This window comes from Engystomops pustulosus, chromosome 3 (genome assembly GCF_040894005.1).
Source record: "Engystomops pustulosus chromosome 3, aEngPut4.maternal, whole genome shotgun sequence".
NCBI lineage: Eukaryota > Metazoa > Chordata > Amphibia > Anura > Leptodactylidae > Engystomops > Engystomops pustulosus.
In genome coordinates this window covers 38,399,011-38,520,906 of record NC_092413.1, presented here as the reverse complement: position 1 = coordinate 38,520,906, position 121,896 = coordinate 38,399,011, and the positions used below count along the sequence as shown (strand labels likewise).

The 121,896-nt window shown below is 42.1% G+C and overlaps 2 protein-coding genes across 7 annotated transcripts; both read right to left on the bottom strand.

Moving 5' to 3' along the window:
* Window positions 1–1,765: 1,765 nt before the first annotated feature.
* Window positions 1,766–25,438, bottom strand: LOC140121201 (beta-soluble NSF attachment protein). Its single transcript, XM_072140513.1, has 11 exons — window positions 25,239–25,438; window positions 19,129–19,208; window positions 16,508–16,624; window positions 15,651–15,697; window positions 12,894–12,971; window positions 11,954–12,009; window positions 11,178–11,262; window positions 10,219–10,323; window positions 7,961–8,029; window positions 7,738–7,788; window positions 1,766–4,658 (listed from the first exon to the last, which is right to left on the bottom strand). Exons 1-11 carry the CDS (start codon window positions 25,334–25,336, stop codon window positions 4,554–4,556), a joined length of 891 nt encoding a protein of 296 aa, XP_071996614.1. The 5' UTR covers window positions 25,337–25,438; the 3' UTR covers window positions 1,766–4,553.
* A 2,855-nt stretch (window positions 25,439–28,293) lies between these two features.
* On the bottom strand, window positions 28,294–74,558 carry GPCPD1 (glycerophosphocholine phosphodiesterase 1). 6 transcript variants are annotated; one of them, XM_072140509.1, is made up of 22 exons: window positions 74,310–74,446; window positions 74,005–74,093; window positions 62,359–62,449; window positions 60,945–61,029; window positions 60,001–60,076; window positions 57,637–57,678; window positions 50,979–51,102; window positions 47,750–47,993; window positions 46,355–46,435; window positions 46,032–46,194; window positions 44,404–44,536; window positions 44,214–44,268; window positions 42,584–42,676; window positions 41,418–41,495; window positions 41,146–41,185; window positions 38,909–38,967; window positions 37,773–37,838; window positions 36,891–37,027; window positions 36,233–36,368; window positions 35,882–36,042; window positions 34,919–35,069; window positions 30,840–30,980 (listed from the first exon to the last, which is right to left on the bottom strand). In XM_072140509.1, exons 2-21 carry the CDS (start codon window positions 74,078–74,080, stop codon window positions 34,949–34,951), a joined length of 2,061 nt encoding a protein of 686 aa, XP_071996610.1. In that variant the 5' UTR covers window positions 74,081–74,093; window positions 74,310–74,446; the 3' UTR covers window positions 30,840–30,980; window positions 34,919–34,948. The 6 variants fall into 6 exon arrangements, with proteins under 6 accessions (XP_071996613.1, XP_071996608.1, XP_071996609.1 ...); XM_072140511.1 differs by lacking the exon at window positions 34,919–35,069 and adding an exon at window positions 34,846–34,882 and having other exon boundaries at window positions 30,848–30,980; XM_072140512.1 differs by lacking the exons at window positions 34,919–35,069; window positions 74,310–74,446 and adding an exon at window positions 74,453–74,558 and having other exon boundaries at window positions 28,294–30,980.
* Between the last annotated feature and the right edge of the window lie 47,338 nt (window positions 74,559–121,896).

Here is a 121,896-nt window from a genome sequence, read left to right as displayed (position 1 = left end):
ATATATATTTTTTTTTATTCCCAGACAACCCCTTAATATGTATAATTTATAGTTCTAAAATCGTTGATGAAATCGTTCACATTTTAATATCGTCAAATTCAACACTGCTCCCTAGTGTACCATATTATAACTGCGAAACAAAAGGAGGCAAAATTTAAAACAAAAAATATACAGAAATACTGGTATATATATATATATATATATAGATTAACAAAATAGCAGAGATGTGATATACTTTATTAAAGAAAACATTTCCGGCGTTCTTCTGTTCCTCTTGCCTTTCTTCCAGCTTTTAGCAGTTTTGGTCATTCAGTTTTCAGTGTTGTTTGTATTTGTACCCCATGACCTGTAAAGTGCTACGGAATATGATGACGCTATAGAAATAAATATGAATTGATTATTCATTTAATTTATCTTAAAGGAAATCTACCACTTAGAAAAGCTCATTGTAAACCAAGCGCACACCCTTTAGCTGTGCGCACCCTGATGCAGGCCCTTCTCTTTCTCATCAAGAAAGCACGTTTGGTGCTCCTGCTCGTCTTCTATCCCGCCCGCTCTATTGGATTCAGCACTTCCCAAGATCCAGTGACGTCACCCGACTATAGGGGCCGCTGGCAAATGTGCAGTCAGCTCTCTTAATGGGCAGCCACCCGCTCCTCAGTGCGGCTGCAAGTGGCGATACCCGATGTCTGTGAAGCCACTCTCGGGTTTGTATTGTGCAGCCATACTGAGGAGGCGGCTGCACACTGAATGAACCTAATCGCTCAAATGCGAGCATTCCCGAGACCCGGGTGACATCACTCATGAAGAAGTTACAAGGTTTTATAGATAAGGAAGTGAAGTGCCTGCATCAGGGAACATACAACTAAATGTGAGTGTGCTTGGTTTACAATGAGCTTTTGTAAATGGTAGATTTCCGTTAAAGGTGGTGGAGTGTCCTAATTAGACTGCTAGATCCGTCTACAGGATGGAGGGTTTTTTAGACGTTTTCTTGACTCTTTATTAACGAAACATGAACTTTGTAAAAGTGCCGGAGGCGCTCAGGCGCCGCAAGCCTGAGCCTTAGTTTGTGCATGCTCCCACTGCAAGCCTTCTCCTGCTCCCAGCCAAGGAACAAGGCTCCGGTGGTGACGTCAGAGCCCGGGCGTGGAGAGTGGTGCGTGTGCTCTTACCTAGTTCTCCAGCCGGCAGGAGGAGGCTTGCAGCGGAGGGGCGTGCATAAAGTAATGTCCGGGGGAGCCAAAGGGCACTCGGGCGGCATCAGCCTAAACGCCAAGTTTACAAAGTTCATATTTTGTTAATAAAGAAGCAACAAAACGTCTAAAAAAACAGTCCCCTAGACCGAACAACCAGTCTACTTAGGACACTCTATCACCAGTAATTTGGTTGGCCATTTACAGCAAATTTTAACAGTCATAACCCTTCTCATATCAGTGTTTGGAGATGCCCTCTGAACACATGTCCTATTGCTAGTGGAGTGGTTATGGAGGCGGTCTGTATACAGTAAAATCTGCACAGCCCCCTTCATCCACCGGAAGCCAGCAGGACACGGACCATCACAGGAAGCCCTGAATCCTGCTGTACAGGGGTCACGTGACACTAGGTAAACTGTACCAGGGTTTATTTATGATATGAGTGACCCTATTAGAGTCTTATAATTACTTTATTAAAGTTTGCTATAATTGGCCAACCCCATAAAGTCATTTCCCTACAGAATATGTTGTACACTCTATTATTGTCTGAGGCAAAGAACTTGCACATTGCGTTTGCTGTTGCATACTGTCACTTTATTAACTGTACAATGTGCACACAAAAAGACACAGTATTTCCTGCTCAGAGTTATTCGATATAGGCTACATAGGAATACACCAAGAAGGAAGACAGATTGTCCATTATATTGGTTGAAAAACCGCAGCATGACATTTTGCACAACAGCTGAGGCATGCCGTCCACTATCTCCTAAGATATCCATTGAAATCTAATACTTTACGAAGACACACAGGACGAGACACGAGACTACAAAAACTATTGCGTGGTATTACTGTGACACGGAGTAGTATGCATATTCTCACCACTGTGCAAAAATACTGGATTCTGATCATCTCAAAAGAAGAAGAAAAAAAATTACCACATAAAAGAAAATCGTCTCACAAAAGTCAATAAGGTACGAAACAGTCAAGAGGCTTCAGAAGTGACATCCCGAGTAGAAAATGGGCTGTGCTACGCGAATCACATTAACAAATCATAAAAATACACGTACAAACACTAGAGGATTAAAAAAAAATTAATCTTATCTTATGTCCTGCTGTTTGTAAATTATGTCATAAAAAAATCATAGAGCAATGACTGAAAGAATTTCATATGAGGATGGACGAATCTGCCTATGCACAGTGAAAGCAGACAATGGTAAAAGAAAATCAGGTGATCCGATTGGCTAGATTTGAATTACTCCGGCCAAACAAAGCTCCGCCTCCGTAGATCATAAGGACACATTGGTCAAAAATATAGTCAACCACAAGCTTTGCCTTATGACATTTTAGACCTATATCAAATAATAGGGATCGTGTTGCTAGTAGCAACTTTAGTCAATGAAACTTTCACAGTGTAGACGCCTACTGGTTACTATGGAAAACAAGATAAGGGGCGGGGCTTGTGCCTGAGAGGAATCGCAAAAATGACTCTCAGGAAACATGATAATTTTCCACGCACCGTACCATGAGGTCTAGCTAAAAACACACCCACTACATACAATATTATAGACTAACACACAATTCTATCTCAATAGTAGATCTACAGATTAATTATCTACATTTCTTGTCTATAACTATATTATTCATTTTACTAATCAGTAAAATTCTATTAGAGGGAGATTTATCAGAAGTGTCGGAGGTAAAACTGTTCTAGTTGCTCATGGAAACCAATCAGAGCTCAGTTTTACTTTTATAAACGGCTGTGGTAAAATGAAAGCCGAGCTCTGATTGGTTGAAATGGCCAACTAGAACAGTTCTGCTCTCAAACTCTTCTGATAAATCTCCCCCATATTTTTCAAATTTTAATAATATGATATGATTAGCATTGAATCCAAACATGATTATATCTTGCACGTGGATGTATGGAAAATGCTAAGTAATAATCTTGATCAAGAGCAGATTGAGACGGTATCATGGTATAAGAAATAACATAATCCCTCCCATAGATCAGATATCAGAATGTATAGAAGATATGCGAGTTACCCAGGTAACACATATCTCATTTTACAGATTTTTTTGGAATTCTATACAGATAAGCCCTTATACTATATACGACTAAGGCCTGAAAGGACAATTATGATGTCTTCAACGTGACTCAAGTTTTAGCAGCCATAGATGAACCATAAACTATGTAATATCTATGTAATATAATAAGAATTTAGTAATGTCTAAAATATCTCCCATAGGTTTCTTTTAAAAACAAATCTGATTACTAGTGCAGAATAAATAGGAAAATCCAATTTGCCTCAATATCCTTTTCCTATCCTAAGCTTCATGTCAAAGATTTATGGAAGTAGATATGAAAGGAATATCAGCTTGGTGGCAGCTAATCTGTAACTCAGCTGGCATCACTAATCAGATTTTTTTGGAAATCTAAACAGATAAGCCCTTATACTGTATATGACTAAGGCCTGATATGTCTTCTAAGTGACTCAAGTTTTAGTAACCTTACCTGAACCATAAATGATGCCATGATGCTACAGTGTCAGTTAGCAATATTTTCAATAGAAAATAAGAAATCTGATTACTAGTGCAGAATTAATTCCATTTGTCTCGATACCCACTTTCTATCCTAAGCTTGATGTCAAGGACTTAGGCAAGTAGATTGGTTTTACATCATATTAGAGGGATACCAGCTTGGTGGCAGACCATATATGCTAATCCCAAAGAACTCAACTTGCACTAATAATCAGATTTTTTATTAAATCTACCTAGAGAATCATCTCACCCATTCCAATGTAAGTCGGATCACAATATACAAGAGTTTCAGTCTTCTTCTGTTATACATATATGTTTATAATACACAGGCAATCAGTGTCAGACTGGCCCACCAGAGCTTCAGAGGATCCTCCAGTGGGCCCCCGTTCTTACCTAGCACTGGTCCCCAGAAGACAACTTACGTTTGAGGCCACTAGGGTCTATTTCCTTTGGGATGATGAAAAGTGGGTCCCTACAATAATATGTGATCCCAAGGAACCCCACTGCAGGAAAAACTCACTAGGCACCATGTGTAAGTGACATCAATGGATAGGATATTAGGACAGCCCACATTATGGCTGCTTCCACTGTGCAGAGACAAGGGGTAAATTCAAAAAGAATAATTATTACACCAATTCCCTCTTTCCTCCCCAATTTTACATACATTTTTTGTACTATGAAATCCCTTCAGTGCTCGATGACATGCAGCCAATAACATTTGTGTTGTACTAAGGACTAGACTGGCACTGAAATGTAAAAGTAAATTGAAACTGCAGAAACTGGAACAAAGAGGGACCAGACATGTATTCATCATAATTCCCTTCCTCATTTCAAGTCCCCATCTCCATCTCCTTGGATTGATTTCTTGATGCGGAGTAACATAGTTGTCAGCCATTGATCCAAACGAGATATCGAGTCAAATTCTTTCACCTGAAATGGGATAATAAGAACGGTTACTGTATCTTCCTATCTAATATGGATACTGAAGGTTATGTTCACATTTACAAGAAATATTTTTTCTCCTGATTCATACAAAATAGAAAATGTGATTGTTTTGACTCTGCAGCTCCTGTAAAGACAATGCTTCTCCATGGTAACAGACTACAAACAAACTATGCGTGATCTGAGCCTGCAGCCTTAATACATATTAGATATCAGCCGAAGGCACCAATTTTTATAGACCCCAATGTAATGTGTATGGCAGACGTCAGGGAATCGGACATGGGTTGGATACTCCCTATCTTACAATTATGTTTTATTTTTTGGGGTATATTTCCTAAAAGGGCTCTCAAGTGGTTCAGTAAAGCACTGCTATGTTATGGCAGAACAGGCTTTAACTACTGGACATCACCATTTGGTTATAGCTCTGTTTTAGGGCGAAGATTTAATTTTTACTTTTTAGCTGGAGTAACCCTTTAATGCTCTGTTAGTCCACAACTACACAGTAAAAGTTCTATGTTCTGATTCTGTTTCAGTATGTATTAAAGGCCATATTCAAACCTCAGTCCCTGGCGGTTCCAAAGCCAACAATGGCACTGCACGCAGCACATATATCATCTTATAGCATCAGTTATAAGATAGATCCTGGTAATAAATGTACTTCACATTTACAGTGTGTCAAATGGGCGATCTTCTAGACACAGCACCTCCCGTTATTTTTTCCCTTGAATAAAGCTTTTTCTACTGGATATTAGTAAGTGCCGCACCTTTTCTGAATGGATGAATTTTTTCTTACAGAGCCTTAGTATAAAGTATAAAGGTTAGGGAGACACGTCGTAGTTATCCCCAAGCCAGGGAAAGTCCTAACACTCTGCGAGTCACATCCCTGCCACAGGTGAATGTTAAGATTCTGGCGAAAGTTCTGGCCCACAGGGACAATTCAGTCATCTTATCACTAATCAACCATGAGCACAATGGCTACATGCCGGGGAAGTCTACCGCATGAACTCTGTGCAGACTCTTCCTCAATTTATAGGTGACCCTTGATAATGCTGGGTTGAGGGTCCTGGACACGACCAGGGCTTTCGATTCTGTGCAGTGGCCGATATGTGTCTGGTGCTGGATATCTGTGGGTTCCCCAGGCAATTCATAGCTTGGACCTGCCTCTTATACATCTTCCCTGTAGTCTCTGTTATGGTCAATGGGTTCCACCCAAACATTTTTTGTTGGCAAGAGGTACACGACAGAGCTGCCCCCTCTCTCCCCTTCTGTACGCTACAGCCTTGGAACCACTTGTCGAGAGACTTAGGCATTCAGCTGGGGTCCAGGGACTGACGATGAGGGGAAGGGAGGGTGGCAGAGACAGTCAGCCTACATGCTGTAGATACCATACTCTTCCTGAAAGATTCAGAACCATCAATGAGCGCAGTATTGGAGGCAATTATGGAATTCAGCCTTCATTCAGAGGTTAGGATTAACTGGTCCAAATCAAACATCCTCCCCATAGACTGTGGAAGCTGCGGCTCAGCCCCTCCAAAGTCACCTCAGAGATCACTTATCTGGGAGACTGAGTAACTATTCTTTGCTGAATGGCCCTCATTTATAAAAGCCCCTGCGCTAGCTTTTTTGCCTGACTTTATACATTGTTTTTAGTGCAACATGATTGCATGTGTATTTATAAAGTGTCCACAACAACACATTTGTTTTGCGGCTGCACTATACCTGACTCAAAGGGGCGTTCCATTGGTTATCATGCAGTATCCGACAGAATTGTGTTGCATGCCCCATGTTAAAGGTGCACCAAAAAAAGTTGGTGCACTCTGTCAGTGCAGTGCGGGCGGCGCCAGATTCATGTAGAACATGCGGCACACTTTATGAATCTGTCGCCCCCTGTACACTACACAGGTAACTGCACATAGTACAGTTCACACTGTTTTTGATAAATGTGGACCATTGTGTTTCCCCTCTTGGCCTTGGTGTGTCAACATACTGGAGCGTGGTCCAAACTGCACCTCTGTGTTCCTGCCTGTGTATACTTGGGAAAAATGATCCTTTTACCAAAAATCCTCTTTATCTTATTACAGTCTATGTACCTTGCACCTTTTTCAAAAAGCCGCATGGCCTATTTCATCTGGGGAAGTGGGAGGGCTAGCATCGCCACCTATTTGTTGTTCGCCCGTGGGAGGGGTGGGACTCCGAGATTTTAAATTGTACTATTGGGCTTCCCAATTGTCACATTTTCCCTGGATGTTTAATCTGAAAAAGCAGAGGAGTGATTAAAGGAAATCTACCAGTACCAAAAAGTAAAACAAAACTACAGATACTCACCTGCGCTCCTCTTCATCTTGATCCCGGATCTTGTTTTCTCGAATCTTGAAACGCCAGGATCACGTAGAAAAGACATCTAATTGGCAGCCCTGAGAAAGCATTGCTAATTATGTATAATTAGCAACCGAGAGAACTGAACATTTCATCCCTGCTCTCCGGTCTGCTAATTATAAGTCTTTTTTAAGGTGATCACAGCGTTTCAAGATAAAGAGAAGAAAAGTTCAAGGATCAAGATGAAAAGAAGAGTAGGTGAGTATCTGTAGTTTTTTTACTTTATGGTAGAAATATGGGATAGGTGGCTTGAATCTCTATTTATTGCCTCCCCTAAAATTCTTATGAAAAGATGTAATTAAGAGTCAGGATTTGCCGCCCTCCTATGCGGGTGGACCTTGGGGCGTTGGTGTGGCGCAGGTGTCGTGTTTGTTTGAATTGAGTTATTTTGTTCTGACCCTCTGTTGTTGAAATGCTTGTTGTTATTGATGAACATGAACTTCTATTATACTTTTTTTACTCCAACTGTGGACATTTACGCTTGCATCACTATGGAGACAACTCCATTATGTTTTTGTTTGAGGTTGACCCCCATGTCTATGATGAAATAGAAAGATTTCCATAGGATTAAATGCAAATCCTGAAACCAGGTCAGGTATAAGCATATTTGACAACATGTAACTTCTCGGCAGATGAACGGCGTTGGTTGGATAACGATAAAACATAATAAATGAATGATGATGATACTTACAGCTTCAGTATATGCTTCGCTATTCTGTTCTTCATGAGCCTCCAGCAATTTCTACAGGGAAAACCAAGACAAAACTAATGCAAGACACTATGTACTAGATATCGCGTCTTATCTAAATGTCTCCCAAACATTCATTGTAAAGTCACAACTCCCCCCCCCCCCACTCCTAGCCTATTGCCCCATACATCATCCACTCTCCCTAATGACCTTGGCCCGCACTGACCTTTATTAGTTTACATTCCCTTGAATCGGAAAAGGCAGGGAACATTTCTTCATATTTTTCCACTGCGAGCTGGAAAACAACACAAGAACAGTGATAATCCTGAGCATACAATGTGCCTGATAAAAGGTGTTGAGAGGGATCCGGCTGCGTCACGTCATGTACTTGTGACCTCAGTCTGTGACATGTGCTGGCACTGGATCCAGTACATTGTATCAGATCATATCAGATAATAAAGACCAAATCCAAAATAATTCAGGACAAAGACTGTGACAGCAATAACAAAAAGTACAGGACACATAATAGAGCAATAATCCTAGCAGTGATCCGCCATACAGTAGATACTACATCTAATTCATATTGTACATAGCTCATCCATTCTGTATACCATATAGTGTATATACTGTATAGTGAACGGCCATACAGTAGATTATTACTAGTAGCCACATCATACTGTGTGTGTATTGCTCAGCCATACTGTATAGTGATCGGCCATACAGAAGATACTACTACCATAGTAGCCATATCATATACTGCTCAGCCATACAGTATATTGTATAGTGTATATACTGTATAGCGATCGGCCATACAGTAGATGACTACTATTACCCATGTCATTCTGTATATTGCTCAGTCACATGGCATACTGGACAGTTATTGGTTTAACAGTAGATACTACTAGTAGCCATGTCATACTGTAATAATGATTAAAATAATCTGTATTTATATAGCGCCGTCAAATTCCGTAGCGCTTTACAAATCTTGCTGTATATTGCTCAGCTATACTGTATATATACTGTATTATCATCGGTCATACAGTATATACTACTAGTAGTCACGTCATATTGTACATTGCTCAGCCATACTGTATATATACTGTATAGTGATCGGCCATACAGTTTATACTACTAGTAGCCATGTCATATTGTTCAATGCTCAGCCATACTGTATATATACTGTATAGTGATCGGCCTTACAGTATATACTACTAGTAGTCACGTCATATTGTATATTGCTCAGCCATACTGTATATGTACTGTATAGTGATCGGCCACACAGTATATACTACTAGTAGTCATGTCATACTGTATATTGCTCAGCCATACTGTATATATACTGTATAGTGATCGGCCATACAGTATATACTACTAGTAGTCACGTCATATTGTATATTGCACAGCCATACTGTATATATACTGTATAGTGATCGGCCATACAGTTTATACTACTAGTAGTCATGTCATACTGTATATTGCTCAGCCATACTGTATATATACTGTATAGTGATCGGCCTTACAGTATATACTACTAGTAGTCACGTCATATTGTATATTGCACAGCCATACTGTATATATACTGTATAGTGATCGGCCATACAGTTTATACTACTAGTAGTCATGTCATACTGTATATTGCTCAGCCATACTGTATATATACTGTATAGTGATCGGCCATACAGTATATACTACTAGTAGTCACGTCATATTGTATATTGCACAGCCATACTGTATATATACTGTATAGTGATCGGCCATACAGTTTATACTACTAGTAGTCATGTCATACTGTATATTGCTCAGCCATACTGTATATATACTGTATAGTGATCGGCCTTACAGTATATACTACTAGTAGTCACGTCATATTGTATATTGCACAGCCATACTGTATATATACTGTATAGTGATCGGCCATACAGTTTATACTACTAGTAGTCATGTCATACTGTATATTGCTCAGCCATACTGTATATATACTGTATAGTGATCGGCCATACAGTATATACTACTAGTAGTCACGTCATATTGTATATTGCTCAGCCATACTGTATATATACTGTATAGTGATCGGCCATACAGTATATACTACTAGTAGCCATATTCATCAAAAAGGGATCCAGCACGCATGGGAACTGTTTAATTGAAGCTTTTTTCTTTAAAAGCAGACAGCATACATCGGTGTGAGAAAAGCAACCGTTATCAGCTACAGGTCCACTGACCACTGCTCAGCCATACTGTATACTGTATATACTGTAAAGTGTTCGACCATAAAGTAGATCAATACTAGTAGTCATGTCATACTCTATATTGCTCAGCCATACTGTCAAGGTTCCCTTTAAAGCCCCTGCTGCTTCAGCAACACCACTTTAATCCCACACGGCAGCATAAACCTTCAGCCATACGTTATAGAATAGAACATATAGAAATAAACTTATTTTGTGGGAGTGATGACCTCCTAAGACCTCTGCCCTTATAGCTTACCTTGGCGTTGAGCTCATCTACAATAAAATGACAGAGGGCAGCTTTGAAGAAATATTCTTTGGCGCTGTACTTCAGCAGAGGATTATCCATTGTGCTTGTGCCGATCTAGGAAACATTAGAATTTGGATATGAGGAAAAGTTCAATATACTAAATCCCTTAAAGAAACTGCAAAGTTTGACCCAGAAGATGTTAAGGAAGGGGGGTCTTTGTTGGAGACATGTAGGAAATTGCCCCCCGTATTCTAGAATCTATGGTGTTCCACTAGCAGTGAAATCTCGTTTTATTGACACTTGTCCTGTATTTTTAGTCTACATACTGTATAATGTTGGAAAAAATAACTATTTCTGAATGAGGAATACTCATGTTCTCTATATCCTATTTTTGACACTTATTTTGCTGCTCATGAGGTAATTGTGAAATAAATGTACTAAGAACTCTCAATATTGTTGTGCTGTCCCTCTCTTATGCCTCCCAAAAATGTATCAATAACAGGGTGTTATCACTCAGTAGTGTGTCCCGGATAGTCTGATCACATTAGTACTGACTATTCAGTGACAGACTCTGTAGGGACACACCTAGTTGTCATTTTATTGATACTTTTATGGAGGGATAACAGAGGAACCAAGCAACACAGATTTTAACTATTTATAGATTTTAATAGATTTTCCTCCTTATAAATGCAGCTCTGCTGAGTTGAGCTGCAGTAACACACGTCAGCCACTACGTAGAGAGTGGAGCTGTGAAGCATTGATTCTGTTTTTGTGTGTTGTTTCTAGCACTAGCATGAGCTGACTCTTGGGGATCTAAGGTGTCAGACCCCAGTGATCTGATGACACAGTCTATAGATAAGGGGACCAATATGCACAACTGGAAAACCATTTAAGAAAATGTGTCAATTATGGTAAACTGGTCCATTGGAAAGATCACAACCAGGTTCTCTGGGCGGATCAGTACTAACCTGTTCATATATTTCTATTGCTTTCTGATACTGCTCCAGTTGAGCCGCGTACGCCGCCACCTTTAGCAGACACTTGTTTGCAGAGCTAAGATAAGAAATGAAATATACAGAAACGTTACACCCACATAAAACATAATTTCTATGCCCTATATTAGAATGATCGGGAGTTCCTATCTGCATTATAAGCCAGAACTGGACTCATAATTCAACTTATTTTTGCTATGTTAACAGTCAATAGATAAATTACTGACAAATAAGTAGAATTCCTTCCACCAGACCTTGTACATTTCAGTGCAAGGTCTTGTGTTTAAAGGAAATCTACCACCAAGATGAAGGACTGTAAACCAAGTACACTGACATTCTGGTGTGTTCCCCCTCTGGCAGGATCTGCTCTCCTTTTAGCTGCTTATGCCCTGTTTTTTTAAGCAACAAAGACTCAAACAAATATGCAAATAAGCCTGAGGGTCTCTGGTCTCCATTAACATCTATGGATCCCAAAGCCCATCAGGCTCATTTGCAGAATTTTTAAAGCATATTTTTATAAAAACAAGGACATGAAAAGCTGAAAGAAGAGCTGATCCTGCCAGAAGAGGCACACATCTGCATGTAAGAGTGCTTGGTTTACAATCCTTCATCCTGGTGGTAGCTAAATATTGCAAACACCAAACAAGCACCCGCCTGGCTTTGCAGCTGGTAGTCAGAGACAGCCCATTGCTCCTCTAAGAATTAAAGCCGCTCATTATAGAATAAGAGGCAAATCCTGCCACGACACTTACCTGTTGGACTCCTCGCCCTTATAGTAATCCGCTGACTGCTCATAATGTGCAACAGCCTATACAAAGATTAAAAAAAACATATAGTAAGGATTGCAATTCACTTGAGTGACTCTCAAATGTAAGTTTTTTCATCTGTTACAATTACACATTATAAGTTATACCCTGTGAATATACAAAAAAAGTGCCAGAGAGGTGGCTGGGCTGTTTCTGTAGCACCCATGAACATAACTGTGCCAAGTCTGATCACCTCTTCATACATACTCTGGCTTGTTGTGGAGATGGGATGGTGGTTGTGGGCTCCCTATCCTAGAGGTATATGCAGGCCTGTGGGTTAATTTTATGGAAAAGTGGAAACATTTATGGGGTTGTACAAATATAAAAAAAGAAAAAAAGCAGGAACTATGGAAGTAAACGAGGCTAAAATGCAAGATATTGGGCTGCACCCAGAGTTGGATCCCGGGGCTGCACCCAGAGTTGGATCCCGGGGCTGCACCCAGAGTTGGATCCCGGGGCTGCACCCAGAGTTGGATCCCGGGGCTGCACCCAGAGTTGGATCCCGGGGCTGCAATGTTAGATTCTAACTCACGGTGCAGTCTAGTAACCATCTGTCTTACCTCCTCCTGACCAATGGTTTCCTGGGTCTTGTGTTTGAAAGGAGGGTGTGAAAGGAGGGCAATGTGTTAACTTTGTTGTGTCTAAACCTGGAACTGTGGTGAAATCTGTGTCATGTTCTGCACTGCGTGATAAAGTATATCAATTTTGTTTCAGCATCAAGAATACTGAAATTTTTATCTTTGCCACTAGGGGGCAGTGTCTCCCCACAAGGTGATGCTTCTTATACTAGATAACTACGGTAGCCCCTCTTTTTATATAGCATAACAGTAAGTGTTCTCTGCAGGGGCCATCGTTCTGTAATGTGGAAGGGAAAGTAAATTCTTACCTTTTCAATATCTACAAGTTCAGTTTCATAAATCTCTGCAATTGTAATGTGATGTTTAGCGGCAATCGTAAACCTTCCCTGCAGCAGAAAAAAGAAGAGAATTTATTGCTATAGGCTTAATATGCAACACGGATCATCTAGTACAAGTTATTAGTTATTCTCCTCTCCTACCTAGGAACGTTATATAGTACTATGTCTGGCGCACAAGGGTAAAAACATCAAACAAAATAATATACAACTGTAGAGGCCGTAAAGTGTATAGCAGAGGACAGTTATGTATGAGACCTGGATATGTGAATATTGCTGGCAGAGAAGATTAATATGATTTCTATTGGATATGCTCCATATCTGATGTGTCCTGGTACCGGTTTGTTAACTAATTATCTAAAACAAAGGAATAATCACTGAATACAATCAACAAATAATTTAGTATCCATGAGCAATGGGAGCACCCACACTGGACTCATAAACTATGCTTCAAATGTAAATCCTCTGCTTTCTATAGGTTCCATATGTGTCGTGTCCTGCTAGACTGCAATCTACTACTCAGGGATTCTTCATCAGATTAGGCTCCCCTTATGCAACAGCAACAGGGTAGGGGGGCAGCTTTGTTTCCCAATTGTCAAAAACAAAGTATGAAGTACTGAATACAATAACAAAAAAAAATATTTATGAGTCCAGTGTATTCATGAGAAGTGCAACGGGGAGCACTCTTCTCATGAAAACACCGGACTCACAAACAATGAGTTTGGTGTAAATCCTCTGATCACTTAAACAACACAAAAAGAGTTTTTTGTACAACAAAAACTGTACACATGTATTTTAAAAAAAGCAAATATTACCTTGCTCTTACGTAGAGCGGCCTGATCTAATGCCAGATTTGTTTTAGAGGAAACCTACCACCAAATCTACCTAGGTTGCTAGTATTGTGCTAAACCCTAATCTATACGTACCTAAACCTAAAATACTTTCTAAACTAAGCTATACTTTATCTAACTAATACTTACTTCCACTGCCCAGAGAGGCTACTCCACGCCCCAGTAGTCTCTGCTGATAATTAGCATATTAGTTAAATAAGGTATAACTTAGTTTATAAAGTTTTTTAGGTTTAGGTAGATATAGATTAGGGTTTAGCACATTACTACCAACCTACCATCAGATCTAACTTAAAAGATTACCTGCAGAGGCTACTGGGGTGTGGTTTAGCCTTAGCTCCCAGTGCCTGGCCAGGCTAGTACACGCCCCAGTAGCCTCTGCAGGTCATTTACATATTACTAAAATGAAGTTTTTAACAAGTTAGGTTCCAGGATTAATAAATTACAGATTAGGGCAGAGGCAGGAGGAAACCACCATCAGGTTTACTTCTGACTCCTCATGGTAGGTTTCCTTTAATAATTAGATTTCTGATGGTAGATTTCCTTTAATGAAAAGGTACCAATCATTTTTTTTTAGTAAATAAAATAATAATTTTACTGTATGTTCTCCATCCATCACAAATTAAACCACTCCCTTCCCTCTCTTATACAGGTCAACATCTGCAAAGAGTTTGTATGTTCTCTCCATGTTTGTGTGGGTTTCCTCTGGGTCCTCTGGTTTCCTCCCACACATATTGGTAGGTTGAATAGAATGTGAGCCCCATGGGGACAGGGACTGATTTGGCAAACTCTGTGCAGCGCTGCGTAATCTGTGTGCACTATATAAATAAAGGAATTATTATTATCAGCGTTACATAGGTCCCACCTGGACATCCCTGTTTTACTGAACTGACTACCATATACCACTATAGTGATCTAGGTTCTGCTCAGCAGAATCTGTTTATTCTTTTGTGGATGGGACAGTGACACATTCATTTCAATGGACCAGTGCACATGATACATTGTTTAAGGGATCCATGGGGGGTTGTAGAAAACTCACATCACGTCCTATTCCTTTCCATATTTGCGTCATATAACCATCCCACAGAAGCCTATGGGAATGTGAGAAATACGGACACCACACAGGTGTCATCCATATTTGTATTTGTGGATCATTTGCCAGGAAACACAATCATGAGACCCTTTAGGGGTTTCGGACAAGTTAGCCTTCCATCTTTTTTTCAGGGAACCCCTTAAAACGGAAGGCTTGTTTTATTTTTGAGGACATATGGCACGGCTACGGAATACACAATGATGACACATGGACTGCAAACACAACACGGATCCTTTATTTGCAGCCTGATAGCAGCTCACATGTAGGCCAAGTCTGCATTCACACTGTGTGGTTTGGTAAGGACAGCAGTATATTTAACATAGGGGGTCTGTGAATGATGGACCGTGTGCTGGCAGGAATCTACAGAGCGTCCACAGTGCAGAGGACATGCCTGCTCATGTTTTGGGTTGAGGCAGGGGCTCATTGTAGAATTTATCACTATGATGCTCAAAGTCCCCTCCTCTGCAATGGAGCTGGTCTGTGAAATCCGTCCGGGGCATGATCTACGATTCCAAACTGAACGGAACCGAAATGACCTAAAGTGTGCTACGCCTGGGCCAGGATCTGGGTATAGCACACATTGGGCTGGAGAGGTGGTGGGATGAGCGCTGCTCACCCCTCCCCTCTCCACAGGAAGCAGTGCTACACAGCCGTACTCACAGCCAAAGATAGAGCATACGGAAACGTCAAGTAAAACCATATCAAATAAGACAAAATGAGGAAAAGAAAACACATTACAGAGCGACATGTTCTAGTACTTCATGAGATCTGTAGAAGGTTATTCCTTACCATATCTGTATAAATATCGATGGCTGCATTTAAGCAGTTGATGGCCTCTGAGGTTAGCAATTGGGAAAGACAATGAAGAGCAAAAGTGACCAAAACAAGGAAGTTGAAATGTTATCGAGTTCAGATGAAAATGCAAAGTCAGTGCGGTACAAAGATTGTTCATAAATATTACGACAATGGTCTTAAATGCAAGATCATCAGCGTTAAAACTTAGATTGATTGGTTCGGGTAACATGGTAAATAGTCATTGCTCTAGTCATAGCAATGTCAGCGGTTCTGAGGCTCTTCTTCATGCTGGAAGAAATTCCGTAACTGTAATAGAAATTAGACTTCTACTGGAGTTGGTCTGATCATAGTTATTCTCATTAGTCAACTCTAGATACCCATTTTATATACAGGTTTTATGAGCTAAGAAAGTCTCCCACCTTTGGTACCTACATGTTTCTGGAGAACGGAGTTTTCCTGACTGCCGTCTCACTGGCAATCGGAAAAGAGAGGTAGGTGGCCCAAACTGTGCATGTGCGAGGATCTCCATATTATAATGTGTAAAGATTTGTGAATGTACCATATATTCAGTGCAAGATAAATCCATTTGAGCCAGGGGTATGTATAGATCTAAAAAGTGTATTTCAGTTGAGAATGAATATCAAGCTATTGATAGTCATAAATAAATTGGTGGGATCCAATACTCATGGATAGAAACTGAGCTGCAGTTCCCAGAGCTGACCACTACAGAGTGAATGTCTTGAGTGTAGGTCCCCTCCAATACTAACCCCCGATCTGATGTAATATATAGGATATATACGTTAATAAACAACAACTGCATACACTATATGGGAACACTTTGTGGCCGTTACCTTGAGGATCCGCTTTCTTATAGGCGTTCCCAGCATCCACAAAGCTCGTGGCCGCGTCGTGTTTGCTGGTCAGCTGCATGTGGAGTTTGGCCGCCTGACAGAACGCGTTTCCTGCGGCTAGAAAACACATTAACAGGGATTACCACGGCAGTAAAGAAAAATGCTCCAACAACTTCTTTTCATTGACACAATGGAAACTCTGAATATTTAATGGAAATTTCTCTTATGACCTTTGTGATTGTTACCAGATTTTTAAAGGTCAGTAAGTAAATCAGTAAGAAGACATTGGGGCTCATTTACTTACCTGGTCCCGGTACGCGTTGTCCATCGAGGATTCGGATCTGCCGGGATTCACTAAGATCGTGCACCTGATATCCACCAGGTGTCGCTGCTGCGCCGAGGTCCACCCGAGTTCACCTTCTTCTTCCCGATGCATGTGATAGCTTGATCTTGCGTCACAAAACGTTTTTTTTTAAAATTCAGCGTTTTTTCAAATCCGTCAGGTTGTCCGACGGCCAAGCCAAAATCTGATTGCGTGCGCCAAAATCCTGGGGCAGTTCAGGGCAAATTGCAAATCGCTGGGAAACCTGCCGAAAGTGCGTCCGACGGACCCTTAGTAAATGTGCTCCATAATGTCTCTTTTCCCCCTACCTATGTAGTGTATCTAGCAATCAAATTAGTACATGTGTTTAAAGGAAGCCTACCATGAGGAATATACTATCAGAAGTAGACCTGATGGTAGATTCCTCCTGCCTACCTCTCCCCTAACCTTTAATTAATAATCCTGGAACCTAACTAAAAACTTTATTTTAGTGATATGTAAATTAACTGCAGAGGCTACTGGGGCGGGGAGTAGCCTAAGCTGCCAGTGCCCGGCCAGGCTAGTACACTCCCCAGTATTCTCTGCGGGTAATTTACATATTACTAAAATATTTTAAGTTTTTAAGGTTTCAGGATTATTAAATTACAGGGAAGGGATTAAATCCCTTCCTCATCCAATCCCTACCCTTCCGTGGTTGAACTTGATGGACAAGTGTCTTTTTTCAACCATATAAACTATGAAACTATGATTAAGGCAGAGGCAGGCAGGAGGAATCTGCCATCAGGTCTACTTCTGATAGTATATTCCTCATGGTAGGTTTCCTTTAATACTGTATCCAAACTGTATAATACATGAAACTCACAAAATGAAAAAGATTTTACAGGAAAATGTTAAAAAAATGAACGTTTTACTCATAAACTGACTGTAAGGTGTGATACGTAGTCAGAGAACATGGCACGATAGCTTCAGCAGCCGAAACATCCGACAGCACCATAAGAATCCACTGGAAGCGGACCGCCCCCTGATTTGTGTCACATGAAAGCCGATGCGATTGCGCCAAAATCCGACCGCGTCCGCCGAAAACCCTTTTAAATCCTTGTTCCAGTGGCGCAAAATGGAAATCGTTGGGATGTCCGACGAAAGTGCGGTCTGCGGGGCCCTTAATAAATGAGCCTCATAGAAGATTGTATGTCCAAATCTGGAAATATGCCCCCCATATGTTAAAGGAACATCCCCCATTCGAACTGGTGCCGGGTCATGATGAAATTCCCCAACCACAAAAGCCACGATCATGTAAATTTATAAAATGGTCTAAGAGAAGAAGCCAATCAAAGCATAGCTTTCATTTCACAAAGACAAGATTTATTAAAACAGTATTCTAATGTAAGGGATTTAGGATATGTCATAAATATGTGATAGAAGTAAATCCCATCTCACAGACCCACACAAGGGTCATCGGACCCCTTTCCTGCAGATGGGCCGTATGGCGAGTTTGCTGTTCAAGTGTGGCCTCTCCCATTCAAGTCTAAAGAAAAATATTCGACTATTTTCGTCCATTGATTTGGGTGAATGGTCTACTCCACAGTCAGGTCTACCTTTGCCCAACATGGCTTCTTCTGCAACCCCGGTGGTTATGAGGCAAAGCATTTCATCTGATTCATTCAACCCTAACTACAATTTAGGTCAAAGAGAATATCCAAGACCACTTTTTATCACTGCAATCCTAAGGCGACCAAAACACCACATATGCTGGAGTTGCCTCTTTCCACCCACTACTTGTACAAAGTCAGATGAAAGACATAAGATCTTTGTGAAAAACATTCACTCTTCTTTCCCTCTTTCTCTGCTTAACCCGAGATCAATAACCCTGAGAATTGATTTCGAAACTAAAACCTCACTAAGGCTTTGCCAGAGGAAATTTAATGGTTGACACCCCCCAGTAGGTGTCAGCACCAAGCATGGTATTACCACTGGGTGTTGCGGCACCTGGTCTCTATGAAGAGCCCTCTTCTTACATCCTCATAGACCCGTGACACACAGATATGTGATGGAGCGTTGGTGATGCAGTGGTTAGTTCCTAAAAATGCAGGTAAGTTCCTAAAAATCTCCAAATGATGTATTTCAATCATTTCTCCCCATGCCAAGTTGGTCATACATATCTATGGAGGGGTTGTAGGTGCCATTCATGTACTGGAAAGTAAAGTAGGGTTGGATAACATCACAATGGGCAGTAATACCTAGAAACTCCTGGTGTAAGTGGAGAAAAGAAATCCTTCTCAGAAACACTTGAGACACTTACCGCTCCAGTTCTTGGCCATCTTGAACATGTTTGCGGCTCGGGCATACATTTCACAGGCTTCTTCGATCTTGGTGTTGCCACTAAGAAAAAAAGAAAAAGTTTTCCTTTAGCATTTTTATGTTTATTTACGTCGGTCGGATCATAGTATCATAGTATATAAGGCTGGAAAAAGACGCCAGTCCATCAAGTCCAACCTTTAAGAATTAAATAAATGTTTTATCCCCATAACCCGTGATATTTTTTCTCTCCAGAAAGTCATCCAGGCCTCTCTTGAACATGTACATAGAGTCGGCCATAACAACCTCCTGCGGCAGAGAGTTCCATAGTCTCACTGCTCTTACAGTAAAGAACCTTTGTCTATGGCAATGGTAGAACCGCCTCTCCTCTAGGCGTAGAGGATGCCCCCTTGTCCTGGTCACAGGCCGAGGTATAAAAAGATCTTTGGAGAGATCCTTGTACTGTCCGTTCAGGTATTTGTACATTGTAATGAGGTCTCTCTTCAGTCTTCTTTTTTCTAAACTGAATAATCCAACATTTTGTAATCTGTCAGTGTATTCTAATCCCCCCATTCCCCTAATAATCCTGGTTGCTCTCCTCTGCACCCGTTCCAGCTCTACTATGTCCTTTTTATACACTGGTGCCCAAAACTGTAGACAATATTCCATGTGTGGTCTGACCAGGGATTTGTATAAGGGAAAAACTATGTCTTTATCATGAGAATCTATTCCTCTCTTGATACATCCCATAATTTTATTTGCTTTAGCAGCAGCCTCCTGGCTCTGGTCACTAAAATTAACTTTACCATCCACCAATACGCCCAAGTCCTTTTCATCTCCAGTTTTACCAAGTAATTGTAATTATACTTTTTGTTTCCATGGCCCAAGTGCATAACTTTACATTTATCTACATTAAACCTCATCAACCATTTCTCTGCCCAGTCCTCAAGCTTTCACAAATCCCTCTGTAATGCTAAACTATCGACCTCTGAATCCAATGATGCCTCCATCCACTCCCAAATGACTGATGTCCGAGTTAGTGCCACCTCACATAACGAGTGGGCCGTGGGCGCAGTGCTGATTACAGGGGACACTAGAGGAGAGCAATGTGCCGCATTTTTGACAGAATCTGCCATAAGGGCCGCAGATGTAAACAAAGTTTAAGGGAATTTTATGCTTGTTATTTATTAGTAACTAAAAAAACTTTCCCCTGTACACCAGCACTATCCAACCACTGGGAATAACCAAGTCCAAGTCTGCAACTGCAAAACTTTGTGTAAAAATAAAAATTAGATACCTTTTCCCTTTCCCTCACAGTAGTCCTATGCTCTACCAGCTCTGAAGATGGAAGGCGCAATATGATGACATCATCACTCTGCTTTATAACCACTTACAGCAGGGGGAGAGAAGAGGATAGGACTGCTGCGGGGTGGGGGAAAGGTGAGTAATAATAATAATTCCTTTATTTATATATAGCGCACACAGATTACGCAGCGCTGCACAGAGTTTGCCAAATCAGTCCCTGTTCCCAATGGGGCTCACAATCTAATCAACCTAGCAGTATGTTTTGGAGTGTGGGAGTAAAGCGGAGGAACAGGAGGAAACCCACCCAAACACATCTGAGTATTAAAAAGAAAAGAAGTTGGGTGTGTGGGAGGCATTATATGGAGGCAGCTAGAGAAAAGCGCCATTATTTGTAGAGGGTTATGAAAAAGGGAGCATTATAAGTGGTGGCATCATGTGAAGGGGGCCTTATAGTATGTTTGGGCTACTAAAAGGGGACATTATATATTGTAAATTCCAGAAAGGAGAGGGGAGTTATTATACTTTGTGGGCACAAACAAGAGTGGTGCCAGGTACAGGGTAAGGGCAAGGCTTACAAATTGGAAATTTTCACCACCCACAACGTGTCCCTTGAAGAATTTTTTTGCATGCAGCTGGTGCCTGGTTACAAATAGGTTTGAGGACCACGTAAAGTAAGGCCCAGGTAAATTTTAGTCAAAAATCTGCCATGTCTGCTAATTTTAGCGGGATCGGCTTACTATTTAATGTTTATTGGGTTTTCCTGCAGAAGTTGGGGATGTAAGGATTAGGTCAGTGGATTTCTCTTTTCATTGTATGGAGCCACATGTGAATGTGGGAGGCCGGAGGGATGGCCATTACATTACATTATCGTACCTTCAGCCATATTCTCCTAGCCTCTTACGATCCCTATGGCGATCCCCAGACACACAATTTCTAGCTATAATTGAAACTTCTACATCCTTGTGGTGCATCACCGAGACATCCAGATATGGTTATAATATAATCCAAAGATCATCTGCTCGATATCTACACCAGTCCTCAGCTTCACTACGATAGGAGACAGGTGGTGCACAGCCAAAGCTAACACAGACTCCTGACCTCAATCTTCCCATCACATCAGCTGCTTGTACGTGTACAAGTCTGGATTAACGTGCAGCAACTTGTATAATGATGGGTTGCGTGTCCCTAGACGGATCTGACATCAGCCGCTCTCTCAGGGGTCAGCGCTGGAGTCTTCATGCTGGAGATGAGGATTTTGCTCCAATTATCACATTTAGTACAATCCAAAAGTGTTATACAAAAGGTAAATGCAGGATAAATTTCACACACTGTGTATGTGGGCGAACATAATCCTAAATAATCACGTTCCAGATTGTGCAATAATAAAAGAAAGTAATCGGCTCAATCTCAGGGCTTCCTACGGCCTTTCCTAAAGTACAGGCACTAATGAGGGCCGTGTGATATTCAGCGCTCAGAATAAAGTATCTGAAATTGGAAATGTCAGACCATGTTGTAGTCTGTAAATACCATATACCGGACTTATAGTACTGATAGTCCTTCGTGCCTAATATTGTCTGGGTCCATCACCTACTGGCGAAGTGACCAAATGTCAAATGCACTCCACAATATCCTGGTGAAAATCAGGACCTAAGGTGCCACTACATCCCGATAGGGTCTCTTCACCAAATTAATAAAGCATATGGAACCGATTTATTTCCTTCCTGTCCCATGTCCATGGCCTCACATCTAGCCAGAACAGACTGTGCTGCTGAAATGCAATGGCATGTAAACGGTGTTGTCTACAGTTGGGTGTCTATTCTTTTTGGTAGAGACTTACTGGATTGGCTATTATCCCATATCATATCACTAGGCTTCTTGTAAGTCAGATGTTGATGTAGATGAAGATCTTTTATAGTTTCCCTTTCACACGCTGGAGAATGTGATTACATATTCCTTACCCAGATGCTACAATGTCACCCAGAATATCATCAAAAGATTGACAGAATGTTGCTGGGACTGTTGATGGTGGGGCACTGCATTTCCTGATCCCTTGTGTGAAGAGGTGCCAAGGCTGTGGAAAATTAATCTTGGATCTAGAGGTGCTCAGTTCACATTATACAACAGTTTTCTTTTACCTGCTATGGTTCATTTTGTGTTTGTGTCACCTGTACAGCAGAATAAAGATACGGCAACTAATAGTCTCTCAGAATGGATTAGTTGTCACCCGGGCCCCTTTGAAGGTGGATTCCTAGGGGACAGTTTTCGGGGTAACACCGATTCATTGAATTATACCTTGAGCAGGGCCTGAAGGGAGGAGCAGGACTCTAGGTTCTAGCAAGGTTCTAGGAATACAACGAAAATTAGTCACTCTCTTCCCTCCAGGCCCGACACCATGTATCATACAATGAATTAGCTGTGACGGAGTCTTCCTTTAAGTATTGATTATCCACCCTGTTACCTTTCAAGGAGATTGATTCCTGGTCACAGAAAAAGTGGAGCAAGGGAATTAATGAAGGAACAAAAACATTGTGAATATTGGGGATTTTTAGATCTGATTCCAACGTTTTTGCTCAAGAACTGCAAACATTACCCCTTGGAAATTGGCACCTTATTTGTCCTCCACTTGCAAGGGCTTTCTGTATAAAGGTCATTGCCCTTCCTCCATTGCTAAGCACCTCATGTTTGGGGGTGGCAATGGTGACAAGGGTTGGGTGGGTTTTATCAATGTCATAGCATGCGATTATTGGCTCTAGGAGAAGCATCTGAAACAAGAAGGGGGGTGGCAAGAGTCCCCCACTGACGAAGGTTGTTAGAGAGCATCGACTAAACCATATAAACTAAAATATAACTTTTATTTCATAAATTAAGAATAACAAATGTGGAAGGTGTGTAGTACTACACCAAATTCATGTGCGTTAAAAACATTCGTACTGGCCCCAGTTCATGGCACTAATCTAGGGCAAACTGAACCAAGGTCAGACAGTATTGCAGGGGTAACAGGCTAATGGATAATAGAGAGCCCTTGTATGTGCCAAAGGCAGGCTGGTGCACCTATTATCCGGCCAACACCTCATGCATGAGATGGAGAGAAATTGTTAAAAATAGGTATCAAATCCCCACCACAGTGCAGAGCGGAGTGTACATCCTGCACCAGGAGGGGAGAGAAATACGATGGAGACTATCGGCTGAATTGATGTAGGACATGGGTCAACTGGTCGGCTAAACTGAAGCCACAATGGGATAATATCAGCTGCAAAGGCTGTATAGAACCCTAACTCCTCAGCGAGTGCTGCTAAAGATACTCAGATCCTACGCGTTTCCTGACAATTCCCCGTATTGATATCAACGGCCCAAGAGTGGCAAGAGTCCCCCCTACAGTGTGCAGCCAAAGCCAATGCACTACTATGTATCATCTTTTATAACAGTTTTATCCTTTATCACATGGAACCCCCTTATAGGAATTAAGGTTTCAAACATTCAGGATCTCTAGTAATGATGCAGAGATAGTAGCCTGACAGCACTAATGTGCACAGAGAGGGGCGCTCACCAAAATCTAGCAATGGAGGTCACGGTGAGAGCATCATCAATATGAGAGTGATTTGTCCCAAATGTTGAATGGGCCACAACGCAGGGACATTGAATTATATGTGGATTTAAAATGTTTTTCATAAAAGTTATACCTTAGCACCCCCCCTTTACTTACTATTCATAAGGTCCAATTATTTATAGTTTTTATTCCATTTGTGATTTCTACAGACAATGTGAGTAAGCCCCCCCCCCCCCCCCGAGGGCACCCCTTATATTTAAAAAAAAAAGGTAAAAATTACATAACTGTTACCCTAGCAAGCAGAGGGCGGGAGGTTATCCTATAGGCCACATCCTGGGCATGACCCGCAGCTTGAAAACCGCCATATTGAATCAATGGCAAAGATTTAGAATGTAGAATATCAAAGACCGGAACTGTCTCTGAAATCCATTGTCACAATCAGATTTGCACGTTCACTCTGATGTGTTGTCCATGGTGCTGAACACGGAGCTGAGAGTTCTGTGGGGGAGACTTATCACTGAAAAACTTGCGTAGAAGCAGTGAAATAATTAGAATTGTGAATACGCCACCACCTCCGTGCCATGTGGACGTGAAGGGGGCATAGAGGGGCGTGGCAGCCCATGGAGGGGTGAGCACAGGGCGACCCGCCATGTGCCCCTTTTGAGAAACCATCGAACTTTAGTTCATCGGTCTTCATGCAAAATTACGCCAGGTCGGACCCTTGCTCACCGGCCGGGCCGCCCTCCAGGTACATCAAGAGGCCATAGCCGCTATGGACACCAGCGTATGATACATCTTCCCCTGTGTTTTTGAAGCAAATCTTATTTCTGTAATCGATTTCTGAGATTCCGGTCTTTCTTAACTTCCCAATGTAAAAATTTGCCCTTGATCACATATGGCAGATTTAAAGATGGCAGACACGTAGCCTAAAAGATAGGCCCCCTCACCCTGTACTTGCTGGGGGATCAGATATGTAATTTCCCTTTTGACTTGTGACTCATCCTGTAGATAGAAATGACTCTTGGAATAGATGTTATGTATAGAGAATATTGCAGCATTAGTGATGTCATCAGAGACTGATGACATCATATGTCATAATGATAAATATGTCTATTCTAGAAAGATGATGATCCCCGTCTATGTACAGTGACACATCAAGGCCTGACACGGCTTCCCCTGCTCCTAGCTGGGAAAACACCTCTCCCTCCCCCTTCTCCATGAATCCAGCAGCAGCAGCATCCCCTCCTCCTCCCTGCTCTCACCCGAAGAGACCCCTCAGGAAGGACTGCGAGGACTTGACCCTCTTCTCGGCCTCGGCCATGAGCTGCACAGCTTCTCGCTCTTTCCCGGTGCTGTCCATGTCTATTCCTTGCAATCTCCGCGAAGCTTCCAACCTGCAGCGCAGCCTGACCTGTATCCTGCACCAATACACGGACACTGACCCTTAGCGGCCACCGTCTATGACAGCTCCAGCCGCGCTTCTCCATGGGAAATGTAGTTCTTGTAGTATCAGCGGCCATATTGGATGAGGGCAAACTCCGTTCTCTTCTAAATTTTTGTAATTCTTATTTATTATATAAAACAACCTGTAGGTCTTATATATATATAAATAATATTGCTGGTCACTACTCAAGCTGCATTTGTACACATTATAACGTTTAGGTCAATAGGTCACAGACTGAATCCCAATGGAGGTTAAATTAGTTCATTTACACTATTTTATTTCAATAGTAACCAGGGTTTTATTTTTATTAGCAGAGGCGTACTGAATAATTTTCCAATCTGGTCACCAGTTTATAAAGAAAAAAATACATTTGTAATCCTGGATAACCGATTTAAGCAACGCATTCAGATGATCTGAATGTAGCCATTATGGTCTGATATCTATGGATTAAGCGAAGAGGGGATTTCTTAGGGCTCATGCATTCGACCATACATGGTAGCTGTAGACTGGCCTCACAAACTGCAGTCGGGTCACAGCCGCCATTGACTTACATTATGTACCGTGTCATGTGGCAACACTGCGGAAGATAAAATAGATCATGCCCAGATTTGTGGCACGGCCACCTGGAGGGGGTTAGGAGAATTCAGGCTTTAAATATTCCACCCAGATGCGGCCTGTATGCACTTAATGTCTAATAATCATGATAATTATTATGTCTCATAATGTCTCATGAGCGATCATGGTCCCCGTAGACTTCTATGGGGAATTTTATCATCAAGTTTCTGAGGTAAATCTGTTCTAGTGGCTCATGGAAACCAACCAAAGCTCAGCTTTAATTTTATAAACAGCTGTAGGAAAATGGAAGCTGGGCTCTGAACAGTTCTGTTTTAAGAGACTTCTGATAAATCTCCCCCTATGTCTCCTGATCACGAAGCGTTGAGCACACGGTGTGTCACCACTTCGTGACTAAGGGTGATGCCATACATGGCGTTTTTGGTACGTTTTTAAACATCCGTTTTAAGTTCCTTTTTGGCCGTTTACCATGCGTTTGGCTGCTTACAACCTGTTTATCTGTTAAGATAATTGGGAAAAACGGACTAAAAACAGACCAAAAACTCCATGTGTGGCATCACCCTCATGGCGTTTTGAACCCATTTTTGGTCCGTTTATAAGCAGTCGTTAAAAAATGCATGTGTTTACCATTTTTAATTGAGGTAATTGTTAAAACCTGTCAAATCCAGATGTTTTTAAAAACGTATGCGTTTTTAACGGACTGCTAAAAATAGACCAAAAACGGGTTCAAAATGCCATGTGTGCCATCACCCTTAGTCTTCCTATGGAAGTGTGAAGATCACTTACCCTCCTCCTCCCAGCCCTGTACTCACTGTGAATTTGGTCCGGCCGAGCATGCGGCTGCGTGAATGCACAACACTCAGAATGACTCTTCTCCATCCATGTGAATCTGATCTGAATACAACGTTGAAAGATCTTTTTCTAAACAGTGTTGAACCTCCCAAAATATAGAGGGACATCATAGTGCAGCTATTAAGATCCTGGATTACAGGAAAGTGATGGTTTGCTGACCTTAATGTTGAGACAGGTTTACTTTAAACGTGTGTAAAAAAAAAGTTCACAGACATTGTTGTATAGTTACTTCAGATTTTGTTATTTTACATAAATATGTCAAGTCTATTTGACCCGTGGGCGTATTAGTGTCCCAAATGGCTCTTCGGAGTCTTTCACACTGCCATTGTCGTGTCATGTTTCACAGACCAACAAAAGTGTCCAGGATTGGACTCAGAGCATCCGACTGATAGATGATGCAAGGAATCCCTGCTTCGCCTCAAAACATCAGTGGTGAAGTCTGCTGCTACTGTTGCACCAGGAAACAGGGTCTTCTCCATCATATAATGCTATCATGCAGGGAATCCCATCCTGGACACTACACAGTTCATGATTCACAGGCTGACCACAGTAGTTTGTGGCAGCCCCAACATGGAATGTGTATTTTTATACACATATCTTTTAAAAACTAAGAACATTTCATGTCCCTTTCCAATTTTAATAAAGGTTAATCCTTAGACAACAGAGATGCTTAGGGCCTGCTGCGTACAGCTACATGCAACTGTTATCAGAGACATCTTTGAAATATCTAAAACTTTCATGTTTGGCCACAGCACCTAAAAGATTGACACCATCATGCACGGAGAGGGCTCAGATATGGGAATCTATGGGGAATGGAAGGTGAATAAAATTCAGAGTCTTCCATGTTCCGTTTCCCATTACCATTGTAAAAGCAATGCAAATGGCATGTGTGACCGCACCCTCAGGAATTATTATTATTAATGTAGTAAAGGCACATGCGCAAATTACGTAAAAGATTTACAGAATTTAAATGTGGCAAAATGGCAGCATAATACAGTAGCATTGTAGTGTATAGGATTTATAACAACCCATACATACATTTGTAAAAATCCTTTTGGTCAGCAGAAATAACGGAGGCTGTGTTCACATTGAGTTCTGAAAAACTGAGAAGAGATTTGCACAATTACATAATGTTAACATTTGCGTTTAGAAAATCCAAAATGAAGATGCTGTTAACAGCAAAGTAATTGGGCAAATCTCTCCTCTGGGTTTTGAAACACAATACAACAACTAAACGTGAAAAAAGTGTGGACGCTGCCTCATTGCTGCAGAAATCTTTGTAATACAATGCAAAACCTCAGAATTAAAGGCATCAGTAATGCATCAAGCACATGCGTTAACAGATTCAGAACGTACTCCCTCTAGCACAGATAAGACGCTCTATATAACAGCTCTGACCAAACGTTTTCTTTTTGCAGGGTTATCTGGTGTAATAAAAGCAAATGAAACCGAGTGAAAATCCTTTATTAAATAGAAAGTAAACACTACAATGACAAAACCTACAATGCAGAAGAGAAAAACCAGCAACCATGCGGACACACACTCACACGTAGGGATAATGAAATAAATAACAGGGAGCTGGCATATGCATATCCCCAATGCAAACAGATGTCAGGAGGTGCAGCGAGCACCTGACTGGGTTGTCACAAACACCACATCACTCCTGAGCGACTGTCATCAACTGGTTGTCCCGGAATGTGGGAGCACATGGATTTCATTGGTCAAGTAAGCAAGTGTAGACACGTGTGGAGGCATTATTAATTATCAGGGTTAAAGCACCCAAAGCTGGGTTTACCACCCAAAAGAGAGGTCACTTGTCACCTGGGAGATGGCTGTGACTCCCCCTCCACAAAGTTTCTTATTGGTAAGAACGCACTCCCCTCTAAGACTTATGTGGAAGCTCAAAAATGGATTTTAAAGCAGCTTATACATTGTAGTGTCTTTGTCAATTCATGTCTGTATCCTTGTGTTACCGATTCGGGCTAAGGTTTTGCCAGGATTATTGGCACTTTGTGTATTGGCAATTAAAAGATTGGCATTTTAAAACGTTGATGTAATTGCATTAACAAAGTTGTTTAAGTAGAGTTCTGTGCACACTGGCTTCAGTGATTACTGGAGCTACAGTGGGCGTTTCACTTATTTAATGGACAATGGATTCAATAGACAAAAGGGTTTTGCAACAAATGGAACCCATATCCCATCCACAGAGGAGGCCGGGGTACCGCTATTTGGATGAAGCAGTAATTGCAAATACATACTGCTTCCTGGGACCCCATCATCATCTTTAGTGGGGGGGGGGGGGGGGGGGGGGTGTCCAGGTGTCCAAGCATTGAGACCTCCAAGGCAAGAGGCACATGACCGTGGTACGTCCATGAATCATGGATCAACCCCAGTGCAGAGGACAGGACTCTGTGCATCACGTTTCTCCAGCCTCAAGCTCTATCCTTCAAATTTAATTTGTGACCCAACCCCTTTAAGAGAACAAAAGAAACCTGGCAGGACCGACTTCCCTGCCAATGTAACTTCTGTAAAGTTGGAGCTTTGTGAACTGCAATTCTTACATACTCTGCTGCTTACATTCCCCCCAGTACACATACCGGGTGTGGGGTATTTGGTAATAGAGAATAGTCCTTTTTATGCACAAAAGGCACACATAGACATGAGTGCACTGTAAAGGTGTAGACATAGAGACTGATCAGTAACAGCAGGGGATATAGGCTGTATAGATGGATGTGGCCGGATTGTGATGTGAAGTGAGATTCCTACATCACTACTATCAAACGCGTCAGCTGAGTCTGTCCTATAGGCAGTACACATGTCGTGTTACATGTTCAGACTGGATGCTAAACATGGGTCATTCAATCCATTAACAGAGGCTTGTGCTATAGGCAAAGCTACATTCCAGAGCTGCAGTAATAGTACAGAAGATCTGCATTGGATGGCGGGCATGCTTGGCGTTCACAGGACAATGATTAGATCTTGTACATTATTTCTTATATGGACAATCTGCTAACAAACAAGTATATACATCTATGCATACAGTACAGGTTGGCTTGTGTAAAAATGTTTAGGCACCATAATTCACTTCCGTGTTCGCAGTTAAAATCAGCAGGAAGAACAAGCATATTTTTCTTTTTAGTTAAATAATCTTAACTACTCTCTGCCCCTTTACCCCTTTTTATGTTAAAAACATCCTATAATAATATTCATGCTGCATATAACTTATCTGCTATGGGTACGTACAGAGGGGGTTCGAAGTTTTCTAACGTCATTACAATAAAAGAACAACAACGAAAAATTGGAGCAGTAAATGCACTGCCTTATCTTACTAAATGCCTTATGAACAGCTAAGACCTACTGTAATCTGCTCATCAGGCCTAGCAGAATACCAGCAGGCACACACATAGGACGAAAAAAAAAAAAAAAATCAAAATGCATCTCTACAATTAGGATACAATAGCTTGGTGACAATGATACCATATTTTGGTTTTAAAAAAAAACATTGAACATAATGCGGTGATACATCTGTATTGTACCGCTGCATTGAGCTGTGCAAATGTCTGCAACTGAGGTAATCCATTCATGGCCAGAAATACGTATGAATACAGTACAGGGATTTGTGTGCACGCTGAATACAGACGTGCAGATTGTGAATATTGCACTTGAAGAAAAAAAATAAAAAGCCTTCTCTGTTGAGGTACTATGGTTACATGTAGTGCGGTCACACTAGATACCTACAGAGAACCTCATGAACGGTGCATTGCTTGCAACAATGACAGGTCTTACATTGGAATGACTAGTTCTGGCCATTAAAAAAAAAAACACACACACACACAGTAAATGGGGAGGGATGTGTTTTGGAACAACCAAATGGCTTTGCTATTGCTAGAACAAGATGACGCAGCCCTGAGATGCTAAGTGAGTACATGTGGGAGCTTAGACTGTCTGGTGGTTAGCCACACCATTGCTTTCCGTGTGCATGTCGTTGGTTGTACAGTCCGTCCCGTTACAGATGTAGTTGTTAACCACCGGGCAGAGGCAGCTCCGGAGCATTTCAGCAGGCAGCTCCTTCTTAAGACGCTCCATTTGTTCAACTTTGAATATGTTCGGTTGTTCTGGGTTCCAGTCGTAGATTCTGTGAAGGAAAAAAAAAAAAGACAAAAACAAACATTTGGATTAATAGAGAATGTGGATGTATCAGTCAGTGATATGTCATGGATTGCCATGCAGATGGGAAAGTGTCTACAGTACAAACCCAATCCTTCTTTAGGAGAAAAAAAAAGTTCAGATAAGGGTATGTTCACATCTGGTTTTCTATGCAGATATCACAGGGTAGAAAATCCATCTTAAACATATCCAGTACAAGGCTTGCCATACTATAGTAGTAAGTCACCAGATTTACCCACTAAACTAGCACCCCCCTCAGGCAGGGAATTAAATGTCCTTTCTAGAATTCCCTCTTTTCATGAAATCAAAGCCATTTCCCTATAAAAAGCAGCCTCTAAACTTGACTCATCTTACCCAAAATATGACACCTCTCTGCTCATTTTCTCCAGACTTTCAAGGAGATTTTTTGTATTCATATACTAAAACTCTAAGGAGGAGCCATCAATCGTGTCTATAAACCTGAGTGACTGCTTTTAATAGGTAAACTGAATAAGATTATACGTAAAAGAGGGAATACTTGAAAGGACATTTCATACCGTACCTGCTGGGGCTGCAAGTTTAATGGGGTAAAATCTGGAGCCGGGTTCTCTATAAGGCCAATGGCTTATGTACGGCTACTGAAAGTGATTAAACAGCGGTATATCAGTGATATACATTGGGGAATACTCCCCATATTTACATGTGATATAAGGCTAAAACAAGATGTGAGCAGAGTCCTGCAGGTCAGACTAACATCAATCACTGAATGGCACAGTCCTTTCCCAATAAAAGGAATTGCAATCTTTGGCTACATTCACATTAACGTGTGCACGGCAGGCACGTCGGCACCGGGGGGAGATAAGGAGTGGGGTGGCGCTGCTCACCTCCACCCCTCTCCATAGAGGAATCGCACAGCGCTGTACTCTGGCGAAAGATAGGACATGTCTTATATTTCTCCTGGCTACGGAACGGTGCGGCACCGTGCGCCCATTGCAGTTTAAGGGGGACAGATATAAGCCCCCCATACAAGTGTGTGAATGAAGCCTTAGACCAGATTCGCATGTTGTCGCTTGCTTACAGTACAAACACGCCAGCATGCAGGTGGGTAGGTAGGTGCGTGCAGCTTTTCCTTATTGTAGGCCACGTGGTTGGTTTTGCATTGTCATCATGGTCCTTAGACAAGTAATTAATAACAGAGGTAATAACATCCTGAGCCCGATGGACTACATCCATGTGTCTCTCTAGTGACCATGTACATAATATAACAGTAATAATAGACCGCTCACACCACAGGGAAAGCAAAGCAGGAGAAACGCTACGGCTAAAGCAGGACAGAACATCGCTCTGTGTCTGTGTGACAAGCAAAAGCCAAAGAGAACTCGAGTTTGTAATTGTAAAGGACAACTACAAGATGGATCGGAGGCAGTTTGTGAACCAGTACTACTAAAAGTGGTTATCCACAACTTTATAGTACTAGGGCATTAATATCACATCAGAGGAGGTCTGACAACTACAGCTGACATCATAGCGACTCTAACCTGAACGGTACCAAGATACAAGCAGATCCAGTCACAGCCACTAAATACTGTATGGCGCTATGACTAGTCATGAAGAAGCCACAGTCCCATTTACTGATCGGTTGAGGTGCTAGACCTGTGTAGTCCTATTAAAGCAGAGGCTTCTCTACTTGATCCCATCATCAGATTTAGGCTTCTGCTACGATTTGCAGGTAGATTTATACTTTATATATCACTCATCAAATGTAACAGGAGATCAACAACAATCAGGGAGCTCCTTTGTGTAGTTGGTATGAGTGGGTAGCACTACAGCCTTGCAGCGCTGGGATCCTTGGTTCAAATCCCACCCTGGTCAACATCTGCAAAGAGTTTGTATGTTCTCTCTGTGTTTGCGTGGGTTTCCACCGGGTCCTCCGGTTTCCTCCCACACTCCAAAACATACCGTTAGGTTGAATAGATTTTGAGCCCCATGGGGACAGCGATCAATTTGGCAAGCTTTGTGCAGTGCTGCGTAATATGTAGGCGCTATATAAAATAAAGAATTATTATTATGGTAGAAGGTACTGATTTGCAGGAAAACCAAATGTCCACTGGTGGCATCAACTGTGTAGTATTGGGCTGTGGCTCCCAATATCAGATTGAAAGGTGGGGGTGCCAGGTGTGAAAGAGGTTGTCCCAAGTACTTAAGGTTGTGCCCTATGCACATGACAGGGGATAACTAGCTGATCTGTCTATGGGAACCATCTTTGTCACTCCCATTGAACTGAATGGTGTGCTGGGGGCCCCAGTAGTAGGCCCCTCCTCAATTAGCTAGTTATCACTTCATTGTCAGACTGTAAGCTCTTGCGAGCAGGGCCCTCCAGCGCTACAGAATATGATGGCGCTATATAAAGATTATTATTATTGTTATTATCATTACATATCCTGTGTATAGGGCATAACTTAGACACTTGGGATCACTCCTGCAAGACCTCAATCTGATACTGATGACTTGCCCTGAGGAAAACATCTTAGTACGGGTCATGTGATTCTTGTTGGCAGAACATTTCTCCTTGTGTAAACAGGGAACACGCTCTGGATAACAACTAGTTGTAAATATGACACAAAGTAACCTGTGTGAGAGGACGCTTAATCTTCATATGTACCATTCACCATCATGATAAACCAGAGACACTCTCAGATCCAGGCACTGACTGTGGTAATCTTCTTCTATAGGATTTTCAAAGGAAGGAGGCCACTGATAACATCATGCTAATGAGTTGTGGCCCTGGGGTTGTTACTAGAGTTCCCCTGCACTGTGGCTTCACAACCTGTTACAGTGTCTCCCCCTCCTCTGTTCCCTCAGCACTTTCTCTTTCCATCTACCTGGTACACTGAAGCTGAGAAAGTTTCAGCCCACAGTGGGAGGGGGAAATTGCTCTGGCACAGTATAACGGTCCATGAAGCTACAACACCAGGGGGATCCCTTAAGGGTCATTGGCATAATTGATGTTAAAAGGAAGGAGGCCATGAATAACAAATATAAGAAGATTACCACAGTCACGGTGCCTGGATCTATGAGTAAGTGCCCCTGGTTTATCATAATTTCATGGTAGATTTCCTTTACATCCGGTCAGCTCAGGGTAGTCAACATAACACAAGTCAGAAACCTACTGCGATTGTGTCACATGAAGTCGCATTGGATTCTTAACAAATAGAAATACAGTCATACAATGTTTTGCGAGCCACTTATACATCAATACTTGACAATAGACGCATGCTACAGAAGCAACACAAAGGGAAATCATATGGTCACCAGCTCAAGTTATTATATAACTGCTTGCACCTTGTTGTCACTAAACTGTACTGTATGTTGTTCTCTGAAAGGGAATATCTGATATAGGACGGAAATATGCAAGTCTCTATCCAATCAATCTGGAATTTCTTTTTTAGATAATTACGGAAATTTGGTTTTATGTAAAAGCAAAAACATTCCCGATGTCACATTGTAGCCACATAGCGCTAATACAGAAGCAATGTTTTCTGGCCATGGAGTCAATACATGCAGTACAGTCATGGTCCTGCAGTATGGTATAGTACGGCTGATCCTTAGAGCATGACCTAGTTTGGAAGACCATCAATATTTGAATTGCCCATTGTACGCCATTTCCAGATGTATAACCGGAGGACCGTAATCATATACAAGATTAGGGTATGGAGTAGGACACTTGTAAATGTAATCACTTTACAAAGATTTGGTGTTTAGCAGAATACAGTTATCAATAACTTGTTCTGTAGGGAGAAAGCCAAAGCAGCCATGCCTCCAGTCACAGTGCAAGAGCTGAAAAAGCCTACAACCTCACAGCCCCTACAAGACGCTCAATTCTGCTGAAGTCTGTAAGAAAGTAAAAATAATAGACAAAATACTCACATCACACCATGACATTGCCATTGTTTGTGCTCAATACCGTACTAAGACCTCATGCGCACGGCCGGGTGAGCATACAGCCGGGTGCTGGAGAGAGGAGGGGTGAGCGCTCCTTATCCCTCCCCTCTTCCTTGAAAGCTGAGCAGCTGGCTCCCTAATATGGCAAAATATGGGACATGTCAAATATTTTTCAGTGCTCTTTCACGGTCTCGGGGACCGTGATCCGGCAGCAAACTATGCGGTCACATCACGGTCCGATGACATGAGATGATATGCCAGCTACAGAAACCGATAAAGCCATGTTCACATCACATTTATGGACTCTGCTCTATGCTGAATGAAATCTATAACATTCGTCCATGCATTTTATTTTAGATTTAATGGATTTTTAATGTAAGTATTTGACCCAAATTTCACATGTGTGTTGGGAGCATTCCCAGCACACATTTTACGTGTGATGTCAATCCAGACTAAAAATCTGTCAAAGCATGTAACACCAGTCAATGGACTAATCCGGTGATTACAATGTATCCACAATCACAAGTTTTCCCTATTCTCATGAATAGTGCACCCCCCCCCCCCCCCCCATCATCCTGTAGATATATATCTTGCATATACACCAGAATACCCTGAACGCTGAAACCCCTACTGCTATGTGACCTGTATATACACTGCTTATCTGTTAAGGGGCACAAAGGTTCCCATTTTGTTATAGTTGTCTCGGAAGTAAGATAACACCATGTATTTTGTGAGTGAAATTGCCAACAGAAATTAGATTATGGATGCATATAAAAGTTATACATCAGTAATAGTCCTTTGATATTACTAGAAATAGAGGTCATATCTGGAAAATGTCCTTTCGTTCGGGATCCATTATCCTTCTAGTCATAACCTGATGACACATTTGCTACTTATTTTAGACTTCATGGCACGGTATATTACTCCATCATGTGTTATATCTATTACCTGTCATAGATTAGTCCATCAATGCCGTATTCTCTCATAAGCCTCCGATTCTCAGGATCATTGGTATCATCGCCCCAGCAAAACATAACTAAGCCCTTAGCCTTGGCTTCTCGAATATAATGTGGATTTTTCAGCAGATCTTCTGTGTGAACATTTATTCCCTTCATTTTAAAAAATAAATAAATAAAAAAATAATTAAATTACTTCTTATGCTTTGTAATTGTGAAAGAAAATGCACGAAAGATGAGAAAGTTGCAAAAAACAAAACCTATATTCAGCATGCGCAGGTCGTATTCTTTGAACTGCTATTCTGTGTATAATCCATGTAAATTTAGCGCATATAAAACTTACCAAGATGTTTTCAAACTGAGCAAAACTGATTGCAAAAGGAGTGGATCGAGACCGGAGATCCATCAGCTCTGGATAGATTTCAGAATGTCCTTGTGTCAGGAAAAGTATAGGATATTTGTTTTGTTTCCGTCGAACCCTGGGAGGAAATAAACACTTATAAGAAAACTAAGCATTTCAACAAGAACTACAAGAGGCCAACATCACATCAATTGGGATTTTGCCTAGGAACACTTTTGGTAGGTACCTCTCATTGCAAACTGAGAATGAACCACTAAGTCCAATATTTGGGAAAAGGTCTGTTCTTTTTGCACAATCTGGCCCTTGTTAATGCTACGTAGATGTGTGTACACATTACCTGGTTTCAATACATCAACTTCAAGAACGGATTGGTAAATATTGTATAGAAATTGAACATTCTCTATCTATATTATATCATAGTGTCATAATACCATTTATTATGGACCTGTAGCAGGTTTATCATCTATTATGACCAAGTCACTGAGTGTTGTGATTATGATCATCAGAGGAGAACATTTATAGAATGGTGATGGATAAAGATAGATTGATAGAACAACACACAGTACAGCAGCACACAAAGAACATATCTATGAGCTTGCTTAATGTTATTACCAGGTAAGCATACAGTATTCCAACTTACATTGTGCAAATATCTGCATCAAATGCAGAGAACACAATCCGTCGATTACCAGCATTTTCCAAGACGGTTTTCAAAATAATATCCAGAAAGATGTTCATGTCGAAGTAACTTGACAAATTTCCATCCCATTTGCCAGACTACAAAAGGGGAAAAAAAAGGGTAAGAAAGCAAATTATAGTAGTGAGAGCTTTAAGAGTTTCCTTTATCCAGAACAGATGACCTTTCAGTATTGGCGCAGCGTTCACACGAAGCGTTGCGTTTTTAAAGCATTCAAAAGGCTTCAACCTTGATCATACGCTGAGGTTACATTGCTTTTCCATTGCATTTGCTAAAAAGCAATGTAACCTCAGCATGTTATCATGAAAACTCAGCCTTTAGAATGTGTCAAAAATGCAGCAAAAAGGTGACAACGCATTGTGTTAATGCTTCCCTTAGCTAACAATTAGTTGTGTTTTCGCAAATCCACTTTAACCCTCTTAGGTCTGAGCTTAAATGCTTTTGTGGACACTGAAGAAAAAAAATCAGGAGGATTTAATCTTCCCATATTATCCATACATGGCTTTGGCTACTAAAGTGTCATCAAAAACCCAAAATAATGCAGATCCTGGCCATTTCATGGGTAGTGACACTCCTCTGATCCTCTGTAACCAAGACTACAGGGCATTATGCGTTTCTGCAGTTGTGGGCATGCGTTCGGTCCGAATTTTGGGGCAGACCCTTAATAGCTTTTGTGGGGCTTTTACACATCCTTGTTGAATAGCGGTCAGCAAATAAGTCAATCAAAAAGCCACTTTATTCAGCCTGAGCAATGGGAGACTGACGGCTACAAATTGCACAAATGAATAAAAAAATATTCAGTGTAAAAAAACTGTTTTCACCTACCTTTTCTTGACAAATCCACTTAATTTCAATATTGAACCCAACATCTTCCGGTACAGATTCAAGTGCCTACAAAGCAGAGGAATTGTATATACCACTGAATCAAACTTCAGCATAAACGGAGATTCACATAAAACTTTATTACATTTTCCCAGATGATCCCGATAACAAAAGTCAAGTACTTGGTGCTTGTTGGACTGTTACTGTGACTTTACAGTTTTCTCCGTATAATGATGGATTGGAAAGTGGAAATCATTAATTGTACATTAGGGGATCCCAAACCACTGAGTCACACAGATCAGCTGATATTAGAGAGTACAGAGCTAGGAGCAGATGGCTCGGTACACTGTACGGGGGGTGAGCTTAGCTCGAGATCATTAAATAGGAACCGGGCTTAAATAATGCAATCAGGCCACTACAAAGTGAACATTGAGCGTGCAGGCTTAGAAGTAATTATTTTTACACGCTGAGGGGTCCCATGTGGCGTTTACATTGCGTTTTAAAACAATACAACATCTAAGGAGAGGGGATATGCCCAATTACATAGCCGTTAACATTTGCATTTACAAAACACATTGCCAACGCATGCATTATAACGTTAACATTTATGCCTTGCAGACGCAATGTTAACTGAATACTAACGTTATGTAAGCGCCTTGGGTTTTGTAAATGCAAGTGTTAACGGCAGTGTGATTCGGGAAATCTTCTCTCCTCAGCGGTTTTGCATTTCAAATTGCAATGTAAACTCCACGTGTGAACACAGCCTCAAATAATGACCTATCCTAAGGCTGGATTCACATTAGTCATTGATCACAGCCCATGAAAAGTGCCGTGCTATGGACAGATTAGTCTGCTGTGGAGTGACCTCTGAGCACAACATGATGAATGGAGATCTTGTCCCCGCCGCCCCATATGTAGCAGAGCCGACACTGTACTTTTGGCTCTGCTGCATATTGTGGAAACAAGAACTCTGTGCATCATAGATCAATATTATGCACAGAGTTTAATTGCCAGCAGAGAGATCAGTACAACTTTTTTAAGCCCCACGATCAGTGTACAAATTGGCAAGTCTTGCTCAATTTTTATTTGGAAGAGCCAACCTTAAAACAAAGCTAATCAACAGGAAAGATCATCTTTACCGTGTGAAGGGAAGGAAACGGTTGATTATCGGACACAGAGCATTCATCATCAGTGGCATCTGCAGACATCAAAAAGTCAAAGAAAAAGGTCACAAAAACAGTTTTAAGCTACAGTGAACAAAAAAAATAAATTTTTTTTAGCAGGGCACTGAAAGGAAGAACTATAGGGAAAAATTATTAGAAGTGTCAGAGCAAAACTGTTCTAGTTGCTCATGGCATTGGTTCTGATTGGTTGCCAGGAGCAACTAGAACAGTTCTGCCCTCAGCCATTTCTGATAAATCTCTGTGTTGAAGCAAAATGGTGAATATGATGGACGACACACAGTACTTTAGCCTGAGCTTTCTCTGAGCTTTAATTAAGTATTGATAGTACTAAAAAGATGACAACAAAATAAATAAAATTCACCAACAAAATTCCATAATGAAAACCATTACAAAATCTAAGGCTGCATGCACACATTGGCGCATGGGAGAGGGGGGGGGGGGTTTAAGCGCTTCTCGTCCCTGCCCCTCTCCATAGAGATACATGGCACCATAATACGAGGAACGATACAACACATCCTATCTTCTCCCCGTGTACAGAAACCGTACCGCTCTGTGCGGCCATTACTGCCTATTGGGGAAGTATATACAGCCGCAAGCTTGTGTCCCCCAACAGCTATACGTCCCCCAGCGGTCGTGTGAATGTAGCCTTATTAAAACAGGTCACTTGTAAACAGTAGCAATGTGTATGTATGGCACATGACTGGCTGCAGAGATAAAAAACATATGTGGCATCCAAAAGGAGCCATGGAACATGTAGAGGGAACCTATCAGCAGAACTAAACCTAATAGACTGCCTAAAGTATGCCGTCTAGCAACTTTACACCAACCAAATGTAAATTGCTTGTATAAAGTCACAGGGAGAGCTTGAGATCCTGAGTTTAGCATCAACGTCAAGATCTCATTGCTTCAAGATGCCCACTCTGCTAAAATAGATACCCCTGCATCTATGGATATTAGTAACCAAATTTTCTGAAGTCTGGTGCATGATATCAATAGAGAGGTGTAGTGGAGAAGGTGTTATGGGGGTGGAGAGCTTAGCATTGAAGTCAAGCTCTCTCTCTCACGACTTTATACAGCTATCATACTTTGCACTTTAAAGCTAATTTTCCGGATGATGCACCATTAAAAGAAACCTAAAAGTTCCTTTTAAAAGTTGTGAAGATACAATTTCTTAACTCAACACATTCTTCCAATCCTTGCTAAAAATCTTGACCATCCGCTTTAAACAGGGCAAGTTTACCCTTCAGCATCTGAGATAGTGGTTTGCATATAGGATTTTTTTAATTATTTGATAGCTGAAGAGGTAAACCCGCATTTCTTGTAGGTGTAGTTGGACTTTCCGTGACCAGGTAACAGGTTGAACTAGATGCACAGTCTATATTCAACATTCCTTTGTGTGTCATACGCCTACAAAAAGGGACACTTGGATTCAACCAAATGCTTCTTCATAACACTGAGGGTGTTGACTCCTATAGCTGCCGCCTTGCCAATTGCCAGGTAATGCTACCTATTTTCTACATCTTCACATAGCTGAACTTGTGCCAAATCACAGCGACTGCTTGCTGGTCATGACCAACAGGTCATGTATGTCATTGTTTAGTTCAGAATTGATGGAGGCAATGCTGCCATTACTTGCACCAAAATTATCAAATCTCATATGATGAAAGGTTTTATATCTGGAGAAGTTTTTCTAAAATGTTCACAAAACTAATAAAATTAGATTTAAAGAAAAAATATTGTTGTCACAACACAACATACAAATGGCTCTTTTTCTAGGCTCTGTTAAAGGGGTTGTCCAAGGTTTGAAATACATTGATTGGTAGAAGTTGGTATTGCAACTAAGCTCCATTCATCTCTGTACAGCTGTGCTGCAATACCAGCACTAACCAAAGTCAGATGTGGCCCATTTTTTAAGGAAAAAAGAAGCTATGTCTTTAAAACCTGGGGTTGTGGAACCTAGGTACTTTTTTCCATGAACAGCGCCACACACCTGACCATGGTGTGTGCCAGAATTGCAGCTTGGCTGTTCAGAGATAATTGGGGCTTATTTGCAATACCATGTACTATCCAATGTAGGGAGAGAAGTGGTTTTTCACATCCGGACAACCTATTTAAAAGACATGTCCTATGACACGTGTGAAAATGCATGATAAATGTGAGCCAATATGTTCCATCCCAGAATTTTTCCGTACCAGAATGATCTTGTAACTTTAGCGCAGCGACGTGAGCCAGCTGGAAAAAAAACAAAAAGACCAGTGTGAACTTGTGTGAAAAGGTTTCTGAAACAACACAATGCAGCTGTTTGTTTGGCAGAGAAAACCTTCTTGTAATAAGCAGCGATTAGAACACACAGATTGCCAAAACACGGAATAAGACGCAAGCAGCACGCGACCCCCCCCCCCCCCCATCACCACGGACAGCAGGAGGTGATTACAAAACAAAGAATTAAAAAGTGGAAAATTACCTTTAATAGCTGAAGCTGGTCATAGGAAAGCTCCTTCACAGGAATCTCAAATAGCTCCACAGAAGCAGCATTAGCTTTCTGTAATAAAAGAAATGCATCAGAATGAATCAGAAACATTATTATATGATAAACATTCACTTTCACTCTTCATCCTGGACAGCACACAAATCATTTTTTTCTGCCTGTGACACAGGCAGAAAAAAACTGGCTATTTTCATGTCTATACCCATGTCTATACCCTAAAGAGGACTATACCCTCTTTACTTATTTTTGTAAGTGGCATGGAAAACACATTTCAGAAAATTGTAGTTCAAATACTGCGCATTTACCCAGTAGGATCAGACTAGGATGATAGCATCTGCCATGTGACATCATGTGACCCCATGACACAATGGCAAACAGTAAGGGTACATCTATGGGAGAACTAAGGCCCCTTCCACATGAATGTATGATTTCTCTAGTATTTCAGTGCTATATGAATGCAGCACATATGCAACACTGATTTTAAAGGACATCCACCACCAGGATAGTAAACCATGCACACTGACATACCTGTGTGTTCCCCATCTGGTATGATCTGCCCTTCTTTTAGCTTCTTTTGCCCATGTTTTTAAGAATAAAAGGCTTTAAAAAGTATGCAAGTATCCATAACACCTATGGAGCCTGGAGCCCCTCAGGCTCATTTGTAGAATTTTAAAATTCTTTTTTGTTAAAACTGGGAATAAGAAGCTTAAAAGGAGAGCAGATCCTGTCAGAGGGAGCACACACCAGCATGTAAGTGTGCTTGGTAGATGTCCTTTAAACATTCCCATAGACTTCTATTCTGAAATGCAATACTGGAGAAAATAGGACCGGCTCTATATTTTTTTAATGTCTCGCTCACAGTATGTGGAAATGGATAGGTGTGTTGCCCATTAAAATGAATGTGGCCATATGCTACCCATATGAAAACGGTACGGTATGGGTGTCATACGGACATTTTCATACATCCTAGTGAAAGAGGCCTAAAAAGAATAAATAATAGAAATAGATATTTTGTCTTTTACTGCTTCACTGTGTATTTACATGGCTAGGGGGGGAGGGGGGGGGGGACCCGCTAATAGGTTGCTCGCCAATAGGTAGCCCTTTTCTTGATTCTCAAATTTAACAAAGGGAAATAAATGTACCTTTTTCATAGATATACAGCATGTCAGATCATGGTAGATGACTGGAACAAGGTCCTTGGAAAGATGGACATCAAATTCAACAAAAGCAGCACCCTAGAGGGGAGAGAATACATTTTGTCTTGAAATGTAATAATGTGATACAAGTATAATGAAATAAAGGATTTTTTTAATGAATGCAGCAGCTCACTTCCATTACTGCATCACTACAATTATGATGTTGTCCAATACCGGAGACTGAAGGGGACGAAATTGATTACCATCTCCCACTATACAGATACGGATGATTCCTCCATGTGCAGTGGCCAAACTGAAGTACAAGGGCGGTTCAATAAATACCTGTGTTTGATGACAAAGGGTGTTCCTGAGGGAAGTTGGTGTTATCATCATGTGCTGCCATCTATCAAACGACAGCAAAACAAATTGCAGACTGATTGACTGGCTAGTTTGGATTTGGCAGCAATTTGAGTAAAGACGTATTTCGTGATTTTCGCTAAGATAGATAAAGAGCAGTATCGCTCGGTAATTCGCTTTTTGGTTTTGGGTGGAAAAAAATGTGAGGAGATAAAAGCAAAGTTGGGTGCTGTTTATAAGGACACTCTGCATCTATGACCACAGTTCGATATTGGTTCAACGAATTTAAAAGTGGGCGCACATCCATTTTTGATGAAGAGCGACCAGGACGCCCGGGAGACGATGTTACAGAGGAAATCATACAAAAAGCCCACGACATGATACTCGCTGATCGACAAACAATGGTATGTCGACACGGACGGCAATTAATATTTTACATAAGTTGGTGATGAAAAAATAGTCAGCCCGATGGGTGCCGCGATTGCTCACAGTGAACAACAAGCGGATGCGGCTGTTAGCTTCGAAGCAGTGTTTGGAGCAATTTAAGCGAGACCCAAAGGAGTTTTTGCGTCGAGTTGTCACCGTTACATCGGCCGGAAAGGTCATGGCGATGATTTTTTGGGATGCGAACGGCATCATCCTCATGGATTTTTTAGAAAAAAGAAGAACGATCACTGGACAATACTACAGTGAGTTATTGGACCGCTTCGACAAAAATTTGAAGGAGACACGGCCGCATTTGCCGAAAAAGAAGGAGCTTTTTCACTATAACGCACCAGCACATTCATCCGTAGCTGTTGCTGCCAAACTGCATGAATTGCGTTATGAATTGCTGCGAAACTCCCCGCCCACCACTCGATCTAGGTCCCTGCACCTTTTTCTTGTTCCCCAACATGAAGAAATGGCTCACGGGAAAAACATTTCGCTCAAACGATTAAGTCATCCCCGTATTTTGGAGAGTTTGACAAATCCTATTTTTTGGAGGGGTTGAAAAAAATGCCAGGAACGTTGGGAGAAGTGTATCTTTCTAAAAGGGGACTATGTTGAAGAAAAAAAATAAAAATAATTGAAAAAATGGTGTCTTCTAACACGGGTATTTATTCAATCGCCCTCGTACTGCATGCAGAGCCTGCACTAGGTTGTTGCAGTGGAAAGAGACAACTACTTTTATCTGTATTACGTAATAAGCAATGGCAGAATGTACAGAGCAGACAATCAGTGGGCACAAGCTCCTCCCGCGCTGACCAGATTAGATTCTGATAGACATGTAAAATCTTACATGGTTTGCAGCACTTTTTAACGAGGCCACAGTATTTTCTCGGATTTTCGCCATTCTATAAAACAAAAACACAGTTGATTAGAACTGCATCACAAAAGGCAGATTTAATGTGCTATAACTTGGTGACTTATACAAAGCAGACAATTCTACATACTAGACCACAGAGAAAACTCTATTGCACGACTCTTACTTGGCCGTTGTAGTAGAGTTGCCAGCACCTCTGTGTCCAACATCAAGTGGTGTCCGTGGCTTCCAGTACTTGCAGAAAGAGCTGCTCATATCACATGAAAAATTCACTATTGGCTGTATAATTAGATAGTCCACTGGAAATTTGAAAAGAAAATTACATTTTTTTTTACATCCTCAGACCTTTGTTTATAACTATCCTAATTTTCTGCTAATTAAAATATAACCCAGACACTAAAAGGTCTATGCAAGGCAGGTGGATTATACGTCCCAGCAATAGACAAAAACAGACGTCAGTCGACGGCTTTTATTAAGTAGTTAAAGCTATTTTAAGTAGTTCCAGACGTAGAATTCCAAGGTGTTCCTCATCCCTGAACAGGTTTTGTTATTTTCTTGGAACCTGCCTTTCAATTTATTTAACTTTATTAGAGGTTTCTGTAAATTGGCTGCAGAGGCTACTCTGGGCATGGAGTAGCCTCTGATCTACGAAGTTAGGCTACTCCATGCCCCAAGCCGCCTTACAGATCCACCTCCCTGTGCATCCCAGGCCACCTGTTAACATGGCGGTAAAAGGTAGATCTTTCTTAAAGGGAACCTGTCAGCAGAAATTGACCCAAATACCAGTACCAGTGTTGCCAAGCAGGTTAAATCGTGTTTCTTTCATGACTGTGGTGGCATCATCCATAAAATCTACTTTGAAGTGAGATGTAAATTGGTTGTATAAAGTCCTGGAGGCGGAGATTTCAACACTGAAGTCAAGCTCTCTCTTCCTCATAACGCCCCCTACACTGTAATTTCTGGCCCTGCATCCAGAGACATCACAAACCAGATCTCCTGATGTCCGAAGCATGATGTCAATCACAGAGGAGGAGGCTTTCAGAGCTCCCCAGCCTGACTTCAGTGTTGAACTCTCCTCCTCCTTGACTTTATACAACCAGTTGACAGCTCACTTCAAAGTTGATTTTCTGGTTGATACCACCACACTGGATCTTTAAATAAACAATAACTGGCAGTCATGCTGTTTGACAATACACGGGTAGTGGATTATTAGGCCAATTGCTGATAACTGGTTCCCTTAAAAATGAAAGTTTTCAGAATTTTATAAGATTTTAAAAAATAAATAAATAAAGTTCAAGTCATTATATATAATAAAAATGTCCAACAATAGGCTGACACTCTTTGCAACAATTTTCTCATTTAAATTACAGACATCAATACACAAGAAGAGAACACCATCATTGCATCACTACTGACAATGGATGATGATCCCCTTCCCTGGACAGAGCAGGTCTACAAAACTCTCAAGACTTCAATGAGTCGTCACCAGACTATTGCAGCAGATTTATTGTATGGATTTATAACTCATGGAGAAATTTCAGCTGTGAAATTATTCCTGCCCTTTGCACTAGTTGGCACGCTACACAACGAGCTGTTGCTTCCCTCGGAATAGTAATTATGTCAGACTGTAAAACTGAGTAGGCTTGGGATTTATTTTGATCATCTCCGTGTAGGTTGGATGGTGTGAAAATTTTATCTTTATATTTCCCACGGAAAAGATGGGCCAAGGTAAAAAAAAAATTAAAAAAAAACACACAATCTGAATCATAAACAAAAACGAAACCAAAAACTTACCTCTAACTTTCCCCAAAGTTTGCCTGGCATTTCTACTCATGATAGGGAGTGTGATAAGGCCATTGCTTTTCCCCGTCTCCATGAGGGTTGACGACAATAGACAGGCTGTACCCACATGACCAGGGAGGGCATCACCTTGCACCACGGGCTCACTCAGGTCTTCCTGCGGCAACACAAACAAATTAATGTAATGATCTATAATGATATGAATGTGGTGCAGTTAACAAAAAAGAAATATAAAATTATTCAATTGTTCTTTTTATTTCTCATGCATTTCCCAAGAAAGTTGTCCTTTATTGAGGGCATCCAGCTTTAAAGCGTACCTCTGGTGTAAAAGAACGCCACGTGCAGTATTTCAAGTCTCCAAAGCACGGCCGCTTGGGCTCTAAAGTGCCCCCTTCCTCCTAATGGTATATAGAAACAAGAGGCAGATTAATTGCAGAAAGATATTTGCCGCAAAAACCAGTCCCATTCATCTGAATCAGTGTTTTGGGTCAAGTGCATGGATTTCTTCAAACTCCATTCAGATGAATAGAACCGTCACAGACATTTCTGCAACCAATATGCCAGATGTGACTATACCATTGTTTCCCCATCATGAAGCCCTCACTTCCTGCCATGGATACAGTTTCTAAAAACCTCATGGTGCTTACTCATCTTGTCCACTTGTATCTCATCTACTGTCCTACAGCACTGTGGTCAAATCCCTCTCATATACTAGATTGACTGCCTTCTTAAAGGGGTTGCCCCAAGGTTTCAAATTATCCCCTAGACATGGGGAATGATCCTGGACAGGGCGATTATGACGGTACGACTACTGGGATCCCCAGCAATCCGGGGAAAGGGTGTTCCATTCTCACAAACTGAAAGGGAGATTGCTGAGCAAAGCGCTCACATTACTCTGGCACTCTCTTTCACTGACTTTATGAGTGTCAGTGATACCCCAGCGTTGCGCTCTGCAAATTCCAACTTACCATACTACTAAATGGAGTGCTGTTCTGTCTATTAACAACAGGACCATCTTCTCAAGATTGCTCAAGGTTCCAGCAGTCACTGCCTCACTGATCACCTTGTTATCGCCTATTCTGTGGGACAACCCCTTTAAATCAGTACCAAGGCAGCAGTAATCACAGGACTTGGGTTGAGAGTTCCCCTGTAGACAGCTTGTAATTCTATAACACGGTTAGACTGTTCAAGTACCAACATGGAGAAGGTTACTGGCTGAAACAATTCTAGTCTCCTCCTGCTTCCTTTTCCCCATATTGAAATGATTACAGTATGGCTGCTTTTTAATTGCAAACTTAACATTAAAATTGAATTAGTATATTGGGACTGAAACCCCTTTGGATAGAAGAGTGGAGCCAGATTTCAAATATAACATTTAAAGAGGAGCAGTCACCAGTACAGCAATAATTACACTGTGACTTGGTCAAATTGTATTTGTTATACAGGCTCGAAAATGTTCTGAACAACCAGCTGGGACTGGGAAATAATCTGCCCACTTATGTGTGGAGTTCTGTAATAAAGAAACCAATGTAACAAGTTAAATCTTATTGCCCACATGCCAGTTCGGTCTGAGAATCTCACTCCATCCTCTGGAAAGCGCTTAGACCAAGTTTCTCAGGCAGAACTCACCTTCAGGCTACAGTTAAACATTCATTGTGATGCAATCGAGCCACCAGCTCAACTGTGTAAGGTGAAGCCACAGAAACACTCACTTCAAAAAAGTCAAAAAGTAGCTCCAAATTATCAGGCTCCATGGTGTGAATACTAAATTCAGTCCATCTGTCGGGCTGGAGTGCATAGCCACATTCTGGTTGCGAGTGTCGAGACACAAATTCAGCATTGCTTATTAATGAGATCTCAAATGTGCTCGCCATCTTTGGGAGGAGAACTGGGGATGGTTTATCAGACTCTTCATCTTCACCCTCTTCTTCAGGGCCTTCGAATGTTAACTTCACCCTGTCCGCACAAGATAGAAGGATATTAGTTGTAAAGCCTACAGAACCTTTGTATACACATAACTGACCCGGAAACATAATACAGGAGGATACTGTGCAACTCTTCATCTAAAACTCTTTCAAACTCTCTGCTCATGCAGTTATACTTCTCTCTTTAAAAAAAAAAAAAAAAAAAAAAAAAAAAATCACACATACACACAAAACACTGAGCTGTAGTTTCTAAGAAATCATTCCATGCACTGCTGTGTAACAAAAGCCCCTCTAAAATAAAATAAAACATTTAGGGGGCATAAGCGGCGGAACTGATAAGGGTTTTTATATTTAAACTTTAAAATTATTAATAACGTGGTATGTGTGAGTAATGTGGATCCATAACAAGCCAGGTGCAGCCATACACTGCCTACAAAACCAAATAAAAACTAAGCAAAATAAGAAAAAAAAATAGGAGTTCTGTTTATTTTCCTTTTTTTTTTGTAAAAAAAACTACCTGAACATTGGGCTGATTTACAAAGCACACCCTCAAGCAAGCCGGCATGCCCTCGACATTTATCTATACGCAGAACATCTAGGACACCAGAAAAGTATAAAATTTCATAACACACTTTCTTTTTAATTCCCATCGTTTAAATTGTTACATCCACCTCTGCATTTCATATATATATTTTTTTTTAAATAAAAATGAAGCAACTTCACAAAAAGTCTTACAGGGGTAACTCCAAGATTGCAGAATAAGTACCTGATTGATGGAATCTGACCACTAGGACCCCTACCAATCACGAGAAAGGGGACCCCAAGTTCACCACTTCAGTGAAGTGACAAACAGGTGTTGCTACTGCTCCCTTCAAAAGCTACAGGACCAGCAGCAATTACCAAATGGGAACCCACGTTCTCATGATATTGCCAGGAACCCGCTTGACCAGATGACCTATGCTGTAATTTTTGGCAAAGCCCCATTATTAATCAAAAACAGAGACAGGCCACAAATAAAGCTGTGTATAAAAGGGTCCCGAGGTCACATCACAACTTACCTGACCTACATTTGTAGGTTAACAAAAAGGGCGTTAGTAAGTAGCAGAGGACAGATGAAAGAGAACACCTGTAGGATCGCACTTTATTTGTGGTCTGTTACCGTAGGGACAAGTAACATGGCTAAAGAGCTGTAGACACACAGAGACGTTTGAAAAAGTTGCTTAATTTTATTATTTAACACAACACAATTGAAAAAAAAAAAAAGGTTGAGAATGTGGACACATTCTTTAAACATTGAAATTAAAATCCAGACTTTGGTGTAAGTCAACTGTACCCCAGAAAATCTTCCTCAACTGGGAGCCACAAAGATCAGGGAGGGGTCTCAGACTTCCACAACACTATGTTGTGATCTCTTCCTGTGTATAAATGGGTTCAGAAAAAAGGAAAAGAACACAGAGGTGTCGGGGAAGTTATCCAAGAGAACCCCAAAGATCTCTGTATCACCAGGTCCAGGGCAAGTAAGATTTTAAGAGGTAAGCCCAAGCAAAAAAAAAACCCAAACATTTAAATTAAATCAATAAACATATAAAATATGTAATAATTCTGTCGTGATTGGAATCTAGCACTACGACTTCTATTACATAAAGCTAAAATGTTTGCATCCAGTGTAGGGATTGGTATACTGGGGTGTGTAATGCTGTTTGTACAGGTAGTTGAGTGACCCTTCCCTTCTTACAGCAGAGACTCCAAACAGGAATCTCTTCATCAGCCACACAAGCCTATTGGCCAACAACACCGCCATTATTACACAGGGTTATGTGCTGCCAGGGAATGAGAAAGTTTTTTTCCCGGTTAACATCCTCTCGTGTCTATAGGTATTCACCTGACCATTTACAGCCATGTCTAGTTAGGGGAGTAAAGCTGCCCGACTGTCTGCTCTGCACCATATCAAGCAATATTTATGGGTTAGGTGGAGCTGCCTAAAGTTCTATTTGGACCAAATTTTGACTTTGTGGAGAGCGAGGATCCTGTTCTCTGTAATGGGAGGAGCAGGATGTTGAGCATGTCTCCTGCCACTCTAGTTGGAAACTGATAATCTGCACCATCCCGCTTTTCAACAGTATTGCTATCCTTAAGATGCCACTACAATTGAAAGCTATCGTAGAGCAGGACACAAGTCACTTATTAAGTTGCTGTGTCGGCAAGTGGGTTTTTGCCTGTAGTTTGGGAACTCCACCTCTAAAAGGTTCACCATCACTGCCCTATCTTGCAGACTAAATACAACCCCTTTAAGCAGTTCTAAGGAAGCAACAAAGCACAATTCTGAAGTAGTAAATGGGACATTTTTGGCAGTTTGTGCTCTTCGTGCATTTTTCCACATTTTTGTAAAGCATTCTGTAAAAGAGGATCCGTGCTTTACATTAAATTTGGAAAAAGGTTGAATTTTGCCAAAAAGTAAGGTGGCCACAAATGGAGTATATAAAGCAGTAGGCAGTAATAGGACATTTCGGAGATACAGGCGGTCCCCTACTTAAGAACACTCAACTTACATACGACCCCTAGTTACAAGCGGACCTCTGAATATTGGTGGTATATTGTACTTTAGACCTAGGCTACAATAAACAGCTGTAACAGTTATCACAGGTGTCTACAATTAAGCTTTAGTGTTACTCCTGGTTCTTATGACAACCCAAGATTTTTAAAATCCAATTGTCACAGAGACCATTGTAGGATTGTAGGATTACAATGATAAAATATACAGTTCCGACTTACATACAAACTCAACTTAAGAACAAACCTACAGACCCTATCTTGTATGTAACCCGGGGACTGCCTGTATTAGGGGTGTAGAATGACCAGAGTATCATAATTTTTTTTTTATTAAAAGACCTGTAAGAATCCAAGCCCAGTTCAGTCTCAGAACTTTCTGTACCAACAGCATTAGCTAAAAGGATATGGTAAGCAATATTTGCTCTTTAAAAAAATAACAAAACGCAAGACCGATTTATCACCATACCTAAACCTAGACTTTTTAAATTTTTTCTTGGATATAGAAACAGGCTGCTTTTCAGAATAATGTAGACGTAATCTAATCTCAGTCTGACATGTCAGCCATCCGGAATCCACTGTTTCAACGCCATCTGGCAAAGTAGATGAAAGTTAGCAGGTGCAACAAACAACCCAAACAAGAGAATATACAGTAAGCATACAAACAGATCATCAGTTGCATGATCACTGATTATTATCCTTCTTTATTATATATGTGACATGACGCATCTTTGCACAAAATGAATAGACTTGAATGAGGTTACTTTAGCTTGGCTTACCTTGTGTAGAAGTGGGCAATGATTACGGTATATTAGTTGTGAGGCCATGCATTGTGGTTTGGCTTTTTTCAGTAAAAAATAATATATAAATTTAAATAATATAATATCTTCAATTAGATGTTATTTAAAAAAAAAAAAAAATTACATGTGAGAAGATAATTTCTCATAAATGTAGTGATATGGTCCTGGAAACAAGACTGTCTTTGGATATGACCACCTCTGTTGGAGTTGATTGCACAAAAGATACAAAAAGTTTTTGTATATGAAATGCCCGAGAGTTACTGTATGTACCACCGTCATCCTGTGGTAATGAACGCTGAAGCCAGGTGGTCAGGCAGGACTCAATAGTGCATTTCTGGCCACTGCGGCCAGAGTGCTGGGTGGTCGTATCCAAGGAAGCCATCTTGTATCACAAGGGACAACATTGCAACATTTATGAAAAATTATTTTCACACAAACTTTTTTAATAACATCCAGTTGAAGAAATGTTTACATATGGCAAATGAATGTGAATGCCCAGATGGGAATACCCCTTTTAGCTGTAGGTCCTTGAAAGATTAGTACCGAGTAAAGCAAAGTCCATGCAATAGTAGCCGAAAAGTCCCCCTCTAACATAAAGTACAATAATGGAAGGAAAGGAAAGAAACCAAAAATTCCATTGTTTTACTTTATGTATCCAGATAGGTGAATTTGAAGGAAGTCTCCTCTGTTTAGTTAAGTATTTTAGAGTCAAATGTGAGGCTATCTACAGCTTAAGTTTGGGTGAAACTGGGTCATGCTACAGGACAATATTTTAGAAATGAATAGTTCAGGTGATAGTAAACTTTATAATATACTTCATTAAACAAAGCAGCTTCTCAGTGCCCTTCTCTGTTTCTTTCTCCTGCAGTAAGCAGTGTTAACTTCAGACAGATATGGAGGCTAATGATTAAAGGGGTATTCCGGGAATATGAACATCTATCACAAAAACCCTTGATGATATAAATAAATGAATACAACAATAATCAATGTCATTAGTCGCAAATCGGAACCTAAATAGTTTGATTTTATGATTTACACAAATTATGGCCTCTCTAAAGTAGGTGGAGTTATCACTAAGATGGCCGCCACTGGAAACTACAAGTTCCATGATCCTTTAGTTCTCAGTCACTCCTCCTACCTCTTATGCTCTGCTCCCAGTGGTGATATAACAGACTGTCTTGCTCTGTTACCATAGTAATGACATGTAACTGCCATCACCAAAACACCGGCCATACTGGATGCACTGCAACCAACTGACTACAGCCAAACATAGTGGTGATCACATGACTTGCCCAGGCAGGTGCAGGACATGTGATGTGGACATGTGACCAGCGGCCATCTTCTCTCCTGTGTCTGCTCCACAACGGACCGCGCGGAGGAAATTAACGGACTGATTAAAGGGCCAGTAGCATTTTAATTCTTCATTATAGTCTATGTCATCAGCATTTTTCTGCTAAGGGGAGCAAAATTTTAAATAACAACTAATTACACATTAGCTTATATTTTGAGTACCCATTTGTATATGAATTATGCCGATTCCTGGATTACCCCTTTAACTTTTTCCATGCCTAGATCCCATCTCCCTTGATGATTCGGCTCTCTGAAGAGATTAAACTATCCCGGGGCTGTCTGTAAAGAGGTAAAGTCATTAGACACCATCAGGCTGCTCCATCTCTCAGCTGTCAGTGGATACAGGACAGAAAGAGGATTCACACAAACTGCTCAATACAAGGCAGAGGGAAAAGGATGACAAAGGAACATGCTTCAACCAAAGTATATTACAAAGATTTTTTATTAAAATCTGAAATAGCGATTTATAAAATTATGTTAAAAGTTTTTTTTAAAGATTTAAATAATTTATGACATAGTGGAATCTGTTGCACATTATTCTCAGTGTTTTTTGGGGGGAATTTGGAAGAGCTTCCAATGCTACCTACCAGATTTTAACTATATATTTTTCCCTTTTATGGATGAATAAATCTGGAGCGCCTCTAGAATGCATTTTAAAGGACAACTACCACCAGGATAAGGATTATAAACCAAGCACACTGACAGTGGTGTGAGCCCTATTCGGCAGGATCTGCTCTTCTTTAAGCTTGTTATTGTTACGATCCTATAATGAAACCTCTGTGCTGTGATTGCCCAATAACTTCTCTAAACTCTCCAAGTTGAGAAGTGAAAAAATGAAAGGATTTACTTTATTAATGGCTAGAAAGGTGGTGAAGAATACAAAGGGGAAAAAAAAGCAAGAAAATATTTCAGGCAGTCACATAAAGAGATAAATTTACTGCATTTCCCAGTGCTCATGGCTTAGCTGTGATGATTAGTGATGCCTCAGCAATAATAAAGAAATCCCAAATCCATAACGTGGTTTGATTACAAGAGGATCTGAAGCACCAAACTAACTAACGCAATAAAGGGGGTGGGTGAGGGAAGCACAAGTGCTCACTTACCAAGAAAAACCAAGCTAAAGTTGTATGCTAAAAGTCTATAAATTCAATGTATTGTGCGTCTATATGTATTGTGCAAAAAATGCTAAATAAACCGCTTGTTTGATTCTCGTGTAAACATTGTTAAAAATATTTAAAGTGCTGGTTTCTGGTTCTTTAAAAAGAAAAGTAACTTTGACTTAAGTTTTTTCTGACTTGTTTTAAAAAAAAAAAAAATTAATCAAGACATGAAGTTGTGTAATGTGGATGAACACCCCTCCCCTCTGCTCTGAGTAACAGCTGCAGCAGTGAGTAATTGCATTCCAGCTACAATCCTGGAATATAAATTACTCCCGTTACCATCACACAAACAAAGGGGGACATTTATCAGGGCTCGTATGCTTGTTTTCTGGCATACAAGCCGTGATATGATCAACATTATTGTCCCATTTGCGCCATTGTCCCACCAAGTTAAAGAGAAACGTGAAATGGGTGTGGCTGAACTGTAGGGCAGGCCCGTTGTAGAATTGTATGCCAGCACAGACAGTCTCCTGATTTATCTGGCATAACCCGAGGGACAGGGCTTGATCATATGCCGACACAAGAAGTTTCGGCGTATAATAACTCTTCCCCCATAGTTCTCCCAGTCTGCTGCCGTGCCCCCTTTCATGTTGTTGACAGACGCACCAAGAATTCTATATTTTTTCCACCTGTACAAAATTTCGTGCTTTCATTAATCTTTTTTTCTTAAAACAAGTCAGAGAACCCCTTTAAAAAACAGAAAATACATGCAGTATTAACAATAATTTATTATTTTATCCCATCTTCTAGGAAGCAACATATAAAGAATTACAGAAAAATTTGATATGTATTGCAACGTGACACCAGTCCATACAATGGTGAGAAACATGGCAATCATATATGGCAGTGTCATCTGTTGTAAAGGGTGGGGGAAGGGAGTGGCGTTATGAGAATTAGCAGTCCAGAGCAGCCAATTTAGCAAAGAAGAGTTTATTTTTTCTTTATAGCACTTGGAGATACGTCATATGGGTGATGTGGTCTTGACAGCTGCTGCTGCAAATCCCGTAATTTGCCGCACAGATATAGTCTGTGGGTCATGGATCATTACAATAAAAAATTTATTAAAATAAAAGTAGTTCGTTTTGGAGCTCCGTCAGGAGGTATAATCTCCTCTGTTTTGGGGATTTTGAAATAACCACATAGCGCAATATCTTATACTACTATAATATGCAGAACTACTGTGTGCAATAGAGGGAACAGCTTTTTAAAAAGATAATTTCATCTTTTTGTTACTCTTATTAAAAGAAAAGAAGAAATTTGAAAATCAAATTTATCTCTATAGTTTATAGACCGTGTATAGTCCGAACCCACAGTTATAATCCATTTTAGTAATCTGTACAATAACATCTGGGAAGCTGCCAATATGCAGGTAACAGATCGATAGTGACCTGACTGCAGATCAGACTATATGGGGCCATTTGTATTGTACGGTTGGAGTCTAGCATATCTTTAAATCTTAAAGATGCTTTATTTTATTCCAATTTAGGTGCATAGGAGTAATAATAGTTCTACACTTTTGGAATAGTAAGGCTACATTCACACGACCGTATGATTTCTCCAGTCCCGTATTTACGGGCCGTATATACGTGACGTTTTTCATCCGTATGCAGCATGTATGTAACCCGTATTTTATACGTCCCCATAGACTTCTAGGGCATACGGAACTGAAATACGGGAGAAAATAGGACATGCTCTATATTTTTATACCGCTCGTATACGGTACGGTACGGAACGGAGTTAACAACGGCAATATAAATGGTCAGACGTATTGTCCATTGAAATGAATGTGGCCGTATGTAATCCGTAAAAAAACGGTACGGTACGGATACGGCTGTTTTCATACGTCCGTGTGAATGTAGCCTAAAACAGTTTTTTAAAACGCAAAAACACAAATTAAATAAAAAATAAATATAAATGAATTAAATTATCCCCCCCACATCCACATATTTTCTGCAAAATGCTGAAACAGAATACACAATAAAAAAAGAGGTCACACATACATCTACCAATTGTGTAAATTAGATTTAGTGTAGGGCACATTCAGATCTTGCCGATGATGCAGACGCTGCAAGATCCCATCCAAAGAATTTAGAACGCCAAATTATTATTGATACACCTAAACCTTAAAATGTTCATGGATAAAACCTTAACCTTTTACAGATAAAAAAAAACACAGTATACGCTGTAGGGAAACTATAAAACAAAAAAGTTACACACAGAAGTTTGAAGCAATTTCTCACAAAATGTGCGTGTTAGTTTTCCATCACTATTATTGATCTCTAAAATGCTTTCAGTTATGTTGAATCAGCTCTACTGAGTGTTACATGGTTGCAATACAAATATAAGGTATGTTCACATGTGTTGGATTTGTTGAAGTTTTTTGAAAAAACCCTCTTCAGGCCATTGCCCACAAGTAAGTTCAATCCAAGAAATTCGCTCCGTGTGCTGGCTGGGATTTCCCAAACGGAAACTCCTTATTGCTGGACTGAACTCTGCGCCGTCCAGTGGTAATAAGTTTCTCGGACTGAACTCGCTTGTGGGTAATCGGTCTTATATATCTGATGTTTCTGCAGCAATGGGAATGGATTTCTCCAAACCCTTTTAGGCTGGGACCACATGGTACAAACATAGGTCACTGTAACTAACCATAAATAAAAATGAGACAATCAGGAGGGTTTTTTGGCTCTGGCTTATCTTATTAACCCTAAGTATCATGGAAGGGTCTCATAACATGAAAAGGAGGGATCCAAAGGTTTGTGAATATTGCACTGTACATTGTTGGGAATTTGGGGTCCAAGAGGTGACAGCACAATCCAGCTGCAGTTTTCATCAGAACAAAACTTCCTGCAACAAATCTCTCACTTGTGAAAGCACCCCAAGACCGCATTCACATGTCCAGTCCTGCAGGGAGAAGCCGTCATCAAATCACAGAGAGACCATTTAATACACCACAAAGTTTACAGCATTGGATGTAGTAAATGGCCTGTTGAGTGATATATGTGATACGAAGGCCACTCATTTCAACTCTCATATCGAAAACTTTTAATGAAAATTCATACCCAAGTCCAATAGTTAAATAAAACCCTCATGAACTCAACTAATTACTTTATTATGTCCTAAAGGTCAGTCAGCAAGTCAGATTTAGTTGGATAATCACAGCGTCACAGAATTAATCTACTACCTCAGACACACATCTGATTAGTTAGTTCTGGTCTATAGGATAAGCTAATATCTATCATTCCAAGTGAATACAATGGATGCTATATTAATAAGCAAAACATACAAAACTAAAAATAAAAAAGGTTTGAATTGTCACTTGGTAAAATCCAGGAATTTGGCAGATATCCTTCCCATCTCCCGGCCTCCTCCTTCCTTGGGAAAGGGAAGTGGCAAGAATTATGGATTGGGATTAGTCACCCTAACAGGCAGAGTACGAGGGGATTTCTGTAGCAGCAAGCTGCCTCTCAGCCACAGCTCCTATTCTCTTAAAGCCACTGTTTACTTCTGCAGTAAAGGCCCCCAACCTTCACTTAGAATTGTGTTTTACAACAGAGAGGGATACGCTACTAGCAGCGTACAGTACAGTAGTACAGTACAGTAGTACAGTACAGTACAGTACCGTACAGTAGTACTTAACGTACATTTTAAAAAATCCTTTAGGTAAATATAATTTCACACCCACCTCTAACCTGCACACTACACTTACCCCGGAGATATACAAACAGATTATTAAATTATGTTTCTACATTGTAAACAACATTTTCTGGCTCACTTTTTAGAGGGTAAGTTGCTACTATAAAAGGAAAGTTGGACTTACTGTGAATTCCAAATTCTCCGTCATCAATGAGCAATTCTTCTTCTGTAAAGTGAAAGCAAAAGGAAAGAGGCCATTAATGGGAGCAAGTACAATCACATTTAACAAACCCTTCATATCAAACTCTGAATTCCATAAATGAACTTCCGATTTTTTTCTCAAGACCCTGATTTCTGCTGTCGGCTTCTATTGGCATTAAAAACTATGTATTCCAGTTTGTATAACCCCTTCATATTTGTAGGAAACCTCACTGCCCCAGAAATCAGCTCAGATGTCTTTGCTGCAACTCAATGGGAAAATACAGCTTACCTAAGACTGCAGATAGTCTTACTAGAGATGTACTAGACTAGAACCTCAAGATCTTGTGATTAGTGGGGTACCTAGCAATCTGTCCCCCAGCACTTTGTCAACTATTCTGTAAGGCTGAATGCACACATGTGCCCACCAAGGCAAGCATGGGGCTGGGTGCAGTAGAGCGGAGGGGTGACTGCTTCTCACCCCTCTTCATAGAAAGTGAGCAGCAGCCATCGTAAAATGGCAAAATATAGGACATGTATAAGACACCTTACCGGGTGCCATAGACCTCAATGGTGGCCGTGATCTGGCCACAAATTATGCTGTCAGATGAGGCCTAATCCATGTTCAAGATTTGAAAGAGGGGATGGAAAGAAAGCCAACTAGTAGAAAGTGAAAGGTTTTCTACTAAATGGCATTCTACAGCCTATATTTTGTTTTGTATATTCAAGTAGAAGCCAAACAAACCAGATAACAAATGTTTTTTCCCCTTCTTAATTTTAAACCACAAAATACATATAAGTGAAATAATAGAAAACTAAAATTGAAAAGCGTAAAAAAGGGTAAATGGCCTTTAATAAAACAGGGTAGATAGGATCACGATCTGAACCTGTTTAATGTCTTGCACATCGTAATGTCACTTCATGAAATCATCTTCGGCCCTAAGTAAAACTGCAGACAATACCCGACCACGACAGGATAACATTGGGTTCATATTTTGTTGCCGGCTCTCCTGACCTTTGGGTTGGAGGCTGTAATTCTGGTAAACACTCCCACCACCCCTTGCCCGGGGGATGCAACACCATAGTGACATGAGCATTTCATTTGTGAGGGTAAGAATTTCCCACTTTCGGCTTAGAATCAACAGGTTTCCCCATTTTTTGGGGTAAAATTAAGTGCCTCGGCTTTAACTTGAATAATATTGTACATTTCCCACATTTTATCACCCAACAGCTGGAGCTTTCTGTACTTATTTCGTTGCATCAAATGAGGGTAGAGGTTGCATAATTATTTCTGTCTAGTTTTTCCTTCTAGATTCTATATATATCCGTCTAGTTTAGCAATCAGCAAACTGGAGTTTCAAAGAACAGATGGTTTTCTTCCTCGTTTCTTATAAAGAGGCGCATAACAGATGGATTTGGACTGTTCACCTACTCATGAATATGGGCCTATATATCACTGATGAAGGTCCACTGATGTTTCTGAGAATGTATATAAATGTTTTCCTGCACTGTATGTAAAAGACCTAAACTGTGCCTCCTGGTTACTCCCTCAGAATTCTCATGTAAATAAACTAGATGATCTGGGGTCACGCAAGAATTTTGTGAATACTCCGGGACATACTTCGGTTTATTTTCATACAGTGTAGCAAAACGGTATTGGCACTGAAGACCAAGTTACATTCCCAGGTGGACATTGAATTTGATTTAAAGAGAACCAGTCATCTCCCCTGACAGGTCAATTTATAGATATATCTTTTAAAAAAATGCATAAGGGACTCCCTATATCATGGGGATATAAGATAAGGGTCTTCACCTCCAAACAGTAAACATGACCAACCACGGCCTTATAATGATGAACAAATAAACTGACAAGTGGGTATTTTCCCTTTAAAAAAATGTGTATACAACTGCCAGGATATTAGACTTTGTAGTAGACACATTCTCAACTTATAATACCCTGGCATCAATTTATTCATAAATTTCTAGGAGAAATAACACAAATAATCCCTAGCATTGTTATTTCTGGGGAAATATTCATAGACCTGTCAGTAAAGTTGAGGGGCACCCCTTTAAATGTTGCCTTCCTTGCGATGTTCTACTTGATACTGAACGTAGTGAAGGATGACAAACAGAATAGCAGAGGAAAATCCACACCCAACAGGAAGGAGGGTTTCCTGGGTGTGTCACTTACTAGCAATCATTTCTACTTTGAGAACTAAAGTGTAAAATGATGCAAAATCTACAGAATCAAGCCTACAGACCATACCTAAAGGTTCATGTGACCCACCAAAATAGTAGTCTACCAAATTCATCCATTTTTTTTTTTTAAATATATGGCAGATGACCATACCTAAAGGCTTTATTGATCGTGGCTGTAGATGAGTCTCCCACTTGTGAACTATGACTTGGCATGACTTGCCTGTGTTCTGTAAATTAAAAGTGAAATATCCGCATTGATTATACTTTCCAATATACCTGCAGTCATTTTATTAGAGGTGCGACTCTCTGGGATTGTGGTGCCATGTTTTATAAGGACACATGTACATTCACAGAGTCTTCTCCATAGACCACGCTGCGGACAGAAGATCAATATATCTGCATCACAGAAGACAAACATTTCCATGTGCTCCATAAGGGGGGGGGGGTCTTGGGTAGACCACAGCTCTACTTGCACTCTGGAGGACCATAATTTAGGCTTCATATCCAGAGTGGCCACCCGGTCAGGGAAGTCTCCGATAAGCTGTAGGACCTTCCGTGAAGAGAAGTCTTTCTGAACCATCACTTGACGATAAGCTCTGGGATCTTTTGTAAAGTTTAAGTCTTTGGATTATTCTTACCGGCTAATTATTTTCCTTCAGTTTTGGATAAGGATTTCATGATAATTTATAAAGGAGGCAAAGCCAAAATGGGCAAATGGACAAAAGCCGTCCAAATGGGAGAACCCAATATATGCCCCTATTGGAACATATGGACATCACAGAGGCGTCTACACATCTGAGTGGGGAATGAATTAACACTTCATAGTAATATGGCTGGTCACAATTTCCCACAATTTCTTTATTAGAGACATAGTTCACAAAAATATTTATAGAAATTAAAAGGTTCACAAATGAAAACTTCAAAGCCAGCTGTTTCTGTATCTAGTTGAAGTAGTCACAACTACATCACTAGAGAACTGCAAATGAAAATGTTTATTTAAAAGAAAAAAAAAAAAATGTGTTTCTCCATTTTCAGTAACCATTAGCATTGAAGCAAATCACAAAGTGTGACAAGAATATAAAAACAACAACATACCCCGGGCTCCAGAAAAGTGCCCTTGAAATAGCGATAGAGTACTGGGAATCCTCTAGGGAGTGTAACGTTTGTTTTCCAGATTGTACTGTTGAGAAAAAAAAAACGAAACTAATTAAATACATCCGTATAGTATTTCCATTGAACTTTTAAAGGGGGTTAAAATAAACAATTTAAAGGAAACCTACCATCAGTATGGAGGACTTTTAACCTACCATAACCACACTATGCTGGAGTGTGAATGCTGAAAAAGGATCCATTTTTCTATTACTCCCCCCACCTGCCCTGCCAGAGATCAGTGAGATCAGCCGGCTCTCTGCAATCCGTACGCAGTCTCGCACTAAGGAGAAACCAATTTCCAATGCGTGACCCGATCGCACATGTGTGGGAATTGCCAGGAGCCGGCTGAGGTCACCAGCTCTCTGGCATGGGAGGGGAGGAATAAGTGGCAAACAGAGGTATGCAGAATTATAAGAAGGAGCCCCCAAATGCCAATTTACATATTTGAAGGGTGGATCCTTTTTTAGCGTCCCTGCAGCATCTGAACCCCTGAGGCAACTCCATGCCCCCAGTAGATACTACAGACTCGACTGTACGCACTCCTGCCCGTTCACCTCGGGCAAAAATCGATCTCTGCGGAACAGCAGTAGACACACCAGAAGTAGTGACTACTGGAAGTCCGTAGTAGCCTTTGCCCCCGGAACTGTCTGAGGCGACTCCACGCCCACAGTAGCTTCTGAACTTAATTTGCATATTTAAGGATTAAACTTTATTTTTACAGCAACTGCATCCAAAAATTTGTGAAAAACGGAATGCAGCAGCGCCAGGGAAGGGGTATCTAACATGGGGAATCTTTCCAAAAGTACAGTAGATTCCCCATTGTAGATTTTCTTTACATGTCCAGTCCCTTTCGGTGAAATTGGAAAAAAAATAAATAATAAATCCATACTCATGGCACAGATCCGCAAACATTCTGCATTTCCTGGTCCATTGATGGCTTGCAGCAATGACAATTCTCCCCATGTTGGGGATATACAGAAGTGCAGAATGGTGGGGGATCTAAGAGAAGATTAGGAGGACAAAACAAAAGTGATCTAACCTATTAGGGATAAGTTTAATAGATATATAAAGCCAGAAAACCTCTTTAACCATGACTGTCAATCCATAACAGTTTGGCCACCATAAACAGTAGAAGGAGTTATGCATCCAACAACATGCCACACATTGTACAGGGTGCGAGATTTATACGCATGATATCATAGTATTGTGGTTTCTATTGATTTGGAAGTTAAAGTGGAAGAAGATAACATGAATCACATGGTAAATGGACCATGACATGTGTTGTAGCATCGCATCTCTGAAAACTTTATAAACGATTAAGTACATTAGTCTTTAGCATGGGTGAACAGTTACTTACCAATCATCAGCATCAGGTTGTAGAATAATAGCATTCTGGGGTTTCCAGGCACCTAAAAGATCGCTGCTCCCACAAAGTGCGATGACTTCATCTGAAAAACAGGAGGAAATAGTCTTCACATTTACAGCCCTAATACCCAAAATGTGCCAGTGTTCAATAGAGACAATGCAAACTCTACAGGAGATAATAATTACAGGCAGTCTCCGGGTTATGTACAGTATAGGTGCTGTAGGTTTGTTCTTAAAGAGAACCCGTCAGGCAAATTAACCCCCTAAATTAAATATATTTTCATTGCCTCTATCTGGTCATTGTCCCTCTACATGCCTGTAAACTTAAGCAATGAGGTCCTAAAGCTGTATGCACATGACTTGTGAGATGAATATGATAATGGAGTGGGAGGTACAGCCACACCCCCAGTGCTTGACTAACAGCCTGTATAATGATGTGAGGTATAATGGTGTAATGGCTCCTCCATGTGCTTCCTTCAGCGCGCAGCTACAAGGAGCTGCACACACTCGTCCACGAAGCCGAAGTTCTGTGCATGCGCAGAACATGAGCCAGTGGCTACACGATCTCGGGTCCAAATCTGGAGCTACCCTGAAGATGTCTGGGTAGAAGGCTCACACAGGCTACTGGGGCATGGAGTAGCCGTGCCATGTAGCCTCAGCTCCAGCTACTCCACGCCCCAGTAGCCTCTTTAGAAAATTTGCATATTACCCATATTAAAGATAAGAAAGGATAGAGGGGAGTAAAGTATTAGCCCTAAAAAGGGCTATCCTTGCACCTACCACCGGATCTACTTTAATAGGTACATCTGTAGTGTTAGGTTTCCTTTAATTATATATTTTTTTTTACTGCTTGTCATTTTCACATAAGAGAACCTGCCTTTAGGTAAAAGGGTTTGTTGATATTCTAAGAAAATCCTGAGGGAGTTGCCAGCCGCTCCCATTCTTTGGAGCAGTTTCACAAAACATCTTCCTTGCCAAACAAATTGGGGACAAAAAAAAAAAAAAAAACCTGGTTCTAAAAGGTCTACACAAAACATATCAGGTAAAAATGTGGGTATAATTAGGGTTGTTCATCATTACGAATACAGTCATTACACAGCATTTCAGTGACCCCATTCCCTTCTCTTTATACAGTGTTATTTAGTGCGGCTCATTAGGTTATTTGAGGTGTCTGTACTTGGCATGCAGAAGGCTGAGTCACAGGAGAACAAGCTCGAGCCCAGCCGCAGCTCATTTCTCAGAATTACCGCTTATGTAATAACAAGCAACAAAAACAAAGTAACAAAATAAGTTTGCTCCACTGTAAGCAGAGCAAAAATTGTTTAGGATAAACCTAAAAGATAACATCTGGGAAATAAAACCAAACCAAAGTGAATGTAAAAGGACTAAATCCACAATCCTACAGATTCAGCATTAAAATGTGCCAGATCCTCGAAGTCCTTATCGTGGGAAGGAATGCAGTTCTAGGAACTTTAGTGCTCTTAAACTGATGACATTGACGTTTACCCAAGAAGAGACTATAATAATCAAGCTGCAGACACTAAGATAATAGCAATGACTGAGCAGATAGTGTCTGGGGGAACGAGGCTACACATGGAAGTCAGGCCCACTCACAGTATAGCCGCTGTATGGAAATACACTGAAAGAAATGAGGGCACTTAAAAGGGGTAATCCCGTAACAACATGTTATTTCATACAGTCTCTACAAGACAGCCGAGGAGAAGCCAAGAAGCCAAGGTCCCACTCGGAGGTTATGAAACTGTAAAGAGGAGTTATTAAAGGGGTTCTCCAGTCATAGCAAGTAAGGCCATATCCACATTAGATGGTAAACTATACAGAAACCATGCACACAAAACAGTGTATATATACTTATGTTTAAAATATATAACCTTAGTTCTAACTAATGTATTTTGCCTAATCCAGGCCATAAATCCTGGATATTCTGGCATATATTCTCAGACATAATCTAATAAACACAGTGCATGGATATTTAGGGACAGGGTGCACAGAAATGTCATGTAACCCTGTTCTAGATGTCGCGGTGCCCTTGACATTAGTAGCGGTCACAGTTGTAGCGTTTTTAGTTACTTGTACTTGCTCTGTAACCAAAGCTTCTCCCCTCTGTGCCATCATGTAATAGGGTGCATGTTAGCAATTGGGGTGTGCATGTGTCCAGCAAACTGACCTTACTGTAACAGCACAAACATATACAAGACCACAAGTTTATCAGACCGTTTCTCAATCACGGCTAGGTTCCATGCACATGGAGGTGGACCATGTGTCATCACAATCTGTTGCTGAGCCGAAGTCCGTAAAAATGTGGCTGGCAAATGAGGTCACTAGCTCGTCCTAACCCCCTTGAAGGGTCACTTGATTGCATTACCTAGCAATTGTTCAGCAAATATGGAGGAAAAATGGATGACAGCCACTTGGGAAAGCCAGAGCAGCAAACACTGAAAGGAATGGGCCCTGCTTCGGGTATGGGTCCATTGAAGTCAATGTGTGAAAAACAGATCTCATACAGAAAAAAACAGCTTCACCTGCGTGTAGTTTTATATAGTTTTTGTCCCAGCAAAATAATTGATTTGGCTGAGGCAAAAATGCAATGCTCACCGTCAAGTCTGTCAAGGGTAGTCCTGAGTAGAGAATATGGATGGATGGATCATCGGGGAGAAGAAAAAAACAAAAAAACAAAAAACACACTAGTGTGAAAAATGTAAATTTTCACACATGACTTTTACCACAGAAAATCTGAGGGAAGATTCCGCTCATGTTGAAAATAAAAAGTGCAAGGTCATCTAGAGGTAAACTACCATGTGTCCGACAGGGATACTCTCAGGAGAATAAAATTCTGTTCAAATTGTTATAAAAAAAAATCTCGATCTGAATGAAGTTTGGTGCTTTTTCCCTCCAATGCCGCCATGGATCATTTTAGTCAGGTACCGTTATACGCTATTGTGGACATCAAAAAGCAACTGAGGCCCGACTGAAAAGAATATACAGGCGGTCCCCTACTTAAGAACACCCGACCTACATATAACCCCTAGTTACAAAATGACCTCTGGCAATTGGTAATTTACCGTACTTTAGTCCTCGGGTACAATAAACATCTATAACAGTTATCACAGGTGTCTGTAATGAAGATTTATTGTTAATCCTGGTTCTTATGACAATCCAACTTTTTTAAAATCCAATTGTCACAGAGACCGAAAAATTTTTCTCTAGGGTTACAATTATAAAGTATACAGTTCCGACTTGCATACAAATTCGACTTAAAAAGAAACCTCCAGAACCTATCTTGTACGTAACCCGGGGACTACCTGTACATAAATGTGAACATTGACATGCCAGTAAACTGAGGTATTGTTATTTTCTGTCAGGATTTTGACCAATATGTCCTTTATTCAGAACAGCCTAATCCAGAAATATAAGAAATAAAGCAGTGGCCTCCTATTGCTTTCAACATGAGAGGAATTTTACCTCAGGATTTTTCAATCCAGAAAATGTGGTAAAATCATGTGTGAAAAGTAATATTGAGGTTAACGAATTCACATAGCAGCTTTTGCTCATCACAGTGTGTCAGAATTAAGGGAAAATGATGACTTAGCTCCTCCATGTTATCGCTCCCTGCAAGGCTAAAATACACAGCGAGAAAAGTACACTGCCCTAGAGACAGAACTTCACTGCATGGGCAAACTCTTCCAATCTAGTTATACAGGGGGCTGTATCTGAATTATATGTATTCCATGTATAGTGTACACACTAGAGATGAGCGAGCACTAAAATGCTCGGGTGCTCGTTATTCGAGACGAACTTTTCCAGATGCTCGAGTGCTCGTCTCGAATAACGAGCCCCATTGAAGTCAATGGGAGACCTGAGCATTTTTTTAATAAAACTGAACAGTAAAAGAACAGTGCAAAAAAAAAAAAATTCCAGATGTTTGCAGATGTTTTACCTGTAAGAACACATTGAAATAACACTATTCTTCACTTTGCAGGTGTTCGCGCGTGTCTCCCGCTAAGTTAGGAGATGTGCACGAACATTTGGAATGTGAAGAATAGTGTTCTTTCAATGTGTTCTGCACTTAAATGCTCCTGTATTCACTGTTTTTATTGTTTTAATTCTATTCTTCACATTGCAGGTGTGCGCGCGTGTCTCCCGATAGGTTCGGAGATACGCGCGCACAGCTGCAAAGTGAAGAATAGAATTAAAACATTAAAAACAGTGAATACAGGACCATTTAAGTGCAGAACACATTGAAAGAACAATATTCTTCACATTCCAGATGTTCCGAACATCTCCTAAATTAGCGGGAGACACGCGCGAACACCTGGAAAGTGAAGAATAGTGTTATTTCAATGTGTTCTTACAAGTAAAACATATGGAAACATGTGTAATATTTTTTTTTTACAATAAAAATACTTTTATTCAATTTATTTTATTAATTTACTGCTCGATCTCGAGCCGGCGAGATACTCGTCCGAGTAACGAGCCGGTCCGAGTATGCTAATACTCGACCGAGCAGTATACTCGCTCATCTCTAGTACACACCTATGTCAGAAGTGGTAACAGAACCCTTAAGATTCTCCTTGATTTCTACACACCACACATTTTCAAGAGTCAACTTACACAGAGATAGAATTTTCCATTCAGGATCAGGGTTTTTCACATTTCTGTTTTTTAGTATATATTATTTTATATACAGTATATCTTTTTTTAAATTTCCATTTACAAAGCCATTTACTTTGCATGTCCATAACTTTTTTTTTTTTATACTTCAATGTACGGCGTAAGGCGTCATTGTTTACAGAATGTGAGGAGATTTTCATTGATACCATTGTAACATTTGTATGACAATGTGATCAAAATGGTGAAAAAGTGGGGATTCCGATATTCGGGCGCCATTTCCCGTCGCAAGGTTCATCGCCGGGAATCATTGTTTTGTTATCTTCATACATCAGGTAGGGAGAGCTTGACTTCAGCACTCTCTGCCTCCTCGATTTTACACAACCATTTTCCAACTCACTTCAAAGTGCACATTCTGGACGACGCCACCGCACTGGGCCATTTTTATGAGACGAGAACAGAAATGTGCTATGTTGCTTGACAACATACTAGATGTAATTAACCAGTTCAATTTCTGCTGACAGGTTCCCTATAATGTTTCCCTACATGCAACTAAGATACGTAAAACATCAGGAAGAAATATGAGCCCTTCGCTCCTTGCAAATGTGTCGTCTCATCACTATTTCTAGGATGCGTGGCATGCACAGACCTATTCACATCATGGCACAACCTCTCCTTGGAGTATGAATGTAGACTTGGCTATTCCAAAACAAATCTTCTTGGTGTCTACAGCCGACCCCTGTTAAAAAGCCAATCCAATAAAACAGTCAGACATGATGATCCTCTTCTCAGCAATACAAGTCACTTTAGCATCTATAAAAGGACACAGCTGGTGAGATGGAAATGGGAGTTCTTCTCCAAAGTCATGTGAAGACAAGCAGAGAAAACCTATCTTTGGTTCTACAGTACATATTGAAGATACAAATCTCATCTTTCAGATCACATCAGGGTTTCGGTTCTGTGAACTACTGAGGGGGCTAGTATTTCAATGGGGACAAAGGCTTGGTACCCACCCTGGAGTATAAAAATGAGGGACCACTGTGCAGACAACTGCTGGCTCACAAAGATACTAGGAAAAGATAAAACACTAAAAGTGGCATCCAACCTCAGAAGGCAAGAGCTGGATCACTCCGAATAAAGAACACCATGTCTTGTTCATCTGAGGAAGAGGATATGGGGACGTCACCATCCGCTTTCTCTGCTACCAGCATAAAGTTAACAGTCTCACTGATGCTTTCTATACCAGCAGAGGTTAACCACGTTCAATGGGTCCAGCAGATCAGGTTAGGCTGCATGTTCCACACATGATCAGCACTTGTTTACAAGAATAAAATAGCACTGGTTAAATATATCTATGGCTGACTTTGCATGGCAGAACTAGCGCGTGTCCTGTTAAGTGACCTTGTACAAGTAATGTACAGAAAAAAAAAAAAAAAGTGGACCAAAAATCTTAATAAAATTTAAGTCCTATAAATCTGGACATGGAGGATATTGCACTGACTACCAGAAATCGCTTGCTATCACCCTAAATATATATGAGAAGGTTTGGCTCAATTTGGCACGCGAGAAAACACAGCCGAATGGGAGAATGGAGGGAAGCATAGCGGAACCAGAACATCGGGATTGGATAGGTTTAGTTTTCTGCTGCTAACCCATCACGAGCCCTTCAGAAGGAAGGGAGTCATGAATAACAAATATAAGATTATCACAGTCACCTGGTCTGGATCTATGAGCAAGTGTCCCTGATTATCATCCAGCATCAAACACAGGGAATAATCTGGAGCAGAAAGAACAGTCTAGTTCTACTCTGCACTGGTATAAAGACCCAACACATTAATACATCTCCCCTACTATTTCCAACCCATTAATGTAAATCCTCCAGAGCCTCACATATTCTGCAACATGTCAGAATTTTGATAGAGCTTCTTATAAGCTTATGAAGAAACTTTATCTTATACAAAGACTTGTGGTCTTGTAAGAGTTACTGCATCAGCTTTTATTTCGACATTATCCGAAGGACATTTTGGTCCAAGGACATTATTACACAAACCCTGAATTAGTCTCTTGACTTTAACAAAGAAGCCCCGCTGGTTAAAACAAGAACAACAGTCACATTACTTCGGCTCATTTTCTCATAGATTTAGAAGATTAGACCTCGACTTGTTCCCGTCCATAACAACATGTCAGGAGGCCAGATACAATAACTAATAAGTCTGTCCGCACTTGACGGGAATTTTTAATGGAATATTAAATAAAATTTGTTATGGGATGTACGACAGACAGGTTTGTCACACTCATTAGTAGTTAACCTAACATACTGGCGAAGCGGGAATGGAAACTTAATAAAGCCAGTCATAAACATTAAGTTGCCAGGTCCTGACCATGAGTGGTCTAATCTCTGTTGCCACCTCAAAGGAAATATAAACAGGTTACCTTAAAGGGAACCAGTCAGATATTAGGGACAATAAATCAACTACAGGTACTTATGGTAGAAAGGCGTCTTTTTTTTTTTTTTAAATAAAAGCCACAGCCTATTGCCCAAATATAAGGCAATTTGAGACCTTAAACTATTGGTCTATAAGGACCGCTGGGTGGCTTAATGTCCCAAATCGCTCTGACAGGCTGTCTTTAAGATGTCTAGTACACAGCATGAACGCCGCACAATGGAAAGGCAATACAGACTCCTAGGGGGACATTTATCAAACTTTGGCGTATGATGAAATCCCCTCCCTGGATATATTAAGAAGATCTGACCTTCAGACATATTCAGCGGGTGGACATGCCATAACCTGTGAAAATGGAGTCATAAAAGTTTACAGACCATAACAAGTGCATTCCTACCCCGCATCAGCCCACTTTGCCACACTACATTCACGCCCACTTGACAGGGTGGCTGCATAAAGGGGAAAATACAAGCAATTACTGGCAGTTCGATAATAATTGAGATTTTAGGGTTTGTCCACCAGAAGATAGGTGCACAAGACCTAAATGTCCTCACACCAATAAGTCATTGGATAATATACCTACTCCTTCATCACATGGGGTGTCCCTAATTTACATGACAGGGTGTTGGATCATTAAGTGCTAGACTGCTAGAGTCCCATGTTCCTCCTATTGTCCTCATCTGTGTGGATTACAATGGTTTAATACCACAGGACACTTATACATTACCCAATTGGCAAGACTATCTATCTGTCATCACCTTTTTGATAAATTTGCAACAAACTCATCTCTTCATTACACCACTACTAGTAAATGTGGGCTAATATGTATCAGGAACTGTCTTTTGGATGTGATCTAGCTCACTGCTACAGATACAAAACCATAATGCCCGCTCAGAGCGATGCGCTGGGAAGTCATGACCCGCCTCATCTGTAACTATTTTCAGTACTTTTATGTCAATATCATCATAAATATTGCAGCAGCCTCATATTCACAGGGAACACTCTGTAACCATTTCCGACAGCTGAGATCTGTGACTATACCGTACTGTTCTTTTACTCCAGGATTTGTCAGTGCTGATCACATCACTTGTCTGCTGGAGCTCATCCTTCCAGCCAGTTCATGGCAGAACGTATGATGTCAGGGGTTAGTATGAATCACATCAGTGCATAACTTTCGCTAGCGCTTCAGCTTGAAAACGTGAAGATTTACACAAGATCTACTATGTATGATTTACTGCTTGTCCATGGAGGAGTTGCAAATATTCATTCAGGATAATATCCGATTAATCTATTCCCTTTAAGGGACTCATTTTGCCCCATTAAACTACCAGCTTCCTCAGGTATTGAGGAATGAATTCACTCATTTATGTGAAATCTCACTTGATTATCTGTTTAAAAATAAGGCGAGGAGAGTAGTGTACTGCCTGAAAGAGTCCCTTTACTATATTTAATGATGGGTAGGATGGTATAAAGCCCTACAATCCAATCCAGAATTCTGATAAAGTTGCAAACCACAAGTTTTTGAAACATTGTAAAACAAATTTGTTTCCAAATGTAGCTGTAATTGTATAACACTGGCTTCAATTTGGAAACATGGGTGTAGTTAGCCTGTATACAGGCCACAATAGGAGGTCGAAACAGAAGTAACAGGCATCAAATTAATCACATTTGGTGTATACTGTGCCAATCTAAAACAAAACGCACAAAAAAAGTGCGGATACACAAAGAACTGTTAACTCAAGATATATTTTTGTTCCTTGTATGTATTTAAAGAAAATATAAATAATTTTGTAAATATAAACTTCATCAATATACAGCTTTACTGCAGATCTATATTACCATGGTACAGACTTCAAAATAAAATTTCTGTAGTTAGATTCATTATTCAGGTGTTACTCCCACGGAGCTCCTCCCTCACCTGAAGACTGGAAGTTAGCAGGTTGTAGTTCAAAAGTAAAAATATAAGCTGGAGTTTTTTTTATGCCTGCCCTGTGATAACCATGAAAACTCAGCCTGAGGGCTCATTCACATGAACGCAATGGGGACCGACACGCGGAGGCTTATTGGTCTCCATTGACGTCCAGTCACTGTGCGGTGAGCACACTTTGTCTTACTGCACTGCATGCGTGTTAGGGCGCCGGTCAAACGCTTCTCTATGGAGAGAGGTGAGCACCGCTCATCCTCTGCAGCGAGTGGCTGTATGTTTGCCTGAACTAACATACATTGTGTGAATGTACCCCAAGGCTGCCATCACATGACTGTTCTTTCTACAGCTAGCCCATGTCTCCAGTCTCTTCTAGGGACTCATGCACACGAGTCAACATCCCGTTCCAAAATTCTTTTTACTCTCCTCGGCCTATGGTACCTTTGTTTGCTGACCAAGACCTGCACATGTTCGTGTGAGGATAGCCTAAAAAGTATATTTTCTCATAGTTGATTAGGAGCCCTGCATTTAGGTTATGATGATCAAAGAAGGTCCTAAGGGCTTCAGACTCAAACTCCAACAACAAACTAAAGGCTTAAGGGAATCAAGATACAGACTTTCATTTTGTTTAATTAGGTGGATATCCATAAAGAACATGCCACATAAATAGATATTTACTGTATAAAATATATGAGAAGCAATGCATCCTACGGCTTTATTAAACTTTGCCAACCCCAGGGCATGGTGTGACATGTAGGGAAAGTGCTGGGGGTCCGTAGACACCAGACCACTGCTAGGTTTAACTTCAGGTTTAACTTCAGCTCAAATAAATACAAATACATTCAACTGTGTTTTTTTCTAAATATAACTTTATTTACAATGTACTTTACAACAATTAGGGGCCACCTAACAAGTATAATTTAAAGGGGTTTTCTGGACCATAATCAAGATAATCTGACGGGCCTATTTTTCTGACTGAACAATTCTCTGTGACTTTAAACGCCTGGCGATTACCTTCATCTACAAGTCTCTGGGGCAGATATATCAAGGCTTGTTTTCCCAACTTACACCAAGTGGGCGTGTAGGGGATAGTGTCAGGCAGTGGAGAGGGTGCAGGCTACAATGCAATTTAGTACCTGGCGTACAAAATGCCTTGTCCTATGTTGGATATATCAGAAGGCTGGAGCTTCTTGATATATCCAGATCAAAAGAAGGGTTAACATCATACTAAGCATATGATAAATACCCCCTCTATCTTTCTTCGGAAATACTTTCCAAAACTATAATTTTGTTCCCAGTAGAGGACAAAAAATCCCAGCGAAGAGACCAACTCTAATCACTGTAGACAATGCCAGGAGTTCAAGTCACAGAAAAGCTTTCAGTCTGGAGAACATGAGGTCCTAAAACAACTTTTTCCCCAATCTACATCTTAAAGTTGCAGTCCACCAGTCGGAAAGCACTGATCAAGATCTTCATCTGTAAGAGCTGTGGGGCGGCACACCTCATCCTGACAAGACACTGAACTGTGTGATCAGCGCAACAGAGGAAGATGCAGAACATGGCCACCAGCAGAGAAACCCAATGCCCTCTCTATGGAGCAGGTACCTTGGGACTCAGACTGGCAGCAGGATCCTTCAATACAGTTTCCAACTTTGGGTATATCACACTTCTGCAACTTTAAAAGAACTATGTCCTATCAAGGAGGGGATGAAACGTCCTTTTTAGAATTCACCCATATACAAAAAAATTTTATTAAAAAGGTAAGGATCTAGATTTGTAGATCACAATTTTCTAAAATTAGATTCTTATCCATAATGTGTTACCCAAAACATGTTCTCGGTACTGTAGATAGGGGCTTCTGAAGTGACACCACTCCTGCTGCATCTAAAAGTGACTCATTTCATACATTTTTCTCATTATTTTTGTGATAATTTTTTTTTTCTACAGGTAAACAGGTGAGCTTTCACATAAAATAGGATATTCTAAAAAGGACATTTCATAACCTACCTAAAGGGATCTGCTAATTACACAGTGTAAAACCTGGAGTCCCTATAACTATTTACTTGATGTCTGAGTGGCATTTTGAACCCATTTTTGGTCCGTTTTAAGCAGTCCGTTAAAAAACGCATGCAGTTTTGGTCAGACTGCTTAAAAACGGACCAAAAACTGGTTCAAAACGCCATGTGTGGCATCACCCTTACACCTGGGGACGGGAATAGGGGTCCATGGGAGACATTACATAGTTCAAAAAACAGCAGATTACATGTTATAGTCGCTTCAATAAGAAACTCCAAACATTCAGCAACATTTATTAAACAAAACATGGAACAAAAAAAACCTTTAAAAATAGAAAAAATCCTACACAAACAGACATGTTCCTGGGATGGATGAGGAGGACATTCTGTGGCAGATATAATGGGCTACGCACCAAGGACAATGGGTTTCCACAACAGGATGGAACAATCAACCAATTGTCGATCATCATGATATTTATTGCCTCTTGCCAACTCCATACCAGCGCACTATGCCAGGTACAGGACCGACCTGATGAACAGGTGTCTGGTCCAAAACTTATTCCAGTTCAGAACCAGTGCCATGGGTTACACATAGAGACCCCCATATACAGAGCAGGTGGGGGGCTTACCTGGCTCTGTAGCCCCTCGCACTTGGAAGGTAACGTGGCAGGTCATGGTGCTGATCCCCTTCTGTGTTGTCCTCATGTACAGCTTTTCCCTGGAAAAAAAAATAATAAAAAAAAAAATAACACACATAAATAAAAAGTCAAAATGACGCGTTATTCCTAGACAGCAATCATAAGAGGTCACCTGGGGACTCCCAAAAAGGTGACTGATAAGACTCCCCAACCCTGGGAGCCAGACACCCGACTACAGCGCCGTCTGACCAGCGCAGCTACTACGTCTGCAGCAAATCCGCACCGCGCACACTAACCTGCTGATCCTCCCAGCACAGCCAAGACCGGTCCAAACCGGTATGAAGCCGCTCAGCCCCGGCTCGTATACTGAGCACCGGAAACAGTGACAGCATCTAGTAACAGAGCCATCCTCTACCCTGCCGCATGGAGCCCCGCCTACCTCCAGGCCAGGGCCAATAGCGGAGCGCGCTGCCTCCGCCCACTCCCATCACATGGCGTTACTGAGGCAGAAGAAAGCGGCGCTGATTGGTTGCGGGCACCGTGGCGTCATGGGTTAATGCAGAATGCTTGTCCTAGCTGATGTCATCATAATTCGTGGAACTCTGCGCGAGCTGCGTTCACACATGGCGGCTTGTTCTGTGACGCAAGATAAAATGGCATAAGGAATGGACGAGCACGGAGCATAGATAAAGCTCTGAGAATTGCTCCTAGCATCTCACGGCTGTGTACACATTGTAGTGTGATGCGTTTATGCGAGGTGCCTATATAGTCTGAGAAAAGGGTCTGTCCTATTGGTTTTCTTTGGTTAGGGTCACACACATGTGGATGGCGGCAGGTCAGGGAGTCTTCTGCTTCCTGCAGTGCTGCAGTATAAGGGTGTGTTCACACGTTCAGTTTTTCAGATGCAGTTTTTGATGTCCAAACCAGGAGTGACGTGAAAAAAGTGGAGGAGCAGCTTCTCTCAATGATATTTTCTTACCCATTATGATCCACACCTGATTTTACCTTCAGAAACTGCATCTGAAAAACTGAACGTGCGAACGCACCCTTAAAGGGGTTTTCTAGGAGTTCTAAATCCTATTGGGCAGCGGTTGACGATGGCCTTATGCAGGTAACATTCTTTTTGTCAGTGTTCTGTCCGTTTTTTTTCACATCGGGAGAGATTTTTTAATACTTGTATGCCAGTAATTGTCATTATTTCCTGCTTTATGCCTCCACGCCAAGATAACCTAAAGGAGGGGGGGCAGGGGCAGCGGCGGAGAGGCGCGTTCCTGCCCTGCGCATGCGCAAGTGAAAGTTTGCAGGCTGCAGAATAGGGACTGACCAGCACATGAGCGCGTGTATGATATATCTGTGTGGAGTCCAGAGACTTCAGATCATGCCCTGTTCCTGACTGTGTTTGCAGCTCCAGCTTTCCCATAGAGGTCAATGGGAAGGTGAAATATATGAATTTCTACACAGGGGTCATCATTATTGCGAATTCATTTCTAGGTAACACAATCATGTGACACTGCAAGAGATTGGAACATGACATCATTTTCTAGCCTTCTGCCTTTTTTTCTGTTCTGCATATATAGGTGACACAAGGACCGTTTTTGCAGACAAACCATGAATTTGTTGTTTGTGGCCCATGAACACATTTGTGTGCTGTAACCTAAGGCCCCTTTCACACGATATCTATCCAAAATCTAGGAGCCTATGGCCGGGTACCATGGTACTCCATGCCTCCTTTCTCCAGTGCAGAGTATATGCCTGTAGCCCTGGTGAGTATACATTTGTGTGAAAGAGGCCTAGCTCTGCTCCAGTAACTAGGTCAGCCCGGCCCGAACGCTGCAAACTGGAACTGAACTGACATGCTGAGTTCAGTTCTGGTTAGCAGCATTCGGGCCGGGAGATTCAGGCAGCCCTAAGGGTGATGCCACACATGGCGTTTTGAATCAGTTTTTGGCCCGTTTTTACGCAAAAAGCGTGGCCACACGAAAACCCGACGGATCCGGAAAAAACGCTGTAATTTTTTTTTTTTTTAAAAAGTGCCGCTGGACTCACGCTTACCTGCACTCGGCCTGGCTTGGTGAAGATCAGTGCATTCCGATGAACTTCAGTGCAGCAGCGACACCTGGTGCACGTCGGAGGAACTACCTTAGTGAATCGCCGGAAGACCCGAATCCACCGCAGAGAACGCGCCGCTGGATCGCGAATGGGCCGGGTAAGTAAATCTGCCCCTATGTGTGAATACGGCTCTGTACTCACCCCGGTCTTACCCCTGGCCGGGTGTGGGACCTTCTCGCCCCTCCCCCTTCATAAGAACTGTACATGACATGGTACAAATATATGAGCATATTGCCCACTGAAGTGAATGTGCCATGTGCTGCTCTTATTAATATGGTACAGTACAGGTATCACATTGCCAAAAAAAACCATTAATGTGCAAGAGGCCTAAACCTTTTGCAACCCCTGCAGAGAGCCCAGCCCATGGCTATGTTTCTATCTACTACATTACATATGAGAATAAGGAACTACCAGGAGCTTTGCTGCCTCTTATCTTGCAGGTGGACAAAGGATTGAAAAAAAAACCTAGCAGATCTCTTTGAAGGAATTACCTGCACAATAAGCTGCTTCCCTATTGTTTCTCCAAAAAATGTATAAATATATTGACATCTGAGACATGTTTGTACATAGCAGATAACAAGAAAACTAGGATTGTATACCCACAGCATGTGAATATGTGCTGCAGGTTTTAAGTGTAAATACAAACCATTAAAATGGGGTAGAAGTTTCTGAAGAGGGATGTGCCAGATGGACACAGCAGTACTCGGCTACACTTAGGCCCATGAGGGTTTTTCTTGTTCGAGCCTAGTGTGATTTTGGATTTGCCCAGAGCTCTGACACATAGCTGTTCAATGAATGTTTTCACACATCCAATTATTTTTCACCCTGTGCGTCTCCGTTGCGATGCACCAAAAGGAGAATATGCCCTAGTTTGATGCAATTGTGAGGAAAAAAACGCCTATTGTAATCTATGACTCGGTCAAAAAAAATCCGTTAGCACTAGGATGCTACCTATTGTGGTCAGTTTTTCCAGTGTGAGTTTCCTGGAGAGCAGAGAGAGAATCTGACACAGCTATAAGATGGTTTATACCACAAGAAAAAAATACACATTGTAGCACAGCACATGGATTAAACACTGAACGCAAAAAACGAAGGAAATAACTGAAATGGGAACTGTCTGTTTTTGTTTTTTTTTTGTCTATTTGCACATAAGTATACCGTTAGGAGGACCCACTGGACACCTAGGCCTAGGATGAGTAAAGATGCAAATGAATTATTGGGGCACGTTTACTTACCGGAATGTCCAAAGAGGATTGGGAGCTGCCGGGATTCACTAAGATCGTGCGCCCGATTTCTTGAATGTGTCGCTTCCCCGCTGAGGTCCGCCGGAGTTCACCTTCTTCTTCCCGGTGCATGTGAGTGCTGATCTTGCGACACAATTTGAATTGCAAATTCTGCGGTTTGTCCGAATCAGTCGGGTTTTCCGATGGCCAGGCCCCCCTGATTTGTGTCACGTGCAAGCCGGCACCGATGCGCAAAAAACCCCTGTGCAATTCAGGAAATATTCTGGAAACCCAACAGAAATGCGAACGACGGACCCTTAGCAAATGTGCCCCATAGTGTTTATTTCTTCAGATAACTATATATCAATCTGCTCAGATCCTCCTGCTATGTAATCAATCGGGAAAATATTGGAGGAAGTTTATCAAAAGTGTCTGAGTGCAGGAATGTTCTAGTTGTTCATGGCAACCAATCAGACCTCAGGTATAATTTTATAAACAGCAGTGGGAAAACGAAAGCTGAGCTCTGATTGGCTATCATGAGCAACTAGAACAGTTCTGCTCTCAAACACTTCTGATAAACCTCCCCCATTATATTGAACATGCTAGGTTCGATCTATTTTGTTAGTTGACGTACAGCAGTGTATCACATCTAAATTACAGAGCATTCACAGATAACCCAGCACTAATACCAAAAACTACTGGTAAGCGGAGGGTTAACACGCAGCCACTTGTTTGCTTGGCAGATTATGTGGTCTGGATTCAGGGAGATGGCAGTCACACAACTATCCCAAATCATCTAGCTGAAAAAGCAAAACAAAACACAAGGTTGCCAGGGAGGGGTCACATAGGGATATGGGTTCTTGGAAACTCGTTCACAGATAACTTGGCCGTCAAGGAATAAATGAACGTCACTCAGCACAGACACAAACAGAAGACAAATGGCCGAGCCTCCGTGCTGGGAGAGTCAGGCGGGGGTCAGAAATGTGTTTACTGTAAGAAGTTTTACTAGTTCCTGAAAACAAAACAAAAGTCACTGTCATATTCTATTTTCAGCTGCCCAAAGCTTTGCTCTGGTGCTTGGCACATACATGTACCTGGAGCTAGTGAATAATGAGACACTCTAAGGGTTAATTATGCAAAATATTTACTGTACTCAGGGGCATAATGATGGGGTGAGACCAGGTAACCGCCAGACTGTGGGGCAGTCAGAGGGGAAGCAAGTCAATTTTATGCATGTAAGAAGCACATACAATGGATTACACGAGTGCACAGGCAGAGACATGGGGGCAGATTTACTTACCCGGCCCATTTGCGATCCAGCGGCGCATTCTCTGCGCTGGATTCGGGTCCGGCCGCGATTTATGATGGCAGTTCCTCCGCCGGCCACCAGGTGGCGCTGCTGCGCTGAAAATCATCTGAACGCACCGGAATACACCGAGCTGGACCAGGTGAAGGTAAGCGCGTCCCAAGCGACACATTTTCGGTTTTTAAATGCGGCGGTTTTTCCGAATACGTCGGGTTTTCGTTCGGCTACGCCCCCCGATTTCCGTTGCGCGCATGCCGGCGCCGATGCGCCACAATCCGATCGCATGCGCCAAAATCCCGGGGCAATTCAGGTACAATCGGCGCAAATCGGAAGTATTCGGGTAACACGTAGGGAAAACGCGAATCGGGCCCTTAGTAAATGACCCCCATGGTGTGTACTCTGCCTGCGCACCCTCTATGATGTGTACATGTGGCGCCACTGCGTGTCTCTGTCTGCGCTGCTGCACTGGGAGAGGAGGATAGGAGGGTAAGTACAGATTTTTTTTTTCAATATGACGAGTGGAGGCTGCTGCATATTTCATGAATGAGGGGAGGCTGCTGGTTATTTCAGTAATAAGGGGAGGCTGCTGCATATTAGATGAATTAGGGGGAGCTGCTGCACATTTCATTACTCATGGGAGGCTATGGGACATTTCTTTAGCAAGGGGAGGGTGCTGGACGTTTATTAATCCCGTTAGGAAATTGTTTTGTGCATCCTTACTCTATGAACAGTGATTCACATAATTAACAACAAAAATAACATTACAATTACTACCTTAATTTTTTGAGGGGTGGGGGAGGTTTTTTTTCTGGGGGGGAGCTGGGGGACAGGGGGAGGAGAGAGGACAGGAGGATGCTGGGGACATGAGGAGGATAGAGGACATGAGGAGGCTGGGGACAGGAGGAGGATAGAGGACATGAGGAGGCTGGGGACAGGAGGAGGATAGAGGACATGAGGAGGCTGGGGGACAGGAGGAGGATAGAGGACATGAGGAGGCTGGGGGACAGGAGGAGGATAGAGGACATGAGGAGGCTGGGGGACAGGAGGAGGACAAGAGGCTACAGGAGGAGGCTGGGGACAGGAGGAGGCTGGGGGACAGGAGGAGGATAGAGGACATGAGGAGGCTGGGGGACATGAGGAGGCTGGGGACAAGAGGAGGATAGAGGACATGAGGAGGCTGGGGACAGGAGGAGGATAGAAGACATGAGGAGGCTGGGGACAGGAGGAGGATAGAGAACAAGAGGAGGCTGGGGGACAGGAGGAGGATAGAGGACATGAGGAGGCTGGGGGACATGAGGAGGCTGGGGGACATGAGGAGGCTGGGGACAGGAGGAGGACAGAGGACATGAGGAGGCTGGGGGACATGAGGAGGATAGAGGACATGAGGAGGCTGGGGACAGGAGGAGGCTGGGGGACAGGAGGAGGATAGAGGACATGAGGAGGCTGGGAACATGAGGAGGCTGGGGACATGAGGAGGCTGGGGGACAGGAGGAGGATAGAGGACATGAGGAGGCTGGGGGACATGAGGAGGATAGAGGACAGGAGGAGGCTGGGGACAGGAGGAGGCTGGGGGACAGGAGGAGGATAGAGGACATGAGGAGGCTGGGGACATGAGGAGGCTGGGGGACAGGAGGAGGATAGAGGACATGAGGAGGCTGGAGAAGGACGACGCTGGGGGACAGGAGGGAGAGGACAGGAGGCGGCTGGGGCACAGTAGGAGGAGTCTCGGGAACTGGAGGAAGATGCTGAAGCAGTATAAAGGGCAGGGGGGCTTGAAGATAGGAGAAGGTCACAGTAATGTACCTGAGAGATGCACCATAGTGATGTCACAGTAATGTACCTGGGAGATGCACTATAGTGATGTCACAGTAATGTACCTGAGAGATGCACCATAGTGATGTCACAGTAATGTACCTGAGAGATGCACCATAGTGATGTCACAGTAATGTACCTGAGAGATGCACCATAGTGATGTCACAGTAATGTACCTAGGAGATGCACCATAGTGATGTCACAGTAATGTACCTAGGAGATGCACCATAGTTATGTCACAGTAATGTACCTAAGAGATGCACTATAGTGATGTCACAGTAATGTACCTGGGAGATGCACCATAGTGATGTCACAGTAATGTACCTGAGAGATGCACTGTAGTGATGCCACAGTAATGTACCTGGGAGATTCACCATAGTGATGTCACAGTAATGTACCTGGGAGATGCACCATAGTGATGTCACAGTAATGTACCTAGGAGATGCACCATAGTGATGTCACAGTAATGTACGTGGGAGATGCTCCATAGTGATGTCACAGTAATGTACCTGAGAGATGCAATATGATGATGTCACAGTAATGTACCTCAGAGATGCTCCATAGTGATGTCACAGTAATGTCCCTGAGAGATGCACCATAGTGATGTCACAGTAATGTACCTGAAAGATGCAACGTAGTGAAGTTGCAGTAATGTAACTGAGAGATGCACCATAGTGATGTCACAGTAATGTACAAGGGGGATAAACCATAGTTATGTCACAGTAATGTACCTGGGAGATGCACCATAGTGATGTCACAGTACTGTATCTGAAAGAAGCACCATAGTGATGTCACAGTAATGTACCTGGGAGATGCAGCATAGTGATGTCACAGTAATGTACCTGGGAGATACACCATAGTGATGTCACAGTAATGTACCTGAGAGATGCTTCACAGTGATGTCACAGTAATGTACCTGAGAGTTGCACCATAGTGATGTCAAAGTGATGTACTTTAGAGATGCACCATAGTGATGTCACAGTAATGTACCTGAGAGATGCACCATAGTGATGTCACAGTAATGTACCTGGAAGATGTACCATAGTGATGTCACAGTAATGTACCTGGAAGATGTACCATAGTGATGTCACAGTAATGTACCTGGGAGATGCACCATAGTGATGTCACAGTAATGTGCCTGAGAGATGCACCATAGTAATGTCACAGTAATGTACCTGAGAGATGCACCATAGTGATGTCACAGTAATGTACCTGGAAGATGTACCATAGTGATGTCACAGTAATGTACCTGGAAGATGTACCACAGTGATGTCACAGTAATGTACCTGGAAGATGTACCATAGTGATGTCAAAGTAATGTACTTGAGAGATGCACCATAGTAATGTATCAGTAATGTCCCTGGGAGATGCACCTAAGTGATGTCACAGTAATGTACCTGGGAGATGCACCATAGTGATGTCACAGTAATGTACCAGGTAGATGCACCAAAGTGATGTCACAGTAATGTACCAGGGAGATGCACCATAGTGATGTCACAGTAATGTACGAGGGAGATGCACCATAGTGATGTCACAGTAATGTGCCTGGGAGATGCACCATAGTTATGTCAAAGTAATGTACTTGAGAGATGCACCATAGTAATGTCACAGTAATGTACCTGGGAGATGCAATATAGTGATGTCACAGTAATGTCCCTGGGAGATGCACCTAAGCGATGTCCCAGTAATGTACGTGGGAGATGCACCATAGTGATGTCACAGTAATGTCCCTGGGAGATGCTGCATAGTGATGTCACAGTAATGTTTATGAGAGATGCACCATAGTGATGTCACAGTAATGTCCCTGGGAGATGCTGCATAGTGATGTCACAGTAATGTTTATGAGAGATACACCATAGTGATGTCACAGTAATGTACCTGAGAGATGCGCCATAGTGATGTCACAGTAATGTACCTGGGAGATGCAATATAGTGATGTCACAGTAATGCCCCTGGGAGATGCACCATAGTGATGTCACAGTAATGTCCATGGGAGATGCTGCATAGTGATGTCACAGTAATGTATCTGAGAGATGCACCTTAGTGATGTCACAGTAATGTACCTGGGAGATGCACCATAGTGATGTCACAGTAATGTGCATGATATATGCACTATAGTGATGTCACAGTAATGTACCTGAGAGATGCACCATAGTGATGTCACAGTAATGTACCTGACAGATGCACTATAGTGATGTCACGGTAATGTCCCTGGGAGATGCACCATAGTGATGTCACAGTAATGTAACTAAGAGATGCACCATAGTGATGTCACAGTAATGTACCTGAGAGATGCACCATAGTGATGTCACAGTAATGTCCCTGGGAGATACACTATAGCGATGTCACAGTAATGTACCTGAGAGATGCGCCATAGTGATGTCACAGTAATGTACCTGGGAGATGCAATATAGTGATGTCACAGTAATGTACCTAGGAGATGCACCATAGTGATGTCACAGTAATGTACCTGAGAGATGCACCATAGTGATGTCACAGTAATGTACCAGGGAGATGCACCATAGTGATGTCACAGTAATGTACCAGGGAGATGCACCATAGTGACGTCACAGTAATGTACCTGGGAGATGCACCTAAGTGATGTCACACTAATGTACCTGGGAGATGCACCATAGTGATGTCACAGTAATGTCCCTGGGAGATGCACCATAGTGATGTCACAGTAATGTACCTGAGAGATGGACCATAGTGATGTAACAGTAATGTACCTGAGAGATGCGCTATAGTGATGTCACAGTAATGTACCTGGGAGATGCAATATAGTGATGTCACAGTAATGTACCAGGGAGATGCACCTAAGTGATGTCACAGTAATGTACCAGGGAGATGCACCATAGTGATGTCACACTAATGTACCTGGGAGATGCACCGTAGTGATGTCACAGTAATGTACCTGACAGATGCACTATAGTGATGTCACGGTAATGTCCCTGGGAGATGCACCCTAGTGATGTCACAGTAATCTACCTAAGAGAGGCACCATAGTGATGTCACAGTAAAGCACCTGAGAAATGCACCATAGTGATGTCACAGTAATGTCCCTGGTAGATGCACTATAGCAATGTCACATTAATGTACCTGAGAGATGCGCCATAGTGATGTCACAGTAATGTACCTGGGAGATGTAATATAGTGATGTCACAGTAATGTCCCTGGGAGATGCACCTAAGTGATGTCACAGTAATGTACCTGAGAGATGCACCATAGTGATGTCACAGTAATGTCCATGGGAGATGCTGCATAGTGATGTCACAGTAATGTACCTGGGAGATGCACCATAGTGATGTCACAGTAATGTCCATGGGAGATGCTGCATAGTGATGTCACAGTAATGTATCTGAGAGATGCACCATAGTGATGTCACAGTAATGTACCTGAGAGATGCGCCATAGTGATGTCACAGTAATGGACCAGGGAGATGCACCATAGTGATGTCACAGTAATGTACCAGCGAGATGCACCATAGTGATGTCACAGTAATGTACCTGAGAGATGCGCCATAGTGATGTCACAGTAATGTACCTGACAGATGCACTATAGTGATGTCACGGTAATGTCCCTGGGAGATGCACCATAGTGATGTCACAGTAATGTACCTGAGAGATGCACCATAGTGATGTCACAGTAAAGCACCTGAGAAATGCACCATAGTGATGTCACAGTAATGTATCTGAGAGATGCACCAAAGTGATGTCACAGTAATGTGTATGAGAAATGCACTATAGTGATGTCACAGTAATGTACCTGAGAGATGCGCCATAGTGATGTCACAGTAATGTACCTGGGAGATGCACTATAGTGATGTCACAGTAATGTACCTGAGAGATGCGCCATAGTGATGTCACAGTAATGTACCTGACAGATGCACTATAGTGATGTCACGGTAATGTCCCTGGGAGATGCACCATAGTGATGTCACAGTAATGTCCCTGGGAGATACACTATAGCGATGTCACAGTAATGTACCTGAGAGATGCGCCATAGTGATGTCACAGTAATGTACCTGGGAGATGCAATATAGTGATGTCACAGTAATGTACCTAGGAGATGCACCATAGTGATGTCACAGTAATGTACCTGAGAGATGCACCATAGTGATGTCACAGTAATGTACCAGGGAGATGCACCATAGTGATGTCACAGTAATGTACCAGGGAGATGCACCATAGTGACGTCACAGTAATGTACCTGGGAGATGCACCTAAGTGATGTCACACTAATGTACCTGGGAGATGCACCATAGTGATGTCACAGTAATGTCCCTGGGAGATGCACCATAGTGATGTCACAGTAATGTACCTGAGAGATGGACCATAGTGATGTCACAGTAATGTACCTGGGAGATGCAATATAGTGATGTCACAGTAATGTACCAGGGAGATGCACCTAAGTGATGTCACAGTAATGTACCAGGGAGATGCACCATAGTGATGTCACACTAATGTACCTGGGAGATGCACCGTAGTGATGTCACAGTAATGTACCTAAGAGAGGCACCATAGTGATGTCACAGTAAAGCACCTGAGAAATGCACCATAGTGATGTCACAGTAATGTCCCTGGTAGATGCACTATAGCAATGTCACATTAATGTACCTGAGAGATGCGCCATAGTGATGTCACAGTAATGTACCTGGGAGATGTAATATAGTGATGTCACAGTAATGTCCCTGGGAGATGCACCTAAGTGATGTCACAGTAATGTACCTGAGAGATGCACCATAGTGATGTCACAGTAATGTCCATGGGAGATGCTGCATAGTGATGTCACAGTAATGTACCTGGGAGATGCACCATAGTGATGTCACAGTAATGTCCATGGGAGATGCTGCATAGTGATGTCACAGTAATGTATCTGAGAGATGCACCATAGTGATGTCACAGTAATGTACCTGAGAGATGCGCCATAGTGATGTCACAGTTATGTACCAGGGAGATGCACCATAGTGATGTCACAGTAATGTACCAGGGAGATGCACCATAGTGATGTCACAGTAATGTACCTGAGAGATGCGCCATAGTGATGTCACAGTAATGTACCTGACAGATGCACTATAGTGATGTCACGGTAATGTCCCTGGGAGATGCACCATAGTGATGTCACAGTAATGTACCTGAGAGATGCACCATAGTGATGTCACAGTAAAGCACCTGAGAAATGCACCATAGTGATGTCACAGTAATGTATCTGAGAGATGCACCAAAGTTATGTCACAGTAATGTGTATGAGAAATGCACTATAGTGATGTCACAGTAATGTACCTGAGAGATGCGCCATAGTGATGTCACAGTAATGTACCTGGGAGATGCACTATAGTGATGTCACAGTAATGTACCTGAGAGATGCGCCATAGTGATGTCACAGTAATGTACCTGACAGATGCACTATAGTGATGTCACGGTAATGTCCCTGGGAGATGCACCATAGTGATGTCACAGTAATGTACCTAAGAGATGCACCATAGTGATGTCACAGTAATGTACCTGAGAGATGCACCATAGTGATGTCACAGTAAAGCACCTGAGAAATGCACCATAGTGATGTCACAGTAATGTCCCTGGGAGATGCGCCATAGTGATGTCACAGTAATGTACCTGGGAGATGCAATATAGTGATGTCACAGTAATGTACCTAGGAGATGCACCATAGTGATGTCACAGTAATGTACCAGGGATATGCACCATAGTGATGTCACAGTAATGTACCAGGGAGATGCAGCATAATGATGTCACAGTAATGTACCTGGGAGATGAACCATAGTGATGTAACAGTAATGTACCTGGGAGATGCGCTATAGTGATGTCACAGTAATGTACCTGGGAGATGCAATATAGTGATGTCACAGTAATGTACCAGGGAGATGCACCAAAGTGATGTGACAGTAATGTACCAGGGAGATGCACCATAGTGATGTCACAGTAATGTACCAGGGAGATGCACCATAGTGATGTCACAGTAATGTACCTGGGAGATGCACCATAGTGATGTCACAGTAATGTACCTGGGAGATGCACCATAGTGATGTCACAGTAATGTACCTGACAGATGCACTATAGTGATGTCACGGTAATGTCCCTGGGAGATACACCATAGTGATGTCACAGTAAAGCACCTGAGAAATGCACCATAGTGATGTCACAGTAATGTCCCTGGGAGATGCACTATAGTGATGTCACAGTAATGTACCTGAGAGATGCACCATAGTGATGTCACAGTAATGTACGTGTGAGATGCAATATAGTGATGTCACAGTAATGTACCTAGGAGATGCACCATAGTGATGACACAGTAATGTACCTGAGAGATGCACCATAGTGATGTCACAGTAATGTACCAGGGTGATGCACCATAGTGATGTCACAGTAATGTACCTGGGAGATGCACCATAGTGATGTCACAGTAATGTACCTAAGAGATGCAACATAGTGATGTCACAGTAATGTACTAGAAATATACACCATAGTGATGTCACAGTAATGTACCTGGGAGATGCACCATAGTGATGTCACACTAAAGTACCTGTGAGATGCACCATAGTGATGTCACAGTAATGTCCCTGGGAGATGCTGCATTGTGATGTCACAGTAATGTACCTGAGAGATGCGCCATAGGGATGTCACGGTAATGTACCTGGGAGATGCGCTATAGTGATGTCACAGTAATGTACCAGGGAGATGCAATATAGTGATGTCACAGTAATGTACCAGGGAGATGCACCTATGTTATGTCACAGTAATGTACCAGGGAGATGCACCATAGTGATGTCACAGTAATGTACCAGGGAGATGCACCATAGTGATGTCACAGTAATGTACCAGGGAGATGCACCATAGTGATGTCACAGTAAAGCACCTGAGAAATGCACCATAGTGATGTCACAGTAATGTCCCTGGGAGATGCACTATAGCGATGTCACAGTAATGTACCTGAGAGATGCACCATAGTGATGTCACAGTAATGTACGTGTGAGATGCAATATAGTGATGTCACAGTAATGTACCTAGGAGATGCACCATAGTGATGTCACAGTAATGTACCTGAGAGATGCGCCATAGGGATGTCACGGTAATGTACCTGGGAGATGCGCTATAGTGATGTCACAGTAATGTACCAGGGAGATGCAATATAGTGATGTCACAGTAATGTACCAGGGAGATGCACCATAGTGATGTCACAGTAATGTACCAGGGAGATGCACCATAGTGATGTCACAGTAATGTACCAGGGAGATGCACCATAGTGATGTCACAGTAAAGCACCTGAGAAATGCACCATAGTGATGTCACAGTAATGTCCCTGGGAGATGCACTATAGCGATGTCACAGTAATGTACCTGAGAGATGCACCATAGTGATGTCACAGTAATGTACGTGTGAGATGCAATATAGTGATGTCACAGTAATGTACCTAGGAGATGCACCATAGTGATGTCACAGTAATGTACCTGAGAGATGCACCATAGTGATGTCACAGTAATGTACCTGAGAGATGCACCATAGTGATGTCACAGTAATGTACCTGGGAGATGCACCATAGTGATGTCACAGTAATGTACCAGGGTGATGCACCATAGAGATGTCACAGTAATGTACCTGGGAGATGCACTATAGTGATGTCACACTAATGTACCTGGGAGATAAACCATAGTGATGTCACAGTAATGTACCTGGGAGATGCACCATAGTGATGTCACAGTAATGTACGTATGAGATGCAATATAGTGATGTCACAGTAATGTACCTGGGAGATGCACCATAGTGATGTCACAGTAATGTACCTGGGAGATGCACTATAGCGATGTCACAGTAATGTACCTGAGAGATGCACCATAGTGATGTCACAGTAATGTACGTGTGAGATGCAATATAGTGATGTCACAGTAATGTACCTAGGAAATGCACCATAGTGATGTCACAGTAATGTACCTGAGAGATGCACCATAGTGATGTCACAGTAATGTACCTGAGAGATGCACCATAGTGATGTCACAGTAATGTACCAGGGTGATGCACCATAGAGATGTCACAGTAATGTACCTGGGAGATGCACCTAAGTGATGTCACACTAATGTACCTGGGAGATACACCATAGTGATGTCACAGTAATGTACCTGAGAGATGCAACCTAGTGATGTCACAGTAATGTACTAGAAATATACACCATAGTGATGTCACAGTAATGTACCTGGGAGATGCACCATAGTGATGTCACAGTAATGTACCTGGGAGATGCACCATAGTGATGTCACAGTAATGTACCTGAGAGATGCACCATAGTGATGTCACAGTAATGTACCTGAGAGATGCACCATAATGATGTCACAGTAATGTACCTGAGAGATGCACCATAGTGATGTCACAGTAATGTACCTGAGAGATGCAACATAGTAATGTCACAGTAATGTACCTGAGAGATGCACCATAGTGATGTCACAGTAATGTACCTGGAAGATGTACCATAGTGATGTCACAGTAATGTACCTGGAAGATGCACCATAGTGATGTCACAGTAATGTACCTGGAAGATGTACCATAGTGATGTCACAGTAATGTACCTGGAAGATGCACCATAGTGATGTCACAGTAATGTACCTGAGAGATGCACCATAGTGATGTCACAGTAATGTACCTGAGAGATGCACCATAGTGATGTCACAGTAATGTACCAGGGTGATGCACCATAGAGATGTCACAGTAATGTACCTGGGAGATGCACTATAGTGATGTCACACTAATGTACCTGGGAGATACACCATAGTGATGTCACAGTAATGTACCTGGGAGATGCACCATAGTGATGTCACAGTAATGTACGTATGAGATGCAATATAGTGATGTCACAGTAATGTACCTAGGAGATGCACCATAGTGATGTCACAGTAATGTACGTGTGAGATGCAATATAGTGATGTCACAGTAATGTACCTAGGAAATGCACCATAGTGATGTCACAGTAATGTACCTGAGAGATGCACCATAGTGATGTCACAGTAATGTACCTGGGAGATGCACTATAGTGATGTCACACTAATGTACCTGGGAGATACACCATAGTGATGTCACAGTAATGTACCTGGGAGATGCACCATAGTGATGTCACAGTAATGTACGTATGAGATGCAATATAGTGATGTCACAGTAATGTACCTAGGAGATGCACCATAGTGATGTCACAGTAATGTACGTGTGAGATGCAATATAGTGATGTCACAGTAATGTACCTGGGAGATACACCATAGTGATGTCACAGTAATGTACCTGAGAGATGCACCATAGTGATGTCACAGTAATGTACCAGGGTGATGCACCATAGAGATGTCACAGTAATGTACCTGGGAGATACACCATAGTGATGTCACAGTAATGTACCTGGGAGATGCACCATAGTGATGTCACAGTAATGTACGTATGAGATACAATATAGTGATGTCACAGTAATGTACCTAGGAGATGCACCATAGTGATGTCACAGTAATGTACGTGTGAGATGCAATATAGTGATGTCACAGTAATGTACCTAGGAAATGCACCATAGTGATGTCACAGTAATGTACCTGAGAGATGCACCATAGTGATGTCACAGTAATGTACCTGAGAGATGCACCATAGTGATGTCACAGTAATGTACCAGGGTGATGCACCATAGAGATGTCACAGTAATGTACCTGGGAGATACACCATAGTGATGTCACAGTAATGTACCTGAGAGATGCAACCTAGTGATGTCACAGTAATGTACTAGAAATATACACCATAGTGATGTCACAGTAATGTACCTGGGAGATGCACCATAGTGATGTCACAGTAATGTACCTGGGAGATGCACCATAGTGATGTCACAGTAATGTACCTGAGAGATGCACCATAGTGATGTCACAGTAATGTACCTGAGAGATGCACCATAATGATGTCACAGTAATGTACCTGAGAGATGCACCATAGTGATGTCACAGTAATGTACCTGAGAGATGCAACATAGTGATGTCACAGTAATGTACTAGAAATATACACTATAGTGATGTCACAGTAATGTACCTGGGAGATGCACCATAGTGATGTCACAGTAATGTACCTGGGAGATGCACCATAGTGATGTCACAGTAATGTACCTGAGAGATGCACCATAGTTATGTCACAGTAATGTACCTGAGAGATGCACCATAGTGATGTCACAGTAATGTACCAGGGAGATGCACTATAGTGATGTCACAGTAATGTACCTAAGAGATGCACCATAGTGATGTCACAGTAATGTACCTGAGAGATCCACCATAGTGATGTCACAGTAAAGCACCTGAGAAATGCACCATAGTGATGTCACAGTAATGTCCCTGGGAGATGCACTATAGCGATGTCACAGTAATGTACCTGAGAGATGCGCCATAGTGATGTCACAGTAATGTACGTGTGAGATGCAATATAGTGATGTCACAGTAATGTACCTGGGAGATGCACCATAGTGATGTCACAGTAATGTACCTGGGAGATGCACCATAGTGATGTCACAGTAATGTACCAGGGTGATGCACCATAGTGATGTCACAGTAATGTACCTAGGAGATGCACCTAAGTGATGTCACACTAATGTACCTTGGAGATGCACCATAGTGATGTCACAGTAATGTACCTTGGAGATGCACCATAGTGATGTCACAGTAATGTACCTTGGAGATGCACCATAGTGATGTCACAGTAATGTCCCTGGGAGATGCTGCATAGTGATGTCACAGTAATGTACCTGAGAGATGCACCATAGTGATGTAACAGTAATGTACCTGAGAGATGCACCATAGTGATGTAACAGTAATGTACCTGAGAGATGCGCCATAGTGATGTCACGGTAATGTACCTGGGAGATGCGCTATAGTGATGTCACAGTATCGTACCTGGGAGATGCAATATAGTGATGTCACAGTAATGTACCAGGGAGATGCACCATAGTGATGTCACAGTAATGTCCCTGGGAGATGCTGCATAGTGATGTCACAGTAATGTACCTGAGAGATGCATACCTCCCAACATCTGTGAAAGGGAAAGAGGGACAAAATGGCGGCACGCGTAGCCACACCCCCAATCACTCCCTGGCCACGCCCCAAATTTTAGCCATATTATAATAATAAAAATCATCTTAATTAAAAAATAAAAAAAAATTTCCTTATTGGGATTTGAACCTAGAACCTGCAGTGTCCATGAACAATAATAACACAGCGCCCCAACCCACTGAGCTATTAGCTCTGTGATTATCAAGCATTAGAATTTTTGTAACTAACTCCCGGGCTGAGTCCTCTTCATACAAGGGTGGGGGTTGTTGCATATTGCAGCAAACCCCCACCGCTAATAACCGCGGTCGTTGCTTGCACCGATCGCGGCTATTAACCGGTCCGTTGGCGCCTCCATCTTTATTCTGATCGCCGCGCCCCCGAACGTCATGGGGGGGGGGGGGGGGGGCGGGGGGCGATCGGTTGCCATGGTAGCCTCGGGTCTTCGTTTGACCCGAAGCTATCTGGCTTCTGCAGATTCGTTACAATGAGCCAGTGGCTCATTGTAATGAATGAGCTGCAAAAATGGCATATATTGCAACACAGAAGTATTGCAGTATATAATAGGAACGATCTGACCATCTAGGGTTAATGTACCCTAGATGGTCTAAAAAAATTGTGAAAAAAAAAAAGAAAAAAAAAGTTTAAAAAAGAAAAAAAATTAATAAAATATTAAAAATTTAAATCACCCCCCTTTCCCTAGAACTGATACAAAACATAATAGACAGTAAAAATCACAGACATATTAGGTATCAAAATATAAAAACGGTTACGGGCGGCGGTGACCTCCGATGCGGGAAATGGCGCCCAAATGTCCGAAATGCGACTTTTACACCTTTTTACATCACATAAAAAATGGAATAAAAAATGATCAATATGTCGCACAGACCTCAAAATGGTAGCAATGAAAACGTCGGCTCATTTAGCCAAAAATGACACCTCAAAAAGCTCTGTGCGCCAAAGTATGAAAAAGTTATTAGCTTCAGAAAATGGCAATTTTTTTTTTCTTTTTTGTACACATTTGTTAATTTTTTTTAAATGTATTAAAACACAATAAAACCTATATAAATTTGGTATCACCGCGATCGCACCGAACCAAAGAATAAAGCTGAGGTGTTATTTTGAGTGCACAGTCAAAGTCGTAAAATCTGAGCCCACAAGAACGTGCACGTGCGTTTTTTTTTTCAACTTTTCTACATTTGGAATTTTTTTTCAGCTTCGCAGTACACGGCATGTTAAAATAAATAACATTCCGGGAAAGTAATATTTGTTGCGCACAAAATAAGCCCTCACACAGGTCTGTACACGTAAAAATGAAAAAGTTATGGATTTTTGAAGGTGGAGAGCGAGAAATGAGCGAAAAAACCCTGCGTCCATAGTCACAGTAATGTACCTGGGAGGAGATGCACCATAGTGATGTCACAGTAATGTACCTGAGAGATGCACCATAGTGATGTCACAGTAATGTACCCGGGAGAAGAACCATAGTGATGTCACAGTAATGTACCTGGGAGATGCACTATAGTGATGTCACAGTAATGTACCTGAGAGATGCACCATAGTGATGTCACAGTAATGTACCCGGGAGATGCACCATAGTGATGTCACAGTAATGTACCTGGGAGATGCACTATAGTGATGTCACAGTAATGTACCTGAGAGATGCGCCATAGTGATGTCACAGTAATGTACCTGGGAGATGCAACATAGTGATGTCACAGTAATGTCCCAGGGAGATGCACCTAAGTGATGTCACAGTAATGTAACTGGAAGATGCACCATAGTGATGTCACAGTAATGTCCCTTGGTGATGCACCATAGTGATGTCACAGTAATGTAGCTTGGAGATGATGCATAGTGATGTCACAGTAATGTACCTGAGAGATTCTCCATAGTGATGTCACAGTAATGTACCTGAGAGATGCTCCACAGTGATGTGACAGTAATGTACCAGAGAGATGCACCATAGTGATGTAAGAGTAATGTACCTGAGAGATGCGCCATAGTGATGTCACAGTAATGTACCTGAGAGATGCAACATTGTGATGTCACAGTAATGTACCTGAGAGATGCTCCACAGTAATGTCACAGTAATGTACCTGGGAGATGCACCATAGTGATGTCACAGTAATGTACCTGAGAGATGCACCATAGTGATGTCACAGTAATGTACCTGAGAGATGCACCATAGTGATGTCACAGGAATGTCCCTGGGAGATGCACCATTGTGATGTCACAGTAATGTACCTAAGAGATGCACCATAGTGATGTCACAGTAATGTCCCTGGGAGATACACCATAGTGATGTCACAGTAATGTACCTGAGAGATGCTTCACAGTGATGTCACAGTAATGTACCTGAGAGTTGCACCATAGTGATGTCAAAGTGATGTACTTTAGAGATGCACCATAGTGATGTCACAGTAATGTACCTGAGAGATGCACCATAGTGATGTCACAGTAATGTACCTGGAAGATGTACCATAGTGATGTCACAGTAATGTACCTGGAAGATGTACCATAGTGATGTCACAGTAATGTACCTGGGAGATGCACCATAGTGATGTCACAGTAATGTGCCTGAGAGATGCACCATAGTAATGTCACAGTAATGTACCTGAGAGATGCACCATAGTGATGTCACAGTAATGTACCTGGAAGATGTACCATAGTGATGTCACAGTAATGTACCTGGAAGATGTACCACAGTGATGTCACAGTAATGTACCTGGAAGATGTACCATAGTGATGTCAAAGTAATGTACTTGAGAGATGCACCATAGTAATGTATCAGTAATGTCCCTGGGAGATGCACCTAAGTGATGTCACAGTAATGTACCTGGGAGATGCACCATAGTGATGTCACAGTAATATACCAGGTAGATGCACCAAAGTGATGTCACAGTAATGTACCAGGGAGATGCACCATAGTGATGTCACAGTAATGTACGAGGGAGATGCACCATAGTGATGTCACAGTAATGTGCCTGGGAGATGCACCATAGTTATGTCAAAGTAATGTACTTGAGAGATGCACCATAGTAATGTCACAGTAATGTACCTGGGAGATGCAATATAGTGATGTCACAGTAATGTCCCTGGGAGATGCACCTAAGCGATGTCCCAGTAATGTACGTGGGAGATGCACCATAGTGATGTCACAGTAATGTCCCTGGGAGATGCTGCATAGTGATGTCACAGTAATGTTTATGAGAGATGCACCATAGTGATGTCACAGTAATGTCCCTGGGAGATGCTGCATAGTGATGTCACAGTAATGTTTATGAGAGATACACCATAGTGATGTCACAGTAATGTACCTGAGAGATGCGCCATAGTGATGTCACAGTAATGTACCTGGGAGATGCAATATAGTGATGTCACAGTAATGCCCCTGGGAGATGCACCATAGTGATGTCACAGTAATGTCCATGGGAGATGCTGCATAGTGATGTCACAGTAATGTATCTGAGAGATGCACCTTAGTGATGTCACAGTAATGTACCTGGGAGATGCACCATAGTGATGTCACAGTAATGTGCATGATATATGCACTATAGTGATGTCACAGTAATGTACCTGAGAGATGCACCATAGTGATGTCACAGTAATGTACCTGACAGATGCACTATAGTGATGTCACGGTAATGTCCCTGGGAGATGCACCATAGTGATGTCACAGTAATGTAACTAAGAGATGCACCATAGTGATGTCACAGTAATGTACCTGAGAGATGCACCATAGTGATGTCACAGTAATGTCCCTGGGAGATACACTATAGCGATGTCACAGTAATGTACCTGAGAGATGCGCCATAGTGATGTCACAGTAATGTACCTGGGAGATGCAATATAGTGATGTCACAGTAATGTACCTAGGAGATGCACCATAGTGATGTCACAGTAATGTACCTGAGAGATGCACCATAGTGATGTCACAGTAATGTACCAGGGAGATGCACCATAGTGATGTCACAGTAATGTACCAGGGAGATGCACCATAGTGACGTCACAGTAATGTACCTGGGAGATGCACCTAAGTGATGTCACACTAATGTACCTGGGAGATGCACCATAGTGATGTCACAGTAATGTCCCTGGGAGATGCACCATAGTGATGTCACAGTAATGTACCTGAGAGATGGACCATAGTGATGTAACAGTAATGTACCTGAGAGATGCGCTATAGTGATGTCACAGTAATGTACCTGGGAGATGCAATATAGTGATGTCACAGTAATGTACCAGGGAGATGCACCTAAGTGATGTCACAGTAATGTACCAGGGAGATGCACCATAGTGATGTCACACTAATGTACCTGGGAGATGCACCGTAGTGATGTCACAGTAATGTACCTGACAGATGCACTATAGTGATGTCACGGTAATGTCCCTGGGAGATGCACCCTAGTGATGTCACAGTAATCTACCTAAGAGAGGCACCATAGTGATGTCACAGTAAAGCACCTGAGAAATGCACCATAGTGATGTCACAGTAATGTCCCTGGTAGATGCACTATAGCAATGTCACATTAATGTACCTGAGAGATGCGCCATAGTGATGTCACAGTAATGTACCTGGGAGATGTAATATAGTGATGTCACAGTAATGTCCCTGGGAGATGCACCTAAGTGATGTCACAGTAATGTACCTGAGAGATGCACCATAGTGATGTCACAGTAATGTCCATGGGAGATGCTGCATAGTGATGTCACAGTAATGTACCTGGGAGATGCACCATAGTGATGTCACAGTAATGTCCATGGGAGATGCTGCATAGTGATGTCACAGTAATGTATCTGAGAGATGCACCATAGTGATGTCACAGTAATGTACCTGAGAGATGCGCCATAGTGATGTCACAGTAATGTACCAGGGAGATGCACCATAGTGATGTCACAGTAATGTACCAGGGAGATGCACCATAGTGATGTCACAGTAATGTACCTGAGAGATGCGCCATAGTGATGTCACAGTAATGTACCTGACAGATGCACTATAGTGATGTCACGGTAATGTCCCTGGGAGATGCACCATAGTGATGTCACAGTAATGTACCTGAGAGATGCACCATAGTGATGTCACAGTAAAGCACCTGAGAAATGCACCATAGTGATGTCACAGTAATGTATCTGAGAGATGCACCAAAGTGATGTCACAGTAATGTGTATGAGAAATGCACTATAGTGATGTCACAGTAATGTACCTGAGAGATGCGCCATAGTGATGTCACAGTAATGTACCTGGGAGATGCACTATAGTGATGTCACAGTAATGTACCTGAGAGATGCGCCATAGTGATGTCACAGTAATGTACCTGACAGATGCACTATAGTGATGTCACGGTAATGTCCCTGGGAGATGCACCATAGTGATGTCACAGTAATGTCCCTGGGAGATACACTATAGCGATGTCACAGTAATGTACCTGAGAGATGCGCCATAGTGATGTCACAGTAATGTACCTGGGAGATGCAATATAGTGATGTCACAGTAATGTACCTAGGAGATGCACCATAGTGATGTCACAGTAATGTACCTGAGAGATGCACCATAGTGATGTCACAGTAATGTACCAGGGAGATGCACCATAGTGATGTCACAGTAATGTACCAGGGAGATGCACCATAGTGACGTCACAGTAATGTACCTGGGAGATGCACCTAAGTGATGTCACACTAATGTACCTGGGAGATGCACCATAGTGATGTCACAGTAATGTCCCTGGGAGATGCACCATAGTGATGTCACAGTAATGTACCTGAGAGATGGACCATAGTGATGTAACAGTAATGTACCTGAGAGATGCGCTATAGTGATGTCACAGTAATGTACCTGGGAGATGCAATATAGTGATGTCACAGTAATGTACCAGGGAGATGCACCTAAGTGATGTCACAGTAATGTACCAGGGAGATGCACCATAGTGATGTCACACTAATGTACCTGGGAGATGCACCGTAGTGATGTCACAGTAATGTACCTGACAGATGCACTATAGTGATGTCACGGTAATGTCCCTGGGAGATGCACCCTAGTGATGTCACAGTAATCTACCTAAGAGAGGCACCATAGTGATGTCACAGTAAAGCACCTGAGAAATGCACCATAGTGATGTCACAGTAATGTCCCTGGTAGATGCACTATAGCAATGTCACATTAATGTACCTGAGAGATGCGCCATAGTGATGTCACAGTAATGTACCTGGGAGATGTAATATAGTGATGTCACAGTAATGTCCCTGGGAGATGCACCTAAGTGATGTCACAGTAATGTACCTGAGAGATGCACCATAGTGATGTCACAGTAATGTCCATGGGAGATGCTGCATAGTGATGTCACAGTAATGTATCTGAGAGATGCACCATAGTGATGTCACAGTAATGTACCTGAGAGATGCGCCATAGTGATGTCACAGTAATGTACCAGGGAGATGCACCATAGTGATGTCACAGTAATGTACCAGGGAGATGCACCATAGTGATGTCACAGTAATGTACCTGAGAGATGCGCCATAGTGATGTCACAGTAATGTACCTGACAGATGCACTATAGTGATGTCACGGTAATGTCCCTGGGAGATGCACCATAGTGATGTCACAGTAATGTACCTGAGAGATGCACCATAGTGATGTCACAGTAAAGCACCTGAGAAATGCACCATAGTGATGTCACAGTAATGTATCTAAAAGATGCACCAAAGTGATGTCACAGTAATGTGTATGAGAAATGCACTATAGTGATGTCACAGTAATGTACCTGAGAGATGCGCCATAGTGATGTCACAGTAATGTACCTGGGAGATGCACTATAGTGATGTCACAGTAATGTACCTGAGAGATGCGCCATAGTGATGTCACAGTAATGTACCTGACAGATGCACTATAGTGATGTCACGGTAATGTCCCTGGGAGATGCACCATAGTGATGTCACAGTAATGTCCCTGGGAGATACACTATAGCGATGTCACAGTAATGTACCTGAGAGATGCGCCATAGTGATGTCACAGTAATGTACCTGGGAGATGCAATATAGTGATGTCACAGTAATGTACCTAGGAGATGCACCATAGTGATGTCACAGTAATGTACCTGAGAGATGCACCATAGTGATGTCACAGTAATGTACCAGGGAGATGCACCATAGTGATGTCACAGTAATGTACCAGGGAGATGCACCATAGTGACGTCACAGTAATGTACCTGGGAGATGCACCTAAGTGATGTCACACTAATGTACCTGGGAGATGCACCATAGTGATGTCACAGTAATGTCCCTGGGAGATGCACCATAGTGATGTCACAGTAATGTACCTGAGAGATGGACCATAGTGATGTAACAGTAATGTACCTGAGAGATGCGCTATAGTGATGTCACAGTAATGTACCTGGGAGATGCAATATAGTGATGTCACAGTAATGTACCAGGGAGATGCACCTAAGTGATGTCACAGTAATGTACCAGGGAGATGCACCATAGTGATGTCACACTAATGTACCTGGGAGATGCACCGTAGTGATGTCACAGTAATGTACCTGACAGATGCACTATAGTGATGTCACGGTAATGTCCCTGGGAGATGCACCCTAGTGATGTCACAGTAATGTACCTAAGAGAGGCACCATAGTGATGTCACAGTAAAGCACCTGAGAAATGCACCATAGTGATGTCACAGTAATGTCCCTGGTAGATGCACTATAGCAATGTCACATTAATGTACCTGAGAGATGCGCCATAGTGATGTCACAGTAATGTACCTGGGAGATGTAATATAGTGATGTCACAGTAATGTCCCTGGGAGATGCACCTAAGTGATGTCACAGTAATGTACCTGAGAGATGCACCATAGTGATGTCACAGTAATGTCCATGGGAGATGCTGCATAGTGATGTCACAGTAATGTACCTGGGAGATGCACCATAGTGATGTCACAGTAATGTCCATGGGAGATGCTGCATAGTGATGTCACAGTAATGTATCTGAGAGATGCACCATAGTGATGTCACAGTAATGTACCTGAGAGATGCGCCATAGTGATGTCACAGTTATGTACCAGGGAGATGCACCATAGTGATGTCACAGTAATGTACCAGGGAGATGCACCATAGTGATGTCACAGTAATGTACCTGAGAGATGCGCCATAGTGATGTCACAGTAATGTACCTGAGAGATGCACCATAGTGATGTCACAGTAATGTCCATGGGAGATGCTGCATAGTGATGTCACAGTAATGTACCTGGGAGATGCACCATAGTGATGTCACAGTAATGTCCATGGGAGATGCTGCATAGTGATGTCACAGTAATGTATCTGAGAGATGCACCATAGTGATGTCACAGTAATGTACCTGAGAGATGCGCCATAGTGATGTCACAGTTATGTACCAGGGAGATGCACCATAGTGATGTCACAGTAATGTACCAGGGAGATGCACCATAGTGATGTCACAGTAATGTACCTGAGAGATGCGCCATAGTGATGTCACAGTAATGTACGTGTGAGATGCAATATAGTGATGTCACAGTAATGTACCTGGGAGATGCACCATAGTGATGTCACAGTAATGTACCTGGGAGATGCACCATAGTGATGTCACAGTAATGTACCAGGGTGATGCACCATAGTGATGTCACAGTAATGTACCTAGGAGATGCACCTAAGTGATGTCACACTAATGTACCTTGGAGATGCACCATAGTGATGTCACAGTTATGTACCAGGGAGATGCACCATAGTGATGTCACAGTAATGTACCAGGGAGATGCACCATAGTGATGTCACAGTAATGTACCTGAGAGATGCGCCATAGTGATGTCACAGTAATGTACGTGTGAGATGCAATATAGTGATGTCACAGTAATGTACCTGGGAGATGCACCATAGTGATGTCACAGTAATGTACCTGGGAGATGCACCATAGTGATGTCACAGTAATGTACCAGGGTGATGCACCATAGTGATGTCACAGTAATGTACCTAGGAGATGCACCTAAGTGATGTCACACTAATGTACCTTGGAGATGCACCATAGTGATGTCACAGTAATGTCCCTGGGAGATGCTGCATAGTGATGTCACAGTAATGTACCTGAGAGATGCACCATAGTGATGTAACAGTAATGTACCTGGGAGATGCACCATAGTGATGTAACAGTAATGTACCTGAGAGATGCACCATAGTGATGTAACAGTAATGTACCTGAGAGATGCGCCATAGTGATGTCACGGTAATGTACCTGGGAGATGCGCTATAGTGATGTCACAGTATCGTACCTGGGAGATGCAATATAGTGATGTCACAGTAATGTACCAGGGAGATGCACCATAGTGATGTCACAGTAATGTCCCTGGGAGATGCTGCATAGTGATGTCACAGTAATGTACCTGAGAGATGCATACCTCCCAACATCTGTGAAAGGGAAAGAGGGACAAAATGGCGGCACGCGTAGCCACACCCCCAATCACTCCCTGGCCACGCCCCAAATTTTAGCCATATTATAATAATAAAAATCATCTTAATTAAAAAATAAAAAAAAATTTCCTCATTGGGATTTGAACCTAGAACCTGCAGTGTCCATGAACAATAATAACACAGCGCCCCAACCCACTGAGCTATTAGCTCTGTGATTATCAAGCATTAGAATTTTTGTAACTAACTCCCGGGCTGAGTCCTCTTCATACAAGGGTGGGGGTTGTTGCATATTGCAGCAAACCCCCACCGCTAATAACCGCGGTCGTTGCTTGCACCGATCGCGGCTATTAACCGGTCCGTTGGCGCCGCCATCTTTATTCTGATCGCCGCGCCCCCGAACGTCATGGGGGGGGGGGGGGGGCGGGGGGCGATCGGTTGCCATGGTAGCCTCGGGTCTTCGTTTGACCCGAAGCTATCTGGCTTCTGCAGATTCGTTACAATGAGCCAGTGGCTCATTGTAATGAATGAGCTGCAAAAATGGCATATATTGCAACACAGAAGTATTGCAGTATATAATAGGAACGATCTGACCATCTAGGGTTAATGTACCCTAGATGGTCTAAAAAAATTGTGAAAAAAAAAAAGAAAAAAAAAGTTTAAAAAAGAAAAAAAATTAATAAAATATTAAAAATTTAAATCACCCCCCTTTCCCTAGAACTGATACAAAACATAATAGACAGTAAAAATCACAGACATATTAGGTATCAAAATATAAAAACGGTTACGGGCGGCGGTGACCTCCGATGCGGGAAATGGCGCCCAAATGTCCGAAATGCGACTTTTACACCTTTTTACATCACATAAAAAATGGAATAAAAAATGATCAATATGTCGCACAGACCTCAAAATGGTAGCAATGAAAACGTCGGCTCATTTAGCCAAAAATGACACCTCAAAAAGCTCTGTGCGCCAAAGTATGAAAAAGTTATTAGCTTCAGAAAATGGCAATTTTTTTTTTCTTTTTTGTACACATTTGTTAATTTTTTTTAAATGTATTAAAACACAATAAAACCTATATAAATTTGGTATCACCGCGATCGCACCGAACCAAAGAATAAAGCTGAGGTGTTATTTTGAGTGCACAGTCAAAGTCGTAAAATCTGAGCCCACAAGAACGTGCACGTGCGTTTTTTTTTTCAACTTTTCTACATTTGGAATTTTTTTTCAGCTTCGCAGTACACGGCATGTTAAAATAAATAACATTCCGGGAAAGTAATATTTGTTGCGCACAAAATAAGCCCTCACACAGGTCTGTACACGTAAAAATGAAAAAGTTATGGATTTTTGAAGGTGGAGAGCGAGAAATGAGCGAAAAAACCCTGCGTCCATAGTCACAGTAATGTACCTGGGAGGAGATGCACCATAGTGATGTCACAGTAATGTACCTGAGAGATGCACCATAGTGATGTCACAGTAATGTACCCGGGAGAAGAACCATAGTGATGTCACAGTAATGTACCTGGGAGATGCACTATAGTGATGTCACAGTAATGTACCTGAGAGATGCACCATAGTGATGTCACAGTAATGTACCCGGGAGATGCACCATAGTGATGTCACAGTAATGTACCTGGGAGATGCACTATAGTGATGTCACAGTAATGTACCTGAGAGATGCGCCATAGTGATGTCACAGTAATGTACCTGGGAGATGCAACATAGTGATGTCACAGTAATGTCCCAGGGAGATGCACCTAAGTGATGTCACAGTAATGTAACTGGAAGATGCGCCATAGTGATGTCACAGTAATGTCCCTTGGTGATGCACCATAGTGATGTCACAGTAATGTAGCTTGGAGATGATGCATAGTGATGTCACAGTAATGTACCTGAGAGATTCTCCATAGTGATGTCACAGTAATGTACCTGAGAGATGCTCCACAGTGATGTCACAGTAATGTACCAGAGAGATGCACCATAGTGATGTAAGAGTAATGTACCTGAGAGATGCGCCATAGTGATGTCACAGTAATGTACCTGAGAGATGCAACATTGTGATGTCACAGTAATGTACCTGAGAGATGCTCCACAGTAATGTCACAGTAATGTACCTGGGAGATGCACCATAGTGATGTCACAGTAATGTACCTGAGAGATGCACCATAGTGATGTCACAGTAATGTACCTGAGAGATGCACCATAGTGATGTCACAGGAATGTCCCTGGGAGATGCACCATTGTGATGTCACAGTAATGTACCTAAGAGATGCACCATAGTGATGTCACAGTAATGTCCCTGGGAGATACACCATAGTGATGTCACAGTAATGTACCTGAGAGATGCTTCACAGTGATGTCACAGTAATGTACCTGAGAGTTGCACCATAGTGATGTCAAAGTGATGTACTTTAGAGATGCACCATAGTGATGTCACAGTAATGTACCTGAGAGATGCACCATAGTGATGTCACAGTAATGTACCTGGAAGATGTACCATAGTGATGTCACAGTAATGTACCTGGAAGATGTACCATAGTGATGTCACAGTAATGTACCTGGGAGATGCACCATAGTGATGTCACAGTAATGTGCCTGAGAGATGCACCATAGTAATGTCACAGTAATATACCTGAGAGATGCACCATAGTGATGTCACAGTAATGTACCTGGAAGATGTACCATAGTGATGTCACAGTAATGTACCTGGAAGATGTACCACAGTGATGTCACAGTAATGTACCTGGAAGATGTACCATAGTGATGTCAAAGTAATGTACTTGAGAGATGCACCATAGTAATGTATCAGTAATGTCCCTGGGAGATGCACCTAAGTGATGTCACAGTAATGTACCTGGGAGATGCACCATAGTGATGTCACAGTAATATACCAGGTAGATGCACCAAAGTGATGTCACAGTAATGTACCAGGGAGATGCACCATAGTGATGTCACAGTAATGTACGAGGGAGATGCACCATAGTGATGTCACAGTAATGTGCCTGGGAGATGCACCATAGTTATGTCAAAGTAATGTACTTGAGAGATGCACCATAGTAATGTCACAGTAATGTACCTGGGAGATGCAATATAGTGATGTCACAGTAATGTCCCTGGGAGATGCACCTAAGCGATGTCCCAGTAATGTACGTGGGAGATGCACCATAGTGATGTCACAGTAATGTCCCTGGGAGATGCTGCATAGTGATGTCACAGTAATGTTTATGAGAGATGCACCATAGTGATGTCACAGTAATGTCCCTGGGAGATGCTGCATAGTGATGTCACAGTAATGTTTATGAGAGATACACCATAGTGATGTCACAGTAATGTACCTGAGAGATGCGCCATAGTGATGTCACAGTAATGTACCTGGGAGATGCAATATAGTGATGTCACAGTAATGCCCCTGGGAGATGCACCATAGTGATGTCACAGTAATGTCCATGGGAGATGCTGCATAGTGATGTCACAGTAATGTATCTGAGAGATGCACCTTAGTGATGTCACAGTAATGTACCTGGGAGATGCACCATAGTGATGTCACAGTAATGTGCATGATATATGCACTATAGTGATGTCACAGTAATGTACCTGAGAGATGCACCATAGTGATGTCACAGTAATGTACCTGACAGATGCACTATAGTGATGTCACGGTAATGTCCCTGGGAGATGCACCATAGTGATGTCACAGTAATGTAACTAAGAGATGCACCATAGTGATGTCACAGTAATGTACCTGAGAGATGCACCATAGTGATGTCACAGTAATGTCCCTGGGAGATACACTATAGCGATGTCACAGTAATGTACCTGAGAGATGCGCCATAGTGATGTCACAGTAATGTACCTGGGAGATGCAATATAGTGATGTCACAGTAATGTACCTAGGAGATGCACCATAGTGATGTCACAGTAATGTACCTGAGAGATGCACCATAGTGATGTCACAGTAATGTACCAGGGAGATGCACCATAGTGATGTCACAGTAATGTACCAGGGAGATGCACCATAGTGACGTCACAGTAATGTACCTGGGAGATGCACCTAAGTGATGTCACACTAATGTACCTGGGAGATGCACCATAGTGATGTCACAGTAATGTCCCTGGGAGATGCACCATAGTGATGTCACAGTAATGTACCTGAGAGATGGACCATAGTGATGTAACAGTAATGTACCTGAGAGATGCGCTATAGTGATGTCACAGTAATGTACCTGGGAGATGCAATATAGTGATGTCACAGTAATGTACCAGGGAGATGCACCTAAGTGATGTCACAGTAATGTACCAGGGAGATGCACCATAGTGATGTCACACTAATGTACCTGGGAGATGCACCGTAGTGATGTCACAGTAATGTACCTGACAGATGCACTATAGTGATGTCACGGTAATGTCCCTGGGAGATGCACCCTAGTGATGTCACAGTAATCTACCTAAGAGAGGCACCATAGTGATGTCACAGTAAAGCACCTGAGAAATGCACCATAGTGATGTCACAGTAATGTCCCTGGTAGATGCACTATAGCAATGTCACATTAATGTACCTGAGAGATGCGCCATAGTGATGTCACAGTAATGTACCTGGGAGATGTAATATAGTGATGTCACAGTAATGTCCCTGGGAGATGCACCTAAGTGATGTCACAGTAATGTACCTGAGAGATGCACCATAGTGATGTCACAGTAATGTCCATGGGAGATGCTGCATAGTGATGTCACAGTAATGTACCTGGGAGATGCACCATAGTGATGTCACAGTAATGTCCATGGGAGATGCTGCATAGTGATGTCACAGTAATGTATCTGAGAGATGCACCATAGTGATGTCACAGTAATGTACCTGAGAGATGCGCCATAGTGATGTCACAGTAATGTACCAGGGAGATGCACCATAGTGATGTCACAGTAATGTACCAGGGAGATGCACCATAGTGATGTCACAGTAATGTACCTGAGAGATGCGCCATAGTGATGTCACAGTAATGTACCTGACAGATGCACTATAGTGATGTCACGGTAATGTCCCTGGGAGATGCACCATAGTGATGTCACAGTAATGTACCTGAGAGATGCACCATAGTGATGTCACAGTAAAGCACCTGAGAAATGCACCATAGTGATGTCACAGTAATGTATCTGAGAGATGCACCAAAGTGATGTCACAGTAATGTGTATGAGAAATGCACTATAGTGATGTCACAGTAATGTACCTGAGAGATGCGCCATAGTGATGTCACAGTAATGTACCTGGGAGATGCACTATAGTGATGTCACAGTAATGTACCTGAGAGATGCGCCATAGTGATGTCACAGTAATGTACCTGACAGATGCACTATAGTGATGTCACGGTAATGTCCCTGGGAGATGCACCATAGTGATGTCACAGTAATGTCCCTGGGAGATACACTATAGCGATGTCACAGTAATGTACCTGAGAGATGCGCCATAGTGATGTCACAGTAATGTACCTGGGAGATGCAATATAGTGATGTCACAGTAATGTACCTAGGAGATGCACCATAGTGATGTCACAGTAATGTACCTGAGAGATGCACCATAGTGATGTCACAGTAATGTACCAGGGAGATGCACCATAGTGATGTCACAGTAATGTACCAGGGAGATGCACCATAGTGACGTCACAGTAATGTACCTGGGAGATGCACCTAAGTGATGTCACACTAATGTACCTGGGAGATGCACCATAGTGATGTCACAGTAATGTCCCTGGGAGATGCACCATAGTGATGTCACAGTAATGTACCTGAGAGATGGACCATAGTGATGTAACAGTAATGTACCTGAGAGATGCGCTATAGTGATGTCACAGTAATGTACCTGGGAGATGCAATATAGTGATGTCACAGTAATGTACCAGGGAGATGCACCTAAGTGATGTCACAGTAATGTACCAGGGAGATGCACCATAGTGATGTCACACTAATGTACCTGGGAGATGCACCGTAGTGATGTCACAGTAATGTACCTGACAGATGCACTATAGTGATGTCACGGTAATGTCCCTGGGAGATGCACCCTAGTGATGTCACAGTAATCTACCTAAGAGAGGCACCATAGTGATGTCACAGTAAAGCACCTGAGAAATGCACCATAGTGATGTCACAGTAATGTCCCTGGTAGATGCACTATAGCAATGTCACATTAATGTACCTGAGAGATGCGCCATAGTGATGTCACAGTAATGTACCTGGGAGATGTAATATAGTGATGTCACAGTAATGTCCCTGGGAGATGCACCTAAGTGATGTCACAGTAATGTACCTGAGAGATGCACCATAGTGATGTCACAGTAATGTCCATGGGAGATGCTGCATAGTGATGTCACAGTAATGTATCTGAGAGATGCACCATAGTGATGTCACAGTAATGTACCTGAGAGATGCGCCATAGTGATGTCACAGTAATGTACCAGGGAGATGCACCATAGTGATGTCACAGTAATGTACCAGGGAGATGCACCATAGTGATGTCACAGTAATGTACCTGAGAGATGCGCCATAGTGATGTCACAGTAATGTACCTGACAGATGCACTATAGTGATGTCACGGTAATGTCCCTGGGAGATGCACCATAGTGATGTCACAGTAATGTACCTGAGAGATGCACCATAGTGATGTCACAGTAAAGCACCTGAGAAATGCACCATAGTGATGTCACAGTAATGTATCTAAAAGATGCACCAAAGTGATGTCACAGTAATGTGTATGAGAAATGCACTATAGTGATGTCACAGTAATGTACCTGAGAGATGCGCCATAGTGATGTCACAGTAATGTACCTGGGAGATGCACTATAGTGATGTCACAGTAATGTACCTGAGAGATGCGCCATAGTGATGTCACAGTAATGTACCTGACAGATGCACTATAGTGATGTCACGGTAATGTCCCTGGGAGATGCACCATAGTGATGTCACAGTAATGTCCCTGGGAGATACACTATAGCGATGTCACAGTAATGTACCTGAGAGATGCGCCATAGTGATGTCACAGTAATGTACCTGGGAGATGCAATATAGTGATGTCACAGTAATGTACCTAGGAGATGCACCATAGTGATGTCACAGTAATGTACCTGAGAGATGCACCATAGTGATGTCACAGTAATGTACCAGGGAGATGCACCATAGTGATGTCACAGTAATGTACCAGGGAGATGCACCATAGTGACGTCACAGTAATGTACCTGGGAGATGCACCTAAGTGATGTCACACTAATGTACCTGGGAGATGCACCATAGTGATGTCACAGTAATGTCCCTGGGAGATGCACCATAGTGATGTCACAGTAATGTACCTGAGAGATGGACCATAGTGATGTAACAGTAATGTACCTGAGAGATGCGCTATAGTGATGTCACAGTAATGTACCTGGGAGATGCAATATAGTGATGTCACAGTAATGTACCAGGGAGATGCACCTAAGTGATGTCACAGTAATGTACCAGGGAGATGCACCATAGTGATGTCACACTAATGTACCTGGGAGATGCACCGTAGTGATGTCACAGTAATGTACCTGACAGATGCACTATAGTGATGTCACGGTAATGTCCCTGGGAGATGCACCCTAGTGATGTCACAGTAATGTACCTAAGAGAGGCACCATAGTGATGTCACAGTAAAGCACCTGAGAAATGCACCATAGTGATGTCACAGTAATGTCCCTGGTAGATGCACTATAGCAATGTCACATTAATGTACCTGAGAGATGCGCCATAGTGATGTCACAGTAATGTACCTGGGAGATGTAATATAGTGATGTCACAGTAATGTCCCTGGGAGATGCACCTAAGTGATGTCACAGTAATGTACCTGAGAGATGCACCATAGTGATGTCACAGTAATGTCCATGGGAGATGCTGCATAGTGATGTCACAGTAATGTACCTGGGAGATGCACCATAGTGATGTCACAGTAATGTCCATGGGAGATGCTGCATAGTGATGTCACAGTAATGTATCTGAGAGATGCACCATAGTGATGTCACAGTAATGTACCTGAGAGATGCGCCATAGTGATGTCACAGTTATGTACCAGGGAGATGCACCATAGTGATGTCACAGTAATGTACCAGGGAGATGCACCATAGTGATGTCACAGTAATGTACCTGAGAGATGCGCCATAGTGATGTCACAGTAATGTACCTGACAGATGCACTATAGTGATGTCACGGTAATGTCCCTGGGAGATGCACCATAGTGATGTCACAGTAATGTACCTGAGAGATGCACCATAGTGATGTCACAGTAAAGCACCTGAGAAATGCACCATAGTGATGTCACAGTAATGTATCTGAGAGATGCACCAAAGTGATGTCACAGTAATGTGTATGAGAAATGCACTATAGTAATGTCACAGTAATGTACCTGAGAGATGCGCCATAGTGATGTCACAGTAATGTACCTGGGAGATGCACTATAGTGATGTCACAGTAATGTACCTGAGAGATGCGCCATAGTGATGTCACAGTAATGTACCTGACAGATGCACTATAGTGATGTCACGGTAATGTCCCTGGGAGATGCACCATAGTGATGTCACAGTAATGTACCTAAGAGATGCACCATAGTGATGTCACAGTAATGTACCTGAGAGATGCACCATAGTGATGTCACAGTAAAGCACCTGAGAAATGCACCATAGTGATGTCACAGTAATGTCCCTGGGAGATGCGCCATAGTGATGTCACAGTAATGTCCCTGGGAGATGCGCCATAGTGATGTCACAGTAATGTACCTGGGAGATGCAATATAGTGATGTCACAGTAATGTACCTAGGAGATGCACCATAGTGATGTCACAGTAATGTACCAGGGATATGCACCATAGTGATGTCACAGTAATGTACCAGGGAGATGCAGCATAATGATGTCACAGTAATGTACCTGGGAGATGAACCATAGTGATGTAACAGTAATGTACCTGGGAGATGCGCTATAGTGATGTCACAGTAATGTACCTGGGAGATGCAATATAGTGATGTCACAGTAATGTACCAGGGAGATGCACCAAAGTGATGTGACAGTAATGTACCAGGGAGATGCACCATAGTGATGTCACAGTAATGTACCAGGGAGATGCACCATAGTGATGTCACAGTAATGTACCTGGGAGATGCACCATAGTGATGTCACAGTAATGTACCTGGGAGATGCACCATAGTGATGTCACAGTAATGTACCTGACAGATGCACTATAGTGATGTCACGGTAATGTCCCTGGGAGATACACCATAGTGATGTCACAGTAAAGCACCTGAGAAATGCACCATAGTGATGTCACAGTAATGTCCTTGGGAGATGCACTATAGTGATGTCACAGTAATGTACCTGAGAGATGCACCATAGTGATGTCACAGTAATGTACGTGTGAGATGCAATATAGTGATGTCACAGTAATGTACCTAGGAGATGCACCATAGTGATGACACAGTAATGTACCTGAGAGATGCACCATAGTGATGTCACAGTAATGTACCAGGGTGATGCACCATAGTGATGTCACAGTAATGTACCTGGGAGATGCACCATAGTGATGTCACAGTAATGTACCTAAGAGATGCAACATAGTGATGTCACAGTAATGTACTAGAAATATACACCATAGTGATGTCACAGTAATGTACCTGGGAGATGCACCATAGTGATGTCACACTAAAGTACCTGTGAGATGCACCATAGTGATGTCACAGTAATGTCCCTGGGAGATGCTGCATTGTGATGTCACAGTAATGTACCTGAGAGATGCGCCATAGGGATGTCACGGTAATGTACCTGGGAGATGCGCTATAGTGATGTAACAGTAATGTACCAGGGAGATGCAATATAGTGATGTCACAGTAATGTACCAGGGAGATGCACCTATGTTATGTCACAGTAATGTACCAGGGAGATGCACCATAGTGATGTCACAGTAATGTACCAGGGAGATGCACCATAGTGATGTCACAGTAATGTACCAGGGAGATGCACCATAGTGATGTCACAGTAATGTACCTTGGAGATGCACCATAGTGATGTCACAGTAAAGCACCTGAGAAATGCACCATAGTGATGTCACAGTAATGTCCCTGGGAGATGCACTATAGCGATGTCACAGTAATGTACCTGAGAGATGCACCATAGTGATGTCACAGTAATGTACGTGTGAGATGCAATATAGTGATGTCACAGTAATGTACCTAGGAGATGCACCATAGTGATGTCACAGTAATGTACCTGAGAGATGCGCCATAGGGATGTCACGGTAATGTACCTGGGAGATGCGCTATAGTGATGTCACAGTGATGTACCAGGGAGATGCAATATAGTGATGTCACAGTAATGTACCAGGGAGATGCACCATAGTGATGTCACAGTAATGTACCAGGGAGATGCACCATAGTGATGTCACAGTAATGTACCAGGGAGATGCACCATAGTGATGTCACAGTAAAGCACCTGAGAAATGCACCATAGTGATGTCACAGTAATGTCCCTGGGAGATGCACTATAGCGATGTCACAGTAATGTACCTGAGAGATGCACCATAGTGATGTCACAGTAATGTACGTGTGAGATGCAATATAGTGATGTCACAGTAATGTACCTAGGAGATGCACCATAGTGATGTCACAGTAATGTACCTGAGAGATGCACCATAGTGATGTCACAGTAATGTACCTGAGAGATGCACCATAGTGATGTCACAGTAATGTACCAGGGTGATGCACCATAGAGATGTCACAGTAATGTACCTGGGAGATGCACTATAGTGATGTCACACTAATGTACCTGGGAGATAAACCATAGTGATGTCACAGTAATGTACCTGGGAGATGCACCATAGTGATGTCACAGTAATGTACGTATGAGATGCAATATAGTGATGTCACAGTAATGTACCTAGGAGATGCACCATAGTGATGTCACAGTAATGTACCTGGGAGATGCACTATAGCGATGTCACAGTAATGTACCTGAGAGATGCACCATAGTGATGTCACAGTAATGTACGTGTGAGATGCAATATAGTGATGTCACAGTAATGTACCTAGGAAATGCACCATAGTGATGTCACAGTAATGTACCTGAGAGATGCACCATAGTGATGTCACAGTAATGTACCTGAGAGATGCACCATAGTGATGTCACAGTAATGTACCAGGGTGATGCACCATAGAGATGTCACAGTAATGTACCTGGGAGATGCACCTAAGTGATGTCACACTAATGTACCTGGGAGATACACCATAGTGATGTCACAGTAATGTACCTGAGAGATGCAACCTAGTGATGTCACAGTAATGTACTAGAAATATACACCATAGTGATGTCACAGTAATGTACCTGGGAGATGCACCATAGTGATGTCACAGTAATGTACCTGGGAGATGCACCATAGTGATGTCACAGTAATGTACCTGAGAGATGCACCATAGTGATGTCACAGTAATGTACCTGAGAGATGCACCATAATGATGTCACAGTAATGTACCTGAGAGATGCACCATAGTGATGTCACAGTAATGTACCTGAGAGATGCAACATAGTAATGTCACAGTAATGTACCTGAGAGATGCACCATAGTGATGTCACAGTAATGTACCTGGAAGATGTACCATAGTGATGTCACAGTAATGTACCTGGAAGATGCACCATAGTGATGTCACAGTAATGTACCTGGAAGATGTACCATAGTGATGTCACAGTAATGTACCTGGAAGATGCACCATAGTGATGTCACAGTAATGTACCTGAGAGATGCACCATAGTGATGTCACAGTAATGTACCTGAGAGATGCACCATAGTGATGTCACAGTAATGTACCAGGGTGATGCACCATAGAGATGTCACAGTAATGTACCTGGGAGATGCACTATAGTGATGTCACACTAATGTACCTGGGAGATACACCATAGTGATGTCACAGTAATGTACCTGGGAGATGCACCATAGTGATGTCACAGTAATGTACGTATGAGATGCAATATAGTGATGTCACAGTAATGTACCTAGGAGATGCACCATAGTGATGTCACAGTAATGTACGTGTGAGATGCAATATAGTGATGTCACAGTAATGTACCTAGGAAATGCACCATAGTGATGTCACAGTAATGTACCTGAGAGATGCACCATAGTGATGTCACAGTAATGTACCTGAGAGATGCACCATAGTGATGTCACAGTAATGTACAAGGGTGATGCACCATAGAGATGTCACAGTAATGTACCTGGGAGATACACCATAGTGATGTCACAGTAATGTACCTGAGAGATGCAACCTAGTGATGTCACAGTAATGTACTAGAAATATGCACCATAGTGATGTCACAGTAATGTACCTGGGAGATGCACCATAGTGATGTCACGGTAATGTACCTGGGAGATGCAATATAGTGATGTCACAGTAATGTACCTGAGAGATGCACCATAGTGATGTCACAGTAATGTACCTGAGAGATGCACCATAATGATGTCACAGTAATGTACCTGAGAGATGCACCATAGTGATGTCACAGTAATGTACCTGAGAGATGCAACATAGTGATGTCACAGTAATGTACTAGAAATATACACCATAGTGATGTCACAGTAATGTACCTGGGAGATGCACCATAGTGATGTCACAGTAATGTACCTGGGAGATGCTCCATAGTGATGTCACAGTAATGTACCTGAGAGATGCACCATAGTTATGTCACAGTAATGTACCTGAGAGATGCACCATAGTGATGTCACAGTAATGTACCAGGGAGATGCACTATAGTGATGTCACAGTAATGTACCTAAGAGATGCACCATAGTGATGTCACAGTAATGTACCTGAGAGATCCACCATAGTGATGTCACAGTAAAGCACCTGAGAAATGCACCATAGTGATGTCACAGTAATGTCCCTGGGAGATGCACTATAGCGATGTCACAGTAATGTACCTGAGAGATGCGCCATAGTGATGTCACAGTAATGTACGTGTGAGATGCAATATAGTGATGTCACAGTAATGTACCTGGGAGATGCACCATAGTGATGTCACAGTAATGTACCTGGGAGATGCACCATAGTGATGTCACAGTAATGTACCAGGGTGATGCACCATAGTGATGTCACAGTAATGTACCTAGGAGATGCACCTAAGTGATGTCACACTAATGTACCTTGGAGATGCACCATAGTGATGTCACAGTAATGTCCCTGGGAGATGCTGCATAGTGATGTCACAGTAATGTACCTGAGAGATGCACCATAGTGATGTAACAGTAATGTACCTGAGAGATGCGCCATAGTGATGTCACGGTAATGTACCTGGGAGATGCGCTATAGTGATGTCACAGTATCGTACCTGGGAGATGCAATATAGTGATGTCACAGTAATGTACCAGGGAGATGCACCATAGTGATGTCACAGTAATGTCCCTGGGAGATGCTGCATAGTGATGTCACAGTAATGTACCTGAGAGATGCATACCTCCCAACATCTGTGAAAGGGAAAGAGGGACAAAATGGCGGCACGCGTAGCCACACCCCCAATCACTCCCTGGCCACGCCCCAAATTTTAGCCATATTATAATAATAAAAATCATCTTAATTAAAAAATAAAAAAAAATTTCCTCATTGGGATTTGAACCTAGAACCTGCAGTGTCCATGAACAATAATAACACAGCGCCCCAACCCACTGAGCTATTAGCTCTGTGATTATCAAGCATTAGAATTTTTGTAACTAAATGCCAGGCTGAGTCCTCTTCATACAAGGGTGGGGGTTGTTGCATATTGCAGCAAACCCCCACCGCTAATAACCGCGGTCGTTGCTTGCACCGATCGCGGCTATTAACCGGTCCGTTGGCGCCGCCATCTTTATTCTGATCGCCGCGCCCCCGAACGTCATGGGGGGGGGGGGCCGGGGGGCGATCGGTTGCCATGGTAGCCTCGGGTCTTCGTTTGACCCGAAGCTATCTGGCTTCTGCAGATTCGTTACAATGAGCCAGTGGCTCATTGTAATGAATGAGCTGCAAAAATGGCATATATTGCAACACAGAAGTATTGCAGTATATAATAGGAACGATCTGACCATCTAGGGTTAATGTACCCTAGATGGTCTAAAAAAATTGTGAAAAAAAAAAAGAAAAAAAAAGTTTAAAAAAGAAAAAAAATTAATAAAATATTAAAAATTTAAATCACCCCCCTTTCCCTAGAACTGATACAAAACATAATAGACAGTAAAAATCACAGACATATTAGGTATCAAAATATAAAAACGGTTACGGGCGGCGGTGACCTCCGATGCGGGAAATGGCGCCCAAATGTCCGAAATGCGACTTTTACACCTTTTTACATCACATAAAAAATGGAATAAAAAATGATCAATATGTCGCACAGACCTCAAAATGGTAGCAATGAAAACGTCGGCTCATTTCGCCAAAAATGACACCTCAAAAAGCTCTGTGCGCCAAAGTATGAAAAAGTTATTAGCTTCAGAAAATGGCAATTTTTTTTTTCTTTTTTGTACACATTTGTTAATTTTTTTTAAATGTATTAAAACACAATAAAACCTATATAAATTTGGTATCACCGCGATCGCACCGAACCAAAGAATAAAGCTGAGGTGTTATTTTGAGTGCACAGTCAAAGTCGTAAAATCTGAGCCCACAAGAACGTGCACGTGCGTTTTTTTTTTCAACTTTTCTACATTTGGAATTTTTTTTCAGCTTCGCAGTACACGGCATGTTAAAATAAATAACATTCCGGGAAAGTAATATTTGTTGCGCACAAAATAAGCCCTCACACAGGTCTGTACACGTAAAAATGAAAAAGTTATGGATTTTTGAAGGTGGAGAGCGAGAAATGAGCGAAAAAACCCTGCGTCCATAGTCACAGTAATGTACCTGGGAGGAGATGCACCATAGTGATGTCACAGTAATGTACCTGAGAGATGCACCATAGTGATGTCACAGTAATGTACCCGGGAGAAGAACCATAGTGATGTCACAGTAATGTACCTGGGAGATGCACTATAGTGATGTCACAGTAATGTACCTGAGAGATGCACCATAGTGATGTCACAGTAATGTACCCGGGAGATGCACCATAGTGATGTCACAGTAATGTACCTGGGAGATGCACTATAGTGATGTCACAGTAATGTACCTGAGAGATGCGCCATAGTGATGTCACAGTAATGTACCTGGGAGATGCAACATAGTGATGTCACAGTAATGTCCCAGGGAGATGCACCTAAGTGATGTCACAGTAATGTAACTGGAAGATGCACCATAGTGATGTCACAGTAATGTCCCTTGGTGATGCACCATAGTGATGTCACAGTAATGTAGCTTGGAGATGATGCATAGTGATGTCACAGTAATGTACCTGAGAGATTCTCCATAGTGATGTCACAGTAATGTACCTGAGAGATGCTCCACAGTGATGTCACAGTAATGTACCAGAGAGATGCACCATAGTGATGTAAGAGTAATGTACCTGAGAGATGCGCCATAGTGATGTCACAGTAATGTACCTGGGAGATGCACCATAGTGATGTCACAGTAATGTACCTGAGAGATGCACCATAGTGATGTCACAGTAATGTACCTGAGAGATGCACCATAGTGATGTCACAGGAATGTCCCTGGGAGATGCACCATTGTGATGTCACAGTAATGTACCTAAGAGATGCACCATAGTGATGTCACAGTAATGTCCCTGGGAGATGCACAAAGTGATGTCACACTAATGTACCTGGGAGATGCACCATAGTGATGTCACAGTAATGTACCTGAGAGATGCACCATATTGATGTCACAGTAATGGACCTGGGAGATGCACCATAGTGATGTCACAGTAATGTACCTGAGAGATGCGCCATAGTGTTGTCACAGTAATGTACGTGGGAGATGCAATATAGTGATGTCACAGTAATGTACCTGGGAGATGCAATATAGTGATGTCACAGTAATGTATCTGAGAGATGCACCATAGTGATGTCACAGTAATGTTCATGAGAAATGCACTATAGTGATGTCACAGTAATGTACCTGAGAGATGCGCCATAGTAATGTCACAGTAATGTACCTGAGAGATGCGCCATAGTGATGTCACAGTAATGTACCTGGGAGATGCGCCATAGTGATGTAACAGTAAAGTACCTGAGAGATGCACCATAGTGATATCACAGTAATGTACCTGGGAGATGCACCAAAGTGATGTCACAGTATTGTACCTGAGAGATTCTCCATAGTGATGTCACATTAATGTACCTGGGAGATGCACCATAGTGATGTCACAGTAATGTACCTGAGAGATGCACCACAGTGATGTCACATTAATGTACCTGAGAGATGCACCATAGTGATGTCACAGTATTGTACCTGAGAGATAAACCATAGTGATGTCACAGTAATGTACCTGAGAGATGCACCACAGTGATGTCACAGTAATGTACCTGGGAGATGCACCATAGTGATGTAACAGTATTGTCCCTGGGAGATGCACCATAGTGATGTCACAGTAATGTACCTGGGAGATGCACCATAGTGATGTCACAGTAATGTACCTGGGAGATGCACCATAGTGATGTCACAGTAATGTACCTGGGAGATGCAATATAGTGATGTCACAGTAATGTCCCTGGGAGATGCACCAAAGTGATGTCACAGTAATGTACCTGGGAGATGCAATATAGTGATGTCACAGTAATGTCCCTGGGAGATGCACCATTGTGATGTCACAATAATGTACCTAAAACATGCACCATAGTGATGTCACAGTAATGTACCTGAGAGATGCACCATAGTGATGTCACAGTAATGTACCTAGGAGATGCAATATAGTGATGTCACAGTAATGTCCCTAGGAGATGCACAAAAGTGATGTCACACTAATGTACCTGGGAGATACACCATAGTGATGTCACAGTAATGTACCTGAGAGATGCACCATAGTGATGTCACAGTAATGTACCTGAGAGATGCACCATAGTAATGTCACAGTAATGTACTTGGGAGATGCACCATAGTGATGTCACAGTAATGCACCTGAGAGATGCACCATAGTGATGTCACAGTAATGTACCTAAGATATGCACCATAGTGATGTCACAGTAATGTACCGGGGAGATACACCATAGTGATGTCACAGTAATGTACCCGGGAGATGCACCATAGTGATGTCACAGTAATGTACCTGAGAGATACACCTTAGTGATGTCACAGTAATGTACCTGGGAGATGCACTATAGTGATGTCACAGTAATGTACCTAAGAGATGCACTATAGTGATGTCACAGTAATGTACCTAAGAGATGCACTATAGTGATGTCACAGTAATGTACCTGGGAGATGCACAATAGTGATGTCACAGTAATGTACCTGGGAAATGCAGCATAGTGATGTCACAGTAATGTACCTGAGAGATGCACCATAGTGATGTCACAGTAATGTACGTGAGAGATGCACCCTAGTGATGTCACAGTAATGTAGCTAAGAGATTCTTCATTGTGATGCCACAGTAATGTACCTGGGAGATGCAGCATAGTGATGTCACAGTAATGTACCTGAGAGATTCTCCATAGTGATGTCACAGTAATGTACCAGGGAGATGTGCCATATTGATGTCTCAGTAATGTACCTGGGAAATGCAGCATATCGATGTCACAGTAATGTACCTGGGGGATGCACCATAGTGATGTCACAGTAATATACCTGAGAGATTCTCCATAGTGATGTCACAGTAATGTACCTGGGAGATGCACCATAGTGATGTCACAGTAATGTACCTGGGGGATGCACCATAGTTATGTCACAGTAATGTACCTAGGGGATGCACCATAGTGATGTCACAGTAATGTACCATAGAGATGCACCATAGTAATGTCACAGTAATGTACGTGAGAGATGCACCATAGTGATGTCACAGTAATATACCTGGGAGATGCACCATAGTGATGTCACAGTAATGTACCTCGGAGAATCACTATAGCGATGTCACAGTAATGTACCAGGGAGATGCACCATAGTGATGTCACAGTAATGTACCTGAGAGATTCTCCATAGTGATGTCACAGTAATGTACCAGAGAGATGCACCATAGTGATGTAACAGTAATGTACCTGAGAGATGCACCATAGTGATATCACAGTAATGTACCTGGGAGATGCACCAAAGTGATGTCACAGTAATGTACCGGGGAGATACACCATAGTGATGTCACAGTAATGTACACGAAAGATGCACCATAGTGATGTCACAGTAATGTACCTGAGAGATACACCTTAGTGATGTCACAGTAATGTACCTGGGAGTTGCACTATAGTGATGTCACAGTAATGTACCTGAGAGATGCACCATAGTGATGTCACAGTAATATACCTGAGAGATTCTCCATAGTGATGTCACAGTAATGTACCTGGGAGATGCACCATAGTGATGTCACAGTAATGTACCTGGGGGATGCACCATAGTGATGTCACAGTAATGTACCTAGGGGATGCACCATAGTGATGTCACAGTAATGTACCTGAGAGATGCACCATAGTAATGTCACAGTAATGTACGTGAGAGATGCACCATAGTGATGTCACAGTAATATACCTGGGAGATGCACCATAGTGATGTCACAGTAATGTACCTCGGAGAATCACTATAGCGATGTCACAGTAATGTACCAGGGAGATGCACCATAGTGATGTCACAGTAATGTACCTGAGAGATTCTCCATAGTGATGTCACAGTAATGTACCAGAGAGATGCACCATAGTGATGTAACAGTAATGTACCTGAGAGATGCACCATAGTGATATCACAGTAATGTACCTGGGAGATGCACCAAAGTGATGTCACAGTAATGTACCGGGGAGATACACCATAGTGATGTCACAGTAATGTACCCGGGAGATGCACCATAGTGATGTCACAGTAATGTACCTGAGAGATACACCTTAGTGATGTCACAGTAATGTACCTGGGAGTTGCACTATAGTGATGTCACAGTAATGTACCTAAGAGATGCACTATAGTGATGTCACAGTAATGTACCTAAGAGATGCACTATAGTGATGTCACAGTAATGTACCTGGGAGATGCACAATAGTGATGTCACAGTAATGTACCTGGGAAATGCAGCATAGTGATGTCACAGTAATGTACCTGAGAGATGCACCATAGTGATGTCACAGTAATGTACGTGAGAGATGCACCCTAGTGATGTCACAGTAATGTAGCTAAGAGATTCTTCATTGTGATGCCACAGTAATGTACCTGGGAGATGCAGCATAGTGATGTCACAGTAATGTACCTGAGAGATTCTCCATAGTGATGTCACAGTAATGTACCTGGGAGATGTGCCATATTGATGTCTCAGTAATGTACCTGGGAAATGCAGCATAGTGATGTCACAGTAATGTACCTGAGAGATGCACCATAGTGATGTCACAGTAATATACCTGAGAGATTCTCCATAGTGATGTCACAGTAATGTACCTGGGAGATGCACCATAGTGATGTCACAGTAAAGTACCTGGGGGATGCACCATAGTGATGTCACAGTAATGTACCTGGGGGATGCACCATAGTGATGTCACAGTAATGTACCTGAGAGATGCACCATAGTAATGTCACAGTAATGTACGTGAGAGATGCACCATAGTGATGTCACAGTAATATACCTGGGAGATGCACCATAGTGATGTCACAGTAATGTACCTCGGAGAATCACTATAGCGATGTCACAGTAATGTACCAGGGAGATGCACCATAGTGATGTCACAGTAATGTACCTGAGAGATTCTCCATAGTGATGTCACAGTAATGTACCAGAGAGATGCACCATAGTGATGTCACAGTAATGTACCTGGGAGATGCACCATAGTGATGTCACAGTAATGTACTTGGGAGATGCACCATAGTGATGTCACAGTAATGTACCTGAGAGATGCACCATAGTGATGTCACAGTAATGTACCTGAGAGATGCACCATAGTGATGTCACAGTAATGTACCTGAGAGATGCACCGTAGTGATGTCACAGTAATGTACCTGGGAGATGCATCATAGTGATGTCACAGTAATGTCCCTGGGAGATGCACCATAGTGATGTCACAGTAATGTAGCTAAGAGATTCTTCATTGTGATGTCACAATAATGTACCTGAGAGATGCACCATAGTGATGTCACAGTAATGTACCTGAGAGATGCACCATAGTGATGTCACAGTAATGTACCTGAGAGATGCACCATAGTGATGTCACAGTAATGTACCTGAGAGATTCTCCATAGTGATGTCACAGTAATGTACCTGGGAAATGCAGCATAGTGATGTCACAGTAATGTACCTTAGAGATTCTCCATAGTGATGTCACAGTAATGTACCTGATAGATGCACCATAGTGATGTCACAGTAATGTACCTGAGAGATGCACCATAGTGATGTCACAGTAATGTCCCTGGGAGATGCACCATAGTGATGTCACAGTAATGTACCTGAGAGATGCACCATAGTGATGTCACAGTAATGTACCTGAGAGATGCACCATAGTGATGTCACAGTAATGTACCTGGGAGATGCACCATAGTGATGTCACAGTAATGTCCCTGGGAGATGCACCATAGTGATGTCACAGTAATGTAGCTAAGAGATTCTTCATTGTGATGTCACAGTAATGTACCTGGGAGATGCAGCATAGGGATGTCACAATAATGTACCTGAGAGATGCACCATAGTGATGTCACAGTAATGTACCTGAGAGATGCACCATAGGGATGTCACAGTAATGTACCTGAGAGATGCACCATAGTGATGTCACAGTAATGTACCTGGGAGATGCACCACAGTGATGTCACAGTAATGTACCTGAGAGATGCACCATAGTGATGTCACAGTAATGTACCTGAGAGATTCTCCATAGTGATGTCACAGTAATGTACCTGGGAAATGCAGCATAGTGATGTC

What these genes read in the sequence shown, in the direction of transcription:
- LOC140121201 (XM_072140513.1), bottom strand. Translation starts at nt 25,336, where the DNA reads ATGGACAGCACCGGGAAAGAGCGAGAAGCTGTGCAGCTCATGGCCGAG. An exon ending in GATGGCCAAGAACTGGAGCG is followed by an intron (nt 16,625 to 19,128) that starts GTAAGTGTCTCA and finishes TGTGTTTTCTAG; the next exon opens with CCGCAGGAAACGCGTTCTGT. An exon ending in TCGATATTTATACAGATATG is followed by an intron (nt 12,972 to 15,650) that starts GTAAGGAATAAC and finishes TTTCTGCTGCAG; the next exon opens with GGAAGGTTTACGATTGCCGC.
- GPCPD1 (XM_072140512.1), bottom strand. Translation starts at nt 74,080, where the DNA reads ATGAGGACAACACAGAAGGGGATCAGCACCATGACCTGCCACGTTACC. An exon ending in CGGAGAATTTGGAATTCACA is followed by an intron (nt 51,103 to 57,636) that starts GTAAGTCCAACT and finishes CTACTTTGCCAG; the next exon opens with ATGGCGTTGAAACAGTGGAT. An exon ending in TAAAAAGTGCTGCAAACCAT is followed by an intron (nt 42,677 to 44,213) that starts GTAAGATTTTAC and finishes TCTCCCCTCTAG; the next exon opens with GGTGCTGCTTTTGTTGAATT.